The sequence below is a fragment of the Hydra vulgaris genome, chromosome 02 (assembly GCF_038396675.1).
Source record: "Hydra vulgaris chromosome 02, alternate assembly HydraT2T_AEP".
NCBI lineage: Eukaryota > Metazoa > Cnidaria > Hydrozoa > Anthoathecata > Hydridae > Hydra > Hydra vulgaris.
The window spans coordinates 16,282,943-16,427,121 of NC_088921.1; the positions used below are offsets into that span (position 1 = coordinate 16,282,943).

At 28.2% G+C, this 144,179-nt stretch overlaps 2 protein-coding genes across 5 annotated transcripts; one reads left to right on the top strand and one right to left on the bottom strand.

The window, feature by feature from the left end:
- Nucleotides 1-13,513: 13,513 nt before the first annotated feature.
- On the top strand, nucleotides 13,514-26,125 carry LOC136076769 (uncharacterized). Of its 2 annotated transcripts, XM_065790215.1 has the most exons (11): nucleotides 13,514-13,665; nucleotides 15,636-16,046; nucleotides 22,809-23,032; nucleotides 23,533-23,626; nucleotides 23,732-23,862; nucleotides 23,935-24,068; nucleotides 24,283-24,352; nucleotides 24,507-24,553; nucleotides 25,051-25,200; nucleotides 25,632-25,791; nucleotides 25,937-26,125. In XM_065790215.1, exons 3-11 carry the CDS (start codon nucleotides 22,834-22,836, stop codon nucleotides 26,011-26,013), a joined length of 1,062 nt encoding a protein of 353 aa, XP_065646287.1. In that variant the 5' UTR covers nucleotides 13,514-13,665; nucleotides 15,636-16,046; nucleotides 22,809-22,833; the 3' UTR covers nucleotides 26,014-26,125. The 2 variants fall into 2 exon arrangements, with proteins under 2 accessions (XP_065646287.1, XP_065646288.1); XM_065790216.1 differs by lacking the exon at nucleotides 25,937-26,125 and having other exon boundaries at nucleotides 25,646-25,788.
- Nucleotides 26,126-47,259: 21,134 nt separating this feature from the next.
- On the bottom strand, nucleotides 47,260-109,223 carry LOC136076771 (NACHT, LRR and PYD domains-containing protein 3-like). 3 transcript variants are annotated; one of them, XM_065790218.1, is made up of 6 exons: nucleotides 109,009-109,223; nucleotides 98,408-98,665; nucleotides 95,998-96,045; nucleotides 90,182-90,229; nucleotides 75,422-76,768; nucleotides 47,260-48,033 (listed from the first exon to the last, which is right to left on the bottom strand). In XM_065790218.1, exons 2-6 carry the CDS (start codon nucleotides 98,652-98,654, stop codon nucleotides 47,399-47,401), a joined length of 2,325 nt encoding a protein of 774 aa, XP_065646290.1. In that variant the 5' UTR covers nucleotides 98,655-98,665; nucleotides 109,009-109,223; the 3' UTR covers nucleotides 47,260-47,398. The 3 variants fall into 3 exon arrangements, with proteins under 3 accessions (XP_065646290.1, XP_065646291.1, XP_065646292.1); XM_065790219.1 differs by having other exon boundaries at nucleotides 109,038-109,147; XM_065790220.1 differs by lacking the exon at nucleotides 90,182-90,229 and having other exon boundaries at nucleotides 109,038-109,147.
- Nucleotides 109,224-144,179: the final 34,956 nt, after the last annotated feature.

The following is a 144,179-nucleotide window of genomic DNA, read 5'->3' on the forward strand; positions in this document are numbered from 1 at the left end:
GGACCCAACTTTGACACAGTGCAACCTTATAGCAGCTCAGATGATGAACATTATTGTGATATTGATGTAATTGACAATGGATCATTTCAATACGATCTACCTCAATGGGTTGTTAATGTCAAACTGACATGTTCATGGTGTAATGAATTATTAGCCTTGTTGAGAAAACATGGATGCCAGCTGCCTTTAGATTTAGTCGTTCTTTATTGCAAACTCCTTCGACTATACAAATTCAGGAAAGATGTGGTGGAAAATGCATATATTTTGGCCTTACAAAAGGTTTACAGAATGCAATAAATCTAAACACTTGCAGCAATGTACTCAATCTGCAAATAAATGTTGAGGGTATACCGTTGTATAGATCTTCAAAAAAACAATTTTGGCCAAGTCTCTCTACTGTTAATCAAGGTTCACCTACAATTGTTGCCTTATATTAAGGAGATAGTAAGCCAAACTCTGTTAACAAATTTTTAAAAGATTTCATTGAAGGATTTAAATTAATTAAGCATAATGGTTTCACCCATAACGGTAAACATTACACAGTTATTTTGCACTCAGTTGTTTGTGATGCTCCAGCAAGAGCTTTTCTGAAAAATATTGTAGGTTATAACGGTCTGCATGCATGTGAGCGTTGTCTTGCTGTGGGTATGTCTACTAACAAACGAACCATATTTGCTTCTACTGATTGCTTCAATGCTGAAAAGCGCACCGATGACAGTTTTAAAAACTTGAGTTCCTTGGAAGTCACCAACATGGAGCTTCACCTTTAAATGAAATAACAGGCCAATGTATCAGCATTTTTCCACTTGACTATATGCATTTGATCTCCTTAGGTGTTGTACGGCGTGTTCTGCAAGCTTTGAGAAAAAGGTAATAGGCGTGTTGATCTATGCCAATGATTTGATTAGACATTTTGTTGAGAATTCTCAGCAATTATATGGTAGTGATTTTGTTGTTTAAAATATTCATCATTTACTGCACATTGGTGATGATGTGTAGTTCTTTGATTCACCACTCGATGAAATCAGGGCATTTCCTTTTGAAAGTTATCTCCAAAAACTAAAGAGATATGTGAGAGGTCCTTCAAATCCTGCTGTTCAAGTAGCAAAAAGAATTCAAGAATACGAAAATGCTAATAAATTATCTGAAATTAAAAGTGCAATAAAACCGAACCTTAAATTATCAACAGCGTATAGAGATTCGTTTGTACAACTAAAAAATTGGCCAATTTGCAGAAGTTTTTGAAGTTCAACAAGATTTATGTCTGTGTTCTATATTCAATTTTGCTAATTTACATCTATTAGGTCAGATAAGCCCTGCTCATCTGACCTAATAGACACTTATTTTGTGTGCAGTCATCATAAGCATACTAAAACTAAAAAAAGTGAAGTTTACAGAAATTGAGAGAAAAGCTATGAAGCCTCCATGTAATGATGGGTTTGTGTTGATGCCTCGTCTTCATTCAAAGGATTGTTAAGTTAGTCAAATTTAAAAATTAATTAACAAACAGGAGGGATCGTATTTTAGTTTTGAGATAAATTAGGGAAAATAAATACATATTCATAAACAAGACTAATATTTTAAAATTATTACACTAATTTATTACTTATAATAGTGTTGAAAGTTTTTTTAATTTAATGAAGATATTTCTTAGTATATGAGGCTTAGCAATAAGACTAAATTTTCTTTAATTTGCACTAGCTATGTATAACATTCTAAGGCTTCATACTTAGAGAAAGAATTATTGCTTTTTATTTTTTTAATATTTGTATTTGGTATTTCATTTTGTAAATTTATAAGAGTTATACTATATTATAAGTGAATTATTTTTCTTAAAAAATGCTAATATCATTTTTGTGTCATTTTCCTGATAGCTTCACTTTGATAGCAAAACCGACATGAAATTAATAAAAGTAGTAAATATATGTTTATTTTTTGAAAAGTTTCCTAGCCTCTAATAATAACCTCCCTTAATATACTGTTTAGTTGAGGCATGGGTTGTAAAAAAAATGTATATATATAAACACACAAACCAATATATAGAAGAAGTTTTTAAAGGAGTTTACTTTTTAGCAAAATGTCATATCACCAAGCTGTTTGGTTAGAAGAAAATCGCGAAGAAGAAGGTATTTTGCCTTCCATATGGGTGCGTGGGAAACTAGTTATGTGGCCACATCTAAAATGAATGCATTAGAGTTAATTAGGGATAGAGTTGAACCTGGTGAGAATTGGCGGTGGTTCAAACTCATAAAAATAAAAAATGTGTTAGGTATGATTATTTTTTTTTAGCTTCTGTTGAGCTTTTAAAAGGTTTTGAGTTGTTTCTATTACAATTTATATTCACAATGTTTTAAGTTAAGCTAAGTTTTATATAACTTGTTAAAATAATTTATTTGGACATGTCCCATTACAATTTTAAATGCCTAAATGTATAATCAAATGTTTTCTTATTCTTTTTACAGATTCGAAGATTGCAATAGTTACGATGTAACAACAGCAGCTGAAGAAGAAGACATTGATATTCAGCAGATAATAAAAAAGCACAAATGTAAAGACTATACTACTTTTTAATTATTTCCATTATGATATGTTAATATCTTTGGCAGTTTTTTATTATCAGTTATTATAAGTCTTTAATTTTGTATTCCATTTTTTTGCATTCCATTTTTTTTTTAATTTAAAATAATATTACCAGTTTACCTGTTTCATTTTATTACAATTATAGTATAACAAATTTTATTTTTCAGGTGATGAAGAAGTTGATATTAATGTTAATGCAAATAGTAAGAAGAGCGACGATTTAGATTTTGGTGACAATTAGCAATTTGTAATAAGAAAAAACAAAGTAATAATTATAATTAGGGTTTGGAACCAGAGTTATAATCATTGTTTTGTTATAAAAGTTATAATCAGATTTTTAATCAGGGTTTGGAACCAGAGCTACCCGTAACTAATATTTTTATGAGGAACCAATATAAGGCAGTAAAATTTAAACCTCAGCTCTAAAGCCTTGGTAGTTGGCAATAACAAAAAATAACTATAATAGTAATGTATATTTATTTGTTTTTAAGTAAAACAATTATTTATAATAGTTTTTCATATCTAATGTAGTTGCAATTTATTTACAATATAGTAAAACTGTCTGCATTTCCACCAGCACCTGCAAAATGGAGCAAAACATTGTAACCAAGTAATTTATTGTGCAGAAAAAGTGTTGATGTGGTATCACAAGATTCTGAAGTTGATCAGTTGTGTCAGTCTTTATATCTTTGAATACTATTAATAATTATAACAAATATATAACATATATACAGTTTTTCGCAGATGTAGCTTGGTTTCTTAAAAGGTTTCGTAAAATATTTTTTTTTTAAATAACTAATGTAACTATATTTTTATTTACTTTACAGCCAATCCATCAACTCTCCTACAGTCACCTTTTGCGTCAAGAAGTTTCAATTCTAAGATTCCTATATTGAAATCGAAAGTGGCTACTTCACCAAAACATAATAAAATGGAACAATCAAATAGGATCTCGAAATTTCCTAATACTTTTAATTTACATAACTTTTACCTTTAGATAAAATTTTGTGACCAATGAACGTATTTTGTGTTATAATTCCTACGCAAAAAATCCCAATGATATAAGTTTTTTTAAATCAAATTTTTTACAATTTTTAGTAAAATTTTCGTTAAAAATGACTTTGCAACATGATGTAATTATATAACTATTTACATTGCAGGTAAAGCCTTAGTACTTTTACAATCGATTTGTCTGTTAACTAGAAAATTTAATTCCAGGATTCCATTATTGAGGCAGAGGCATATCAAAAGACAATATGGTTGATCAACCAAGTAACACTTATTTTTTTAGCTTGAGTTGGTGTTTTTATATTGTAGTCAAACCGTCTGTATTTCCACAGCCACCCCTAAAATTAAACAAAAACTTTCAAACAAACAGTTATATGGCAACTGCACCCCAAATCAATGAAATGGATCAAGTAAGTAAGTTATCAAACTTTAAAAGTTTTTCAATTTTATTGTCTTATGCTTGATGTGGCCAATGCAGTTGCTTAAGCTATAGTCTTTCTTTTACCATTATCTTTGGATGTTATAACTGTGAAATATGGACTTTGATTAAGTATTGAATAAAATTTTTTAAGCATACATTTTATAACATACATTTTAAAATAGATTTACAAAAAAAACTTAAGATTTAAAAAAAAAATTAAGTTAGTGTACCAAAATTTTAATAGTTTTTTAAAAATATGTTTCTTATATGAATAATGTAATGTATTTTACAGAGTTCTAGAGAAAAGTTCTCTATCAGCTAGCAAATTTGGCATATGAAATTAAAGATTTGAGAATAGCAGTTGAAATGATGTGTATACCAAGTTCAAAGCACATAGAAAGCGGTGAAGTTCATCTGAAAGTTATTGTTGGACCTATCTAGACCTTGAATGGTTATAGAAATTTAGAGGAGCAGTGTGGGATACTTGCAAATAAAACAACTTTAGTAAATAGCTCATTTTCTATTTCAAGTTCAATATTCTGTCATTTAAAATTTGACAATGATTCTAAAATTTTTATTCAAGACTGTTTTTTTTATGTCTAAATAGGTTTTGTTTTTACTTAACAAGCAGAATTTATATTTTGATTATAAACTGGAATTCCATATCTATTAAAATGTGCATTTTCTAATAATTTATTTGTAGTTTCAACTTCTTTCACGAATTGGAAGAACATCTACTAAAGATACTTGAAAACTAAAAAATCTCTTCAAAAGACTTTTTTTCTAATTTTGTTAAGTCGCATTTAAGTATGGATGAAAAAGGCACACTTAAAAAGCTTCCATTTAGAGACACTGCTTTATGTTAAGTTGTTGTTAGTAAAGTATTAAATTTTTTTTTTAACTAAAATCAAGTTCAAGTTATACTTCTATTCTTTAATGTACTTCAAATCTTAAACACCATTAAAACTATGAAAATAGTTTTTAAAGGGTATGATATAAACCTATGATACGATGAATAGACTTTTCAAAGAGCATGTCGCCATCTGACTAAATTATTTAAATATTTTTATAAAGATAAGTAGAATATAAAAGTAGTGAAGCAATTTAAACAATTTTATAAATCTATTGGTGCTCTATCCACAGCTCTTCTTGTACAACTGTTGATTTTTTGTATTTGATGTTTTGCATCCACTTCTATCTTCGGATTTCTATCACTAAAATCTTCGGACCCTTAATCCAACATTTAGTATAAACGTTAATACTGAATTAATTGTTTTTAGAATGTGTAATGAATGTGATTATTCGTCCACAGTATCGGAAATACATTCACTCCTTGGTTCCCATCTTAGAATGGCTCCCTTCCATATAGGTAGAACTGGAAAAAGCCATTTAAATGCTAATTTTTCAAATTCTCAAGATGGAGAAGCTGGATTGATCAATTTAAGCAAAAACGATGACGAGGATCACCATGAAGACGATCTTGATCTTGATGGCAATAATGATTATTAAATTGCCATGAGTTTGTATGTATTTTCTTTAAACTTAAAAATAAATAAACAAAAACTTTTTGATGTTTAATTCCTTTGTACGTATTTAGACAACGCTTAACTTTTTTTGACGTCGAAGTTAAGAAAAGTTAAACGTTCCCTAAGTTTAGACAACGATCCTTTTCGATTACTTTTAAGTACTTAGTACGATTGTTTTATTGCGTTGTTTTTATTACAATTTATATTTACAGTGTTTTATATAAGTGAAGATAGTTAAGTTTTACATAACTTGTTAAAATAATTTATTTGGACATGTCCTATAACAATTTTAAATGCATAAATGTATAATCAGATGTTTTCTTATTACTTTTTAAAATTTAGTATGAGCGTTAAACTCATACTAAATACTGAAAAGTAATATAAAACGATAGTTTCATTTAATACATTCGTACGGCGTTTAAAACAAACATTTAGATGGAGTTTAAATTGGGTTTAAAACTAAAGTTTAGATAGGGTTTTAACGGAACATTCTAATAACTTACGTTCTAAATCAAAATACAAAAACATATATTTGAACCAGTTTGAGAAAAAAAGCTTCTGAGAATACAAAGAACGTAAGTTGCTGAGTTCAAATATAAAATTGCAGCTGTTATTTAGAAAAAAATATCAATGAGATAAAAAATGAACAAATGTAACCTTGAACAAGTCATTGTTTCCAGTTCTGCTTTTTCTAAGCCTTGCTGGCACTTAACTCATTTAACACATGTATTGTTAATAACAATGCTATTAAAAAGATTTTGAGGTTGTCATTAGCATGTTCCTTCATGTAACCTATATCACAAGGTTTGCTACAAATTGGAGTAAAGTTAAAACCAACGCATGTTTTGCTATAGTCAAATAAAAAGTTTATTTTACATTGTCCAAGAAATTTTTCATTCTTAAAATTAGATAGTGCAATTCATTGACCAAACACCAACTTTAGTAGACTTGAATGCTCTCTTAATAGGGTTGTGGTATACAAAGTCATTGCTAATTATTTCAGGTTTAGTATAGTTATCCCAAAACAAAGTTGATGAAATAGTGTTGTCTGGATATGACATTGAACGAAGAATGTTAAACAATTCTTTCCTAACATTACTCACATTTACGGTAGATTATTGACATTTGAAGGAAGTAAACTGTAATGATCACATTTTTTTTCTATTAAAGTACGGATAGCCATAGCGCTAGCATAAATAGCGTGAATCATGTAATTTACAAGAACTTTTTCTGTGTACGGTCGTCGTGTTATAAACCATTCCACATTTTATGGAACATCAGAGCATCTAGTTTATACGACAATGTTTTTGCATGAAGTTATAATATTTGGGTATTTTATAACACGTATTACTTACATTGCCGTAATACTTAACAGCATTTTTTTCAAAATACCATGATTGCTTCCGATTTGGGATGAGATAACAAGACTCCATAAAATGTTTAAACTCTATATGTTTTGTATGTGTTAACTCAATTGAAATAGATTCTACATGTAAAATATGTACATGATCAGACATAGTAGGTGAAAAATAAAAAAAACAATTGCTCCATAAAACCAAATTATTTTAAATGGATTGGACTTTTTTTCAATAATTAGTGCTCTTAATTCCTTCAACAAAAACAGAGAATCTTCCGGATTTGTAAAAGCAATATTTCCTTTTATTCCATCTTCATAGGAGTTTCGAAGAAACTTTCTGTATTCGTTTTCAGGTGCTATTCCATCTACATCACCGTAACTTTTTTTAAGATATTTTCCATACACCATAGTATCAAAATCTTTTAGAAACATTTAAATTTCCCTAATGCATAGATTTAAATCGCTTGCCCAATTTTTGAAAACCTCTGTATCATTTTTTATATACATATCTTCTGAGGTTGCTAAATTAAAATAGTTCCACCCCAAAGAAGTCAATAGGTCTAATAATGCTTGCATTCTAAACTGATCTGATGGCACTGCTTTAAATATATTTGTTGATTCATGTTCTAAACTAACAGTTGTTGCTCCGTAGCTCACCATACTGTTTCCGTACTGTCTGCCATCTCCACAAAGAAACTGTATGAATTTTCGTTTAAACCGATGATTATGGAAACATCAATCAAATAAGTGACCAATGTGTCAAATGCAAGAATTGTTGTAATATCTTTACGATGCGCATCTGCAACATCATGACCTAAAACCTTATTCTGAGCCATTTTGTATCTGTACAAAAATCTGTTTTCGAGTCGACTTGAAAATTGCAAGACAGCTGCCTCCAAATAAACAAGATATGGTTGATAACAACTATTAATCGGATCATTAGTTGCATCCCAAATATCAGGAACAATAATGTTAACTAGAAAAGTACGACTATCATAAATTTAAATGAAAATAATACAGTACATGATCTATAACAGAGTTTAATCCAAAACACATTTTTAATCAACAACTAAACTTTAGTAACAACTTAGCTCCATAAAACTAATTTGACCACTCCATTACCTTGATTTTCTTATTTTATTAATTCGACCACTCCATTACATTACTCCTAATTACCATCCATTACAAACATGATAATCAACTTTTCTATTATAATATAGTTTTAAAAAAACGTTTTAAATCTAATTTATTAAACCATAACAATTAAACAAACATGGTTTCATATTATTTTTTCTTGTTTTGTTTTAATCTATTTAAGCATTAAAAAATATATTAAAAAGTTTCATGTTATGCAAATATTTAATGTAAAAAAACTAAAAAAATTAACAAAAAAAACCTTTTTTCCCAATCAAGATCAATTTAGATTACTCTAGATCAATGCAATTTAAAAAATTAGAAAAATGTGACTTAAAAAATGGATTTCTTTTGTATGCCTTTTTTGTATTTCTTTTGTATGCATTTTTAAATACAAATTTAATTTTAAAATTAAATTTGTATTTAAAAATGATACGCCTAATCTTTCATACTTTATGGTGGGGTTTTCATGGTTGCGTTTTGTTATGGTTGTGTTGTGACCAGTATCAGTAGTTACAATTCCTTAAATTGCAAATACTCTCTAGTTATGAATCTGTTATACTATGAAATGATTTGAAATAAAACATACTACAGGTGCATGTTAAGTTCCTTAGCTTATTTACAGAGCTAATAGACATTTTTTGGTACCAGAATCAATATCGTCCTAATAGTCTTGTTAACAGTTGATTTATTATTATTGAAAAAATAAAAAATTGCTAGCTAGATGGAGAAATAAAAGAAGAAAATAAATCAGTGATTCTCAAACTTATATGGCATCACATAAATAAATGCATTTATATAAATATCAAATTTTAATATAATAAAATGAAAATCATATTACATGACTAATATTGAATGTTGTTATATGAATTTAAAAATAAATGATAATTAGAAAATGAAATATTTAAGTAATAATCTCTTCTTTTTTCAAGGAGGTTTAATAAAAAATTGCAAGCTAGATTTATTTAATCTCCTTTTCTTTGATTATTAATTTGATCTTTAAAAATAGAGAGTATGTTGAATCACTTAAGTTAAATAGGTGCTGTTTGACTTTGATGTTTCACCTCTGACTTTTAATCGTCACCGACTGCAAACTAGGGGGTACATTTAATACATTTTGATTTAATTGTGCTTAAGGGCGCCCAGAGGGCGTTATCACCCAACAAGAAAACCACTGAAATAAATGAACAAATTTCGTAAGTTTTTTTAAAGCTATTTAAAAAAATGCTTTTAAGTAAAAATAGTTTTTTAAAGAAATTGAGAAATGAAACTTTATCGTTTAAATGAAATCATGTTTTTTTACTTAATGTGTTTAGGTAACGCTGGTAAAAAATAAATATTTAAAATTTTATTCAAACTAAAGCATATTTAAAAGTATATTTTTAGATAAGCTTTAATTTATGCATGAATATAATAATTTTTTTTTTAAACTAGACAACTTCGTGTCTAGTTTTGATAATTAAATCTTTTTCTGATTAGAAATTAGTTTTCATTTTTAGATTACAAATATTTAAACCCTCACTATTTTGATTATTATTTTTTTGTTTGGATTAGAAATGGTTTTTTTAGTTATTGTGTAATTATTACGAGATTGCACGGACAAACTTAGATGTGCTTTGGTACCGCTGGTGTGGTATGGGCGCATTTAACTTATAACTTTTTTAAAAATGAAACTATTAATAATTATATAGATGTTATAGATGGTACAGAAAAATTTCTGCTCATTTGAGCTGGTTCATTTTTTTATCACAAAAAATATAAAAGATTTTTTTTTTTGTAATTTATTTAGTCACTATATATTTTACATGCAATTAATCTTAACACATTTATATAAGTATATTTTTATGTCTACATTTATAAATACCGTAAGTTAAAATAATGACAGGAGCAAGTAGAAGACGTCTTATCATCAAGCTCCTTTCATTTGCAACTTTGCAATAAGTTTCACGTGAGATTAACGTGACATTAAAAATTCGTATGTAGAAATAAAGCAAAAACTATAAATTAAAAAAATAGATTAGTATAGAAAAGAAAAACTATTTGTATTGTGATATAATCATTGTTTGAAGTCATCCAAAAGGGATAAATTGTTTTTAATCAGTTATAACTTTGATCTTTAAAAATAGGAGAGTATGTTGACGTCACTTAAATTAAATAGGTGCTGTTTGACTGCTGCATTAAAGAGATTTAATGACTTCATGTTTTTTATTTCCTCTTTAAGAATCAAATTCCAGAGCCACGGTCCTCGAGATAAGATAGAGAAGTCGGTTTTTTTATGTTTACCTTTCGTAATTTTAAAGTTTTGAAGATAGTACTTCCTTGGGTATTTGTGATCAATGGTGGAAAATTGAGTTTTAAAGTATTTTGGTAGCAAGTTATTTTGCGATTAAACCATGATTAATAAATTTTGAAGGAGGCTCAGTTCATAAATATTTAGTGGTCCAATTTCCTTGATTAATGGTTTGGCGTGGGTATACCTGGGTATACCTGTTAGCATTGCATACTATTCGACAGGCTTGCTTTTATTTTATGCAAATTTTCTTTAGTACTAAAGAGTTTGCCCAAACGTTTTTGCAATAGTTAATATAACTGTGAATTAACCAACGAAATTTATTTTTCAAGCAAGTTATATTTAGGTGTTTTACTTTATACATGATGTCTATTTTCTTTTTTTTTTTTTTTCTTAACATCTTCGCTTCCAACAAGGTTGAAAGCAACCACTAATTAAAGTTGGAAGTTACTGGAAGAGAAAAGATGAAGATTGACAGACGACTTAAAGGATTGCAAATTATATGAATCCAGGAAAGTAAGATGAAGGAAGCGAATTTTAAAGAACTGATGTTCGAGGAAAAAAACTAGATGAACAAGAGTTTTTGAAGCACTTACGAACAGTCACAGGAAAAGGATAAGACTTAACTGAATGACGAGTAACATGAGAATAAATTTTAGTAGATGGCACAAGAGATGCTAGTTCTTTAGAGCAGTGTCCATTTTAGTGTATGTAGAAAAAAGAAAGAGAAGCAACATTACGACGATGTGATAATGGTTGGAGATTGGCTGCAAGAGCAGGTCCAACTCTGTTTACAATGCATTTTTGCACCTTGTCTAAAAGAGAAAGGGCATCATTAGAAGGTCTACCACATATATGGCAACAATATTCCATTCAAGGCTGTATTTGAAATTTATAGAGATAGAGAATAGAATCCGAAGTAAGAAAGTCGAGCTCAATAGAAATTCGAGCTCGAAGAAATTGTCAAGCTTGATAAAGAGATGCCACCTTAGCTAGTTTCGCAACAGATTTGATATATATGGTTTCCAAGGAAGATCGGAAGTAAGAATTAATTCTAGAAGATGAAGAGTAGATGACACATCGAGTAGATTACCGTTCACAAATATGGGAATATCTAAATTATTGCAATAACGAATAGCTGAAAAAAGTTTAATCTGTATTGAAGTTCACCAGCCACTGTGAGCCCCAACAAAAAACAAAAATATAAAAATATAATGTTTAGTATCAAAAATGTAAAGACATATCCTTGTAAAGACATATCTTTGTAAAAACATATGATCGTAAAAAAAACACCTTGTTATAACTTGATAGTTTAATTATATACGCAAACTTACCTCTTTAGAAGTTTTCCTTTACAGAATTCCCAGGATAAGAAATCAGACGTAGCTTTTCGACAGTCTTCGATATTTTCGGAATGTGCTATACAACGCAAATATATTTTTACATATTGGGCAATATTTTGCACTCCATTATCAGACTTGGAAATCCAATGGTGCCAAGATTGCTCACGATGAAAGTCACACAAATACACTTTGATGTTAGGGAAAACTGACTCTAGGGAAGAAATCTCTTCTTCACCGAAATCAACCATGGCATATTTAAGATCTATATTAGGATTCCATGATTTTATGAACATCAAAGCTTTTGTGATCATGGCTTGCGTCTCTTCCTGTAACACAAAAATTGCAACGACTTTTTGAAAATTGACATTAGTTCTTACAACCAAAAAAAACAAAGGCAAAGCATACTTTGTGGTTTTATACGTTGCATCTAAACATATGAAATGTTCTGCATATCTTCGATACAAGCGTTTCATTTTGTCCGATTGATAAACAAAAATCATTTTACCATCTGTATTATGAGTTGCTAAATTTTTTATTACTTTTTCGATTTCTTCATCACTTTGCAAATCTGTGACATTTTTTACTGTTTGATCTTCGATGCGCTTTTTCAAACCCTCAAACTTTATGTCACCCCATTTGCACCATTTATCTTTTATGAGCTGTTCAACATTTATTTGGTATACTTTAGCATATTGATTTTTCAGCTTTTCGGAATTAATAATATTTCTAATTTTCTTTCGAGAAGGTGTATATCGACGTCGTTGAAAGTCAGTGTCACAATACTTTGGCAAAATAACTAGATTTACATATCCTTCAGCTCTACTTTCTAAATCCCTTATACCCTTACAACCATTTCTTATTTGTTCTCGTAAAAAATCATCAACTCGTTTATCTAACGGTTCTATCAAACCAGCTGCTTCACCAATGTTATGATTTGTATGCGGCTCAGTAGGCCATTTTAGCAAATAAACAAGTTGTCCGATTTGAGGAGAATCTTTAGATCTTACTACTTCAAACTGCTTTTTCAACTGCCGTCCTGCGTTAGTTCGATTATATGTATTATTTTTTGCCAGTTTAATTTCATTAAAGATCATGATTTTTTTTAACAGAAAAAGATACAGGACAATCCATTTTTTTGTCGGTTGCGTGTACTAACGTGATTTTTTGTACACGTGATCCTTCATACGCAGAGCATTGTTTTCCATTCGGTATCGTTCCTTTTTCGTAGTATCGATATCTTTTCCTTGATGGCAATAATATATTCGCTTTCCAAGCAATATATAAGGGTGTCCACTGTACGGGATTGGTAGTCGATCGTTTGCACCACAAAATTCCCAGCATGGTTTTGGTAAATTCTTTGAGGAATTCAAAATGTCACTAAGTGAAACTAAACAGAATAAATCAAAACAATAAACAAGATTGTTGGATGCGATCTATGCTGATTCCCACTCCTATACTCACTGACATACCTACGCGTCAATATGTAGTAACTTTATTTCAATCTTATGCACATAACACTTACAAAAAAAAAGTTATTTATTAAAGCTTACCATCTTGAAAAATCTTTTGATTTCTCAGTGATGCGATACTTTATAATCGTGTCTTCTTCGTATGTTAGTATAGCATCTGACAATGAATTGTAGCTCATAAACTGGAAAACATCTAAATAAAATAAAAAATTAAATCTGACCTAAATTATTTTTGAATTATGGAATGAGTAACTAAAAAATCGCACAATCGTAAATAAGACCAAACAACGGGTTGTTTTTTTTTTGATATCAAAGACAATCAGTGGTGGCATTCCGCATTCCAATGATGTTCATTCTATAATTCAAATCATGTCATGTAAAAATAATGTAATGTTTGCGGGTTATTAGGCATATCGTAACCATCGTGATCATACGTAAACATTTGAATACATTTTAGTATTCCTTTTATTATTTTTTTAGTATCAGTAATTTTTCACTACGTTGGAAAAAACGCAATGTCAAAGACTTTGGAGCTAAGTATGTGTTCTAAATTTATTTCTAAAGTTATTCACAGAAATCAGCGCTGAATATTTTTAATAATTCAACTTGCTTAATTATTATAAATATCAAAATTTGATATTTATAATAATTAAGCAAGTTGAATTATTGCAGTCAAAAAAAGAAACAAATAAATTACTTTAATCAACTTGATGCATAAATCATAATTTTCATTTTATCATCAAATTTAATAAATATGGCATTTGCTTATATTCCTGGTCTTCAAACTAACTTTTTTTCTTGAATCTGACTTTTTACAATGTTTACCTACCTACTTGCTCGTTGTGAGACTAATTTAAATTCATCTTTGAATCTCAATGTTGATGTTGGCAATCATGTCACCTTAATAGTCACATCCTTGGGCTGCTCAATAGAGCTCAGGTGTTTCTAAATCTGCAAGTATTAAAGCTCAAAATTTTTGCAATTCGTGACTGGTATCATGTCTTTGATTCAGTGCTCAATCTCTACTCATTCAATCTTAGAAAGCTCTGAATGCAGTTTGATCTATGTAAAACTTTCTCATTTTTCTTCAATATCTCCATTCTTCCTATCACAGTACATCTTACAACAACCTTACATTTAAAAAATCACAGAAGAAGATGAAACTCCTTCATTGCAACAATAAATGTGCTCCTTTTGTAATTTTAATATACAAGCTGGCATGGGTTTTCTTATTCCTTCTCGCTAATTCTATGTTAATCTTCACTTTTCTCAGTGATTTTCTTCTCATTGAGCTGTTGCTATTCTAAATTGTAATCTAACTTCCATCTTCCATCTCAAACAACTCTCCTGAAAACAAATATCTCTTTAAAGGCAACAAAGAAACTAAAAGTGCTGCAAATAAATTGCAAGCACTCCTTTTAACACATAATCATTCTATCCCTGATAAGTTTTTTTTATAATAAATACTCAAACTAATGACCTTGTTCAGCTAATAAATTGTTTGTTTGTATTAGTTCAGTTAGTTAATATCGCTATCCAGCACCTTTACAAATTTGTTAACTATTAGAGAAAGCCTTATCTTGAATCTGTTAGTAAATATAATCTTTACGTTTCAAATCATTTTGCTACAAAAAGTCCATAAAATACCAATGCATAAAATGATCAAACAATCTTCCTTCTCAGTTAAAATCAATTGACTCAATTGCTAACTTTAAAAACTAACTTTTTAACTATTTGTTAAAAATATACTATTATATATATGCTATAATAACTGTTGTTATATATTATTCTGATTGTTATTATTATAATTACTATTGTTACAATTATTATTGTTATTACTATTGTTATCTTCATTGTAATGTGGTAGGTTTTTACAAGAGATTTTATTTACGTCTGCTAATTGTTAAAATATGTATAACTTGAATCTAAATTTTTAGTAATGGCAAGTTTCCTACATTTTCTTTTTCTTAAAATTTAATAAAATCTTATATCTAAAAATTCATTAATGATAATTTCAGTACAGCTATTCCCTACTCCAGTTTTTATGCTTTCTCAGAAAAATCACATAGTATTGTCATAAACACACACACACACACACACACACACACACACACACACACACACACACACACACACACATGTATATTTATACATATAATGCATACAATATAAAATACATAATATAAACTTATATTATTATATATATAATAATATATAAACATATATATTAAGCTTTCATATAAATAACTCTTATGTAAAAATTATGCATATATAATTATGAGCCTAATTTATATATAATTAAAGTTATATATATATATATATATATATATATATATACATATATATATATATATATATATATATATATATATATATATATATATATATATATATAAATATATATATTTATTTATATATATATGTATATAAATATATATATTTATTATATATAATTATGAGCTTAATTTATAGATAATAAAAATTATGAGCTTAAACTTACCTTTTAGAAATATTACATCCATGAATGACTAAAGTAAACCAATGTGAATGTAATAAACTAAATGAAATAAAGACAACGTAAATATGCACTTGAAATAACAAATCAAATTATGCACGTGTGTTGTTGCGGCAAAAAATTTAGATATTGTTCGACAAAATACTGCATATAAAAATAATCGTTGCGAGTGGGATATGATCAAGACACAACCAAATGGTCGAGGAATAACTAAGATTATCATCATGTAATTACATTATGCTATACAATATTTTTCGCTAACTGGTTCCCTGTTTCAGTATATTCCCATAACATATGAAATACTAAAATAGGCTTTCAAATAGCTATGTATTAAAATGCTACTAAAACAAACTTACATTTTGCAAAGACTACTTACAACTCTTATCAGGAAATAAAAATAAAGGTTTGTAATTTTATATGTATTAAGGATTTGAGAAAAAATTTATTATTAGCGCTAGCTATCAGTTCTTTGTCTTTTTTAAAACTCTTTTACCTGATCTTTTCTTACAGAATCTGTAATTTCTTTTTGTAAATTAATATAAAAAATATTAATGACAATTCGAGATCCATATTTAATTCCCCATTCTTGGTGATTCTCGCATGTAAAATCAACACTGCTATAATAAATCTTAAAAATTTGTTCTGCAAAACTTTTGATTGATAAAGAATAACTGCAGTGTTTGATTAGAATAGGAGAAATAATATCTAGAATACTAAAAAGATGACAAATAAAATCAGACAAAGATTGACTTGGACATATAATTCCACCTCTGGATAATATGAGAAGTTTGTTTGGTTAAAGTAAAATATTCACATGTTGACCAAATTTCAATCCAATTTGCAATTTCTCTATAAAATGTGGGTTTTTTATCTCCTTTTACAGCAGCATTGCCTAGCTGATTGGATGTATTAAACATCTGCTTTAAATTAAGTGTGACAAATAACTTATGAAACAATGATAAAAATTGTACTGCATCATTTCTTTCAGAAAAATAACTTAGTATCGCAGCTGTAGTTGTTTCATCAAGAATTGCTAATGCAAGATTAAGATCTTGTTTATTGTTTCCAGGATGAGATTAATTTTCCTTGCTTTATTCAAGTTTCCATTTAATAATTGGCCTTTTTCATAAACTTTATGAAATAAATCCCAAGTAATAAAACCAGCTGAAACTTCAACTTTGTCTCTGAAGAAATCAAACGAAAAAGAAGGAAAAACAAATTTTTTTCCATTCAACAAGTTATTTCTAACATTTTTTATTAAATGGATTATACAATACAATAGATATGTTTTTAAAAATCCATTATAAGCTGGATGATAAATAAATAGTTTTCCATCTCCAGTATAGGATTTATGTAACTCTAAAAATGCATTAACATTGGTAGAATGATTGTCTGTAACAATAGCTCTTACTTTAAAACCTGATTGGTGCAATGAGGTAATGTACTCATCAATTTCTTTTTTCAACCATGATCCTGTTGTGCAAACTTCAGGTGATGATCTCACAACATAAGGAATAGCTTTTTGAAGCCCTACAATCATAAAAACAACAACACCTTTATAAAGATTACTTTCTGAATCTTCACCAATATATTTCCCACTTTGATATTGGGCTGCTTTTTGCAGATAAATTTGATCCACAAGAAGCACACAATCACATGATACACAATGTTTTGTAATGAAACTGTTAAAGCTTTATACGCATTTATATCACCACTTTGGATTTTTTAAGTAAACTAAAAGATGGTAAAGGTAGTTGTTCTAACAATAACTTATAAGACTGTGCTGAAGTGTGACGTAAAATTAGTGCATAACGTATAATGGATGCAGAATATGGAGGTCTGCCTTGAGGAGAATAGTATCTAATTTCATTTAACTCTGTCAAAATTGAATTCATACCACTGGCTTTATTTCTAATATAGACAGGAAAATTTTCTAACATACTACAGTTTGTTAATTTGCAATTATGACCACTACGAAACCATTCAGGTAAAGAAATATGATAGCCTTTATATGAGAATGAAACATAAAGATCTTTATTTACAGTTATTGACTCAAAAATAGTTGATATGCCTGGTTTTTCATCAAAACATAGTTTATAATAAACAACACTATCATGAATTTTTTTAAACGTAAAGCCCGGCGGAGAATGTTGTTCTGTCAAAGAATTAAGATTAATTGTTTTATCAACACTTTGAAAATCTTCAAAATCATCTTTTCCTAAATATCTCAAAGTTGGTTCTTTTTAGGGCAACTTTGGAACCCTTAGAGCCGACGATCCACTTATTTCATTGGTTTGAATAGTTGGAACTGGAAGAAGATTCCGTTTCAAGGTGCATCTTTTACCTTAATTAATAAATTTGTCATCAAAATGATTCACACAAATAGCTTAATATTTTGATGGAACCCAATCTTTTCTATTAATAAAGTATATCCATCGTTCTCGCAAATTCATATTCTTCAGGAAAATGAAATGTTGACTTTTTTGGACCATAAAAGTAACCAGTTTTACAGTTTGTAACAACACATTTATTAACCATTTTATTACTAAAACGAATCAAAAAAATGTGAGTTATTTTTAAATATAAATTCACTTACATTTATTATTGGAATTATCTCCACTTAAATAAAATCGCATAAAAAAGCAGTTTTACTATATACAATAATAATAATAATACACTGTCTGTGTGTCTTTTTCATTATTCCACTCTCTAATGGAATATAATGAAACAGGCAATCAGTCAGAATACATTCTCATATTAATCAGCTCAGAATACATTACATATTAAATGACTATAAAAGCATAAACCAATGCATGCAAGCAAATATTTATATAGTAATTGTTACAATATTATAATTCAATATTTTACTCAACACCGTATGTATAATATTCACTGATAAATATATTGTTAATGTTGTTGTTGTTAGTAAAACCTTTCATACATAATTTAAAATTTAAAAATAAGCCGTAAAAAAACTGGCCTCTTAATTTTTTACGGAAAATGCAACAAATCAGGCCGTATAATAACAGTAGGCCATGGCCCAATATGATTTCTCCATTATAAATTAAAAAAAAAATGTTGTCGAAAGGTTGAAGTAATAGCCTTATCGTCTTTAAGTTTCTTACTGTTTATATTGTATATTTTATATTATTTAAAACGAGAAACATAGGCTTTTATTCTTTCAATATTTTTGTATAAAGAGCTTTGTTAAAATTTATTTTATTGTATTATCAGAAAAAAAAAACTTCTGAGGGTTGGAAAAAGTAAAAAAGTATTTAAAAATTAAATTATTTAATCCATAAAACTGTTTATAGATTTAAAGGAACAGGAAATAACTTCTAAAGATAATTTTCAGGCTTTTTCTCTTTCTTTCTGGAAAAGTCGCTGTAGTATTTATTATATGAGCTACGAGTTTTCGTCTTGATAGCTACAGAATGCAGGATCTTTCACAATATAAACAACTTTACTTCCTATCATGACTACTTATTTAGAACACAGAACAAGATCATAATGATTTACTATTTGTTCAGAGGCTCATTAAGCTTCTGAAGACTACTGTTAGCTTTAGTCTATTTATTCTATTTAATTTCATCACATTAATAAACGTACAGTTAGGTATGACATACATTAAAACATCTAAGCATATAGTATATGTATATACGTGTATGCATAGGCAGTGTTAGTAATGCTTAAGTATTTAGCGCAAAAATTGATCGATAGCTAATTTTTTCATTAGTTATTTTCATTCGACACATCGGAAAATTACTTGTTGCTATGAAGCCGGAATGCACATTGTCGCAGAAGGAAGCTTTGTTCAATAAGCTGTTTGAGCAACACAGGGAAGCTAGATTTTGTGAGATCTTTGAAACCGTTTTGAATAAAATGTTTGTTTAGGATGCCACGCTATTTATTTTTCACTGTCCTGAATACGCCGACATCAAGTGGCTGTAGCACGCGAGATGCATGAACCAATTGCTTAGAAATAATAATACTCTTTTGCTTAATGAGTTAGTGTCAGTTTGCATGGCCGTCTAGAAAAAGGACTTTATAATTTATTAAAATGATTATAATGTAAATAGGAAAATAATATTAAAAACTCTAATAAAGTTTTTTTACTATGTATCAACATACATATACCCTCTAAAAAATGAAGCGTTGATTTGATGTTGATCAACGTTGATTTTGTGTTGACATTCGCGATCAACGGTGGTCAACTATAAATGGATGTTGTAGCAACGGCAATGTTATCAACAGCAAATCAACGTTTATTGACAAACACTGAGCGCTCGTTGATTTTCTGTTGACAAAAAACAAATTTATTGAGCCGTTTACTAACAGTAATTTGCTGAACAAACACCATGTTCTGCTGGGGTTTTTTTTTGTTATTTTTGGTGGTAATAAAACGTTTGTTCAAATTTTAATTATATTACGGTATGAAATGAATATAAACTTTATTGAAAAATATATATTTTATTAAGTAATTATATTTTCAGTTCTTGAATAAAGATTATCCTAATGAAATTAGGGTAGTTTTTTAACTATTTAAGGATAATAAAACATCGTAATATAAAATTTTTTAAAATTTAACATGCAAAAGTCTCAATTTAGCAGCAATTTGGCTTATTAATGCATATTATAATAACATTACTATTATCATAGCAAATTAGTAATGTTTATGACTGCAAGTATTTACCTGATAAATTCTGACTGCAAACTTAAATCATATAGTACAAAATGCAATTTAAATTGGTTTTTTCTGTATAAGAATAATAATTCGTTTTTTTTTTCTTTTGTGATGTAATAAGATAAAGATAATAATGCCTAAACGTGACAGAAGCCTATACATGAGAGAATTTATGAAAGAAAACGAGATACTGAAAAAAGAATAAAATATCTTCTTGAAGAGTGCAATATTGTTGGTAGAGGAAATTGCATGCATCTAGATTCAGACATTCAAAAGATTTTTGAAATTTCTGAAGATATGCACAGTAATGTAGTTTCTGAAGATGTGCACAGCGATATATTGATGTTTTCAATCACTTCGCTTGAAAATAAATTTTGTTTAAGTAAAGTTGAATCTAATTATGTTGATGTTGACAACATTGCAGTTGAAAATAGTTTCTGCAGTAGTATTGATACTCTAACTTCAACAAAAGATTTTTTATATGAGTGGTCATTAAAATACTGTATAAAAGATGATGCTTTAAATGCACTTTTATTTTACTTAAATAAATTTCCATCTATACCAAAATGCAGGCAGACATTACAAAAATCTCTTTAAAAAGTTAATGTTTTATATGTCAGTGGAGGCAATTATATATATCTTCGAGTTGAAAGTGCAATTGATCATTATATATCAACAATTGGAAATAAGGAAAAGCTTGATATAATTGTAAGTATTGATGGTGCACCTATGTACAATAGTAAAAAGACTTCCATTTGGCCTACACTAATTACAATTAACAGAAAAGGACCATATGCTGTTGCAATTTGGTATGGTCAGGGAAAACCAAACAATTTGGATGAGTACTTTAAAGATTTTATTCTTGAAATGAAAAAATTGCAAATTAATGGATATAAACAGCTGCAGGTGACTATTAAAGCTTTTGTTTGTGATGCGCCTGCAAGAGCATTTGTTTAATGCATTATAGGGCATAGTGGCTACTATAGCTGTGAAAGATGTATGGCAGTTGGCACACAAGAACATGGTCACCATGTTCTTGTGTGCCAACTGCCATACATCTTTCACTATGCCCTATAATGCATTAAACAAATGCTCTTGCAGGCGCATCACAAACAAAAGCTTTAATAGTCACCTGCAGCTGTTTATATCCATTAATTTGCAATTTTACACCATTGGTGTAAGATTATTGGAAACAACTGCTTTACTTCGTACTGACATGGCTTTTAAAAATAATTTGTATAAAGAAGAAGGTCATCAACTTGAGAGTCTTTCTCTGCTTGTTCAGTTAAATTTCCCAATGGTAACTGGATTCCCATTGGACTATATGTACCTTATATGTCTCGGGGTAGTTAAAAAACTTCTAATAAACTGGTGTAAAGGTCCCTGATGTATTATAATAAGTCAATCTGTTAAAGACAGTATTTCAAATGAACTCATAAATTTACGAAGTTATACACCATCCAATTTTTAACGTAGACCACGCTCTTTAAATGAACTTGAGAAGTGGAAAGCAACAGAGTTTCGATTCTTTCTGCTTTATGCTGGACCTGTTGTTTTAAAAGGAAAAATAAATAAAACTAACTGTCTTATTTATTTCTCTTTCAATTGCTATGCACATACTGCTTTCAGATAAAATGGTGAAAAATGAATTGTTAGTGGCATATGCTAAACAGTTGCTTATATGGTTCGTTAGAGAAGTACAAATTTTGTATGGGGAGATCCTTGTAACATACAATACTTATAGCATGATTCATTTAGCTGATGATTGTGTTAACTTTGGTGATAGTCTTGATCATCTATCAGCTTTTCCTTTTGAAAACTTTTTGGGTCAAATTAAAAAAATGGTGCGAAAATCACATCAGACTGTTGCCTAAATACTGAATCAACTAGATGAGAGAAAAAAGGTTTATTTTAGGAGAAGAGGTTTGGTAGATCTTGTAAAATGCTAGGCACTAAATCCTCATTCAGCTTGAAAGTTTTTTCCTGATTGTTTTGAAACATCTTATTTAGACGTTTGTTATGAAAATTCATTAGCCAACCTAAAAACAATTTTTCTGAAGAAAAAAAAGAACTTTTGAAAAAAGGCTTGATGATACCTGTTCAAAAAGGTGATTATGCTTTTTTTCTACTTAAGCATTGTGGTATTGCTTATGATCACTGATTTCTTGAATTAAAAACACAAATTTTGATTATACTTGCAGACCATCAATTTTTAAAGAATGTCTTTGCATGTGTCATTTTGTAAAATTTGTTATAAATTTGTCAAATATATAGTTCATTGAATAATTTTAAAGTGAGTTTAATGCATTTTAATTTAAATTTTTTTTTTGTGAAACAAATACCTGGTATGTTTATAGAAATAATAAAATATTTACGCTGGTGTTTTACATTAATAAATTTAAAAAGCCTTTTACAAAGTTCATTGTTTTAATCTCTAATGTATTTTTAATTTTATTTTGTAACTTATATAAGATTGTTTAGAATTAAATTGCACCAGAATATTGAAATGTCATTTGTCATTGTTGAATTTTTAAATGGAAAAATTAAAGAAGTGGAAGTGATTGCTAAAAGTTGGATGAAAAATGATGGGAAATGCTTCTGGCCGCCATTTAAAAGTTCTGCTGTAATTCGTAAAGCTGTCACTACCTTGCAGGCTCCAACCTCTGATTGGAAGATATACCCAGCTAGGATTTTATACACTACAGGTTTGCATATTACTATAAAAAAATGTAAAATAATTGAATTAGATACTGAACTGTATGTTTTGACCAGGGCACTGGAGAGGATAAACATGTGCTGGTGCAAATTTATTTTGCGCCCCCTTTTACAATATGGCTATTCTCTCATTTAATATCACTTATTTTAAATCCAATATTCCAACAGGCATTTGTTTAAATTACACTTTCTGAAGGTCTTTAGAATGTTTAAAGAAGATTTCCAATGATTAAAAAAAGTTTTTTTAATTTTTATTTTGGACTCCTTAAAAAAAAAAGTTTTTTTTAACAATTTTTTTAATTTTTTTTAAAACTTTTTTTAAAAACTAAAAAATTCATTAATTTTCATGGGTTTTTCATTAAAATTCATTAATTTTTATGCAGTGCACCAACTGTACCCCGTTCTCATAGCTTGCTTTTGCCGCAAACATTTCAATTACATTTTCATTAGGTATTGATAAATGATTTTACGTACATAGATTTGTGTTTAGATTTTTATGAAGAAGCTCGGTCATGCTTAGAAAAAGCAGCAGATACTTCAAATATTGAAACTGACACTGAAGAGAAAAAAGGGACAAAGCGAAAGTAAATTTTACTAAAATTATTTTTTAATAAATAAAAAATTTTGCAATAAAGAATTACAGAAATCATGCACTTTTTTTTGTTTAAAAAGTAAAGTTTATATTAAAGGAGAATGACGGCGATGAAATTCTGTGAAAGTGATGAAGATAATGTGGTTGGTGATGAAGAACTATATGGAAGACATTATTTTGATAGTTCAAATAGCCAAAGAACATCTAACATGATTTCAAATATAGCAGGTTAACTATTTTTGTAAAAGTAAAATAACGGTTTGTTAAAATAAACATGCTTATTTTTTTACTGAATTATAGATGTTTTTAAATCAATATCAACTCCCCATTTACACAGTGAAATAGCCAGCTTTTCAGTTGCTGATAATAACATTGATTTCTCGAAAGAAACTAATCTATCTCAAGGAAAAATGATGTTGTCTTCAAATATGTTGGTAAAAAAAAAGTCCTAATGTTGCTTTTGTTCTAATTAAAATCTGTGTGCGTGTGCAGTAAAAAAATTAATAGAAATCAGAACTATATGTTATAGAATATAATTTTGTTGACAAATATTTTATAAATATATGTTTGTTGACAAGTTTAAATAAAAATCACTATATGTTTAAAAATTTTGTTTAATTTTTGTATGTATAATTTATCTATACCTAGGTAGAAAATGGCTTTAAAAATTGTGTTTTAAATAAAGAGGATAGCAGAGAAACACATTTGTCTTGCCAGGGTAAATTTAATTTTTAAGAATGTACATTTCAACATGTTAATCAAAGTTTTATTTATTTTTTCCATTTAGGTAATTTTTCATGGGTAATTTTTTACAAAATATTTTACATAAATAATAATAAATATTATTTATTTTACTACATTTTTTTTTTAAGATTTTCAAAAAGTTGCATTGAGTTGGATGGCAAAAATAGATAAAAAGGTACTACTGTTGCTTTTTATTTTAATATCAAGGATTACATAAGGCCCCCACAAATTTTCAAAATTTTGAATCAAATCAGAAAAGTGATTTGAGAAGCAATTTTAAAAATCCATATATTGAAATCAAGATAATTTCATTCTTATAGAATAAACATAATATGTATTCTGTAAAATATTATCATAAGAGATAATATTTTTTTATGGCAATGAATAATTACTATACTGCAATTTATAAAGTAAGGTCTTATAATAGAAGGGGGAAGGGGAGCAGTAAATACCTGCTCTAAGTCTCCAATCTCATACAGTGACATCTTATTTAAAAAAAGATTAGTTTAAAAATTGTTCTTTTTTAAGATTCAAGACTCAATTCAATTTGCAAATATACAGTATAATTGATTCGATATTCTATTCACTGTTTAAATTTTGGATTTAGAGGGGCTTTGCATTTGGTGTGTAATGTTAAAAATAATTAATTCAAGATTTTTTTACATTTTGTAGATAGATAAGTTATTTCTACAGCAGTCTACATCAACAGTGAGCGCTAGTTCTTTATCTACAGAGCCCATTTTTGAAAGATGCCTAACAAAATCTGATGTGGGTTTACTAGAAGAAAAAGTCAAGGCTAGCAATGTTTTTAAAAGTAGAGTGGTGAGTTGCTACTGATAACAACTCAATTGTTATGAAATGAAAGTTAACAATATGAGTTTTAATGTTATATTATTATTTGTTATTTTTAAAAATAAAACATAAGGGTTCATTCGCAAATAAAGTCACGCATTACAACTGTTTATACCCCCTCCTTCCCCCCTTTGTCAGAAAGTGTCACAAATGATCAAATTTATTCTCCTTGTCATGTCACGTAATTTTTGAGTGTTTTTATTAAATAATTATTTATTTTAAAATGTAGTAAAAATAGTTTTTAATTTTATTTTATGCAGTTTTTAAAATTAATTGTGACGTCACAAATTGTTTGGCCTCTTCCCACTCAAAGTGAAACAAAATCAATGACCGCTTTTCCCCCAAATGTTTGACGTATTTTGCGAACGACCCTTAAGTATTTTTTATTTTTTTAATAATAGATGAATTCTCTTAGTCGTTGTGGAGGTAATACTCCATATAAATCGGCTTTTGCTATTGGAAAGTTGTTGATGAGCGAGGACGCTGGGGCCTGTTTTAATGTCTCTGGTGGTTCATTGAAGATAAGTTTTAAAACATACACCCTGTATCATATGATAGTGGGTAAGAATGGTTTTATGCATTTTTTTAGGTTGTTTTTTTTTACAGGAAATATATTTTGTTTATCCCACTCAGTCATTTATGTAACTATTTGCTATAACTTCTGCAGTTTGATTTTTTTCAAATTTGATTTGAATTTTTGATTTAGATGCGATTACACGACAGCATCATGATGCAAAAATTTGCGAATGTCATTCAGGCATTTCAGAATTTTTAAGGCAATGAGGAACACAACTCAATCAAAAAGTTTTAAAAATAAACAATGCTGCAAACGCTAAATAAATTGTTTGAAAATATAAATTTTGTGTTAAATTCAATAAAAAACTTTCTTACTCAACGCAATGTCTACTTTCTTTCATTATTCTTTTGAGTTAGCTTTGAATTGCTCTATCAATAAATTTTTTGCTAAATCCATTATTTACAGCCTATTTTTTACAAAACAAATAAAGATTTGAGCAATATGTATAAATTGTATATATAAATATTTTATATATATACATATATACATACATACATATATATATATATATATATATATATATATATATATATATATATATATATATATATATATATATATATATATATATATATAAATTATAAATTAGTAGAAAATCACTTAACGAAAATTTTTTTCATTTAACACTGTATTTCATCAATAAAAAGACTCATCAGAAATATTGGGTTTTTTTTTTATCGATGAGAGCATTTCTGATGAAACACAGTGTTAAATGAAAAAAATTTGTTTGATGAAACACAGTGTTAAAATGTAAAAAAAATTTAGTTGATGAAACACAGTGTTAAATGTAAAAAAATTTTGTTAAGTGATTTCCTACTAATTTATAATTGCTCTGTTGCTCTGATCCTTTAAGAACATTGAGCACTCTATTTTGTAGAATAGATTTTAAAGTTGTTTAAATATGAATAAATGTTTGTTGATTAAACGTTGAAAAGCAACACTCGATCAACGTTTTTTGTAAACACCAAATCAACGTTGATAAGTGGCTAACATTTTGGACAAAAAATCAATATGGAATCAATGTTGACGAGAAACATTGAATCAACATCAAATCAACGCCTCATTTTTAAGCGGGTACTATGTTAAGTACTTCAACATTTAAAAAAAAAATGTAAAATAAAAACAAAACAAACTCCATAAACTAGAGCTAAACATTAACAGTTAAAAAATAACAAACATCGTTATATCACTATTAGTCGAAAACTTATGCAACTTTTAAATCACAAAATTTAAGATTTTTTTTTGTATGACTTTTAAGGTTTTTAGCGATTTAATGTTTTTAAGAATCGCATTAACGTTTCCGTTCTTTTACAAAAGTAACAATAAACAAGACCGTTATTATTCGAAACTAAGAATACCAATAAAAACTATAGCTAATGGAATTTTAATGATTAGAAAACAACCCACCTTTGACATAATAAATCTGTGACCGTTTTTTTTTTAATTTTATTTATTGGTAATACAAAAAGGGCTTTCCAGAACAATAAACCAATTTTAAAAATTAAATTTCAGTCTTGAAAATTGACGAGTTGAGTCATGAAAATTGACAAGTGCTAAAAAAATTTTTTAGCACTTGTCAATGTAACTTTTTGATGGGAGGCATATTTTTTATGTGATCAACGCTTATTATTTAAAAATATGCACACTATTAGGGTAATATAATGGTATAATTGGTTTTGTTATTAGTTCAAAATAACGTTACTTTCAAAACATTTAGGATATAAATTGACCTTAATTTTTGAATCAAATTATCTCTAAAAATAAAAATCTCAAAAAAAAATTTATGGTACTGTTGTTACTCAACGCGGTTAATGCATGTACTGGAAAATACACGAATTTTGCGTTTTTATAAAAAGGTTATGTTTCGCTGCATTTTTTTAACCCGAATAATTTTTAGAAAAAAAAGTTTTTTTTTCTCCTAGCGCTTTAGTTTGTTTAAAGTCAAACAAAGTTAAATTTTTTTTTAATTACTCAAGTTTAGTTATAAAATTTTGCTTTATAGTTGATGGACCATATTTTGGTATAAAATAGTGCTGCTCTCAATGAAGATAAAACATTAAACTGAGAAAACAACTTTTTCAAACAAGTTTTAAGTTATATGTTTAATTTCTAACCAGTCATATGTCTGCAAGCATATTAAAGGTCGAAAAAAATTAGTTATTTCAAGTTTAAAATCTTTTTTTTCCATTTTATATAAAAGTTTTTATTAGTATGACTGTGAAGAACACACAAATTGACATAAGACTAGTTAGACTTTTAAAGTTAAACCTCTTAAGGTTTATTTAAAAGTCTAAGCTCAAAATTTAAACATTACTGTGATGTGAGCCATCCCTATTTTATAATGCCATAAAACTATTTAACTAAAATTCCGGTCTTTAAATTATCATAGATTAATACGTATTTTTTATTTGAATATATATATTTTTTATTTTTTTGTAGAAAATATATATACATATTTTCATACTCCATCGCAAAAGATATGTTAAGTTTTAAACAATATATATATAGATATTATTTAAACTTAACATATCTTTTAAAACTTAACATATCGTATTGTTCAAAAACAAATGTTGCAGACCGGAAAAAAAATATGTTTGATATCACCGAGAACAAACAAGACAAAAAAGTTTGAGAACTTGCATTAACGGCGTTGAGTAAGCTGTGGTTCTAATTTTTGCAACAAACAAACAAAAAGTTATTGTATTTTAAGTCATCGATTGAACGATGGAAGAATAAACACCTTAAACTATTTTGTCGGCACAAAACCTCAGATCTTTTTTCTTTAGCTGTGTTTTATCGATAATCGATATTGCTCAGATATTGAAGTGCCAAACTATGTATTATTTTTTTTTAAATTTATTAAGGTGCCCCAAGAAGTCCTTACGGTCTTATTACAGAGCACCTGTGATGAGCATTTAATTAGAAGCTCACTCCTCCTTTCAAATCGAAGTCATGAAACTTGCCCGGAGGTAGGCTTTGAACCATGGATCCATTGTTTCCGAAGCAAGTGCGCTACGCCTGAGCCACCGCTGCTCTCAACATACAAAATCTTTAAACCATTTCTATAAAAATAGTTAACCCAACAGGCGCAACTCCGAAACTCTGGCTTCTGTTGCCTATTAATAATCTTTTAAAACAAAAAGAATGATACGTGCAAAGAATGGTTTTAAATCCTTGAAATTAACTATTACTATTTATCATAAACACCAATTAAAGTTACAAATTAAGTCTCAACGTTACAGAAACGTAGTATTATATTAAAATTTCCGTGATGAATGTGGAAAAAAACACGTGTTAAACTTAAGTAAAATTGCCCGTAACATACACGTGTTTTTGATCTAAACGGTTGTGTCAAGATCACTAATCTCTATAATAACAGGAAAGCGTATCTCCTAATAAAATTCCTAATTTTTTGAAGCCATGCGAAGTCATATTGGGAAGCCCCAGAATTTTAAAATTTTGTAAGCTTCAGTTTTACGACCAGAGTTGTTACGACATAATATGTCTGGCAGATCTGTCGACATATTTTTAGACATATTTTCTGCCGACATAAAATATGTCCCACATATTTTCTATCGACATATTTTGACATAACTTTATGTCTGAATTATTTTCTGCTGACATAAAATATGTCAGACATATTTTCTATGGACATATTTTGACATAATTTTATGTCTGAATTATTTTCTGCTGACATAAAATATGTTAGACATATTTTCTATCGACATATTTTGACATATTTTTATGTCTGAATTATTTTCTGCTGACATAAAATATGTCAGACATATTTTCTATTGACATATTTTGACATAATTTTATGTCTAACATATTATTTTATTTCAATCCAACAAATTTATAGCGCATTTCAGCTTAATTTAAAGAGTAAAGTGAAAATAGTCTAACAGATTTGTTGCTTTTTTGCAATCAGTTATGCTTTATAAAACTTTCATTTTAATCCCTATAAGCAAAAATCAGTTGTTTTATAAAGGTCTTTTTCTGCCCTTTGTGGCGATGCATCATTTGATGGTAGTGACTAATATTGACTAGTATTGATACATCATTTGATAGTATTGATTAGTATCGATTAGTATTGGCGATTTCCCGTTATAAGAATCTAAAAACCATCTCAAGCTGAGTTTCTATTACTGAAAGTGGTTTTTATTAGTATGACTAAATTTAAAATTATTCTTTTAATTAAAATAATATTAGAAAAAAACATTATCAGCTATTTTTAATTAATAGTTGATCTTGAAAAAGGTTTCATTATGAAAAATCGAATTCAAAAGATTCTGATAATTTATAACTAATTACGAATAATATACTTATAATTATAATAGTTATGATACATTTATCATTAAAAAAACTGACAATTGCATTATAATTGCATAGTTAACTGCCATAAACTTGCATAAAATGTTTTGAGTGAAATATATATTTTAATAATTATTTATTTTGTTTTCCTTACGATTTAAAGTCAAAAATGGAGAATAATTTATTAAATGAACAAGTGAAAACTCAATTTGAAATAAATAAAGAAGGAGGAAAATGTAAAATGTGCAAAAAATTTTACAAAGGCAAATTAAGTAACCTCAAAGATCACCTTCTTCGAAAACACAAAGAAAAAGCCGACGAAATTGAATTAGTTGAAGCTACCCCAGCTACAAGGCATCGAAATGACGATGAAATTCAATTACTTAAACGAATCAAGCTAGAAGTTGATGTAAATCAATTAATTGGAGAAATGATTCGATTAATGATGCGCCGTAACTTGTCTTTAGCATCAGCTGATGAAATCGGACAAATGTCTTTAGTAAAAAATGCACTCAAAAAATTCAATATTTTTATAAATCGTCACAGCATGAAACGCTACATTCAACATGCATGTGAAAATATTTTTTTGCTAATAAGAGAAGAAACTGAAAATGTTCTTATGTCGTTGATGTTCGATAGTGCCTCGCGATATGGAAGAAACGTGTTTGGAGATAGTTGCAGATATATCAAGGACGGGGAAATAGTTGACAGAACCTTAGGCATAATTACTCAAGAAGGTCGACAGTTTGGCGAAATTTTGGCTGCTCAATTGGAAAATGTGATTAGAAAAATTGGAAAATGTGCTAATGATATCTACACAACTTGCACAGATCAGGGAAAGAATATGATGAAGGCTTCAAATATTCTCCAAAATGCACAAGATCAAATGAAAGTTATCCTTGAAATTTATGGTGACGAATTTATAGATTTCGAAGACGAAGAAATTGATATTGGCGCTTTAGAGAATGAAGAAGGGAATTATAGTGAAGCCCACGCTGTTTGCGTTGAAAAATCGGTAGGATTGTTCTGTTCAGCCATGTTTTGTGGCGCACATGTGTGTCAGCTAGCTGCCAAGGACGTAACGTCAATGTTTGAAGATGCATTGAATAATATAAGAAAAGTTGCTATTGAATCCAAAAAAGTAGCATATATTCAAACATATAAAAATCTAAAAAAGCCTCGTATAGACATTGCACCTCGTTGGGATTCCACTTTTTTGATGATAAAAGATTTTTATACCAACGCAGAATCATATCAAAGGATAAGACACGACAAGTTAAAATTAAATGATGCATCATGGAGCTTAATAGATGAATATTTCAACGCATTTTTACCAATACATTCTGCCATGATGGATTTTCAATCACCAAAATTATCAATGAGTGAATTCTACGTTCGATGGATTCAAATGAAAATAGAAATCGAGGACGTTCCAGCAGGTGATTTGGGATTAAAATTGTTACTGACCAACGCAATTAATACACGAGAACAAGTTTTTTTTTAATGCGAAGCCTTTATCGCTGCTTTAGTTCTGGATCCTAGATTTTCCTTTACATCGGGTCATCGACTATTTAATACAGAACTGTTGAATAGAGGAATCACACAGTTGATCAAAATCCATCAAAAACTTTGCACTCGACAAGAACAGTCAAATTCTTCATCAACAGAAGAATCCATACAATTAAATGCGTCATATTCATCAAATACTTCTGAAGAGATACTTCCGATGAACTCAGAAGATGTTGAAGCTGAAAAATTACGCCGTTTCATTGAATATACTGGAGGAGGAACAAGGCAAGGTATTGTTAATGCATCTTCAGAATCAGATGAAGATATTCGTCAACCAGTTTTAAAATGGGCTCTTAATGAAGCGCGAGTGACATTAGACGTTGAATTCAACATTCTTGCTTACTGGAAGAAAAATCAAAAAACAAAATGGAATCGGCTCTATGAAATTTCGCAAGTAGTTTACGGTGCAGCGTTCTCCAGCGTAAAAGTTGAACGTGATTTCTCTGGATTCGCTTTGGTTTATAGCCATCTACGTACTCGCATTTCATATGATTTCTTAAACTCCATCATGGTGGTAAAAAACAATCTGGATTTAATTGATAAAATAAAATTCGTTTAAAAAACTTGTTTACTTATTTAAAAAACAATTTACATTTTTTTTTTAGTCAAACAATTATTTTTCTACAAGGTCTCTTAATTTGCAATAGAATCTTTTGAGATTTCATTTTTCATTATGAAAACTTTTGAGGAATTGTCAATTGAACCTGTCATTTTGAAAAGGACACAAGTCCAAAACTTTTAACAATTAGTTAAAAAATTTAAATTAAAAATTTCTGTATGATTTAAATTTTTTTATAAAAAATAAAAGTTACATAAGTTATAAATGTTCTTGATTTATCTACTTTTATGTTAAATTTCTTTCGTAGTGTAGAAATTATTTTATTAAAAACCATGTTTTGTTAATTTTTAATAGTTTTAATAAATGGACTTGTGCCCTTTTCAAAATGACAGGTTCAATTATTTTATTGTTAAATAAATCATAACTATTATAACTATAAAAATATTATTCGAAATTAGTTATAAGTTACTACCGGTTAGTCTTCTTAATATGAATTTAATGAGCTGAATATAATTTTTGCGAAATATTTCAAATTCTTCAGCTTAAAGGAATTTAATTTGGCACAAAATTTTTGAAATTATGTGATTTTTTCATAGAATCTTTTGAATTCAATTTTTCAAAATAAAATATTTTTCAGGATCAACTATTAATTAAAAATAACTGAAACAGTGTTTTTTTATTATTATTTTAATCAAAATAATAATTTTAAGTTTATTCATACTAACAAAAACCACTTTCAGTAATAAAAACTCACCTTGAGATGGTTTTTACATTCCAATAATGGAAATTGCCAATATTAATCAATACTAATCAATAGGGATGGCAGTTTTACTTACTTTTTTTTTGCTTACTCGAGTAAGTTAATATTTATTAAAAAGTAAATTACATAAGTAATTTGAAATGTTTTATGTAAATTTACATTTCCCTATAAGTAACTTATTTTTTTGAAACGACTTTTACTTTTTAAAGTAAGACTTTTTACTTTCAAAAAAAAGTTATGTAAAAGAAGATTACGTCAAAAAGTAATTTAGGGGAGAGTATGCACCCATGATCCTAAAAATTTAAAATTATAAAAACTAAGAACCCTCAATTGGGATCATGGGTGCATACCAGTATGCTCCCATGATCCTACCTATATGCACCCTTGATCCTATGTGTGTACACACGTTCTGAGATCAAACTTATACCATAAATGTGTAAGAATTATTTTTAAGTCGTCAAAAGTATGTCTAATAAATACCAATAAAGTTATTATTAATTTCACTACAAATTTATCTTTCTTTAAAGAAAAAATCAATGAAAAAAATGTTATTTTTTACTGAGACTCAACGTTTTTTTTTTCATTACTTTCAAGATCAAGTTTTCTTTTCCTTGTCATGAAGATCTTATTTTTTTCTAGCCTTGCTTGATGAGAGATATTAATAGAAACACTGGATAGTTGACTTACAGGGTCAGATATAGGCTGAATTGGCAATACACTACAAGCTGGCCCTGATGATAGACTTGACATCAATGATTGATTAAAAGCTGGGGCATGAACAATAGCAGAAACTGGATCAATAACAGCAGTAATAGGTTCTGGACGATCTGTTACATATGAAGCCAAAAACTCATTATCAGAAAATACGTTAGGATTAAAGGGTTCAATTCCTGCCACAGCAAATCCTGCAGAAATGTTAGACAAAGTAAAAGCTTGTGCATAAGCTTTCCTTACAACTGCAGCTATATCATATATGGTTATCGGTCTTGGATTAGATACAACCCAATCATCACAGGCTGTATTGTAATAACGTTTCAAAGGCCTATAAACTGACCGATCTCATGGCTGCAGCTTGTGACTACAATGTGGTGGAAAGGACAGCATAGTTATGCCTTTTTTTTTAGCTAAATCTAAACACACAATTGAAACATGGCTCTCATGGTTGTCAAGAAGTAAAAGCACTGGATTAGCTGGTGAACATTTCATATTTTGGATAAAATGTTTCATCCACTCGAAAAACATTGCACAATTCATCCAGCCAGATGGGTTTGCAACCCCAACACATCCAGGTGGACCACCATTTAACATACTTCCTTTGAAATGAACTCTTGGAAAAATAATTTTCGATTTTCGTAAAGATAACTCATTCCTACGTAACATAAATCCACGAAGCCACTGTTTCCCAGCAATTTGTAAACTTTTCCAGGATTTAGGAATGCGTTTAGAAAGAGTCATTGCAAATTCATAGGCAAGTTTTCGTGTTGTTTTGGTTGACAATCCATAGTGAAGTTTTGAAGCCCTTAAAAGATCTTCTTTGTTGGTAAAGATTTGCATGGTAATGAAGTTAGGTTTGCAGACTGTACTTGGATTTAATTGACATTTCCTTACATATCTCTTAAGTGTCATTAAATTGATTCCCCTCTCTTTAGATACACGATAAACTGTACCACCATTAAGAACTGCATTAACAGCTGCTCGCATTTCATTTTCATTAACTTTACCTCTAGGTGGTCTATCGGTTTTTCTCTTTTTATGATACACCATATTTAACTGTAAAAAAATGAAAAATATTTATATAGTTTTGCTATATTCCTAAATTTTAAAAGAACATTTATAAAGATTTTTAATTATTAGAATCTACTTTATTAACAAACAAACACACACACACACACACAAATATATATATATATATATATATATATATATATATATATATATATATATATATATATATGAATATATATATATATATATATATATATATATATATATATATATATATATATATATATATATATATATATATATATATATATATATATATATATGAATACAATTATATTATATAAAAGTATTAGGAGGCCAAAAAAATCACAAAATAGTATAAAATCTACTTTTAAGGCTACAATTTGGAAAAAAAAAATTTATTTAAAAACAATATGACATATTGTACATGTTACTTTATTGGTTAAACATTTTGTGTGTGTGTGTTTATGCACCTCTGATCATAGGATCAAAGGTGCATAAACGCATTAGGATCAAGGGTGCTAACCCGCTCAATTTTTACTAAAATTCTTTTTTTGTCATATTAGATGCTTCCATAGCTTACCAAAAGCAACCATACAAGAGGTGAATAGTTTAGTTACAAAATGACATAAGCAAAATTTTTCAACTCAAAATAATATTAAAGATGTGGGGTTCCTTGTAAAAGTAAAAAAATTACTTTTTATCGTCAAAATCAAACTCTTTAGAAATAAATTTAATAGTGGTCTACTCTCTAACCAAAACACAATTAATTTTGAAGATGCGATATTTATAACACGCTGGTTATCAGCCCTCTTTAATAAGTCATGTAAGTAAGGAGATAAGGCTATAGGATCAAAGGTGCTTACGGATCAAGGGTGCAAGTTCTCCCCTACTTTTACATGTAAAAGGAAGTCACGTGAAAAAGCTATTTTACTTTTACATTTAAAAGTTAATTACTTTTGAAAATTACATTACATAACATAAAAGTTCCTCAAACTGTAATTTACATTTACCTATAAAAGTAACTAATTAAAAAAAAATTATATTATAAAGTAACTTGCATATGAAAGTAAATTACATAAAAGTTATATGCTACTAAATGTAAATTAAATTTACAAATAAAATAATATTTTTTAAGTAGGAATTTTTTATTTTAAAAGTAATAACAAATCTTTATTAAAAATAAATTACATCAGAGCCGTAACCAGCTTTTTTTGGTCTTTGAGATAGCTAACTTCCAGACATGGAGCAAACTCCAAACATTTATATGTTTATACTTATGTCAAATAAGGATGCTATGCATAAAATTGCGATGATTGGAGGCTGGGAACAAAAAAGCCCCAAGTTTTGTGCCCCCCCCCTGCCTTAAATGTGAGAGCAACAAGTTGATGAAATATTTTTTGTACTGTTTTTTACTAGACTAATATTAATCGATAAATTTTAAATTTCATAGTAAAATATTTTGGCTTTCAAAAATTATGACCATATAAAGTTTAAACCCCCCTCAATTTGAGGGGGTTATACATTTTATATGGTCAATATTTTTGAACGCTGAAAGATAATACTATCAAACTTAAAATTTATCGATGAATATAAGTCTAGTTGAGAACAGTACAAAAAATATTTCATCAACTTGTTGCTCTCACGTTTGGGGCAGGAGGGGGCACAAAATTTAGGGCTTTTTATGTTCCCAGCCTCCAATCATCGCAAATTTTTGCAAAACATCCTTATTTGACATAAATATAAATATATAAATGTTTGGCGTTTGCTCCATGTCTGGAAGTTAACTTACTCATCTCAAAAGACCGAAAAAAGCTGGTTCTGGCTCTGTACATAAAAACAAATTTAAATTAGATAAGCTTACATTTTATATAAATTGTAAAGTAAATTAAAAGTAACTTATATAAAGTAAGCAAATAAATTTACTTATATTTTAAGATAACTTTGACATGATCTTGTATAAATGAAATGAAAAAAAGAAAAACTTTAAAGCACTAACATTTAGTTTGCCGCAACATTCGATTTGCGCGGTTTTAGGTATTTCTTCCCTGTAAAGTTTGAAAATATCAATAATAGGTTTCCACACATGATTAAAACCCTCTCTAGTTCCGGTCCATGATAGTTTTAACTATTATAACCCTTCTCTGAATCAAACTGTCTCAAAAATGTACACTATCTGGCCAACCATTCGAAAGGTCTGGAATTTAAACAAAGCTAAAATACCCATGGGTGACTCAGAAAGGGTAGTTTATTAGAAAAGAAAATAATTGGCGTAGTTGTTAGTCTTTTTTTACAATTTTTTTGCGTAAATGCATTTGTTATTTAAAAACTAAGGAAATTTTAAACTTGTCCTGAATTATGGGAGCTATAATACCATGGCCTTAAGATTAAAAAGCCCCGATCTTTATTAAGAGGACTCATTATTTTTGTAAAGATTTTTCGCCACTTTGATACAAAAAAAGTCCACCTGCTTAAGAATATCTTTTGGCTCTAAAAGTCTTATATCTTTATCTAAGTGTAGTATCAGTGGCCTAGCTACTGCAAGGCCAGTATAAGCAAAACTTACGGTCCCACAAGCAACTAAACCAAGAACCGCAAGGTTCAGAAGCACTAAGATATATTTGAAGAGTTTTTTTGTTTGTTTTTTTAAGAAAAGTTATCGCTCCAGAGAAACAGTAATTGGGCACCTTGGCCACGTATACACTTTGCTTGGCCGTTGTGATACCTATATCCCGAGCTGTAGCGTAAAAACGATTTATAAGTAGATAAAGAAATAAAAATTGTGGTGATTAGAGCCTGTATACAAAAATGCCCTTAAACATTTACCATCCCTACTACAAATGTGAGGGCAACAAATTAGTAATTTCTATTGTTTTTGTTTTCTTACACTAAGTTTACATCCTCGCCAAATGAAGTGGTTGTTTCAATCTTTTTCTAAACATTCTTATGTGATAAGGAAGAACACACTTAAGTTTGGTACTTTAGTATGTTTTTGTTTATACCACAACATTGCACAATTTTAAAGAAAATTTAATATGAAATCTTATAAAAACCATTTTGACCAAAGTTATTGCGTTTACATAATTATATTAATAATACATCTCATAATTTACGAGCGCAAATTTTGAGATGTAATATTGATGTAATTATTAAAGACATCATTGTGTTATTGGTTATTTGGTTATCCATAAAGTCTTTAAATGAGTTTAACGTGGTTTTTAACAACACGTTAAAAGGTTTTTAGAAAACCTCATTTGTACGTAACTATATAATAATATTATTAGTTAAAGAAGAGGCTATTGATTAATTAATTGTAATTGGTTTGTTGATAAAAGGTACCGTTGCATGTACAAATTGTAAAACTTTTTTACATTTTCCTAAACATTCTAATGTGATATAAACAAGAACATACTTGAGTTTGGCACTTAACTATGTTTTATTTACCAAAAGTATATTTATTAACCAAAATCATTGGTTTTTCAGAATCATAATATTACATCTCAGAGTTAACGCATGTAGACATCATTATATTATTGGTGACCATAAAGTCTTTAAATGAGTTTAATATGGTTTTTAACAACACATTTAAAGACTTCATTTGTACGTAGATATTAATAATATTATTAGTTAAAGATGCTGTTGATTAAGTAACTTTAATAGGTTTGGTAATAAAGAATACGCCGCATTTTCAAATTATGAAACTTTTTTACATCGCTTTTAATGTGGTATAATACCACGCAATACTTGTATTTAAATCATTTAAAGTTAAATCATGTATTTTGTTTAATTTATATTTTCATGGATAAAATTTTTTTAAACCATTTTATTTATATGTTAAAAAAAATAAAAAATTCAAAATTTCTGTTATTTATGCAATATTTCTTCTGTTTTAGTATGTTATTTTAGAAAAAGGTTCACCTTTTTCTAAAATAACATACTAAGACAGGAGAATTTGGTACTTCAGATACATATATTTTAATTTTTGAAATATATTTTCAAAAAATACAAAACTATAATTGTCAACTTAAATAAGGTTGTTAAACTCAAACTTCAGAAAAACAAATGATCATCAATTTTTAATGACAAGTTTTTAATGTCTTTATTATGTACGGATATTTAGAGGCTTGACAATAGGACTATTTTTGTCTACTTCTTTTCCCCGCCTTTCGTATATTTTACAGAAGAAAATTAATAATTTGTAACGGCAAATTAAGAAAAATAAAAAGTTATAAAAATTAAAAATCCATCACTGTATTAAAGAATGTCTTTATATAATAATAAAAAAAAAAACCAATGACGAAATTATATTTTTAAAAAAAATTAATTTGATAATTATCGAATCCCATTTAAATCCCCTAAATAGTTGGGGAGATAGCTCAAAATTTATATGTTTATCGTTTTGAACATTAAGAGATTATTGCATGACATTAGAGACTTGTTAATGAACTTAAATTTAGTTTAAAATGTTAAAAAAATGTATTTATAAATCTTATAAACTCATCATTCTCACACCAGTGGTATAAATGGGAAGTCAACATTCTTAAGGGTTTATTTTTAGCAGACTCCAATTATCGCAATACTTTTGAAAAGCTTTACATAAACATGAATATATAAATGTTTGGAGTTTACTTCATGTCGTTACATAAAGTTAAGTTTTCAAACAAAAACAAAAAGCTTGCTACGGGCCTGATTTTAAATTTGTGATTGGAATCTGGTTGTTTAAATATTGTGATTTGCACTTTTGTTATTTTTTTTACTTTAAATTTTTTGAAAATTTAAAATAAAAAAAGTAACAAAAATTTACTGAAAAAAAAAGAAATTGATGTTATTTCATCTGTATGATAAAACAACATCAAGACAATCTTCTCTTCACAATCGACCATATAATTTTAAACTTGAAAGTGTGCTTTTTGAACCATCCAACTAAATACGCTATATTAAATAAATTAAAATAAGCGGTTTTTGCGGTTATAAAAAGTTATAAATTTTTGTTTAAGTTAAATACTTTTACATTTATACTTTTTTAACTTTAATTTTTTTTTCAAATTAATCTTGATGTTATTTACATCAGTTGTTTGAAAGTTTTTTTTTGAAAGACTGTCTGGTTTAATGTTCTTGCTTTGGAAATGGCTCTACATTTTGCAATTTTATTCTAAGTTTTGTATTTTGGCTTCCTTTATTCAGCGTGGTTGTTAAAAACCAATCTAACCAAAAAAAGTTATCTCTGGAAATGACCAACTCGAATAATTGTTAGATAATAGAATAATAAAGGAATACTTGTTTTCTGGAATGGACTAATTGAATTCAGTTCATTCCAGACAACAGTTTTATGAATAGCTATTAATAAATAAACAAAAAAAACTAATTTTATTTTCTGAGTGGCTGTTTCGACCAGAGCTGACCATTGCCGTACCGAATGGAAGTGAGGGGGTATCCCCTACCCCAAAGCTATTATATATGCATTTAGTTAGCAAGTTTTGAAGTATTGTTGGCAAATATCAAATATCGAGGACCCTTTTTTTTGTGTGCGTGTGTGTCTCTAGTTGGCAAAAAACACATAGGACCCCCTCCTCAATCAGAGACCTCTTCGGGACGGCTCTGACAACAACCACGCTGAATAAGAGAAGCGAAAAGCAGCAGCATAACTACAAATACGCCCGGCTCATTTACGGTAAATTTTTATCAAGGCCACTAACTTATTTCCTCCCGAAAAAAAAATTAATACTGAAACAAATAAATCAAAAAAATGTTTTCAAAGCTTTTTTGCAAAAAATCTTTCTTTCTAAAAAGTTATAAACCCCAACTTTAAAGAAAAATAAAATATTAGAGAAAAAAAGTAAGGGTACGACCTCCTTGCCCAGGAAACAAATTTAACATGCACGTTCATTGGGACTACACAAATGCTTTCAAGATAAAGTAAAATCAAAGTAAAGCCGGAATGATAAAGTAAAACTAAAAAAAAAAAAGATTCAAAAAAGTGGAGTTCTCTCCCGTGCTCTGAAAACAATTTTAACTTGTACTTTTGTTAAGTTTACACAAATGCTGGAAGGTTTACACATGCATGAATTACCCATAGCTTAGAAATTATGCCCCCTTTCCCCATCTTCCCCCGACAAACTTTCATTATGGCCATTAACCTAATCTGCTAAACAAACAAAAAGAAATAAAAAATTAGTGATAATTTAGCAGCCCCTATTAGTACTCATGCAACAGGGAGCCCGTCTCTATACTACTAGTATGGGCTATATTTGCCCCTAATTATAATAGAAATACCCTTTACGATATACGTGAAAAAAAAACAATAGATTTGAATACGCTACCTATCTCAAAATTTATGTTAAATCAACATGAAATGACTGTTCTTTGAGAAAGTAAATAATATAACTTACTTTTTACTTACTTACCAAGTAAAGTATAAAATTTCAAAGAAAAAAATAGTTTTTTTCAAATTGCTTTTGTGTACGCTATTTTTCTAATTACTTACTTTTTACTTACGTAATTTTACACGTAATTTTACACGTAATTTTACGCGTAATCTTACACGTAATTTTACACGTAATTTTACAAGTAATTTTACACGTAAAAGTAATTTGTTGTTACGATGAAGTTTTGTTTTACTTTGTAAAGTAATAATGAAGCAAAAAAGCAACAAATTTGTTAGAATATTTTCACTTTACTCTTTAAATTAAGCTGAAATGCGCAATAAATTTGTTAGATAGATTTTTTCTTCAAGAATATCAAACAGCAAATATGTTAGACATAAATTTATGTCAAAATATGTCCGTAGAATATATGTCTGACATATTTTATGTCAGCAGAAAACAATTCAGACATAAAATTATGTCAAAATGTGTTCATAGAAAATATGTCTGACATATTTTATGTCAGCAGAAAATAATTCAAACATAAAATTATGTCAAAATATGTCGATAGAAAATATGTCTGACATATTTTATGTCAGCAGAAAATAATTCAGACATAAAATTATGTCAAAATATGTCGATAGAAAATATGTCTGACATATTTTATGTCAGCAGAAAATAATTCAGACATAAAATTATGTCAAAATATGTCGATAGAAAATATGTCTGACATATTTTATGTCAGCAGAAAATAATTCAGACATAAAATTATGTCAAAATAAGTCCATAGAAAATATGTCTGACATATTTTATGTCAGCAGAAAATAATTCAGGCATAAAATTATGTCAAAATATGTCGACAGAAAATGTCTGACATATTTTATGTCAGCAGAAAATAATTCAGACATAAAATTATGTCAAAATATGTCCATAGAAAATATGTCTGACATATTTTATGTCAGCAGAAAATAATTCAGGCATAAAATTATGTCAAAATATGTCGACAGAAAATGTCTGACATATTTTATGTCAGCAGAAAATAATTCAGACATAAAATTATGTCAAATTATGTCCATAGAAAATATGTCTGACATATTTTATGTCAGCAGAAAATAATTCAGGCATAAAATTATGTCAAAATATGTCGACAGAAAATGTCTGACATATTTTATGTCAGCAGAAAATAATTCAGACATAAAATTATGTCAAAATATGTCGATAGAAAATATGTGGGACATATTTTATGTCAGCAGAAAATAAATCTCAGACATATTTGACAGATAACAACCCTGTTTACGACTATGTTTGCGCTTTAAATTATCACGTTTCAGATTTCACATAACGGGTGATGTGGAAATTATCGGACAAATCCTAATTTCATTATTTGAGCATAATAATTAGTTTTTGTAGTTTTATGCGTAGGCATAAACGTTCTATAAAATATAAACTTTATTATTTGAAACACAATTATTTAAAATGTGGTTAAATGCAGCTGAACGAGAATTTTTTCGAAAGCGATTAAAAATGTTTTTTGTAAATAAACCTAATATAAAAAAAAAAAAAAATCGTAAATCATTTTGAAAAGGAAGGGTTTGCTCGAAGTACAATATATGATAACCTAAAAAGACTTGAAACTGTTCAATCGTTTTCTGATAGAAAGCACCCTGGTCGTCCGCCATCCTGGATTAGAGAAAAGAAAGCCGAATTAACGAGACTTGTCAACAATCGAAAAGAGGTCAGTCAGAGAAAAATAGGTATTAAATTCAGTGTAAATCAATCGACAATTGGTCGTCAGTTAAAAAAAATGAATATTAAATATAGAAAACGTGAAAACCCTGTAAACACACGACGTCTTAAAGACGTCTAAAAAACGTCTTTTAGACGTCTAGACGTCTAAAAGACGTTTTTTAGACGTCTTTAAGACGTCGTGTGTTTACTGGGAAGACTCCAAAATACACTTTTGAACAACAAATAAAGGCAAAGAAAAGAAGCAGGAAACTAGTTAACCAACTCTATAACACAAAATCGCTTCTAGTCATCGATGACGAAAAATACTTTTGTTTTGCAGGGGACAACATGCCTAGAAATTCTGGATACTACACAAACAACAAAAAGACATGCCCAGAAAGTGTTCGTTTTATAGGAAAAGAGAAATTTCCAAAAAAATTATTAATGTGGATAGCCATATCTGACCGTGGTATGTCCGAGCCATTGTTTCGCACTTACAAGGCTGTAGCGATCAATTCATCAATCTATATTAATGAATGCTTAGAAAAACGACTTCTTCCATTTATTCACAAGTATCATGGAGACTTTAACTATTTATTTTGGCCAGATTTAGCAAGTTCTCATTATTCTAAAGATTCTCTAAATTGGATGGACCAATATATCTATTACGTTGATAAGGAATCCAATCCCCCAAATGTGCCTCAAGCACTACCAATTGAAAATATTTTGGGGACATTTGGCACAGAAGGTTTACGAGGGAGATTGGCAAGCTTCAACAGAGCAAGTTTTGATTGATCGCATTAAACTAAAACTACATGAAATTGATTTAAACTTTTTACATTCGCATATGAAAGGCGTCAGAGCGAAATTGAGATCAATTGCAGATGGTGGTGTTTTTCATATAAAAAATAATATATTTTTATCAAAAGATAAATGCTTTATTTAAAAAATTATAATAGTAGTTTGTTTTTTTATTTATAAATAAGTTATTGACGATTTTATTTTGTCCGATAACTTCCGCATCACCCGTTATAAGTGCAATTCCACTGTTACTTTTGGGACATTTTGATTTTTCTAATTTCACATTTTTAGATCTATATTTTTTATTTTAACGTATTAGATTTTAATATAGTTATGAATCATCCCAAAATCATTTATTTGTTTTTCTATTTATTGAAATTTCGTTCAATTATTATAAGTTTAGTAATTATAGTTGATTATATGCTGTGTTTCTAACGGGATGCAAAAAAACATTGCATTAAACCTTTGCATTAAACCATTAATGTATTGAGTCGGATATTTCAAGCCAAATATTTAACCTACATAAATTGGGTTCTTAAATTAAATTAAGTAGTTATTATTCTGCATAAAATTATTCAAAAATTGTTTTAGCTATTTATTTATATATCTTAAATCAAATTAGTTATCGTTACTTACGGGGACAATTTTACGCTTTTATCAAAATGTGGTTTAGCTACCATATGCACAGAAAGTATGACGCATGACATTAATTTGGAATTTAAAACAAAAAAAAAACACAAATAACATTATTGATCAAAATTTTAAATTAGAAAGTATATGGCAACCAAATGATTACTTTGAATTTCTTTATTCATTTTATCGAAATAACTCGCTTGAACGTGGAATTGCCCATAAAGACAAAAATATGAGTGGAATAAAAAAATATCTTCGAGTTTCAGAATTTTCTATACATGTATATATATATATATATATATATATATATATATATATATATATATATATATATATATATATATATATATATATATATATATATATATATATATATATATATGTATATTGTCATAACTTAAAATGTTTATTTTTTAGATTTTGAACATTTTACACGTTGTATTTCAATGGCCTCACGAACCTTTCTTGTGTAATTGTTTGAAATAACAGAAAGCGTTTTAGGGTTCTCTCTGTTTATTTTACCATTACAATGTTGTGAATGTTCTACTATTCCATATGTTTCCCAGTTGGCTTTTGTAACATTATTTTCATGTTCTTGAATTCGTGTGGAAATCTTTTTTCTTTTTTCACCAATACAACATGCAACACATGTGCAATTAAGTTGGTACACTCCTAAATGACTATTCAGAGGCAGTTTAGACTTGTTTTGACAAAATATATTGATCAAGGGATTACCAAAACGGAAGACTGTTTTAACACCAACTTTACGAAACTCTCTTCTAAGTACAAGTGGGACCCTTGGTAAAATAACAAGGTTTTTGGTATCAATTTTTCGAGAACAAGACAGATTTATGGTGTATTTATAATTTTTAGCAATATCTGAATACTGTTTATAGTAATATCCATTTTCAGTAAAAATCTTAATAAGAAAATTAATTTTATCATTCATCTTCCCATAAAAAATAACACTTACTAATACAGAGATCATTTAGTTTATGAAAGTCTACTAAAGATAAATTAGTTCGCTGTATTAGATCATCTCTGTCATTGTTTAGCATATCAATAATTGACACAAGTTTTAATAGCTATTACAAAAAAGTTATTATTCCACATGCAATATCTTTACCTGAAACTAAAAAAGTCTTTATAGGTTGAATGTTAGGTATTATTGCCCCTTTATAAACGTTTTTATTTTTTTTTTGAGTTTCCAATTTGTTTATAAAGGTCATTCCTTTTGAAAAAAAAAGATTTTTTATCCCGCCCACCTCAAGCATTTGCTTAAGGTATAATTTTGAGCATTTGCGCATAATTACAAGTGGACTTTAATGGTATTGTGGTTTATCCTCCGCCAGCTAATCGCTTGTGGAGACCACATTACCAAGGCCCGCAAGGACAAGTTCTGCTCCCGAAAGAGTGTCATTACCTGCTCTACGGACCAAGTGTAAAGTGAGTTTTGGGAAGAACGAAGGTATATTAGAGAGAAAGATAGAAGAAGTTGTGATAGAAAGATAGCATAGAGAAAGCGGAAAGGAATTGAACACAATGTCAGAAGGTGCAATAGTACTGTTATTTGAACCAACAAAGACTTAAAGAATTCATATGAACTTTTCCTCAACTTCCTTTGTCCTACAAGCGGACTTTAATGGTATTGTGGTTTATCCTCCGCCAGCTAATTGCTCAAAGGAGCGTCATTATCTGCTCTAAGAACCAGGAGTAAAGTGAGTTTGGGAAGAACGAAGGTAAATTAGAATGAAATATCGAAGAAGTCGTGTTAGAAAGATAGCATAAAGAAAGCGGACAGGAATTGCACACGATGTTAGAAGGTGCAATAGTGCTTTTCATTTTTAAAATCAGCTAAGATTGCTGAAATATTCACTGAAAAACTAAAAAGTAGAAAATATAACAAAAACATTTGCTAAAAAATATAATCTTTTTTTTTACTAAAAAGTAGATAATAAACTTTTTAATTTAAATTTAATAGTTCAGTAAACGATAGATTGACAGGTATATTTCTATATAAACCTTGTGCAGACCTGTCAATCTTTAGTTTACTAAACTATTAAATTTAAATAAAAAACTTTATTTTCTACTTTTTAGTACAAAAAAGATTATATTAATTTAGCAAATGTTTTTGCTATATTTTGTTTTCTACTTTTTATTTGGTACCTCAAGTAAAAAAAACTTTCCTTTTATCCTTTGTATAAGAAAACTCATTTTAATTGTTTATTTAAATTAGAAAAAGATATAGTTACTAAATTGATAAATGCTTTTCATTGTAGACTATTATATATAGTTACTAAATTTATAAATGTGTTTTATTGCAATTTAATATTTAAGTATATATTTCGGTAAACAGTTATTTAATTGAGAATTCAACTTTCGAACAAAATAACTTCAAAGAAACATTCGAATATTTTTATTACGTTGACAACAAAAATCTTTCAAAGAAACAAATGGCGGAAACTTTAAAATCTAAAAATAGTTTTCATTAACATAAATTTAGATTGTGTAAATCAAAAACGAAAGTTTTAATTTTTCATTACAAATTTATATATCTACAAAATTGCATAAAAATAAATACATTAAAACGTTAAACAAAAAAATTTCAATATAACTTTACAATTTTTTGAAGTTTTAAAACCTCAGAAAAATATTTAAAATAAAATAATTTAATCAATAAAATCTAACAAAAGTTAATCTAGTTTTTATTTATATTAATTATAATTATATATTTCATGATCAATGTAATGAACATTATAATTAATGTTAATTAAACAATAAACTTAAGAAAAAACTCAAACATCCATTTTGAAAAAAAATAATATCAACGTTATTATTATTAATATTATTAAATAAAAACTATAAATATTTATAATATAAAATTATGACTAACACCGATAATAATAATAATAAAAATAGTAATAATAAATATATTATAATAATTATAATTGTTTATTATTAATATATTTTAAGACAAATTAATTATTTCATCCTTTAATAATAAAAATTTATTAAACGTTTAAATATTATTAAAATTAATTCGTATATTTCAAAACATATTTAATTAAAATAATATATTAAATATTTCATTAATTAATTTATAATTATTGTTTATATTTTATTTAAGATATTAAACATTTTTTTCCTGTTATAAAGTTTTTTAACTCATCGAGGTTATCAAAATCTTTTCCACGGTAGTTGATCCACAACTCCTTTACATTCGAACAACGAATCCATTCACAAATCTCTTCAATGAAATCGATGTCGTCGTGAAGGTCAAGATTTAATTCTTCACAAAGATTAATCCACGGAAGAAAATTTTCTTCAAAATCTTTTTTCGTTATTAAATAACGTGAGATGTCTATCCACAACTCTTCAATCTTATCTTTCGGTTTCCATCCTTCAAATTTAATTGGACACCAAAAGCAGACATGGCGAACATTTGTTGAACATTGAATTATAAGATTTTTTTCTTCATCACTTAAAATATTTTTATCAACATGTAACTTCGATAACTTTCTTCCAGATTTAATGTAATGATTTACGAAATAATTTTCACAAGAAGTTTTGTAAGAAGTTTTTCCATCGTGAATCGAAATCCACCACTCTAGTTCATCGACGATAAATTTTATTTCATCAGTAAATGATGATTGACTTTCATAAAAACATTCAATGAATAAATTAACGTAATAAGTTTCAGGATAAAGTGAATAATGGTTTTTATTTTCACTTTGACGAGATAATTTAAGTAAACGATCTAAAGAAAAAATAAATATTATATTAAAATGAAAAAATAAATAATAATATAAATAATGATCGAAATTATAAAACATAATATACATTAAAATAATCTAGATATTAATACATATATTTATATTAAATTATAATTAACTAAAAAATTATATACAATATATTATTATTAAATACATTACATAATAAAATTATATACATTAATATAAACATTTGGATCATAAATAAAAAAAAATTAAACTATACACATTATTATTATATTTTACATTAATATTAAATTAGGATCGTGTATAAAAAAAAAATAAAATGATGAAACTTTCAATATAATAATTCTTTATTAAAAATTATAAAAAAACTTTCATTAGTTTGAACATAATTTTATCACATTTTTATAACAAAATAATTTCATTTTATCATAAATCTAACATACTATAAATAATAAGACAAAATCATATTTATAATATTAATGAAAATAAATTTAAAAATTAATTTATGTTCAATCACATAATGTAATAAGACAACAAAGAACAACAACAAGAAAACAAATGTTATTTAAACACAGATTTGGAGTGAAATGAATGATTTTATAAATCGAATTTGTAATTTTAAATTTAGAACTTCAAAAATCTCCTTCGTCAATCATTTAAATTAAGTTGTGTGAATAAATTATACAAAACTCAAAGAGTGAGAGTTTAAATATTTGTTTATTCGAATTCGACGTTGATTGGAAACTTTAAAAAAAAAGCGCTTTAACAGTATATACTTTATATTTTTTTTTAACTATAACAGTATATACTTTATAATTATTGATAAATTTTATAACAAAAACACTTGATATAATATCCATACAATCGCATATAATATCCATAATAATCGCAATAAACAATAATTTTATCATTAAAGCATAGCTACAAAGCTATGGTTACCAGGTATCCGATTTTTACGTAGAAGAGCAAAGTGCCAAAGCAAAGTGCTGATTTTTACGTAAAAGTGCCAAACCTATTTTTATTTTGTTCCTAAAGGCGCTCCAAGAAGCCTATACGGTCTTACCACTATTAAAATCAAGATTTTCACGATGCTACCCTACGTACAAACATTTATATGTTCTATAGTTGCTATAAAACATAAATGATTTTAGAAATAAAAAAGCAACAAACTTAGATAAGATAAAAATCGATAAATTAATCAATCAAATTTAAAATTTCTTTTGTAAAAATATTTTTAAAACAAATATTACAAACATAAGTTTTATCAGTGAAAAAAATAAGCTATTTCACGACACTTACCATTTTATAAATATATTTATAAAATGGTATTTTTATGAACTTTAAATATTTAATATTAATTTGTATTCTTAAGCCAAAGTAATTAAGGCTCTCGGCGTATTTAAACATCTGTTGTAAGCAAAAAAAAATTTAATGAACTTTCTAGAATAATGAAAGAATTTAGATTGTACCAACTGTTAAATTAACAGTTGGTACATGTTCATTTAAATGGACAGTTCATACCAATAAAAAAATAATAGCATAAAAGAAAAAAGAAAGTCAATCAAAGATGAAAAGAAAGTCAGTGAAAAATACAGTCTGTTGAAAATACAATTAACACCCGAGTTATGTTGAAAATTATGTTTTATTTCGGTTTATATATATTATTTTTATAATCGATATATAATATAAACTTTATAATAATTAATTTTAATTTTTTTGAATTAATGAATTTCCAAAAAAAGTGAAAAACTTCAGCTTATTCTTTTTAATATATTAAGAAGAATAAGCTGAAGTTGTTTACTTTTTTTTGCACTTTTCTCTTGTTATTTTATAAAAAAAAAAAAATTTACTTTATATAAAATTTATTTTTGTTTAAATTTGGCTTCAAAACAAAACTTTTTAAAATAAAAACAAATAATTAAATATATAATGAAATATACTCACGAAGTTTAAGAAGTTTTGTAACCAATGTCAATTAATAAACAATGATAACAAAATGACATTTTAAAACTCGATCATCGAACTTTAAAAATCTTTTGACAAATTCGAACAAAACAAAGGAAATTTGTATTGCTAATAGATATCGTTGTATATTGTAACTACCGCAACCGGTAAAAAAACATTTGTGATATTTCAGGATCAAATTTTTTGATCACATTTTATAAAATGACTGTAAATCACCTTTGAAGTTTGAAAATATGTAGATTAATAATTTAGACATTTTCATTGGAGAACATAAACTAATAATTTTAAAGATTTTCTATGAAATAAAATAATATAAAAACGATAAGAATTAAAAAAAAAACTTTCTTTGACAACATTATCGTCATTTTAAAGTCACTAAGAGATAAGCGAAATAAACATTATTTTAAAAGAAAATAAATTCGCACGACTTTTTTACATTGATCAGATCCAAGATTAAAGTTTGTGTTTTTATATTGCCATTTTAACAAAATTAAATGCAATTCGCACATGACCTGTGTGAGATTTTACAAAAAAGGAATTGCCAATTACTAGGTTAAAAAAATAGGGAAAACACACGGAAAAAAGATTTTATAGAAAATACTTTGTATATGTGACTGCTTAAGACTGGTTTTTTAGGACACATTATAATTGGTTAAAGCAAATTTTAAATTTAAGGATAATTTAAATTTATTGTTTTATGTTTGCCTAAAGTAAATATTTAAAACAACTTTGGGCGATACTAATTCGTTGATTGAACTTTTTTCGGACGCAGTTTGTCGTTTATTATAATGAAATTCCCAAAATAAGAAAAATAAAAAATGTTAATACTAGCCGTTTATACTTTTAAAAATAATTATTAAACCTCAAATGTTTTAAAATTTTACAAAATTTTAAAACATTTCATTCTAATACATTTTACCTTTTTTTGTTCTCTCAGCTTAAATTAACATGTTTTTTTGTGATATTGGGTCAAATCATTATATATCAACCAATTTGATGAAAACTTTGTGAGTCACCATCTCTGATTTTTCTGATCCTTACATATTGTTATGTGCATTATGTAGATACTTTATATTTGAAACTTGAGACTTCCAAGTAAAACGGTTCAGAAATTAAAGATTTAGAAACATGACATGGTGGCACCCCTCGATTTAAAAATAGTCAAAACAAACTACTTTAGAGCTGTATAACTTTTTTCTCACTTTCAACAAGTGTCTCATTTTTTCTAGAACTATTTTCTGGATAGTTCTCTTTTTAAAAAAATGGTTTTTATTAACCTGTATTTAATTAGTAAAAAAATTATGACCTCCTCAACTTTAGAAAAATTCTTAAATATGTTAAAATATGCCAAAATAAAACTAACTGTAGCATTTTATTATTCATCCACAAGTCTTTATAGATAAGTTTTCTGATTAGGTACTACTGTCTGCAATAAGTGGGCAAAATATAGGTAGCTTGTAGCACTTTAGAATTCAAATATATCGAAAAGCAAAACATCCATTCGCCAAAAAAGTCAAATTTTCTAACACTTTGTTTTGATTGAAGATTAACAAAGAATAAGACCATTAGACCTAACTATCTGAAAATGCAAACATTATAAACTTGTCAAATTCACACTAAAAATGCATTTTTAAATAACTCTTTTTTTCATTTGTCAGTGGTTGAATGCGTTACTAGAAACCAGAGCCCCTCTAATCTGCCTGCTGGCCTATTTGAAGAGTGCAACTAATATTAGGCCATTTCTTAATAAAAAGAAAGATATGGTTGGCTGCCCTCTCATTGATCTGGTCTTTGTAGAAGATAGGGGCACAAATAAAGGGGGCAGTAACTTTTTAGAGACCTTCATTATGGTTCAAATGAAAGTCTCTAAATTAATTTAGATATTTAGATACTTAATATCTAAATATCTAAATTAATTTTAAATTGAAATTGTTATTTCTTTAAATTCTATTTTATTATAGGTAATCAGTGGTCTGTATGCGGTATGGACCACATTTTAAAACAACTTTTTAAAAAACTAATTTGCTGAAACAACTTTTTAAAAAACTAATTTGTTGAAAAAAACTTAAGCGTATATTTATTATGTTATAAGTAAAGTTAAAAGTAATTAACTTAATTAAGTTAATTAAATGTCATTAATGTTATAACATAACGATTGTGGTTTCTCCTTTAATAACTTTATAACTTTGTTTTGTTGAGAAGAAGACAAATCAACCAAATAATTTAAATTTTTTACAGATAAACATTGTTTTACTTGGTTTCTTTATTTTACTTTTTCTGAATCTAAATTTGAATTTGAAATAAATCTGAATTTAAACTTATTTTGTAATTGACGGTGATTGATTGTGCTTAAATAGGTATTTAAAAATTTTTTTTCAATAAATTTCTTCAGTTTTCATAATGGTTTGTCATTATTATAAAAAAAAACCCATCTGCCTCATATACTTTAAAAGATATTAATTCTAATTTTGCCCACTTATTGCAGACAATATTAGCTAATCAGAAAACTTATCTGTAAAGACTTGTGGGTGAATAGTAAAATGCTACAGTAAGGGGGGCCACTATGTCATGTTTCTAAGGCTATATTTTCTCAACCATTGTACTTGGAAGTCTGAAATTTCGAATTTAACCTAACTACATAATGCACATAACAATATGTAAAAATCAGGAAAATCAAAGATGGTGACTCGCAGGACATTGGTTAAAATATAATAATTTGACCCTATAATTTATCATCTATGACTCAAAATTATTCGATGAGTAAAAAAAAACATGTCTTTCTAACGCCACCAACTATTTATTTATTTATCAAACTATTTTTAAAAGTAATAATTATACATAACTCATAAATAAAACTAAAACAGTAGAGAATTAACAAAAAAATTTCACTGCTTTAAAAATATAAATTAAAATTTATAAAAAATATATAATGTTAAAAAAATAAATTTATATGTATACTGATAACATATTATATATTGTTATAGCAAGTATTAATCTATATATTTACTGTATAAATTTCTTAATTCAGTTTGTTTGCTTTTTATCAGATATTTTTGCAGATATTCGGTCAGAAAAGAACTTGTATGGCTACCAATTTGCAGGGGAGGATCCAGCATTTTTTGGTCTTTGAGATTGCGATGATTGGAGCTTGGGAAAAAATATCAAAATTTTTGCCCCACACCCCTGCCGCAAACGTGAGAGCTCACAGGCAAAATCATTGCAGTTTTTTTGCAAAGCATCCTAATTTGACATAAGTATAAACATATAAACGTTTGGAGTTTGCTCCATGTCTGGAAGTTAGCTATCTTAAAGACCAAAAAATGCTGGATCCACCCCTGCCAACTTGTTGGCAGAGGCAGATCAAGCATTTTTTGGAAGAAGAAGATTAGAGAAGAAGATGTTCGGAAACTTAAAAATATATTGTTTCAGTCATGCAATAGGATAAAACATGATAATATTATTCTTGTTTACACCAAAACAGGGAAAACTAAAAATACTTAAACAACAAATGAAAAAAGTAGAAAAATTGCTACACAATACTACATCAACCAAAACCATTCAAAAATTTGTGTTTGTAAGAAATTTTTCTGACAAATAATATTTCCTATTCAGGGAAAATGATTTAATGGTGTGTTACCTTGCCAATATTTATCAGGTGAATTACCTAAAAAAACTTGTGATGGAAACAGACGAGGAACAAAAAACAATGTTAAACAAAGCCATAAGAAGTTTCACTTCAAGTCTTTGAGTTGCAGAAAGTCATTATGCTCGCAAGAAATGTTCAAGAAAACTTTATCTTCAAACATGTTTAAAAAGTATTAACAAGTTGTACAATACCTTCTAAAAGTCACTTTTGATTGATCTTTTTATTTCTTATAAGAAACATTTTCTATTTTTTATAAGAAACATTTTTTATTTCTTATAAGAAACATTTTTTATTTCTTATGAGAAACATTTCGTATACAAAATATTTTACAGAATATTTGTTGGTGAATTTAATTTTTTTCATTTCATTTGAACCGCCTGCTTCTGATACTTGCACATTTGGCAATGAATAAAAATTGCAGTTGTATCGGAAAAGCTGATTATTTAATTGAGCTGAAAATTCACAAGAGTTAGGATACAAGAAGCACTTTACTTAAGGCAACTTAGCTTGTATAATTTTGGCCTGTATGATTTGAATAGCAAATTAAACTCTTACACCTGGTTAGAAATCCAATCAGGTAGAGGATCAAATGATGTTGCCAGTGCAGTGTTTCATTTTCTAACAATACTTATGCCAAAATCATTGCATTTCACTAATAATTTTGACACACTTCGTTTAGTTAGTAATGGAGGTAGAGGTCAAAATAAAAACAATATTGTGTTAACAATGACATGATTTTGGCTGTTTAATTCATCAAATCATATGAAGAAAGTTTTTCCAGTGATAAAATATAATTTTTTACCATGTGATAGATTATTTGACTGGATTGAAAAGATCTGAAAGCAAACAATGAAATACTAGAGCCCAGTGGTTTTGTGCAATTTTTTAAGTCATTGTAATACTATAAAACAGACTTAACTTAAAATAGTTTGTAAAAGACTGGAAAATGTCATCCATTTTGTCATAAACCTTTTGTTGGATTTTTACAATTTAAATGATTTATATTTAAGTAAAAAGTTAACAAACATAGAAAATAAAGGAAAGAAACATGCGTTCAATCCAATAAATATAATGGAAAATCGTTTTATTAGTTAAGCAAAGCTCAAAGATATACATCATTTACTAACTGGAATGGAATTCCATTTACTAAATGGAAAACATATATATAATATATAAACATGGCCCAGGAGTTTTTACATCTCTCTGTCTGATATGGGCTTTACCCTTCTTGCCAACTTAATACAAAATTGCCATCCTAAAAACTTAATACAAAAATGCCATCCTAAAAACTCTTTTTTCTAGCATTTTTGTCACATAATTTTTTTTTTTGCTGCCCCCAAACAACTCGCCACCTGCAAAACAGTTGCTGAACCTACCCTATTTAAATTAAACATTTTATTATTAAAATAGTCACTAGTCAAGATTACCTCAAAAAATTGTTTTTTAATTCAGTTAGAAAAATAAATTTCTAATCAAAACCAGATAAAAAAAATTGACAAACAAAACCAGATAAAACGTTTTTAATTTTTCAATTAAAATAAAATAAAAAATAGCATGATTTTTAAATTTTTGTCTGAAACATTCCTTCTACTATATCTTCTGATTTTTATCAGTTTAACCAATTGAAAAACTTTTTTATTAATATATCGGAATTAAAAAGAAGTGAATTATCAGGTTTTGCAAATACACTCCTCAAAGGTTCTTAGTTGTTTACTGCAACAACAAAAAAAGTTGTCAAATAAATAACTTTAGTTTTTATCGTAAATTAACATAAAAAATGTCAACTTATAGTGTACATTATAACAAATGTTCTTAGTTGTTTACCGAAACAACAAAAAAGTAGGTTGTCAACCATTGTCTTGTTAAGATTTTTATGCACTGATTTAGATGTTCTATGGTAACAAAGAGTACGATAGTTTATTATCATTTAGTTTGTTAATTAAAAATGGAATCTCATTATGTAAAATTATCATCCAAATGAAATTATTTATCATTAACATACAATTTTAAAAGAAGCATGAACTACACAAAATAATATACTTTTTTTAAAGAATGTATGATGTTTTATCGAAAACATCATTTAGCAACTGATTTAAACAAATCCTAACCAAACATTACCTTGCTGAAAAAAATAACACTAACATAATTGTGTCTCTTATGTTTATTATATATATTTATAAACAAATATCAATTTTTATCAAAACATTTTCATCATAATTTATAAGTAGATTTCATCAAAATAAATTTTGATACTCAAAAGATACAGCTATATAAATTTTAGAACAGATTTCATAAAAATTTTACATTTTTTTAAAAAAAAATGCGTCTTTAAATTTGTTTACAAAAGTTTCTTATATGCATACCTAAAATAAAAAAAATTAAAAAAAAAGAAACCTAAAATAAATAACTTTAGGGTCATTCCATATCAAATGGCTCCAGGATAGCACCTTAGATTTGCTTCAAACTTCAACTTCCCACATATTTTATAAAAAAAACAACAACAACAAACAAAACATAATCCATAAAATTTGAACTTGATCTGCCTAAAAGTTATGAATGGATGAATAATATTTTATAACCAAAACTTGAATATCTGAAATTTACAGTAGAATTTGTTGATTTTTGACAAACCATAACTTTATAAATAAAAGAGGTTATCGCTTGAAATTTTGTATAGTTATAGTATTTTACCCAAATAATCCATTTTGGGTGATAATCTTTTTTATTTACAAGATAAAGTCAAAAATCTATATTGAGTTCTAGAAACTTAAATTTCTTGGAAATATAAATTTCTTAGTTAATATTGATTCAAATATAACTTTTGACAGGTTGGTTAATCAAGCTAAAAATTGCAGGATTTATTTTATTACAAAATCTGCGATAGTTGAAATTTAAAACCATTCTGAGCAGATTTCATATGGAATGACTTTTTATCCAAAAACATCTAAAAGAGCTGGTGATTTTAAAATTATTATTTATTCTTATCTTATGTCATCATACAAAAAACAAAAATGGTTAAAAAAAAAACCCAAAGTAAAAATAACTTTATCTAAAAACACCTAAAGGAGTCAATGTGATGTGATTTTAAAATCAATCTAACCAGTAAAGAACATGGAAATTGAGTAATATTTTATGCAATAAAAAGTGATGCAATCATTATTATTATAACAGCAATTATTATATACTCATTATTAATCGAAAGGATAAATAAGTTATTTTGCTATGTACAAAGTCACAGAATAATTGTTATAAAAAACTTTTTCATGTTAGCTTTCAAACTTAGTTTTTTCCTATTTTCTATGTCTATTTTCTTTATTTCAAAATACTCACTCATAGCTTAGACAATTGCACTGGTGGGCTCCAAAAACTCTATTCAATATCATCAATTTTAAATTATCTATTTATTAAACTAAATTCAATCAATCAGACTTTACTTTTTTACTGGAAATTTTATTTAATAAGGTTTTAGTTATATTAATTATGGTTATTCATTCCATGTATCTAAATGCCCCAATAGCATACAAGAGCACACACACACTAAGGCGTAATGATAGAAATTAAAAAAATAAATTAGGGCCGTAATGACAAGTTTTTTTTTTTTGAAGTAGGGGGAGAGAGGGGTTCTCATATTGGGTAAGTTGATCCATTAGCCACGGCACTGGATTAACTTACCCAATATGAGAAAACAATTATGTGAGATGGATAGAGTTGTGTTACTAATGATCTGATTATTGCTTACAGTGCATATGATGGATTAAAGTCTAAACTTTATGCATGACTGATTGTGCATTAAATAAAAAAACAACTAAGTATTGTAACATACTTTTTGTAATGTCATTAAAGATCTTAAGGAAACCCACAATGAAATATTCACTGTGGTAACAAATAATGAAAAAAAGATAAAAAAAAAGAAGAGATTTTTACATAGAAATTTATACAAATCTTTTATTATATGGGTGTTTTGAACATTATTTAAATCTTTTAGAAAAGGAAGTAACCCACACAGATGCCATTAAACATGTGGTTGAAGTGCAGAAGTATTTTCACAATACATCTCAACCACAACCACAGTAAATAATATTTTGTATTTGTGAATTATTAACTGCAAGTATAATAAATATATAAAAGTTTAAGATTAACTATTAAAAAACAAGAAGCACGCATGCACATACAAAAGAAGCACGCATACTACATAGTTAATAGACATGTTTTAACTATTCAAATAAAAATCTGGAAACTTATATATTGTATTAAGTTGGTTTTACATAGTATATTAGCACTAAAACTTGAAGCATATGGCTTTACATCTGTCATTGAAGTGGATAATTTCTTTTTTAACTGATAAGAAGCAAAGAGTTGTACTTGGAGAAAGTGTATCATCATGTATGGACATAGTAAGCGGTGTACCACAAGGTTCTGTGCTTGGTCCAATTGCATTTTTAATATACATCAATGATCTTTCAAGTCAACTTACAAACCAACTGTTATGTATGCAGATGATTTTAAAGTAATAGCTGAAGTTAATAATGAAACGGATGCACAGGCGTATTAATTTTAAATGACTTAAAATAGGAACCACAAATTAAAATTGCATCATCTATTGCAAAATATAAATTTGGTATAATGTGTAAATCATTTTAGTATAAAGATAGTAAATTAATAAAATTGCTGTATTGTAGTCAAATACGCCCACATTTAGGATTTGTAATACAGGTATGGAGTCCTTTTATTGAAAAAGATATAAACATATTAGAAAAAAATCAAAAACATGTAATGAAATCTGTACCTGAGCTATATCATCTATTATACAATGAAAGACTAGAAAATATTGAAATTGACATCTTTAAAATAATGAAGAATACAAGGAGATCTCATACAAATGTACAACTGGTTTAATCTTATTAGCAAATTTAATAGTAGTAGTGTCCCTTTGAGCATGTTTGACACGAAACCCTTGGCAGCCATTGCAACCGAGGTAATGGCGAGAAAGAGTTGCAGCACTTAGTTTTATAAGAAAATGTGAACAAACATTTTAAACTTCAAGAGAATTTTGTATTTGAAAATATTGCATATTTTCAAATCAAAATACTCTTGAAGTTTTATAGAGATTTTATACAAAGATATATAACGATATTATAATCTTTAACAAACAAAAATTTTTTTAAAAAAGCTGAAAATTCTGAAAATATCATAAAATGGGGGGAAGTTTGTTGCATATGTGTCATGATTGAGATACTTATGTCATTTTAGTTTTACATTACACGTTTTCTACAACTAAGTTGAGTTTGTGCAAGGAAAATAAGTATATAACATATATAAAATCTATAGAACTATAAAGTTGTCTTGTTTTGCTTTTTAAGTAACAAAAATTAAAAAGTAAGCTGATGATTTTAACTTGCCATGCGGGGACCTTACTTTTTTGAAACAGTAATGAGGGTTTAAAAAATATGTTTTTTATCAAGAACATAATTGAAAATTTGAATTTTATATTTACAATACACCATTTTATTTAAATCAAAATTTTTAAAAATAATAAAAAATCAACTCGGATAATTTTAACTGATAATGCACGAGACACTGCAAATGAAATATCCTTCAATCTTCTATTATCATTGTCATAAATAATATAATTTTTGAATATACTTTTATTTATAAATAGTATGCGCTTTTTAATATTTTAATCTTTTTTTAAAGTTTCTAAAATTTAATTTTTTAATATTTTAATGAAGCATGTTTTGTAAGTAACGTATTAAAATTGTATCTTGACAGGCTGTTAATTATATAAAAGCTAAAGATGACCATGTTTTAAAAGCTAGCAAGTTGCTTTTTATTTTTTATTGGTTTTAAATAATTTTATGTTGGATATTCAATCATATTTTATATGAATCTAACTACTTACAATGTTATCTTCTGATGGTGATAGTTAGATTTTATAAAGTTAAATTTACCTATAAAGAATCTTTTGAATTTATTTCTTAAAAAATTTACATATGTTTTTTTTTAGTTTCTAATTCAACATTTTGTGCAAAATGTTTAAAATGGAATAACAATGTAGGGAAGTAGGGGTATCTAATAAGTACTTTTAATGAAAAATTTTTTTTACAGTGTATGCACTTTATGATGTGTCTTTATCTGTTTATGAAAATATTAATGTTTTTAATTAAAAGGATCCTATTTCTAATAAAAATAAACATTTTACTATATGCTTTTTTTAATTTATTTTTTTGTTTATACAATTTTACCTTCATTATTTTGTTGCTACGATTACCTCATCTTTATTATCTTTTTTATTTCTTAAGTTCTCCTAATAACTATCATTGCGCTAACATCATAATTCAAGTACTTTATAAATCATAATTGTAAATTTACTTTGTTCAAATGTTCAAATGTTAGTATGGTTTTAACTTAGTAAATATTAATTTTTTTTTAAATTTACTATGTTGATCATTCGCTAATATTTATATTAGCTATAAAAATTAATATATTATTTTATAGCTAATATATTATATTAATATATTATATTAATATAAATATTAATATATTAGGTATAAAAGTTAAAAAGAAATTAGTTTGTCGCAATCAAAGTAAAAATAATTTTATTTTTTGGTCAAATTACAAAATTTGTTTGCATTGATTGCTTATAAGTGTTTGTTCTTTTGTGTCTTTGCAATAAATGTCTTTTGTTTTAGATTTTGATTATTTTTAACAATGCTCTAGAAAAAAACATTAGCAAAAGGTAAATTAGTTTGTAGTGATGATATGTTATGTTTTTACTTTTTTTAATTTTTAATTTCATTTTTTTTCATTTTAGATAAATATTACCATGCTTTTTTAGCATATTGCTCAACCCTTTTTTTTTTTTAATAGGGAGTGTGGATCCTGTAGAATGTACAATATTAGGAGAGAGAGTTGTGAGAAAATTAGTATTTTTGTATTTGGTTAATCTAAACTGTCAATTTATGATGCAGCTGTAGTTGAATTTTTTTTGTAAAGTTTTTTATATTTTTTTTTGGTTTTGTTATTATGAATAAATAAATTGATTTCCAGTTAATGTGGTGTATTTTTTCCTTTTTTTAACTTGATTACTTTTTTTAGATTTATCAGATGACATATTTGTTCAATATTGACTTGAATAGAATTAAAAACTATTGAAAATTGCTGTGTTTTGTTTATAAATGTGTAAATAAAACTTTTTTTTATTTTACAAAGCTCTTCGGCATTTCTTTTGAAACCACAAAAAATATAAAACTTATTACAATATGGAGAGGTCTCAAATCTACAAAAACAACACTGATGACAACGTACTATATCAATGAGCTATTAATAATATGCGTTAAGAAAAAAAACAACCTACTTTTAAATTTCTTATAGGCTCTATGTATGTGGAAAAGGTAACAAAGAATAGATAAAGAAATGATCGGTGTGGAATAAAAAAGTATAAAAATGGTTGCTTTTATAAAGAACCATATTTTGTAGGTCCTGAAAGCTCGGAAAAAGGAAAAAGGTCAATGAGCAATAGACTTACAAAGACCCATATTTTTATGGGTCCAATCAGCTAGTGATTTAGAAAAAATAACTTGTAAAATACCCCCTCAACATCCATGCTCTTTTAAATTTTCAGGTCCATCTTTATACATTCAGGTAACAAACATCATTTATTTACAGATAAGGAATATTTAAATCGAAATCGTGAGAGTTTTTTTTACAAATCAAACAGTCAAATTCTGGAACAAATTACCAATTGAAACAGCGGATGTTAAGAATCTCATCTTATTTAAAGCTAATTTTCTTGTTTTATCTGTAAAAGATTGAACATGGTGTTAAATCTCAACAGTATTGTATATATATATATATATATATTAGGGGTATTCAAAAAAAGTGAATTTTCAAGTCTAAAAAACCATACCTCCTAAATTTGGGGCAAATATATAAAAAATGAGCCTCACAAAGTTTGAGCGCTGTCCGTTCACTTTTGACCCCCCCTTAAGCTAATAATTTAGGGGAAAATTGACCGAAAAGTGGTCGTTTTTGGGCATCTTGAGGGAGGGGCAATTTTTTTTTTTTTTCAAATTTTTTTTTTCTGCTATATATATATATATATATATAGGCCTATATTTTTGTTTAAAAATATATGTTTGGTGATATTGAAAATCATGAAAATTGGTATTTTTTAAAATATATTTTCTGTTATGCCTAATGTTATATACATATATTTTCGTGTAAATTCTGATAGTTTAAAACTTTGAATTTTTCTAATAAATACAGATTAGTACATACAATAAACATTAAAAATGAGTGAAGCACAACTTAGGTCAATGGAAAAGGAACTTTTTATTATAAAAGAGGCAAAACCAGCTATATCAGGTATAAACATTTTTATTAATATTGGAATTATAATGAGTCATTAGTTGCTAAAAAATTTATTTTATTTATAAAATATAAATTTTTCTATTTAGATATACAACTTCCAACAGGCTTGGATATACTTCAACATTTAATATATAACCAACAATGTCGATCTGTATCAATATCAAGTATTATTGCTTGTCCCCCTAAAAAAAATTTTTCTAGATGTTCGGAGAGTTGTTGTGAATGTGTTTTGTCTAAAATCAAGAGACCCTGGATTAAAGCTGGATTTGATGTGTTAACTGATTTAAGTTTAGTTAAAAAACTTTTTAAATTGCATAAGTCCTATTCCAACTTGAAAAAAAATGCAAAAAGGGGAAATAGTGGTGATTTGGCTAAACAAAACGAGTTAGAGATTGAAATAAAAAAACTTTTTTGGGCTGGTAATTCTAATCTCAAAGACACAATCAGTAAAGATAAAAAAAGATCACTAAAAGACAAGATTGAAGATCTAAAATTTCTTGAAGATCAGGAAAATGAAAGAAAGTTTGTTATTGGTTCAGAGGATATTAAATATAGAAAAAAGGTATTCAATACTTTTAATTAATTACTTTAGCTCTTTCTCAAGCTCTGTTAATTCTTTTTTCCACTAATTTTAAAATTAAAAACTAAAACTACATTTTTTCTGTTAATTAGGCAAAAGAAAGCATCAGGAAGAAAAATCGTTTACAGCCTAAGATTTTGAGAGATGATGTACCCAACGTTGAACTTATAGACACAATTTTAAGCGATGATTCTTCAATTGAATCTGATTTCGAGCCAGGTGATTGGTATCATATAGAAGTCTCTGAAAACCCAGACACAGTAATTGCAAAAATTCCAAAAGATGGTTTTGCTGGTAATGTTTCACTTACTGCTACAGCCTGTGATATATCACTAAATGTTTTACAGAAGGTAACAAATGCAATTCTATATCAATCAGGTGTTGATCTTAAAGAAGTTAAAAGCAGTCAGCCTACCGCATATAGAAAAATGAAAAAAGAAAATGTTCAGTTCTTAGGTGTAATGAACTTAATTAAGGAATATCAACTTACGTCAAAAACTAGAGGAATATGCTTTGATACAACATCATCCAACACTTGGACGAATAAAGGATCAGTTTCCAGAATATCTCAAGAACTGGATAAGTATCTCCTCCAAATAGCATGTAAGCATCATGTGACTGAATTAAGAATGTTTCACTTTTGGAAATTAGTGACCAATGAAGAAACTAGTGGACCTGATAATCCACTTTTCAAAAAGCTTAAAAATATTTTTGAAGAACATAATTTTAACTATAATTCAGTTCTACTGTTATGGTTTGATTGGAATAAGGTTAAAAGCAGTTTTTTAGAAAAGGCAGCTATGAAGTCATTAACATTTTGCAAAGCATACATTAGTAAACCAGGTATTATAGAGATGATAGAAGTGAGCTTGCAGAATTAGTTGTCACATACTTATCCCCTATAACATATAAAGTAAGAAAAACTGGTGCTATTCATCATGCAAGATTTTTAGGAAAAGCAATTTACTATCTAAAGCTTCGGCTTTTATCCAACCAACTTACGTTTGTTCAGGAAAATGATAAACTGAAAATTGAAATTAAGCTTATTACAGAATTTATTGTTTGCTCCTTTTCTTGACATTACAGCCATACATCAAATGCATCTGTACAAGAAGGTATGTACAAACCCAATAGCTGTCGATGCTGTATCAAAGTCTCAGTATAAACACTGTTGGTATTTGGATTCAACAATGATACCTTTAGCTTTGCTAGATGATGAGTTAGCATCAGAGGAGAAGGCAAAAATTGCATCAGCAATTCTGTCATTTGATATGACTAGCTCTGACTATTATAAGCCTGAGAATAAAGTAAAGCAAGATATCAAGGAAATTTATAAAATGAATAAAAAAATTGGGAAAAAACCACCATCCTTGTCTGCCTTGGTTGATGTCTTTTCATACCTGATTTTTGACATGATTGGGTTTGATAAGCAACGAGTTCAAGACTGGCTCTCACTTCCACCAAACTATTGGCATACTCAGTCATGCTTCAAAAGTTTTCAAAAATATGCTGAAACTTTGATTTTTGCCCCATCATACCTATTGACCATTCAGAACGGTCAATAGGTATGATGGGGCAGTATATTCATAGATATTCTGATGAAACTGAAAAGCACAACAGATTGCTAACTGTGGACAAAGTTCGATCTGTATTCAGATCACAAGAACAAAAATCCGGTATAATTTCAAAGATTAAGTTTAATGATGGACTTGGTGTGATGCGAAAAAGATAAAGAGTTAAACTTGATTATTATTAGATTTGTAAATTTTTTTTCTGTTATAAAACTTGAATATAAATTTATAATTTTATTTATTCTTGCTCATTTTGATTTTTCAATATAGATAAATAGTGTTTTTTTTAATATAGATAAACAACATTGCTGAGGTCACAACCAACAACTGATCATTCTTTCTGGCAAAATGAAGAAATACACACAAGGCTCATAAATAAATAAATATATATATATATATATATATATATATATATATATATATATATATATATATATATATATATATATATATATATATAAATCCAACTTTAACTACAAAAATTCTGATTTTTATGATTTTCAGTACCACCAAACATCGATTTTTGAGAAGTAGGAAAAAAACCATATATTTTTAAACAAAACTAGAGGCCTATCTACAGATAGCAGAAAAAAAAAAATGTGAAAAAAAAAAAAAATTACCCCTCCCTCAAGGCGCCCGAAAATTACCATTTTTCGGTCAATTTTCGCCTAAATTTTTAACTTGAGGGGGGGGGGGGGGGTAGAAAGTGATCAGACAGCGCTCAAACTGTTCGAGGCTCATTTTTTATACATTTGCCCCAAATTTAGGGGTTATGGTTTTTTAGATATGAAAATTCACTTTTTTTGAATACCCCTAATATATATATATATATATATATATATATATATATATATATATATATATATATATATATATATATATATATATATATATATATATATATATATGTGTATATATATATATATATATATATATATATATATATATATATTAGGTATATGATAAAGAAATTTTTTTCAAAATTTTAATTTTCCTGATGTTGCATTTGATGAACTTTTACCAATAGATCACTGTTTTGAGGTTTAAATTGATCACAAAAAAACCTCCCGCACCTAGCACCTCACCACTTTTAACTTTTTCAATTTTTCACTTGATTTTATTCCCAGTTCTTACTACCTTATGCTTGACTTTGATTTTTAAAACTGTAAATATATAATATTGTATATTGCATAGTTGTTCATATCATTCAAACAATTTTTGTTTATTTGCGGTATTAATTTGCAAGATCTGCTGTTTAGTGCTTCTTTTTGAAAATATGTTCTTTAAAAGTAAAAAGTCAAAATCAGCAGTGGAAGCAGCTGGTGAAATGTGGACACAAAATTTGAAATCAAGCACAAAGTGCCGTCCTAATATACCATAGGTAAAACAGGATATGAGCAACAAATTGTGTAAAGTGCCTTCCAACAGAGATATCGTTGGAAGATTCTTGGGACTCTTTGATGAATTGAAAGGACAACATGATCGACTAACAAAAATATCAGAGGAATTGATGAATCTTCGGCAGAAGTTTAATTTTCCTGTTCTTTCCAAACAACAAGTGCCTGCTAAAGTTGACAAACTTATCACATCATTCGAAAAACACAGAAAGCGACCAAATGCAGTATTTGACGAAAATCTTACTTATCTGTTCGATATAACAAAACCAGATGGAAATTGGCTTTGTAGTGAGGACAAACAACTGTACAAAGTACAAATTGAATAAGATGGCAGGGTGGGATATACAAATACGAAAGTGGCTCCTATGTCAACAATCCATCCAAAAAGGGCCAAAAGCACATCAGAACCCTCAACAAACTAAGCGGTTATCCCTGTACCACTTTCCTGCGATAGTGAGGATTCTGAGGAAAGAAGCAGGAGTGGTGACTCAGAGGCAGTTCCAGGAGAATCTCCCAGAAAGCATGCAGCACGCCAGTCAACTAAGTCTGCTGCCAAACTAGTGTCTAGTCACTCTTTGTCAACCAGAAAAACGTCACGGGTGCTTCAAAGTCTGGCTGAGGATGGAGTTGGTGTCCCAACTCCATCACAGTCTGGAGTCTGGCGTCGAACAATCAGAGATGCAGAACAAGTTAAGAACCGCCTCATGGAACTGATCTCTGAAGAGAAATTTTCTTTGCATTTTGATGGTAAGAAAATTGACAAGACTGAGTACCAAGTTGTGTGCTTGAAAAATGACAAAATAACATTAAAACTTGGCATTTTGGTTTGTGACAGTGGATCCTCTGCAAACATATATAAAGTACTACAGGACCTACTTGATGATTACAATGCATGGAACAGTATTCAGATGATCATCTCTGACACAACAGCTGTAAATACTGGTGGCAAGAATGGAGTTGTAGCCAAGCTTCAGAAAACATTTCGAGACAAGGGATTTGATGAACCTCAATACATTGGCTGCCAACACCACATTCTTGATCTTGTTCTACGACATGTGTTGGATTTCTTTTTTCCTATGCAGTCACAGTCGCCTAACATTAACTACAAATTTATTGATGAGATTATGGAGCATTATGATGATTTAAAAAATGCCTACAAGGGCACAGCAGTGGTAGCAGAACCTTGGCTAGAGATATGACTTTAAATTTCTTTTTCAGCTTTGTGAAGCATACAAGTTTTACAAAAATGAGGAAAAATGGCCTCGTATCAAATGGCACAAGCTGCCATCACTGCACAGTGCCAGGTGGAACTCAAGAGGCATTTTTGCGCTTATTGCATTTTTCATTCTTTCAAACTGGCGAGAACAGCTGAGGATGACTTGCAATTTCGTTGCAACTACATGGTCGCGGGCCTGGTTTTCAAACCAGCACTATGCAGAGGCGACTTATGAAGACCTGCTGTCAGCAATATCCCAACTTAGGTGTTCCAAAGCTGTGAAATGCTTCTTTACCCACTGGAAGAAGGAACCATCAGTGCTTGATGTGCCTCGATCCAACATAGTAGCCGAGAGAGCTGTAAAGTTGATGGAGGACATTCGTTCTTCTTGCGGAACAAACAAATATCTTAACTGTAAATTTATTAATACTAATACACAAATCTGAAAGATTTGGTATTAGTATTAATAAATTTGCATATAAACATACATAAAAAAAACTATCCAATTTATGTAGAAATAGTAGATAGTCATGATATAACTATCAAAATTAAAACAATTATTGGAAATCGAGCAATATTTAGATAAGCTAACAGTCTTCAAACCCAACTCAAAATATTTGGTGTTGTTTAAGACTAAGTACTTAATTTATTTTTATTAAAGATTTTAATAATATATAAGACTTTATAGGTGTAAAGAAAAAATAATAAAAAAATTATGATGATTAAATAAATAAAAAAACATTTTTTAGATGCAAAGTGACAGCTGTCAGCTATTCAAACGAATTGAGTTGTGGCTCTCACATCTGAACAACCCTGAACAAAGTCATTACCACAGAGTTATCAAGAAGAGATGTAGTGATGCTATGACAAGTATCCATTTTCTTGCATACATAACCAATACTTGCTTTTTGGGTAAAAATAAGTTTTGCATTAAAAATCAAAAGAAATTTATTTTAACAACAATATGCTTATCGGAATTTAATTTTATTTTCATAGTTTAAAACCTGCTGATTGAAATTAAAGATGAGGCTGAATAATGGCTTTACAACCGTTACCCTGATTTTAAATTTGAAGTTGATTTTGCTTAAACTTATAGATTATGATGAGTATTCGACAAGGATGTTATGCAATCAAGTTATATCAACAATATTGTCTAGTGATTAGTGGTCTATCATGAACCAGAGAAATGATTTCATTAGAAATGATTTCATTTCAGAAAAAATTGCCTGAAGGATTTTGAAAATTTATTTCTAAACTTCAAACATGCCCTGCTAGCTCAGGATCAATATAAAGAATATTTTCTTCATTTGGTTTCATCTGGTCAAAAGTTGGAAATATATTAGGAAGCGAAAAGGCGAAAATATATGTGCAAATATATTGACAGTATCAAAAATAAATAGTTGATTTTTGTATAAAATATATATTAAAAATGTTGTCATTCTAATCAAAGTGTATTTATTCTTAAAAAACTTAAAAAATTAAATGAATCAAATTTGTTTGGTTTCAAAAACATTGTGAACATTTTTTTTATTAAAAATAATATTGTGTTTGAATTGAAGCTTTCCCTTTATAGCTTGCAACTATAATATGCGTATATTTTCAAAAATCTCAAGAAAAAACCAGATTGCCCAGGTTTAATTGGGTTTTTCTTGAAGGGTTCTATTGGGTTTTATTGAGCAAGTTTTTTAATGCCCACCCAGATTCAAATTAAAATTTTGGCTAAAACCAATACTGAATTAGAATTTCCGCCTATCACTAGCCTTGATGTATGATGACTAAAGATAGAAGGTCATCAAAGACTAATAAATAGTATTATTCTATTGGATCTTCAAGGCTTTTTGTATCTATTTAACCATTCCATCGTCTCTCGGACAGAAGTGACACTAAAGCCCACTACCACAGAAAGAGCTGACTGCAACCAACCAAGTAACTGACAACAGACTGAGTTTCTGTGGGCAAGTGCAGAGGGAAGTGGGAGCTGCTGATAGAACCTCAGAAAGTGCTGCCACCATTGCACATCAAGGCTTCATAGGCTTCACCAAGATTTTTTTCGGAAGCTATCTGAAGCTTTGATTAGAGCTACTGTCTGAGTCAAACCACAGATCATGAAGATCAAAGAATATGATGCCCTGAACATAACCAAAATCACAAAGCTGAAAACTATGTGGAGTTGGTTAAAATTTTTATAAAGATTAAGGTAAAATGAGAAGCAAAATAACTTTTCAGCAGCTGAAATTTAAACATGAATGCATTAAATTTTAAACTCTTTAATATTCTTCAAAATAACTGCATCTTTCTGAGCTTTGACAGTCATAATTCAGGAGCAAACCCAATATTAATTTTACTGGGATTCAAATGGTTCTTTTAATTTTGCAGATCAATTTTGGTAAGTTTTGAGCAAGTCTCAATAGTTTCAGATTTAATGAACATCTTAAGAATACTCTTAATCAACTGCACATAGGGTTGGCTAATGTCCGATTTTTACAAAGGAGAACACAGTAAAAAAATTTATTTATACAGATTTGGGGCTGTATTCTTGACGATAAAAGCTGGACGTCTGGCAACATTAACTGCACAAGATTACCATTTATGTGAAGTAACATTGGAGCGTCTGTCTGATAGAGCATCAGAAACAGTTCAAAAATGTCTGAAAGAGCCTCAGAAATGATTTGCCCGGTAGCTATAGAACTGGAATCTTACAAGGGAAAAACAGCATTTACAACAAACTTATATGATTTGCAAGATGGCTGTTTACTTTTAAGCAGAGCTTCCCAATAAAAAGTAATTTTTATAATAGAAGGCCAAACACTAATTAATCTTTCTGCTACCTTTTTGTCTTCAACCCATCTGGTTGCACAAAAAGAAAGCGGGAACATAGAGCCTTTAATGATCCTGATAAAGTCACTTCTTCTTGCAGGAGAATCATGAAATAAGGTTAAGTAGCATTTGAAAGTTATTTCAATATTAAATCAGTTGATTCTTCTCCTGTTTTAAAAGCACCATGAATTATTTGTAGGGAACAGCAGCCTATGTCAATAAGTTTAGATTCTATGGATTGACACTTGGTGGTCAATCCATAGAAGCCTGAATAATCTTGCTGATATTAAAATCACTTACCTTTTCATTAAAATGATTCAGCAAATCAAGACTGGCACACTTAAACTTTTTCATCATTACAATATCGGATGAGTAAATCCATTTGACAAGTTTGAGTTTTCTTGTTGAGAGATTCATCGAAGCACATGACAAGCCAAGGAGACAGGCTCAGTTGTTTAAGTAAAGCTTTAAAATAAGGCTAAAGACCGTGAGCAATCCTATACCCAACTTTATTTGGTCCCATCTGGAAACATTTAGCAATCTCACATTCAGGAAACAAATCGGAACAAATTCGTTGCATCTTTGTTTGAAATTTGTATCCCTCCAGCTTCTGCATCAAAAGGGATTTCCTGCTTAGACTCTTCTACAGCTTGTGTACAGTCTTGCAGATGTGTTCTCCGGAGATGTTATCTATAATTTCAAAAATATTTAACAAGCGTTTATCTGAATCTTGTTTTTTGGCATGCTGGAAAGCAACATTTGCTTTCCCTATTTTTAAAAATTCTGGAGAGCACTCTGACTTGTCTAACAATTGTCCCATTAGTCTTCTTCCTATCATAAACAAGGTTTTTGAATCTTTAATTAACCAACACTTAATCTCTCATCTTGATTCTATAACTTACTTTCTGATCATCAATATGGATTTCAATCTTCTCGTTCTACAGCTGGTTTGCTAATATTAATAACCGATAGGTTTTATTGTGCATTAGATAGAGGTGGAGAGGCTATCGCTCTTTACATTTCTAAAGGCCATTGCTCTTGACATTTCTAAAGCTTTTGATAATGTTTGGCATGCTGGTCTGCTCCATAAGCTTTCTTCTTACGATTTATCAGTTAACATCTTTAAGATTATTGAATCTTTCCTTACCAATCGTAGTATAAAAGTTGTCCTCAATGGACAGCACTCTTCTTCATATCATGTAACTTCAAGAGTTCCTCAAGATTCAATCCTTGGCCCTGTACTCTTTTTAATATACATTACCAACCTTCCAGATAATTCTCTGATTGCTTGCAGGGGGTATTTGAGCTTGAAAATCTCAGTTCTGCTACAGCATGGGGCTAACAGTGGCTGGTGAACTTTAATTCAGATAAAACCCAATATTTTTCAGCCAATGGTTATTTTCAATAACTTAGATCTTCCTCTATCATCATCTACCCTTCATCTTCTAGGATTAACTCATACTTCCGATCTTTGCTTGGAAAATGTATATCAAATCCATTGCAAAATTAACATCTGCTAAGGTTGCATCTCTTTTCCGTGCTGGACACTTTCTTACTCCAGATTCTATTTATCTCTATAAACCTTAAATCCGCCCTTGTAAGGAATACTGTTACAATATCTGGGGGCTATCTTCTAATGATGCCCTTTCTCTTTTAGACAAGGTGCAAAACTGCATTGTAAACATAGTTACACCTGCTCTTGTAGCCAACCTCCAACCATTATCACATCGTCGTAATGTTGCTTCTCTTTCTCTTTTCTACAAATACTATAATAGGCACTGCTCTAAACAGCTAGCGTCTCTTGTGCCATCTTGTAAAATATATTCTCATGTTACTTGTCATTCAATTGTATCCTTTTCTGTGACTGTTCCTATGTGCTCCAAAAACTCTTATTTGTCTAGCTTTTTTCTTCGAACATCAGTTCTTTGGAATTCGCTTCCTTCTTCTTGGTTTCCTGATTCATATATTTTGCAATCTTTTAAGTTGTCTATCAATCGTTATCTTGCTCTACAATCATTATCTCTTCATCTTTTCTCTTCCAGTTTTCAACTTCCAGCTCCTATAGTGGTTACTTTCTACCTTGTTGGAAGCGAAAATGTAAAAAAAAAAAAAAAAAAAAGTTAGAAACTTTATTTAAGCAACAATTTAATGCCCTTATAAGTTCTTTGAATTTGATACAATGAGTTCCAAAGATTGTTGCTTTATAATGTGTACTGTTGAGAAACTATCAATTATTTTTAAACTAGAACACCTACTGAATTAGGTTAATTATTATTTCTATTAGCTGACGATTTAAAAAAAAAACAGAAGAACTTGCTTACAACTTAAATATGTTTTTTTCCTTACTTATGACTTTTTAGTGCTTGAATACCCATGTTCAAAAGTTTTAATTATTTCATGGCATAATTTGCATTTAAGCTGATATTATCTTTCCCTTTAATTAGCCAAGAGTCAAAATGAGGGTAAATGTCTTTGTTTAACCATTCTTTTTTTTAAAAAAAACCCTTTTTTTTCTTTTTAAATCAGTATTCTAATTCTAAAAAAAAACAGCAACAAAATATTATAAAATAAATAATATTTATGATGTCGGGCAGTGTGGCAAATTTTATTAATTTAGTTTTTAAAAGTCATGAGGATTTTTAGAGTCATTAAAAGTCTTTAGGTTTTGAAAAGTCATAAGGATTTCCTGAGTCATTAAAAATCATTAGGATTTTGAAAGTCATAAGGATTTTTAGAGTCATTAAAAATCATTAGGATTTTGAAAAGTCATAAGGATTTTCAGAGTCATTAAAAATCATTGGGATTTTGAAAAGTCATAAGGATTTTTAGAGACATTAAAAGTCATTAGGACTTTTAAAAGTCATAAGGATTTTTAGAGACATTAAAAATCATTAGGATTTTAAATAGTCATAAGGATTTTTAGAGACATTAAAAGTCATTAGGATTTTGAAAAGTCATAAAGATTTTTTAGAGTCATTAAAAATCATTAGGACTTTGAAAAGGATTCTAATGTAATAGTTATTGTAATGATTATAAAAATTTTTTTTTCCTACTTAACCCCCTCCCCAAAAAAAAGAGGGGCTGTAAATTTTGCATGGTCATAACTTTTGTAATTTACAATATTTTTCAACGAAATTTAAAATCTGTCAATAAATTTAAATTTAGTTGTAGATATTAAAGTTGAAAATTTTACTACATTAGTGCCCTCTCGTTTGGGCAAGGAGAGGGGGGGGGGGGACAAGTGAACATACCTAAGGTGGTAGTACCCTTAAAGAGGAACAAAATTCAAAACTTGATATCATATGGTAACATTTAAATTTTTCTGAAGTGTTAGATTAAATCATTTCAAAAAGTAACAAAATTAATTTTTTCTACCCCCCTGCTCAATAATTATGCGCATAAATTAGCTAATTTTAGGCAAAAAAATGGACCTTTTTTTAACAAGAATATCATGAGAACCATACATGTTCTACAAACCAAACTTTATAAGCAGTTTTATATATGTTCAAAAAATGTGCTGAATTAAAAATTATTCAATAAACAACATTTAATAACTTTAAAATCATTAAATTTTATCAATAAAAAGAAAAAAGTATAAGTACAGCTTGCTAAATTTTAAATTTTAATACTTTAATATAAAAAAAAAAGTTAATTTTCTTTGGTTCAGCACATCAAAATACACTCAAGAATAATTGCTAAAATTTGAAAAAATTCCAATAAGAGGTTAAAAAGTTATCTTTGTTAAAAAATTAAAAGATGCACAAAAAGTGAATCCTAGAAATAGGCAATTTAAAAAAATACTAAAGTTTTTTACACAATAAAACCTACTAAAAACCAGCACTGTTGTATGTAACACCTTCTGCTTTGCTATGTTGGTCAATAAAGCTTTTTTTAATAGCTCTTAGCTATTAAAAAAAGCAATTTCAACAACTGTTCTTTACACATGTATTCTTTTGGGTGCGCAAGTCCAAACCATCCCATTTAGCGATTCATTGACATTTTGAGTTTGGCCATGCAAACATTTCTTGAGCAATTCATCAAGATCTTTGTAAGAAAAAATTGGTTTAATGAGCTCAAATATAGTTTTTGGAATACACTTTGATTTGTAATTTTCCTGGTCGGAATGATACTTACACCATGAATTTGAACCTTTATGGAAAAACTGAGCTACCCTTATGATTGATCTTGCAGTTATGTGTGATCTACCGGTTTTCATGAGCAGGAGAACCTTTTCTTTTTGAACCCATTTATCAGACAACTAATCAAAAACTTCCATCAATCAAAGAAAATTTTGTAAAAGGGTAATTATCTATATCTTACAGAAACGAATATGAGGCTTCAATTTATAGATATTAGATCAAAAACCAACAACAGTTCTTAAGGAACAATTTAGTCATAAGCACACAAAAAAAGTATATAAATTGGACTTGTATTTTTCAAGAAGAAAATAATAATATAGAAGAAAATGTCTGATTTTTTTAAATCTCTAAGTTTTTTGGGGTACTACCACCTTAAGTTTGGAGTTTGCACAATGTGTGAAAGTGTCCTATCTAGAACATCAAATAATCATGCAGGCGCCCATGCACACATGCCACCCCTTATATACTGGCACTAAGTAAGGTGTATTTTGTATGAAATAAACTATACTTAATACTAAGGAGTATTAAGTATAGTTTACTTTTATTTAATTCATTATTTAAAAAAAAAAGGTATAACAGGACATTACCAGGAATTGATCTCTGCCGACTAAGTACTTAACATTAACCTCTCGGCGAGGTGAACATATTGATAAATTTATATATATTTGAAGACCTTTTTTAAATTGGGATCCTGTGCTGCAAACAAAGGGCTTTGAGGTCGTATAAAGTATCTAAGATAACTCCTTCACTTTTATTTTTCAATAACTTTTTAAATGAAAAAAAAAATTCAGGGGGGAAGGTTTTTGAAAAACGTACCTACTTTTTGAGAAGGGTGGGGACTTAAAAGTATGCATGGCAACAGGGTGAAGGTGGTGTCCTATTTCAAAATTTTTGGCCTACATACTTTATGGACAACCCCTAAGTTTACAGAAGGTGCACTCAGCATAACTACCCAAAATAAACATTCAGTGAGAGGCAAAATCAGCAGAAAAAAATTACAGAAGAATGTTTCTGAAAAACAAACAACTAGGACATTTGCCTAAAACATACATCCTTACTGTATTTTTTTGGCCTTTTAAATAATGACTTTTAAAGACATAATAGTTGTTAAAGGAATGCCTTAAACTTGTCTTTCGAGGCAATTGGTTACTTTATTAAAAATTAATTTATGTTATGATGAAAATCAATATTTTATTCATGAAATATAAAAGCATTTTATTCATGCTTCATTTTATACTCCAAACTTTATGAAAAATATTTAAAGAAACAGTATATGCAGATATAGACTTATAGACAAACAACTTAGGTATTTTTAGATATTTTATTTCCTAAAAAAAAAATCTTCTAAAAAACTATAAATTATGAAAAACTAATTATATTTGATTATACCAAAAAAAGAATAGTCTATTATTTTGAGAAATCCAAATATTGTTAAACATACTAAATATAAAAGAATAGAGTCAATCATTTAGAGAAATAATGATAAAACAAATTATGTCAAAAACTTATCTAAATAATGTTAGATGAACTTTTGATTTAAATAAATTCAACCTTTTAATGAAATTTTAAATTTATTAAACTAGGAAAATAAAATTTTATTAGCAGAAAACACATTTAATATAATTTCTATATTATTTATATACTTTAAACACCTGTATCTTTATTTAAAATGACTTATAACAATGCAATGAAGCACTAAGGACTTACCTAAAATAGAAAACAAAAATAAAGATTCTTGAGATTGCTTTGAAGGAATCAGATTAACAAGAAATTTTAATAAACTATTTTTGTTTTTATTGGTTAATCCACAAATCATTGATAAACATCTCTCCAACCTTTTATCAGCCATAATCTCTTCACTACTTAAACAATTATATGCATATACAGATGCACAAAACTCCATTATTGTTAGATGTGCAAATTGATAGTAATAACCTAGATTCGTTTCAATCCTTTCTATAAATCCAAAAAAATTGTCATTATTTTCATCAAAGTCAATGAAAAAAGTTTGAATATCTTCTTTAGAAAAAATTACTTTATTTTCAACAAACAATTGATATGCAATTCTACAAATATTTAAAACATATTTTTTATTGAAATTGTTTTCCATTATCTGATAAATCAATTCATTGTTTTTGAAGATGTGTTTTTGCAAAAAGTATAAAAAAATATTTGCATACAAATCTGTCATTGTTAAAAAAGAATTTAAATCTACATTTTTTGAGTCACTAATAATCTTACACATAGAAGATAAATAAAATGGAACAGATGACATGGACTTTGCGATTGGAGATTGCTTTAATGTTGCTTTCACAACATCTTTTCTTTCTTCTAAAACATTATGTTCTATGTAATTATTTATTCCATTTTCATTAAATCCCATTATTTGAACGGTTAACTTGTCACTATGCTCAGTAGATATACTTTGGTATTGATCAATTGCATAAACTCTACCAGCAATTACATATTTGTATTTTTGAAATTCTTTTAAAGCATTAACAACTGGATAATTACAACTCAAACTGTGATTTATTAATTCATTTAAATATTTAAACTCATCTAATCCATCAATCATAAACACTGCAGTATTATTACTAATATTAAAATCATTTATAATGTCTTTGTAGAAAACATTTAGTAATTCATTAATATTAGAAATATTTTGATATTGATTGAGCCTCCTGCATTCCAAATAAAACACAAGTTTAACATTTTTCCAAATTAGATCGTTTGACCAATCAAGCAAGCATTTTCTAAGCAACCATGTTTTCCCAATACCAGCTATTCCAGATATTAATGTTACAGATTTTTCTTTCATAAATATTTCATTATATGGAATGGGTGTATAACGCAATTGCTTCTCCAGAAATTTCTTTCGTTCAACAACATATATAGTATCTCTTTGAGTATTAACTGCATCAATGATACATAGATCAACAAATTTATTCATTAGATTAACATTTGCGGGTGATTTTAATGGTGGTTGAATTTCATTAATATTCCCATAATTTGTAAGATAATAACTTTTAAGCGCTGTGCATATTTCAGATATATCTAAAAATAATAATTTAAATCATCATCATCATAACTATATCATCATTATGATCATCATAATCACAGCCCTCCGAATTAGGAAAAATGAGGTTGGCAATAATTTGCCGACATTAATCTGTTAGAAGTCAGCATCAAGTCGGAAAAAGAAATTTGATAAAAAGTTTTACCATAAAACATAAAAGCAAGGTCAGCAACTATTTTGCTGACCTCAAACACTTCTAGGTTGACAGTTGGCATTGTAGAATGTTGACCCTAACTCCGAGAGCTGTCATCATCGTCATCATCATAATTAATAATTACATCATCATCATTAGAATAATATAATAACATCATCATCATTAATATAATATAAATAACAGTTAAAAAATAATGTACTTGAGTGGGACAAAAACAAAATGTATGGTACTAATCATTAGGAAATTATGCATTGCTATGCCACTGTGTTGAGAAAAGTTAGGCAAGGTACTTTCCAGTGGAAATCAAGTTTATTGTTTTTGTTGTTTCTTTAACTTGCTATTTTAATTTCCATGTTTACAAAGCTAAAGCACCACTATACCATTTAATTGCATATTTAATTACATGAGACAACAAAAACATTTAATTTAAGCCTTTTTTTACAGAGTTAAAGAAATCTTCAATTAAATGCTGTTAGTTAAAAGGTTCAATTAAAAATTAAAAAAAGAATTAAAAAGTTCTATTATTTATTTTTATAAAAAAAATCATATTTAACATAAATTTAACATACATCAAAGATGTAGCACTATATTTTAAAATGTTAAAGCATAATTTCTTTAATGAAATTTATAAAAACTCATTACATGGAAATACTGTAACACACATTCTTTTGCTAAATCACAGCGATATAAAAGCTTTTTTGTGACAAGAAAATATTAAATTACGAATAAAAAATTACCCATTGCTTTTTTAAATAAGCAATAAACCAGTTCAAATAACCAAAAACATTTTTTAAAATAACCGATAGTATAACTTTACATAAATACAAAATTGATGTTAGTAACTGGGAAGATGGGTAGGAGTGAGCCACAAGTAGGAGCAAATCATTTATGCCATAGGTAGATATTACATTGGTAGAGGCCCCACCCCCAGCTCCAGCTAAAAATTAGACTTTTCAAAAAACCCAACTCTGGCAAAATTATAAGATTTAGCAAGGGCTGATTGCCGGAGCTAGAAAAAAAATTATAATTTTTTAAATATTATAATTGTTTACTTACATTTACTATTTATTAAATATTGGCATATATTTATATATTTTTAAACTCTAATTTACTTCCAACAAGGTTGCAAGCAACTTCAAGCAAGGTTGCAATTAAGTTATGAGTTATTTTAAAATAGAGGATAGGTTAAAATGCTAGGAAACGATTAGCTGAAGACTTAAAAAGTTGTAGGTTAAATAAAAAAGCAACAAATGAAGATGGGTAAGAGTTATATAGGTTATATGATGTGCAAGGAAAAAAAAATTGATTAACAAAAGTTTGTAAAGCATGAAGAGACAGATACAGTAAAAGGATGCAACTTTTTGAATAAGAGCCAAGCAAAAATTAGTTTTGGTTTATCGTAATAGAGATGATAGTTTGTGTGAGCATTGACCATGATTAGAGAAACAGCATAAAAGAGGGAAGCTAAAGCCTGATGATGATGATGACGATGATCATGTTTATCATAATGATGTTTATATATGCATATACAATAAAAATATAACATGAATTTTAAATTAAAAAAACACTTTCGGATGTATAAGTGTTTATGCATATTCTATCACAAACCCAAGCCAGGCTATACTTTATCAAACCCGGCTGTGGCCCCGGTCAGTTATCAACCCTGGTTGCTTACAATAGGTAGAACGTGCTAAGAAAAAGATGCCAAACTTTCACCAAGTAATTACAAGCAAACTTGTGTTAAGATTATCCAAATTTTTACTGGTTCTTGGTGTTTATGATAGCGGTCTTATTCTCACTAGTGCAATATTTTAATCCAGTTGCACAGTTTAGGGAAGAACGAACCATTTCTTCATAGATAGAAGTGAAACTCAGCTCTCTCTTAAAACATGAAATTGAAAAAAATCAAAAAGAAAAATATTTTCAAGAAGATTTAAAATTTATTTTTTAAAAATTCTATTTTTATTTTAAATTTATTTTTTATAAAATCAATTTTTTACAAATTTCTTTAATTTTTTCTAAAGTTAAGAAATTAATGAGTATAAAAAGAATATACTTTTAGTTTTAAAATTTTTCTTAAAAATTCTTCTAAAATTGTACATTATTGGTGATGGTGCCAATTAATTTCTGCACAACTGTTATTGTCATTTTCTTGCTTGGTTAACTTTACCATCAATTCTTGTACTGAATTAATAGTTAATTAATAGCCTGTTTTAGGCAAATACCTTTTGCCAATACCCCAATATTTTTTGATGGGCTGAAATTGTAGGTAATTTAGTGGATTGAGCTGTTTTGATACAAAATTAACCTTTCTCAATTTGTACTACTCCAAATTTTTTTTTAGCGCAGTGGCACAAAGCAAAGTCAGGCCAAAACAAACAAGGTCTAGCATATGATAGAATGAGTGGTAAAAGTTGCTTTTGAAGGCACACTTGAATATAAATTATGAATGTCAAAGTTGATGACATCACAAAAGCTCTACTCTTTTTTTCCACAACTACAAATGCTTGTCATAAGCGCAATTTTTTTGCCATATTTGTCCATAAGCTTGTATTTATACTTGTTGCTTCCACATACACCAACAACTGAGGTATAATATTTGTCACCAGGAAGTTGACTAAAGTTACATTTTATGTAAGCCTTGTCATCCATCAAAATGAAGTCATTCAATTTTGCTAATCTAACAGCCAATCTAACTGCCGACCTAAAAATGTTCGAGTTGGCAAATAAATGTGGACATTAATTACAAGTTTTATGGTAACCTCTTTTATGGTAAACTCCAAATTTAAGTATGTTTATGATTATGTCAAATAATAATGTGTCAAATTTTTTTGCCGAACTGATGCAAACTTCTAACAGAGGTTTGTGTCAACATTTTTTGCCAACCTCATTTTTTTTAATTCTGTAGATTGATGAATGTGCAAGATATTTTTCCAATTTTCATATAGCTTCAATTACATTTTAATAAATTATAATTTAAACCTGCCAATGAATATAAATTTAGTATAAAATAGTAAAAAAAAAAAAATAAAAATTTGTTAACTCTTCTTTCACATTTGGAGTTAATGACCATTTTAGGGTACTTCTGTTTCAAGGCCCCAATCACAGTTATTTTTTTGCTAAACGATTTTGTTTGAAATTAACAAATTTAATTAAGTTTAGAGTTTGTACAACACCTGAAAGTCTATCATGATTGGTGTGCTACACAGTGGCGAAATATGGAATTTTTGGGGTTGTATGTATTATACTTTCAGGCATCGTGCAAACTTCAAATTTAAGTATGTTTATGCTCATGTCAAATAGTAATGTTTGCAAAAAGTAATTGGAGCCTGAAAAGAAAATATGCCCTTTAACCTTTAACAAATTAGCCCTTTAGCTTCAAAGGTTAATAAGTGCAAAGAGTTAATAAGATTTTGTTTTTTTTTATCAATTTATATGAAATTTAACTAAATTGGCAGGTTTTTATTTTAATGGAGTAATCTTTTAGAGTTAAAAACTTAAAGTCATTTAAGAGTAACAACCCCTTAATTTGAGGAATGTAGAAACTAAGGGGACCAAATATTGGGGTATTTTTGTTTGCAGGCTTTAATTACAGCAATTATTTGCAAAGCATTTTCATTTGACATAATATACTTATATTTATTGATAGCACAACACCTGAAAGTGTCTGCAACACCAAAAAATCCATTTGCACCCCTATATAGCGTGCCAATCGGAGTGGTCAAAACTCAATTTTGATGTCAGATATATATTCCCTGACCCCAAAAATATGAAAATATATGAATAATATGACTATATGTAGAACTTTTGGTAAAACTTGTTTCCATCCCATTGTATTAATTAACAAAATATTATTTATATCATTAAAAAAGAACCATTACTATTAAAAAAAATATTACAAATAGTTTTCAAGCAGATTTTCTCTGTGTTAAATTATTTAAGCTGTTTTTAAGTAAATTGAATAAATTTTTGTACTTGTTAAATGTTAAGCTTTTTTATTAGTTAAATAGGTCAAGAAAACAGCACATATATCAAATATTTTAAATTTTTAAATGGGTCAAGAAAATACAAAAATTATACATTTTTTCATTTGTTACATGAGTCAAAGATATAGCAAATTTATAAAACTATTTTACTTGTTTAATGATTTAAGAAATAGCCGACTAATTAAAATATTTAATTATTAAATAAATAGCCAAATAATTTAAATATTTAATAATTAAATAGTTGAGAAAATAGTAAATTTATTAAATTATATTACTTGTTAAATAGGTCAAGAAAATAACAAAATTAATAATTTTTTTTCACTTGTTAAATGAATCAAGGAAATTACAAACTAATTAAAATTTTTACTTTTAAATGGGTCAAAATAATAGCAAACGCAATATTTTTTAATCTTTTTTATTTTAGTTATAAATTTAGTCTTTTTTCTCGTTAAATAAGTCAAGAAAACAGCAAATTAAGAAAATAATATTATTTGTTAAATTGGTCAAGAAAATAGCAAATTTAATAAATTTATTTACTTGTCAAATTGTCAAATATAAAAAACATAATAACTTTTTATTTGTTAAATGGTTTTGAGAAAAAGAGCAAACTTATTAAATTTTTTATTTTGTTAAATAAACTAAAAAATCTTTTTTTCTTTAATAAACGAGTCAAGGAAATGAGAACTTATTAAATCTTTGCATTATTAAATGAGTCAACAAAATTGCAAATTTAATGAACTTTGTTTCTTGTTAAATGCAAACTTATTAAATTTCTTTTCTAGTTAAAAGGGTAAAAAAAATAGACAAGTTACATTGATTATTTTTTTGTTATATGGGTAATAATAATAGAAAACTTAATAAATTTCATTACTTGCTAAATTTGTCAACAAAGTAGCAAATTTATAAAATTTTTAATCCGATTAAATAAATCAACAAAATAGCAAATTTTTTTTTTAGATAAACAAATCAAAAAAAGGTAAGCCTAATATATTTTTGCATTGTTAAACAAGTCAAAAAAATAAGGAATTCAATAAATTTTAGCACTGTTAAACAAATGAAATAATTTTTGCATTGTTAAACAAATGAAAAAATAGCAAACTTAATAAATCTTTGAATTGTTAGTGTCAAAAAAAAGTAAACCTAATAAATCTTTGCATTGTTAAATGAGTCAAAAAGTCAGCAAACATAATAAATTTTTGAATTATAAAATGAATCAAAAAAAAATAGCAAACTTAATAAATTTTTATATTGTTAAATGAGTCAAAAAAATAGCAAACTTAATGAACTTCTTCGCTTAATGAACTTTAAAAAATTTAATGAACTTACAATGATATGAAAAAACCTAATTTTAAATTGTTAAATGAGTCAAAAAAATAATTAACTTAATAAATTTTTGCATTGTTAAACAAGTCAAAAAATAGTAAACTTAATAATTTTTTGCATTGTTAAATGAGTCGAAAAATAGCAAACTTTATAAATTTTTACATTGTTAAATGAATCAAAAAATAGTAAACTTAATAAATTTTTGCATTGTTAAACAAATGAAAAAACAGTAAACTTAATGAACTTTCGCATTGTTAAATGAGTCAATAAACTAGGGATCATAATAAATTTTTGGATTGTTAAATGGGTCAAAAAATAGTAAACTTAATAAATTTTTGCACTGTAAAATGAGTCGAAAAACAGCAAACTTGATAAATTTTTGCATTTTTAAAAAGTAATTAATTCTTTGCATCGTTAAACGAGTCAAAAAAATAATTAACTTAAATTGTTAAATGAGTGAAGAAATAGTAAACTTAATAAAGTTTTTCATTGTTAAATGAGTCAAAAAATTTTAAATTTTTTTTTTGTGTTAAATGAGAAAAAAAACAGCCAATCAAACAAATTGTTTTAACTGTTACAATAGGTCAAGAAAAAAGCGAATTAAAAATTTTTTTTATTTAACTCACTACCAGCCATTTAAACAAAAATCTTTTCGCTGTGAACGCGTTTTTTTAAAATAAAATTTAGATGGCCTAACATTGACAACAAGTTAAAATTCGAGTAGTTATTCTCTTTAAAAGCATAACAAACTATATATCAATAGAAAGCTAAACAAATGAATTTTTTAATATGGGTATCATTTCGCTTTTGTCATGCATATATTGAATAAATTAAAACTAAGGATTTTGGGATTGAAATGCGACTAAACAACTCAAAAATGTATAACAGCAGCAATGCAAGTTAGTTACAATTGAAACTCTTAATAACTTTTTAAATTCTTATTTAGTGTAATTTTTTAAGAGCTGATTAAAATAAAAGTTTCAATTTATTTAGTTTAAAGTTGAAACTTTAAAGTCTAATTACCTAAAGTTTTATCTTTATCAGTAGATAGTTTTCTTGTGCAATAAGTGAAATTTAATTAACGAATGAATTTAAAAATTTTAATACACTCAGGGTGGGTATATTTTCCAAAAGTTAACTAATTACCATTCCTTCGTATTAGGTACCTGAGAGCAAACGCCCAAAAAATAAAAAATTGACAAGTTCAGAAAAATATTAGCCAGCTCTCGTACTTCTTCACTTTGTTTGAACTCTCACATTCCTTAAGCTGAAGTATGAAAGTTGATAATTTGCTGGTCAAAGAAAGTCATAAAAGCAGATAATGGAAATTCATTAAAGTGATAAAATTATATTTTTCATGTTCATATAATATAATACAGAACTGAATGATACAAAAAATCAACAATAAAATCTTGGCTATTTCAAGTATTAAAATCAATAATGCTGCATTATGTATTAATATCAGAACTAATAAAGAGTTTACAAACTTCTTTGTTATGATGATTATACATTTTATTTGCATCTATGTAAATATTATTTTCATTATTTTCAACAAGAAAATTTACAAGATGTAAACGTTTTACTTATACACTTCTACAAGTTAAGTTTTACTTATACACTTCTACATGTTAAGTTTTACTTATACACTTCTACATGTTAAGTTTTACTTATACACTTATACAAACTAAGTTTTACTTATACACTTCTACATGTTAAGTTTTACTTATACACTTATACAAACTAAGTTTTACTTATACACTTCTACAAGTTAAGTTTTACTTATACACTTCTACAAGTTAAGTTTTACTTATACACTTCTACATGTTAAGTTTTACTAATACAAGTTAAGTTTTACGTGTTAACGCTGCATTATTTTAGAACTTATTTTAAAAAAAAAATTTTTTTTTAATCGAGGATTACTCAAGATTTTTAAACTTTGTTAAATGATATCTTTTTATAATTACACAATTTGTCTCTTATTTGTTCTTGATAATGTAGAGAAATACCTTAAGAACAAACAAATCACATAAGTCTAGAATGAAAACTTATGTACAAAACAAAATAAATTGTGAAGCATACTCAAAAGCCGCTACCAGTAGCTTATGGTCAAAATTTTAAAAAACTAAATGCTGTTTTAATCTGCTTGTGGTAGTGAAAGAGTTAATGAGTTTAGAAAAAAGTTTATCAAGTTTTTACTTGTTAAATGGATAAAAAAAATTACAAATTTAATTAAAAAATTTACTTGTTAAATGGAACAAGAAAGCTAAAAACTTATTAAACTTTTTTCTTGTTAAATGGATCAAAAAAGTAGCAAATTTGATAAATTTTTTTACTTGTTAAATAGGTTAAGAAAAAAGTACATTTAATAAATTTTTTTACTTGTTAAATGGGTAAAAAAAAATGCAAATTTATTAAATTTTTTTAATCATTAAATTTAAATTAAATATTTTACTTATTAATAGCAAAAGCAAATTTAATAGTTTTTTTATTTCTTATTAAAAGGGTAATAAAAACATTGACAAATTATTTTACAAGTAAAATGGGTAAAGAAAAAAGCAAATTTAATAAATTTTTCACTTGCTTGATAGGCAAAAAAATGAATAAATGATAAATAATGGATGAATGGAATCAATGTCTCCAAAAGGATAAATTAGTCTGTAGACAGTTATTTGAAGAGAATCCAATGGTTTGTTGATTAACTAAAAAACCATGTTTGACAATAGCCATGAAAAAAAAGCAACTGCCATGTGCTAGAAAATAACTATTGATAAATATAGGTTGAGATGTACCGGAATTGCGGCCAGCATTTGGGACTCTTAGGTCATTCCGGTTCTGGCTAGAATGCCAGAACTTACTTTTTAATTACAAAATCATTGTTCTAAAAATTATTGTTCTAAAGGGTAATGAAGAACTAGAGGTAAACCTAGGTAAAAAATGCAAAATTCTTGACAAACACAATATAATTTTATTTGCAGTAACCAATTATGTCAGGATTTCAAGAAGTTTAGAAATATTGTGTTGCAAAAAGAGCTGCTATCCAGTTTTGGGCAACAAACTAGCTCTTTTTTCATCAAAAATGTTACCTGCCAAACAGGTTGATCTATTGCTTGAAATTTGTATCACTCCAGCTTCTGCATCTAAAGTGAATTCCTGCTTAGACTCTTCTACAGCTTATGGTCCACACAACATACCAGGGGCGTGGTGGCTCTAAAAAGCCCATGCAGGATTTTTATCAAAAGGCCTATATATGCGGTATTTTACCATATATGCTTGATGTAAAGGCCCATACGAAAAAAATGATGTAAATATATATATATATATATATATATATATATATATATATATATATATATATATATATATATATAATAACTGACCTAATTCTAATAAATCATCAATACAAACTAGCAATTGTTTGTAATACATTTTTAATTATTGATATTGTAATTATTAATTATTGTATTTGTAATTTCTAATTATTAATATTGTTTGTAATACTTCAAAATAAAAAATGGTAACAATACGATGCAGCGACCACGTTTTTGTTCTAATTTTCTAACACAATTTATTGCAAGCAATTACGATTAGTATTTTATTGTTTGAAGAACATAGCCTAACAAAAAATCAAAAATCAGCTGACTGGGATTCTTTCTGTAATTTTCTTCGTGACGGCCCTTGGATATAAATCTTTCGTCTTCCTGTCGACAAATGTGCTTCTTACATAACTTCGTGGATTCAGGCTGGCATGGAATCTTTTATTCCCTCTCGACAATTCCAGGTCAAACCTCACTCTCCTCCATGGTTTTCTTCGCACTGTGCTGCTGCGATTGCCAATCGAAACAGTTACTTCCATATTTATCAGCAAAATAATTCTCCAGAAAACAGACGTCTGTTTATTACTGCTAGAAACAATTGAAAAAAGGTTTTTGTCTAATGCCAAAACCCGCTATTCTCAGGTCATGAAATCTCGTATCTCATCCCAAAAATTAGGCTCTCCTGACTTCTGGAGAATCTTTAATAATATCAATAATAAGGGCAAATCTTTATTTCCACCTCTCTTGTATGGTTCAGACATTGTCACCTCACCTAAAGACAAAGCCGAATTGTTTGCTAAAAACTTTTCATCAATATCATCTTTTGATTCCACTAGTTGTGTTCTACCTGATATTGCCAACAAACAGGTTGATCCATTGCTTGACATTCATATCACTCCAGCATCTGTATCTAAAGTGCTTTCCTGCCTAGACTCTTCTACAGCTTGTGGCCCGGACAACATACCTGTTATTATCTTGCAGAAGTGTTCTCCGGAGCTGTCGTCTATACTCTCAAAACTATTCAACAAATGCTTATCAGAGTCTTGCTTTCCAGCCTGCTGGAAAGCGGCATCTGTTATTCCTATCTTCAAAACTTCTGGAGAGCGATCTGATTCGTCTAACTACCGTCCCATAAGTCTTCTTCCTATCATAAGCAAGGATTTTGAATCTTTAATTAACAAACACTTAATTTCTCATCTTGAAACTAATAACTTACTTTCTGACCATCAATATGGATTTCGATCTTCTCGTTCTACAGCTGATTTGCTAACAGTAATAACTGACAGGTTTTATCGCGCATTAGATAAAGGTGGAGAGGTTAAGGCCATCACTCTTGACATTTCAAAAGCTTTTGATAAAGTTTGGCATGCTGGTCTTCTCCAAAAGCTTTCTTCTTATGGTGTATCCGGCAACATCTTTAAGATCATTGAATCCTTCCTTTCCAATCGTAGCATAAAAGTTGTCCTCGATGGACAACACTCTTCTTCTTATTCTGTAACTTCAGGGGTTCCTCAAGGTTCTATCCTTGGCCCTATACTCTTTTTAATTTACATTAACGATCTTCCAGATATTCTCACATCTAAGGTGGCATTGTTTGCTGATGATACTACCATTTATTCTTGTCGCGATAAGAAACCATCACCCTCTTATTGCTTGGAGGGGGCATTTGAGCTTGAAAAGGATCTCACTTCTGCTACAGCATGGGGCTCACAGTGGCTGGTGAACTTTAATTCAGATAAAACTCAATTTTTTTCAGCCAATCGTTATCGCAATAATTTAGATCTTCCTATATTTATGAACGGTAATGTACTCGATGAGTCACCTACTCTTCATCTTCTAGGACTAACTCTTACTTCCAATCTTTCTTGGAAACCATATATCAAATCAGTTGCAAAATTAGCATCTGCTAAGATTGCATCTCTTTATCGAGCTCGTCACTTTCTTACTTCGGATTCTATTCTCTATCTCTATAAATCTCAAATCCGGCCTTGTATGGAATACTGTTGCCATATCTGGGGCGGTTCTTCTAACAATGCCCTTTCTCTTTTAGACAAGGTGCAAAAACGCATTGTAAACATAGTTGGACCTGCTCTTGCAGCCAACCTCCAACCATTATCACATCGTCGTAATGTTGCTTCTCTTTCTCTTTTCTATAAATACTATAATGGGCACTGCTCTAAAGAGCTAGCATCTCTTGTGCCATCTACTAAAATTCATTCTCGTGTTACTCGTCATTCAATTAAGTGTCATCCTTTTTCTGTGACTGTTCCTAAGTGCTCCAAAAACGCTTATTCGTCTAGTTTTTTTCCTCGAACATCAGCTCTTCGGAATTCGCTTCCTTCGTCTTGCTTTCCTGATTCATATAATTTGCAATCTTTTAAGTCGTCCGTCAATCGTTATCTTGCTCTACAATCTTCATCTTTTCTCTTTCAGTAACTTCCAACTTTAATTAGTGGCTGCTTGCAGCCTTGTTGGAAGCGAAGATGTATAAAAAAAAAAAAAAAAAAAAAAAAAAAAATTTAAACATAAAAGTTTTTATAACGTAGTTTCATTTAGCAGTTACTTAATTGAAAGTATTTCATATTTAATCCAAAAATGCTATTTTATTGTTTTTTCATTTCAAAAATAAAACAAAATTAAAACAATGAAAATAAAAAAATTTAAAGCTATGGAATCTATATAGTTTATTTTACCTTACCTATAATTAATAGTAATAAAAATGTGTCGTAAATAAGTAAATTGTTAAGGTGTTGTATGAAATTGTATTTGAAAATATTTGCGGTATTCCAACACCTCAATTAAAATAAATTTGTTAGATAATATGGTTTTACGCTATTTTTAAAAGGTTTTATTTGCGTATTTATATAGTTCATAATTCCAAGTTTGCATAAAACAAATCTTCTTTAAATGTATTTTTTGCACAGCCATCATCCTTTTTTTAATCTGTCTGAGGACAGGATATTACGGAGTGGTTTGTTTATTTACATACAATAATATAAACTGTATAAAAATAAAAAACTTTATTTATTATAAAACAAGTTTCGAATATCTGTTTCGAAACGCTACAAAAATGCAAAACATGAGTTCGATACTTATTTGTATAAAACTTAATTTAAAATTTAACACCAAAACATTTTTCTTAAATAAATTAAAACGCAATACAATTACTATATAGTAATTGCATTGTGTATTAATTTATTTAAAAAAATATTTTGGGGTTAAATTTTAAATTAAATTAATTTAAGTCCAACAATAATAATAAGGGGGTCTGCAGACTTTTTTAAATTTATTTTACCAACATTGCGATCGTTAAAATCCGTTTATGGGTTCATAATTTTTCTCATGAAAAAAATATCATAATACGTCTTAAAATATCTACTTTGTTTTCAAAGCAATATTACTATTATGCAAAATACTAATATAATTGCGCTCAAGGTTGAAGACTTAAAATCTAGGGATTAATAAAAATTAATTTGTGCAAACATAAATATTGTAAATAATTGTGGAATTTCTTTAAAATGTAGAAAAATTAAAATTTGCCAAAAGGCCCATATTTAGATAAAAAAGTGAAAAGCCCATGCGGGAATCCCGCATAACTTCTGGGGCCACCACGCCTCTGCAACATACCTGTTGTAATCTTGCACAAGTGTTCCCCAGAGCTCTTGTCTATATTTTCAAAACTATTCAACAAGTGCTTATCGGAGTCTTGTTTTCCAGCCTGCTGGTAAGCGGCATTCAATTAGGTCTCATCCTTTTTCTGTGACTACTCCTAAGAGGTCCAAAAAAAATTTGTCTAGTTTTTCTCATTCCCACAAACATCAGTTTGTTAAAGTTTGCTTGCTTTCGTGATTCATACAATTTGCAACCTTTTAAGTTGTCTGTCAATCCTTATTTTGCTCTATAAACTTCATATTTTCTCTTCCAGTAACTTCCAGCTCTAATAATATTTGCTTGCAGCCTTGTTGGAAGCGAAAACTTCGAAAAAAAATTAAATGTTTTTACAAATTTTTGTACTAATTTTTAAAATTAAAATCATTTTTAAGTTGAAAAAGATTTTGTTTGGGTGAAAACAAAGAGAAGAAATTTTTATAACTAAAACTTTTATAAAACAAAATGTAATCTCTTATGGAACAAAATGTAATCTGTTTTGTTAACACAACCCTCTCTAAAAGCTATTGCTCCAAAATATAAACTCAAGAAACTCAAAAAATGGCCTCTGGATGGATAAACAAGATGAACAAGGATGCAGTGGGGTCTTTGTCCATGTTTTCAGTTTTAAACAAGATTCAAACAACTTCAAACTTTTGTTTCATATTACGCTTATAAAAAAAATCAAAATTATGAAACATTGATAAATATTTATAAGAAAAATTCAAACAAATTATCACTTATAAATGAATATTACAAATTTGTGATTGAAACACTATTAAAAAAGCAACCAAACAAAGCTAACAAGATGCTTAACTTGATGTATTGTATTCTTCTGCAATGCAATAAAAGTAATACTAACAACAACCACTGAAATAAAATCTGTCGCCATTTTTACTATACTTTTTAACCAAACAAAGCACACTTAATTTTGATTGTTAATGTTAAATAAACCATTATAATTACCTTTCTTAGCAGAACATTTTGTAGAACTTTCTGATGAATTTGATGTTTCTAAAATAAAATCTAAAGTTAAAATAAATACTTCTAACAAAAAAATCTTAGAGCCTGCTGCTGCAAGGGAGTACTGCTACATCAACTTGAAAAATTCTCTAAAGTTAAATTTTGCATGTTAAAATATTATGAATTTTGAAATCACTATAAAATTCTGGTTCTTTTGAAACCCAAATTGATACACTTTTGAAGATAAAAAGTTCACTGATATATGGGAGCCAGTGTGTAATCAAGGGTCATGGTGGGTGACCTTTTTCAAAAACTAAATAAAACCAATGACCTTCAGTTACTTTTAAACTAAAGTTCATCTGTTTTTTATATTGGAAACTGGAGATAATAAAAAGTCAACACCCTAATATACACTACAAAACCTATTTTTATATTTCAATGAAATACACACTCTAATTCACAAAAATCTGTCAACTGATCATCACCGACATTACTCTGAGTATCAATTATGAACTCTTCATCATTAGAGTTAATTTCTGCATCTATATCAAAAGTGATACTAACTGATGCTTCTAAACTGCTTTTGCTAGACAAAAAAAAAATCATAAAACTGTCTCTCAAATGCTTTGGCTAATATAAAGGTACTTTCCTTATCTAAAGAACCAACAACCATATTTCTTCAATTTCTTTAGTCCATTGAAAATTCATGCTTAAGTACTGGCACTTTCTGATTTGCTCGAGCATGTGCAATTACTTAAATTAAGACAATGAAATGTCAAACAAAACTTTTTATCTTAGCAACTGATACTGCTGAAGTCTTTGATTCACCTTTTATTTTGAGAATCATTCTTAAATTATTGTGAAAAGATTCTACCTTCTCCTGCACTCATTTGATTTTAACAGTTTGAATGCCACATTTCAACAAATTTCGGTAACATTTACCAACCCTCTAGAAATTATTGTGTATGATTTGGTAGTCTTGGAAAGTTTTAATTTAAAAAAAGAATAGTGGTGTATGACTTCCTTAACAGTCGAATGTTTGCAGGAAAAAAGTTCACATTCGCAACAGCTATAATTTGCCACAAAAATCACAAAAATTTCAATTTTCTATATATAAGCTTAGTTTTATTCAATTTGCAAAACAGAATTCTGAAAATAGATTTAAATTCAATAAATCATATATAGATAAGTTATTTGGTTTATATATATATATATATATATATATATATATATATATATATATATATATATATATATATATATATATATATATATATATATATATATATATATATATATATATATATATATATATATATATATATATATATATATATATATATATATAGATATAGATATATATAGAAATTGGTATATCTTTATAAAATTAATTATATTATTAACTTTATATACTAATAGTTAATTTTTATCAGTATTACTTAATACTGATAAAAAAAAACCTAAACACACACAATGTCCACTAGCAGAAAAAAAGGGCCAAAATAAAACTTGATTATTATTTTATTTTCCTTACATCATCCAATGGCAACAATTTATCACAATTCAAAACAAAATTTAATAATTCTACAACTAAAATTACAAAGTAATTTAATAAAGATAAAAAAAACCTAAAAATGCACAAATATTGTTAAATAAGGTCCTTTAGCCAACAAATAAACACAAAAAAAAGTTAAACTTTTTTTTTTAACTTATATCGCTGAGGAGCAACAATTTACACTATTCTAAGTTAAATTTTATAACCAAATTACTAAGTAATTAATAATGATAAAAATAATGAAAACAAAAAAAATGCACAATTTATCACCAAAAATACAAAAAAGTTTTTCCCATTATCCAAGAGAATTTTTATATTATCCAAGAGCAACAAATTATCACCATTTAAAATCAAATTTTTTTTAATGATCTACCATAGTACATATATCTTTCTTTAGCTTATATATGGCTTCATTTTTCAAACCATTTAGTCCCAACAAGACATATGTCCCAGTTGTTTCTAAAACTGTTACCAAGCAAACATGTACACAACTTGAAAAGAATCAAATTAATGACTCTCAACATTTAGAAAAGCCAACAACTATGACATGACATTAGAAATAAATGACATTGCCAACAACAAAATATCGACTAAAATAGTCTTTGATGTAAACTCCTGCACCCCTCTTTACCTAGAACATTGTATGCAGGGGAGACCATGAAAGGGTGCACGTGCCCCTGGCCCCCCAGTGACTTAATTTTCAAAACAAAAACCAGGCTTCTGAAATATTGAACAACTTGTATGAAAATGACTCAAAAAAATAATTTGGCAAAAAAAAAAAAATTTAGTCATATACCATACATATATAGTTTATAGTCACTTAACATTTATACAATGAGGATAGAAGGAAAGGAAGGAAAAAAATTTCTAAATATTTGCTTACGTACAGAACTTTATGAAAAAATAATTCAATAATTCTCACAACTCCTTGACCCCAGAAATGTTGGATGTGATACTAACAACATGAAAAAAAAAAAACTAAGGTATTCTTAAATTAAATAAAACATCATCAAATTTTTATGTTATAATTATAATTAAAAATGTTATAATCTTATACCAGCTTTCTATAAATAAAAGTGTGTATTCTACTTCTTATCTTGCTCAAAAATTTAAAAATTTTTTCATAGTTAATTATTGAAACAAAATTGTGGTAACACTACATATATGAAAGTTAAACTACTTAGTGAATTCACAACTTTTTTTTTTGTATTTACAAATCCAATCCCTAACCCAATCTCTAAACCCCTCCCCATCCAACTACCCCCACCACCTCAAGATCAAGGTGGCTACTCCAGTAAAGAACTTACTCCAAGAACACTACTTTTTAATGTTGATGGACAATTCCATATTAAAACATCCAACTTTTTTGAAAAAGCAAGTCTCAGATTTTACTGATTTTCACACCACTCAAAAATTTTAATATGTTATGAGAATCTTCCTAACAGTTTTAAAGATATAATTATTTATACTTTGCCTTGAACCAAGGAAAACCCACCATTTAAAAAAATGGTATTGGTCTTTTTTTCTGTTCTGTTTAATGGAATGCTAAAAAAATGCATACTTACATATTTTGAAGCAAGAAATCCAATAAAATGACTTAATATATTTTTTTTTTAAACATGCAACTGAAATTTGACTGAAAACTGAAAAACAATCAATCTTTATTGCAATTTTACTAAGGTGAATTTAGTTACAAAATAATGATCGTAAAAAAGATGTTGTATTAAATAGTTTATTTAGAGTTGTTACAAAAAAAAGGTGTTACTTTTAGAGGCCTTAATACACCGAAATTGATGTTTATTAAATTTTGGTAAAATTTTCCACAAACCTTGAGTTTATTAAGACCTCCACTCCCTGTTTATTAATTTTTACTTATGAACAAAAAAAAAACTCATTATTTTCTAATTATTGAGACCAGTTTGGGGCTTAAAAAATTAGAAAAACTTATAGAAATAGATAAAAAAAATTCCCACCTGTTTTTTAAGACCCCCTCTCCCTCCTTCCTTATCTCTCCCCATTTATTACATATGGACAAAAATATTAAACTTAACTTGTCTATTGATTAAAAAAGTTTAGCAGGTTTATTATGCCAAATTATGAGTGCAAATGATCAGTGTGTTTTATAATCATTTCTCCTCCTTTCGTTACAACTTCATCCACAACTCTTAATACACTTGAATAAGACTGTGCAACATTAGTAACATCACCTCCTGGAAATAGCAATAACACTTGGCACTATTGCAGTATGTTGTCTTAAAGGAAATCCCTTTGCAATTGTTGCGAGAACTGTTTCTTTAAAATATTTTAAGGTAAAAAAACAGAAGTAGATTGTTCATATCTGCTGCATAATCATAGCCAGAATCTAACATTCATTTTAATTGTGAATTATCTTTTAAGCTCAATCTTATAAACTATAAAATGCTAAACTAAATAAAATAATAAATTCTCTTATTATATAAAACTTGTTGTAGCATATATAATGTAGAAAGTAATAAAATAATAAAGTAATAAAATAATAAACAACTTTATTAAATGTTAAATTAAAACTATATTAAAAATTAATATATTTTTTTATTAAATATTAATATTTTTAACATTGTCTTAACCAATTGTCAATAAAAAACAACTTTTATTATTCATTAAAATTAATTTATTAAGTCAAAACTTGTTTAGTATAGCAATAAAAATTTAATAAAATATTTAATAAAAACTAGACAAAAATAAAAAACATAGATGTTTTTTTTTTTTTTAAACTTTATCTACCAATATTTTAAACTTTATCTACCAATGATGTACATTTGACAGTGCTTTTTATTTCTGTTTCAGGAAATTCCACAATCCAATTTATTGTGATAACTCTGTAATAACTAAATTATTTTAATGAATAATCAATAAAAATGTTTTTTTGGTTTTCATGGTTTTTAAAGTGGGGGCAGGGGACAAATTTATCAATTTTTTAAAAAAGGTCCTCGATATCTTAAAATTAAAAAAAAAAAATGCGAAGTCATTTTGAAGATTTCTTGAAAATAGTTGACAAATAATGAAGATCAAATCTTTGAAAAAGAAACTGAACTAATTTAAAAAAAGAGAGTTATACTTATTGAAACACAACAGCCTTGCATGACCAGGTCAAAATCAAAATTAATATTTAAATGTAATTCTCAAACTATTCAAAAAGTAATGTGATAACCAAATTATTCAAAACAAATGTTGAAATAAAAAATTAGGCCTATATATTTGGTTATATGTTTATTTTATGTAAGTAAACATATTTTCAGCATTCCATTAAACACAGAACAAAGTTTAAACAGTTATATGTTTGAAACCGTTTAAAATAAGATGATGATTTTTGGGAATTTCATAACTTATTATAATCTTTGAGTGGTGTAAAAATCAGCAAAATCTGAGACCTGGGTTACATTCTCTGGATGTTAGAATTGCCCTGAAACAACCTTCTCTCAAAGCTATAGCTCTAAAGTACAAACTCAAGAAACTCAAACAACGGCCACTGCATGGATAAACTAGCTGAGCAAGGTAGTACCAACAACAAATGTTTTGGTTTAAACCATTAGTTTTATATATATTATGTTTTAAATATATTTTATATACTATTTTTATAAGAAAAAACAAAATATCACTTGATTTTTGTTTTTTAAAGAATTCTTTTTTTATCATATATGATATATACCACATGATATCAAATATAATATATAAAAATAACAAACATAATATCACACGATATATGATTATAACAAATTTTATTCAAATTTTTTTAAAGAAACCAATAATATTATATTAAAAAATTTATAAAAATGATAAAACATCAAACCTAACTAGGCCAACATGTAAAAATGTATATATTATGAAAAAAGGAAATTATTTTTTTAATGAAACCAAATAAACATAAAAATAGAAACATAATGAAAAAAGTTGAACTTGAGGTTTTAGAGCGCATTTTTATTTAAAAGAACACGAAAAAAAATACCCTTAATCATTTATCTTAATCCTTTAAAAGATTAAGATATTCATGGTTTAAATTTATTTAAAAGAACATGAAAAAAATAATAAATTTAAAGTATAGTATTTTACATTGTAATAAAAGTTATAATAACAATGAATAGTCACTATAATAAATCGGAAACCATTTTTACTTTTTAAGCAAACAAAGCACACTAAAACTCAATTGTTAACAATTATTTTGGAAATTAGTAAGTTATTAGTAAGAAATGCTAAGTTTTTTATATAAAATAAACATTACAATTACCTTTGTTAACAGAAAATATGGAAGAACTTCCAGGTAAAATTGAAATTTCTAAATGATAAATTTAAGTAATTACCTAACAAATAAAAACTTTCACAAAGTAAAAAATATATAAAAAACAGAGACAGTTAGTGGTGCTTATAAAGACCTATCTAAAATGTTAAGGTCAATTTTTAGATAAAGAAGCCATTAAAAGAAAAGGAAGGTATCAAAAAAAAACTTCATTAGGACTTTATAAAGTCAGTAAATATAGTTCTCTCATAGATCCTTCAGAGTCCACAAAAAAACTATTCATGACACAAAACTTAGGCCACAGACTTTAAAAAAAAAAAAAAAATCCTTTTTGAAGTAAAGGAACACAAAACTTTTACAAAAGAGCAATGGTTATTGCTTATACAAAGAATCCTTAGTTTGAATTTACATTGTTTGAATGCAATAGAACCTTCAAAATTTTCTTATTAGTATTTTAGGCAGTACAAAATGGCTTACAAAGTTGTTCAACAAATAAATATTTTGTTGTTAAAACTTGTTTACTTTAAAACTCCCTATAAATGTTAAAAATAAACAGACAAAAACAATTTAATTCACACATTCAAAAGATGTCTTAATAACTTGTCTAGGCCATACTTTGCTTGTTAACTGATTTCAAACATGCATGAACATCTGCATGTCCTCTGGGTCAACTCAACCAATTCTTAGCATTTTCCCATTTTGCTTTAATAACTCAACTGCTGATTACTTTATGTGCAATTTGCATTTCTTTCATCAAGAACCTTTCAACCTTCTAACTCTGCACACACATAGTAGATATCATTTGAGACAAAATTTTTTAATTGTCAAACATTTGGTGGTAAATATAATAAGAATTATGTTTAAATATTGATTTTGATTTTGACCTAGTCATGTATGGCTGCTGTGTTTCAACAAATACTCTCGCGTAAGTAAAAAAAAAAGTAAGTAAATGAGCCATCCCTACTTAGTAGGATTACAAGGAATTAGAAATGGTACCATGGTTGAGGATGTTATGAAACTCTCTTTGTTTTAAATTAGTTAAGTGTCTTTTTCAAAGATTTGGTCTTATTTATTCATTATTCATATTCATTATTTCTCAATTCTTTTTCAAGAAATTTATCTTTAAATCCATTTCAAACCATTTTTTTAAAAGAAATTTTAAAATATTGAGGACCTTTTTTAAAAAATTAATAAATTTGCTCCCTGCCCCACTTTGGAAACTATGAAAACCAAAAAAATATTTTTATTGGTATGAAAATTTATTTGTAAAAAATAAAAGCAAAGCCGTCTCAAGCAGAGTAAAACAAATTTTTAAGTAATTAAAACTTATTTTGACAATATGCAACTTTTCTTTTAATTTAAACTTAAATTGTACAATGACTGTATATGTATCGCGTATGCATGTGTGGGTATATGTATGCATAAGTGTATATGAGTGTGTGCATGTGTATGAATGTATGTGTGTATTAGTATGTGTATATGTATATTTATAAGTATATACATGGGCATGTATGTATATGTATTTGTGTATATATATATATATGTGTGTGTGTATATATATATATATATATATATATATATATATATATATATATATATGTATGTATATCTGTTTATGTATCTGTATGGATATATGTGTATAAGTATACATGTATAAATGTATGTGTGTATATATATGTATGTCTGTGCAGCCCTCAGAATTAGGAAATATGTGGTTGGCAATATTTTGCTGACCTTAATCTGCTAGAGGTTGGCATCAGGTCAGCAAAAATAATATAAATATACGTGTGTATTTGTCATAAAAATATTTGAATGAGTAAATAGATATATATAAATATACCATCGTTATTATTGTCATTATTATTATTGTTATTACCGTCAAATTTAATATTATCATAATTTTTAATAACATCACTATTTTTAATAATATCATTCTTTTTACTAATACCATTATTTTTATTGTTATAAATACCATTTTTATTATTATAGTTATTATTAATGTTATCATTATTGTTAACGTTATGATTTTAGAGTTGTTATTATTTCTTATTAACATCATTATTATAAGGTGTTTACGCATCAATAGTAATTATGCAATTTGTTAACACCCTTGAATTGTAAGATCATGTAAATCAGAATATATTGATTGAATGATTATCAAATCAAACTAATTTTTATGTTTTTTAGTATCTTAAAAATTTTTAAATAGAAGTAGAAGTGATTGTGGTTGCTGGCCCTAAGTAGAAACCCATCCACCAAAAAAAAAAAAAAAAAACTTAAATTGTTTTTTTCTGAAAAATTTAATTAAGAATAACTGGTTAAACAAAAATATAAATATTCGGACCAGATGTAACATACAAATGTATGTAATGCATCAATATAATACTTTTATTATACTCACCAGAAAAATAGTTTATCAGATCATTCCTTCCAATTATTTTGAGTACCTCAACAAAATCACCATAGTTATCAATCCCTAGAAGCATACGTTGTTCTAAAGTTTGAATTAATTCAATAGAAGATTCAATCTTTTCTAGATGACCATAGCCAATTTGTTGTGAATAATAAAATTTAATTGCTTTAACATCTTTATCCAACAAATTATTTGCAATTTTAAGCAAAACTTCTTTATATTTTTTATAACCCATATCTTCAAAAACTAAATAAGAATTTTATATAAAATTTTATTTATTTAAACATTTTATAAACTTAAATAAATATTATAAATAATTGTTGAACAAAATATATATATATATATATATATATATATATATATATATATATATATATATATATATATATATATATATATATATATATATATATACTGTTAAAATAATATTATAATGTTATATCTAATATGAAGCATACTATAGTAATAAATATAATTAATTTAATTATATGAACAAATTTTAAGATTTTAAAATTTTTAATTTATTAAATTAAGAAAGGAGTACACTAAACATACACTTAACATGTGTACCTCTTTTCAATGGTTATAAGACTCTCTCTGTTATATCTTATTGAGAGTATAGCTAATATTTCTTAAGCTAGTAGGCAGTATAATTTTTCAAACTCTGTGTTGGAGACACTGATTCTAATAACAGCTTTAAATATCACAACAGGATATATAAAATACGAATATTGCAGTGTTTGTGCATTGATGGTGCTACTTACCTAAACTTATACAGAATAAAGTAATTGCATAACTAAAGGAGTACAAATAACATACACTCAATATCATAGTACAACAGGATCTGTAAAATATCAAGATTGCCGCGTTTGTGCATTGAATGTGATAATGTATTCTGTTAATGGGTTTATTAACAGGATAAAGCAACTACTTACTTATATTTATACAGGAGGAAGCAACTGCATAGCTTATACTTATATATTCAGCCTGCAAAATTTGTTCTTAGAAACAGTACTTAGCCGACAGCAAGTTGGCAAAAAATAGCTTTTGATTTTTTGCATTCTGTTAGAAAAGAATTAATGATTTAAAATTGTAAAAAACATTGCTTTATTAGAACATTGTTTTAGACAATAATTATTTTTAAAATGTAGCTATTTAACTTAATGTAAGTATATAGAAAACTTATGAATTTACTATAAAATGTGTTTAATGTGTTGATAATGTGCACCATTATCATTACAATACATCTAGCTGCCTTGCATAGGGTTTAAATAGATGTTGAAAGCATCAGGAGTTTTTTTTAACTTCATTCAATCTTAAGACAGCTGCCACATGCGAATAAGAATGTAAAATATAGTCTGAAAAAATACTTTAAGAATGGTGTTTCACTTATGAATGTTTATGTTGTTAATTTAGCGCAGTCTTTTTTTTTATTCTGACAATTTTTAAAAGCTCTGAGTAGTTTCTGCAAGTTTTACACAAGGTGAAAGTAACTTCTAAATTATATGTTTGAAAACTGCAGGATTTAAACCTCCATTTTTCAAAAACCGTTCTGTTCAGGCATATTACAACTTGTTTAGAGTTTTTTCTAAACAAGTAACAATTTTCTAAAATATAAAATAGTAAAACTAATTTTAGAAAACAAAATTGAATAATTTTTTAACAACTTAATTGTGACCTAATTTTTAACACTTCATAAATAAACCACATAATAGCAATTACTTATTTTTAATAGTAAAAAATTTCAAACAAGATTGTAAAAAAGATGATTTAATCAGAAATATCAATAATGATATTGTGACAAACATGCACACACAAGAGACAAAAGTCTTTTGTCTCATTTTATACAAACTAAGGATTATTAAAAGTTAGATAAAATAAATTAAAAAATTAACAAAAACTTTTATTAAAAAATTAAAGTTATTTGAGTTAAATCTTGAAACTGTGTCAAGTAAATATTAAATTTGGTTGATACAGCTAAAAAATAATAGTAATACATTCATTTCATTCACACCACATCATGAATACATCATATGAATAGAACGACTTGCTTAAAAAATAATGCCTTTTTCAAATTTCTCATAAAATAGTAAAATAATAAATTACTCATAAAATTGTAAAATAATAAGTTTCTTTATGATATTCATAGGTGATCCAAAGAGTTTTGTAACTTTTTTGGACCAACATGGTTACCCAGAGGATTGCTACCACGCTATAGAGGGAACAGACTACATATGCTTTTTCACACATGTGGTATTTTGATCCATCGTTAAGTCACATTGAAGATATTTCTGTGTTCTGGCTTGGCGTTACAAATAGTAATGACACTTGCAAGATTAACGAGGAGTAAAGACTATTATAAACAAAAATTTTTCATTGTTACTAATTAACTTTTCCACCTTAGGTATCTGTGAGTTTTGTGTTTTAACTTTAATTGGAAAGTTACTTTCTGGTCCTTGGATGACAAAACTTTATTTGCACCTGATACGGGACTTGACTACATATTTGAGATAGTAAAAGATGTTCGGAACACTCTTATTGAGAGCAGCAAGAATCCTTTATATCTACTTAAACGAAAAACTGGTTTCTTTCGTAATGATATTGAAGATGTAGTTTTCGATTTAATAATCAGCTTTTGCCCAGTAACTGATGAAATAAGTAAAGCATTAGCTGATTATCTTAATGCAGTTATTAGCGTCATTGACAGGCAGTACAAGCAGCAACTTGAAATGAGTTCTAATAATCACCTTAAAGACCAGACTAAGTCAGCTAGGCTTCACAACATTGATTCAGAAGAACTTATGGGTATGTTTAGCACTGCAAAGCACAAAGCTCCTAAAGCCACTCTTTGTTTTCTTTCTTCAAAACTTCATGCTTGCAAAAATAAAACAACTGCTCTGCTAAGCAAAAAGCTAACTGATATTCAAAACAAGTTGATATTATGGGCTATCTCTATTCCAAAAAAAAAAGTGGTTTACAAATATGCAATGTCATAATGATCTGAAGTTAGAATTGTTAAAATGAATGACAAATAAAATTCAGAAAAAAAAAGACAAAGAACGCAGAAAGGTAGAACAAATATTAAAAAATTGCATGCCTGATCAGTTAAAAAAAATGTTTCCTGACCTAGAAAATAAAGAGGCCTCAGATATTGAAGAAATTCTTATTGGAGCTTCTATTGGAAGAAGTATTTGCCACATTTGGTTTGATAATGCCACTAACAGCCAAGATGTATATTATGGCAGAATTGTTAGCATTAAAAAAAAGAAAAGTGATGTATATATAGTTTCTTATTGGAAACCGAAAGAGAATGAAGATGATGATGGTGTTAAGTATTATGTGAGCAAATATCAACTTTCTGCAGAAATAATAAGTGGTGATATGGTGATAACATAATATTACTCAAAAGCAAAAATTAGTCTAAATTTTTTGTTAAAGAAGTATGTTTTTGAAAAAATTATTTTTTATTTTTGTGGTTTGTTGGAATTTATATAAAGTTAAATAGATAAATGGACTATGGAAGGGAAAATGAAAGAGATTGACATGCCCCCCCCCCTCCATTGTTTAGATGGATATTTTTTTGTAGGTTTTTAGTTGAACTATATGGTGTTTTATGACTATTATCTTGTACTTCGGCCCCCACTAAAATGCCATGCCTTTTCCGATGCTATATATGCATATATGTCTTTTTTGAATATATATCTTTCATTGAAATTCATTAGTAACGATAAAAATAAGGCGAAAACGCAAAGGCTTTTAATGAATTTAAAGTTCACCTATACGCTATAGAAAATCTAGCCTTGGTGCATATTTAATAAAATAATTATATACACCCTTAACCATATATATATATATATATATATATATATATATATATATATATATATATATATATATATATATATATATATATATATATATATATATATATATATATATATATATATATATATATATATATATATATATATATATATATATATATATATATATATATATATATATATATATATATATATATATATATATATATATATATATATATATATATATATATAATTGTAAATATCTGTAAATAAATATATGTAATTAAATAAATATATATATGTAAATAAATATATGTAATTATTGTAAATATCACAAAATAATGCGATTTTTTTTTTATGTATGTTTTATAAAACTTAGTTATAAATTTCACTATTACGTTTTAACCATTAAAAATATTTAGTTATTTTAATTCGAAAGTTTTTTAATAACATTTTAAAATCATTTTGCACATTTCACTATGCAAAATTGTTCCCAAAGTAACAATGACTCTATTACAAAGCTGCTGTTATACATAAGTTGCATATTTTTTCAGCAATGCTTCATAAAAAACAATGCTACTTAAATGAGCATAACTTTTTTTATAATAATTCTTTTTGCACAAGGTTTTCACCATTTTATTACAAATTCAAAGCTCTTTCGAACCATATATAAAGCTTAAATAAATAAATAGTTTAAAATTTTTAAACATGTACCTATAAAACTCTGTATTTTTTTTCAAAGTTAAAGTATATACCTTCATGAAAAAGCCACCTACAGACACTCTAGGACATTTTACTAGAACTTGCAAAGGTTCTGTAAAATATGATGACTTTATATCTAACTGAGTCCTCATCTTTACATCTTCTTGGATTATTGTTCACTACTGACCTCTAATGGAAACCATATATACAATCAATTGCTAAGTTAACATCTGTTAAGGTTGCTTATCGTTATTGTGCTTGCCATTTTCTTACTTCTGATTCAATCTTCTACCTCTGCAAATCTCTTGTTTACCCCTGCATGGAATGCTGTTGTCATATTTGAGCAAGTTCTTCTAATGATGCTCTTTCTCTTCTAGAAAAGGTCCAAAATTGCATTGTAAACATAGTTGAACCTGCACTATCTGCAAAGCTTGAGCCTCTCTCCCATTGTCGTAAAGTTCCATCACTTTCATTTTTCTATGAATACTATCATGTTCACTGCTTAAAGGAGCTATCAGCTCTAGTTTCATCAACCAAAACTCATTCTCGTTTGACTAGTCATTCAGCAAAGTCTCATTATTTTACTGTATTTGTCACTGCATGCTTTAAAAACTCCAACTTTACAAGCCTTTAGCCAACCATTTCCTTGCTTTTTAAATCTATTCTTTTTCTAGCAACTCCCAACTCAATAGTGGTTGCAGGTAGGTTTCCAATCCAGATATCTGCATAACTGATTATCCGGATAATTTGCCAATTTTGACTATTTCCAAATCCAGATAATTTCTATAGAATATTTGACAATCCTGATACTTTTTAATGAAATAAAACATTGTTTTTCCTTCGGTCAAAAAGGGAAAAACAACTTAGCAAACTTTCTATAGCAGATTTTTAGTGGAACTATTTAGTTGTTTTACGCAGTTCACTATAGTTTTGCTCATCGGTTACTTAGTGGACTATTAGTAGCAGTTGCCGAAAATGCCACTATATCATTGTTGGAAAATTATTGGCTAGCAACTTATAGCGTATACTACTAATAATCTACTAAGTAATCGATTAACAAAACTCCAATGAACCACTCAAAATGCCTATAGGTCCAATGCCAATCCAATAATGTTAGCCAGGTATAAACATAAACGATAAAAGAGCCATTAAATGATTATCATAAGCTGGAAAGTTTAGTACAATAGTTATTTAAAAAAATTAACTTTCAAATAATTTCATTATATTTATCAAAAGTAAAAATTTATTTTTATATTGTTAAATGTTTATTATTTTCTACTCTTTGAAACAATCTTTTGATCTTATACTTTGTAAGCTTTTGGTTACAAAGTGTAACTATAATCTGTTGAAACATTAACAATGAGTTGAATACAAATAAGTTTTGAAGTTACAAACATTTTTTGCAAGCTAGAAAAAAACATTAAAGTCATAGATCTGATTTAAGATTTTCAGGATGTTATAAAAGCCCTAAGAAGAACTATAAAAATGATATCAGTCTCTTCAGTCAAAAACATCATCTTACAAGGACATGTTAATGAGGAAGCGAGCAAGACAGTTTTTTTTTTTTTTAAATTTATTTCAATTCACCTTTTCAATGCCATTACAGTCAAGGAGGCTACTTTAGTTGCGGTTACAAACTTTTCTCAACTCTATAACTTCAAAACACAAACCTTGACAAACAAGGCCCCTGCACGGAGAAACAAGTTGAGCGCGGTACTACCAGGGACGTGGTGGGGATCGAATTTGGAACTTCTCACTTATGAGGCAAGCGCTCTACCACTACACTTCTACCACATGTTAATGTATGCAGTTACACTACCGCATGTTGATGATGCAGTTGATGATAGTGTCAGAAATTGGTGGAATTCATTGAAAACCATGCTCAAACAATTTCTTCAAATAAAAGATCCTATAAATAAAACTTTAAATGAAATAGGACAAAAAAAAAATTTTAATGAAAAAATATCAACTTTAAAAGAACTATTAGATTCTTAAAAACGCTAGAAACTGCAATAAAGTCATGTAAAAGTTTCGCAATGCTTTTGATCACTTTCAGCGATCGAAAAGCGTTTATAAATCTTGAAAAATCGTTAAAAAAGTTTATAAATCTATATTAGAAAGCTTAGATCTGTTACAAACAAGTTTAAGTAAAAACTTATAATAATGTAAAAAAAGGTTTGAATGAAGGTTGGAAGAATGAAGGTTGTAATAAAATCTTTATGACATTAAAAATCATTATTATAATCATGCAAATTAAAATTATTATCATACAAATTAAAATTATTATCATACAAATTAAAATGAAATCAAAAACAACCAAAATATTCCATATTCTAAAATTAAAAATAAAGTTTTCACATTCTAAATATAACTAATATTTTGATTATACTTCAAAATCTCCCATCATTAAGCGGTAAAAATATTTTTAAAGGGTTCATACATCTAGAATAACAGTAACAGGACTAAATAAAACGAGATCAAGGAAGTTGTAAAAGAAATCGCAAGAGAAATGGTGTTTGAAAGTCAAAATGTTAATAATTTTCTGCAACAGTAACTGAACGCAGTGATTTTCTCAATTACCATGTTAAAGGTAAGAGCATCATAATTACTACATTGCTGAAAAAGATTTTATGTTTTTAAAAGAGACAAAAACGAAAAAAAAACAAAAAAAGAAAGCCATAAATAATTTAAATATATTTTTAAACGCACTTCTAACAGTAAAATCAATATTTACTGCAACAAAGTTTTTTAATTGCAGATCCAACTAGGACAAAAATTTTAGAACTGGCTTGAAACTTTAATCATTATACAAGCATTCTAACAAGTTTTCAAAATTAGCATTTTTAAAAATAAAATAAATTTAAATAGTTATAGTAATATAGCTATATATTTTATATATATATATATATATATATATATTTTATATATATATATATATATATATATATATATATATATATATATATATATATATATATATATATATATATATATATATATATATATATATAAGGAAACCAGATTGTCGACTTTTCAACTATTATTATTTCATAATAATAAGTGAAAAGTCGACAATCTTGTTTGGTATGGTATTGGTATGGTTTCATTTATTTATAGTATATTTCAACTATTATTATTTCAACAATATTTTCAGATTAGTATATTATTGTTGCATAAAGACATCAAGAGGTCTTAATAAGAGTTCATCATAAATACGATTTCAAAAGATTTTTTATTTTGGATCTTTATTATAAAAATATTTTTTATATATATTACAGTGTTTTTTATTTTTTATTGCAGCTTTTTTTTTACCTTGTCCTATTTGCACATGCTACATTTAGCAAACAATTAAAACTTGTAAATATAATTCAGCTGTTTTGCAGAATATCATATTTTTTGAGTCTATAATTTTAAAACCAACAACAAGTTTATGGTCTATTGATGGCCGGCTTATTGATGGTCAGCTTATTGATGGCCAGCTTATTGATGGTCAGCATATTAAGATAATTCCTAATAGTCTAATTGAAGTGAAATCTTCAATTGTCAATACAATATTTTGCCCTTTTAACTTTTTTTTCTATTTTTGTAAACTTTTTTATTATTCACCTCCCCACGTCCGAGAAGGCCACTACAGTGTAGGTGGCAACTTTTGTGGTTAGAACCCTCTCTCAACTCTATAACTCTGAAGCACGAACCTCGACGAACAGGCTGCTGTGCGGAGAAACAAGTTGACTATCAAAATTCTTAAAGAGTAGCCAGCAAGTTCAAAGTTTTACAATATAGATAATGAAAAATTAATGAGAATAATTAGCCATACCAAAAAAAGATAACTTAATGCATCAATTTGTTATATTTTGCACAAACAAAATTAATAGAATGCTGGTGTATCTGGACAGGTAAATTCATATATCTAAAGAAAATGTAGCTGTATGGTCTATTCAAATGACCGATAAAAAAATGATAAGTCGACTAATACATACTGATTTACAGGAAGAGCTTACAAGTTGGCAGTTAAGTAAATGCCAAAAAATGGATGAAAAATAAATATAAAAGTTAGAGTGAGAGTGAGTATTCTTTCAACAAAATTTAAAATTTCATATAAATTATCAACAAAGCAACTTGTGATTTAGATAACATAATATCAGATAAAACTTTTGGTTGAAAAACTCTGTCATTAATAGGATAATATCAAGTATTCCCACTCTGATATATGAAAAACTTTATAAAAGAAAACAAGAGAGATCTCTCATTTTCAAAAAAATTTAGATTCTCATTTCGTTGGCTTTTCATTCACAAATTAAAGTTTTTTGTATTTTAACTTTTTTTTTAATTTGAAATCTTTTTTGTTCATTTTTAGAATGAGGGAGGGGACAAGAAGGGGTTAAACATGCCCTCCCATAAGTTGATGTTACATTACTTATACATATAAATTCATGAAAAACATAATTTTGATTTTATCCATTTTAAATTGTAAACTAACATCACTTGATTTGATAAATATAAATTTATTTATAAGAATTAAACATTTTTAATACTCAAGTGTGTTAAGCCACTACACATCCTCCTCAATTTCTAAAACACTTCTCATATGTTTTTAATTTGGAATAAAACTTTGGTAATTTTTATTTTATTTCTACCAATTTAAACAAAATTTGTGGGGCACCATCTATGATTTTCCTAATTTTTACATATTATTATGCGCATTACAAATTTTTTACTTTCAAGTGCAACGGTTTAGAAATTATAACCTTAAAAACACATTAGGGTGGCCACCCTTAATTTACAAATGGTCAAAATAGACTACTCGTCGTCGCATTGGTTTGATGCGATGAAGTGTCACAACAATTTACAAGCAGCTTATTATAATATATCTAGTTCAACTTCTAATAGATAATTAGTTGAAAATAAAAAGCAACATATGATAATTTATTTAAGTTTTTTTAATAAGATAAAATAAAGCCTTCTCGTGTTTTTCATTTAAAGCTTATATAATGTGGCAATTATATCACTACTAAATATTAATAGATATCAGGTGTTATTCAATATTTGAAATTATCGCCAGCATTTTGTAAACAGTTGACACAAACAGAATCACATTTAAGAACTGTTATCTTTCTTGGAAAAATATAACAATATAATACACTAATACCCAACAAGCAATTTAGTAAATTTATGTCAATATTTATTGACTTTAGTGTAAGCAAGCACCTTTCATGTCAAAAATGTCAAATGTCAAAAGAATAGCCTTACATGTCAAAAATTTCAAATTTTCTGTTGGGTGTTACATAAGCTTTTAAACAGCATAATTGAGAAATAATGTTAGTCCCTTTATATAAGCAAGTTCCTTTAACAGCAGGAACATTCTTAAACCATTAAGTACTTCATGTGAATTTATTAGCAGCTGTTTTAGCCTCATATATATAGAGAAATCTAAGTATATATTTAAAAATGTATTTAACAAGATCTTGTTTTAATGATTTATTTTCTATATAACTTTCTTTAAAAAAAACTTTTACAGCGAAATTTCCTTAACTCTTATCCTTACCAGTAACACCTACTCTTTCAAATGCACTTTTCCATGCAATTTTTGTAACATAACTTAAGACTGCTTCAGTATTGTAGAGCAGATAATCAGATATAGTACAACAAAACTTACTTTCTAAGATTAAGTTTTCTTTCAAGGACCTCACACCTCACACACACAAACAAATATATATATATATATATATATATATATATATATATATATATATATATATATATATATATATATATATACATATATATATATATATATATATATATATATATATATATATATATATATATATATATATATATATAAATATATATATATATATATATATATATATATATATATATATATATATATATATATATATATATATATATATATATATATATATAAATATATATATATATATATATATATATATATATATATATATATATATATATATATATATATATATATATATATATATATATATATATATATATATATATATATATATGTATATATATTAAATGTATTGAAAACATAAAACATCCAAAATTTACAATCTTTAAATATTAAAAAAAAAACATACTCGATTGTAAGATAAAATCTTAAAGAGGGCTGAAAGTCTATAATACTTTATTTTCACTCACAACAGTTACTTGACTTTAAAACAATGCCACACACCCATTTATTTACAAATTTATTTAATATCTTTCTCAGATTACACTTTGCTGCGATTTGTCTGAAAATCTATCCGGTCCATCACCCTGGACTTAACTAGGTGATTTCCGAGTTGGTTAGAAAAAGATGACCGTGGTCATTGTTCTAATACCGGATCCCGAAGTAAAGTTGTTATTTTTCCGACATACTAGCGCATGTTTGCTAATAAAACTTTTAAGCGAAAATAATTTTAAAAAATTATTTTTGCTTTTTATAACTTTTTTTTTTTTATTACAAAATAATAAATATTTACAAACTTTATATAATATTTCTGCATAATAAATAAACATATACAGCATACAATAAGTTTTACATTTTTTCCTCTTTGTTTATATATTTCCGTTTTTATATATTCTTATAACATTCGTGTTAAATATTAAGGTTTTTCACATAAATTTAATATTGATTTATCCAAAAAAAATCTCGACTCTAAATATATATATATATATTTTTTTTAGTTTTTGCATTTTTAATTTTTTTGGGTTTTTTAATTTTTAATTTTTTTGTATTTTTAATTTTACATTTTTTTTTTTAATTTTTTGTTTTGTATTTTTGAGCCGTTGCACAGTGGGCTAATTTTCAAAAAAGCTGGCCAAAAGTCAAAAAAAAAAAAAATCACTATTGTGATTTTATTATTTTGAAACTACATAAACAAAGCCCTGTTGCATTTAATTGTATAAGAAAAAATTGTATAAATTTTAAAGTTACCTAAATCTACGCAGTTAAACATCTGTTATTAAAAACACTTAATAGGCATTTTAAAAACAAAAAAAAAAAGTGGTCAAATAAGTATCGTTTACAAAAAAGTTATTTATCGTTACTAAAAAACTAACTATGGACGATACTATTCAAGGTATTTATATAATATTTTAGTAAAAAGTTTTATATTATTTCTCTAAATTTTATGCGAAAAGTGCGAACAAAAAAGTACAGAATAAAGTTTATTTATTTTCTTTAACCTATTTTTCAAGCATTGAAAAAGTAGTGAACCCGCGAGACTCCGCTTAGTTATAATTTGGATGTTGTTCATAAAAGTGTATTCTAAAGATTGATTAAAAGAAAAGGCACCTATTTTTGCCTATTACTTCATTAACTTATATTGTGTAGTACTAGTCGTGTTTTTTAGTAAACAAAATGGCGGTGTTTTGTTTTCTTTACAAAATCAGTCAAATTGTATATAGATATAGTTATTATGTTTCTTGAGAAACTGATTTTGTTAAGTGCAATAAAACTACAAAAAAATTAGTAGCACACATGAATGAGATTTTGAAGTTAGAGTGTAGGGGGGGGGGGGAGACAAACCCCCTCGGTTACGACGTCTTTTTTACCTCAGCTACGACGATTTTTGTATAGTTTTATTGAATTTTACAAAATCAGTTTCTCAAAAAACATAATAACTATATCTATATACAATCATATGATTAACAGTATATTTTACCTTTCTCTTATATATCGAATTTTTATAATATAATATATTTTCGATTACTTTTTACTTTATTTTTAATTAGTTTAGTAAAGTTATAATTTTTTAATGATTTTTTCAATTATTATATTTTCAATTAATATATAAGGTTCACAAAAAGATCATTTGCAAATTCCTCGAATTGAAATTTTTGATATTTTAAAAAACGAGTTATCCTCAGATCTAGATGACCAGCTTAATATTTTGCAATCACAGTTGTGTCTAAGAAGAAAAATTTGTTTCCAATTTTCAACAGATGATAAAAAGAAACTAAAAAATGTATTGACAAAATTAAAAGTAAAATGGAAAAGTAGTAACCGAACAAAAATAATATTTTTGAAGACACATGACACTTGGTTAAAAGCCTCAACAAATATTTGTGTAAGTTATTTAATGCTTATCTCTATTAAAGTTTTAAACTTTTTTATATTTACTAAACATTTAAATAATTTCAGATTGTTCAAGCACGAAATAAAGAGAGAAAAAGCCATAGTGCAATGGGTCGACCACCTTTGAAAACAGAGGAAATGCGTTCGACATTTAGTTCATCCGAGTTAGCATTTGCTTTTCAGATGAGTCTTCGGGCTTCAGGAGCATGCAATGCCGGAGTTACAGTTAAAGATTTACCTTCCACAATTCAATACCGAGTCGCAAACTATATAGAGAGCCTTAAATTGTCCCAAACTTCACAAACATCTGAACTATGTGCTGAAACAGCTCTTTCTATACTAATGGAAGCAAAGCTTTCTAAACATCAATATTGCATTATAAGAAGTGTTGCAATTGCGAATAGCTCTTCTTTTTTACCATCTTACGAAAAACTTAAAGAAGCCAAGAAAATGTGTTACCCTGAAGATATAACGGTAACTGAAATAAGCGCCGAAGTAAAACTGCAATCTTTATTAAACCACACTTGTTTAAGAATTATAAAAACTCAACAAAATGTAATTGACTCCTTGAATGTAAATATTTTATCAAACTTTATTTTAATTCTTAAGTGGGGGTTTGATGGCAGTTCCGGTCATAGTCAATATAAACAGAGATTTGCCGATGGAAGAAACTCAGATGCAAATGTTTTTCTGACTTCTCTTGTACCATTACAACTTTTGTGTACAAATTCAGTTTTAGGTCAAGATATTATTCTAAGGAAAAATAGGACACCCTCATCTACTCGATTTTGCCGACCTATCAGACTTCAATTTTTCACGAAAATGTCCATACAAGCATTAATGAAAAAGACTATATTGAAGATAAAATTAAATCACTGGTTCCTCTCATCATTGTTCAACATGAAATAGAAATTAAAATACATTATAAATTGGTTATGACAATGATTGACGGAAAAGTTTGCAATGCAATAACATTGACGAAATCAACAATGCGGTGTTATTTGTGTTCTGCTACTTCGAGTCAATTCAATAATATCAACTTCGTTAAAGAAATAAAAGTTGACGAATCAAAATTGGAATACGGTTTATCAACGTTGCACGCATGGATTCGCTTTTTTGAATGTTTTTTGCATCTTGGGTATAAACTTGGAATAAAAAAATGGCAAGCACGTTTTGACATTGAAAAAAGTATAATATTACAACAAAAATTGTTAATCCAGAATGCTTTTAAGCTGCAGCTAGGGTTAATAGTTGATCGACCGAAACCAGGATGCGGTAATACAAATGACGGAAATACAGCTCGAAGATTTTTTAAAAACTCACAAGTGTCTGCTGATATTCTAGGAGTGGATTTAGAACTAATAAATCGGTTTCATGTAATTTTACAGGTATTATCTAGTGGCTTTCCTATAGACGCAGACAAACTCGATAACTATTTTACCGAAACTGCACTACTTTTTGTTGAAAAGTATCCTTGGTACAACATGCCTACAACAGTACACAAAGTACTTATTCATGGAGCCTTAATAACAAAAACAGCAATACTACCCATAGGACAACTATCTGAGGATGCACAGGAATCGAGAAACAAAGACTTAAAAAAATATCGCGAAGATTTCTCCAGGAAAAATTCCAGAAAAAATACAATGCATGACGTTTTTTGCAGACTTCTGGTTTCGTCAGATCCTGCAATATCTTCACTTTTAAAATCTCATGCAAAAGTTAGCAGATCTTTGTCTTCTCAAGCTTTACAAATGTTACCTTCGGAGATTAACGAAAACTCTGAAACTCATTCGTCTGTGATTGAGTTTATCAACAATATTTCAACAATAAATGATTCAGATGACAGTGGTGATTTATTTTAAAGTAATATAAATGAAACAATTATGATAAATGATGCAAATAACAGTTTTCCTTGTTTTCCTTGAACAAATAAATAAGTAGAATAAATAATGAATTTTTCAATTTATTTTTTTTAACATTGCGGTATAATAATACAGTCATAATACATTATATATCGGTATTATATATAATGCTTATATATGTAATGTAAATAATACATTAGTCTATTGAACTTAAATATCGAATTAGAACTAATTGGTTAAACAAGAAAGCCCAAAGGCATTTCTAATGATTAATGTTTTTAAAACACCGCCATTTTGGATCTACCATTATTGAATTTTGGTACACTTATGTCAAATTCAAAGTTGGGGATTCAAAAAAATGCTTTACAGAAATTTTCCATTAATTATAATCATTTTTTGACTTTTGGCCAGGTTTTTTGAAATTCCGCCCACTGTGCGTTGTGCGGAAAGAAATCGAGAATATGGAAAGAAATCGAGAATATTGTTTTAAAAGAAGATGGTTAAGATTAATTAATTATCAATAGTAAAGAAATATTTTATTAAGTAAAGTAAAAAAATGCAGGACTTTTACACAAACACCACGTTACGAAAGCTACAGAAAACATGCAAATAATAAATTATATATCAAAAACTAAGGGGTGGCAGTGATTGTTTAATCTTAAGTAACAATATTTTTATTGTAAAAATAAGAATAGATTTGCGGGGAACAGGAACACTTTGTTCTTGCTATAAGCCAGTGTAGTAGTTTAGCTCATATGTTTAGTTTCAGATTCCCATAGTCTATTTGACAAAAAACGTTTTATATACAAAAAGTTTGAAAGAAAATGTCCGCATTGTTTCTACGAACATGATAATTATATTTTAAAGTAATAATATTTGTGATGTTTCTGATAATTATCTTAATCTCTGCCACTGGGTCAATTTTTGAATTGTTAAACATATGGTGGAATCTGCTGTTTCATATCTCACTCATAATGGTTTGAGTGACTATCAATAACACCTGCGTCATAGGGTTTTTCTCTGATAAATTCGCAGTTTCAATCGAGAATATCAAATTTATTAAAGAAAAGTTGTTTTAGGATGTCAAGGAGTTATATACATGTTTACAGTATTCCCATATTATAACATTAGGAGGACAGTAGGCAAAAATGTGCAGATTGTCCTCAATTATTCTGCAAGTTTTACATTTGTTGTTTTTAAACGATTTGTCGTCTTGTGCTTTTGGCAAGCAATGCAGCAGAAGGTAAGCGGTTATGAAGAAATTGGAAGATGATGTTTTGTGTCCGTACATATGCGTAGGAGGTAAAAATGTAGTCTAGGTTGATGGCATTGTTGTTTTTGTTAAACTGTTCCAGAAAAGTTCAGCTGGCACGACTGTTTCTTTTTGTTTTTTGCCACTTCTAAATAAAAGTTTTTTGCTGGTTTTAGGGGGATGTTAAACTATTTGCCTAAGATTTCAATTGTAGTTTTGTAGTACTGAGACATTTTATTTTTCCAGTGTTTTGGAAAAGTGTTTTGTCTTAAAAAATTCCAGCTTTGATTTTGTTTAATAAATTTTACCAGTGAACTTGCAACCCAATATTTTGAAAAGTAGTAAGAATAGTGAGTTTTATCCTCTTCACATTCTTTTATTTGGCGGAGCGCAAGACTTTGCTGCTTTGGTGATAAAATTCCGAGACCCCCACTTTTGACGAGTAAGAAAAGTGTCTCTCGTTTGACCGGGTTGAATTTTGTCTTTTGCCACAGATTTCCGAGAATGGTTTTATGCAATCGCTCTATTACTCAATTGGGAGTGGGCAACATGCTTGATCAAAACCACACTTTTGACATTGCAAGCGTATTTATCAAAGTAGTGTTTCCTCTAAGTGACAAAGTACGCAGTCCCAGAAACTTGAGTTTTTTCTCTATTTTGTTTAGAGTTACTAGCCAGTTGAAATTGGTAGTATTGCTCAGTCTGATATAAGAGGTAACACCTAAAATTTTGAAACTGGTGTTATTGTTTCACTTTATGTTATCCAAATCTCTGTAAATTTTGGATAAAAACCCCCAATAGCAAGACCCTTGGTTATTAAGGCGTTGATCTTGAACCACTTGCGAATAATTTTACGTTTTCAAAGAAAAAGCGGACACATTTTACGTCCTTAGCAAAAAAGTTCGATTCGTCCAAGTACTGCTGTAGTTTAAGAGGTTTCGGTGTTTCTGGTAAAGGAAAACCCTCTATTCTGTTGGAGTTGAATATTTCACCAGGTTCACTCGTCAATGTGCCGTCGTTCTCGCAAATTTCGGTAATTGACTTGTTCCGCTGTTGAGTTTTTTCTAAAGTATACAAAAATTTTGAAGGTTTTTCTCATTCTTCATTTAGTTTTTGTTTCGTGCGAATAAACGCTCCTGGAAACTGGAGCAATAAAATTGCATCGCGTTTTTCTTTGATGCTATCTAAATTCGGGTTGGCGTTTTGTCGCTCCCGTTGGATTTTGTTTTCAATCCTTTTGATTTGTTTTTTGTTTTTCGCACTTTCCTGTATCAATATGTATTATAATTCAGCCCTGACAAAAAGTTTGCAGTTGTCAAACCTATTTAAAATTGACTTATGGGACTGTTTTTTTTTTTTTTTTTTTTGCCAATTTTGAAGTAAGAGTTCAATTTTTTGCCTATGCACATAAATTTCCAAAAAGGAGCAATTTAATTTCCAGTATCCTAGTCCTCTCCTAATTTATTAAAATTGACAGTTGTTGACACAAACTCGTGGTTGGAAAAAAAATTGGTGAGAATTTTAGTGTATCTTGTTTTTTTGGCAAATTTATCAGGACAGTAGACAATGTCGAGTCTCCATTTAACCGTCTGATTGCCACCCCGCAACAACTGTGACTCGAACCAGAATTCCAAATAGACTCGCTAGTCCATTCGTCACCCCACTGCTTAACAGAGGACGGTCCAGACTTTGTTTCCTGAAGGAGGAAAAGATCGAGGAGGACTTTTAAAGAAAACCAAAATAATTGTCACGTTTGGTTTGGTCGTTAAGACCGTTTATGTTGCATGTTAAAATATTATCAGCCTTGATGGAGAGGATCAGCTTTTTTAATTTGAAAACTCGTGTAGCTTAAACATACATATACTAATTTAACGACCTGACGGAAAAAAAACAACCTATAAGTCTTAATCTTAGTGCATGAGTTTTCGATTTAACTGATGTAATACAAACATATGGACGCACTGGATCAAACAATTTTACACAAAAGCGCGAACTGTGCCTATTACCACAGCTTAAGCGCTTGTTAAATAATGTAACACGCATAATTAATGAGAAAATAAAAATAAAATAGAAAAAGCTCGAAAAAAAAGATTTTTTTGCAGAAAGAAAAAAATAAAAGTTTAAAACGAAAAAGTTCGAAAAAAATAGTTCTGATTTGAGAGCAAAGCTAAAAAAAAGGAAGAATTGAAACGAAAAAAATATGGAGAAGAAATAATCTTACGATTTTTTTTCCGCACAAATTTGGCTGTTTAACAATTAATTTCATATTCTTCATTAATTGTTAAAGAATCTGTTTCATCATCATAACACATCCCATCTTTTTCTTTCGACAAAATAACTTCTTCCAAAAGCATGGCTTCTTTTAACTCGGTCATATTTATTACTTTTTTTGGGGTTTCACAATCCGATTGCCCCAATCGTTTTCTTTATGGCTGGGTGGATTTCAGTTTTTGTGTTTTTAGAAGATGTTCTTTCTCACCAAGACTTTCTTTTTCAGTATCAACCCCCACATTGATGTCAACACTGTCACTGTTAACATCAATGTCTACATTAGCTCTGTTGATCTGCAATACAGTAGGTTGTATTGAATTTGAGGGTAAAATGGTTGGGTTTGTTGATTTTGGAGGGTTAGATTCGGGTTGGCCTTGATGTTTTTAACTAAGAGTGAGTCCATCAACCTTTTGATATTGGGGTAAAGGGTTTTGATTGGGGTTCTTTCAGTTCTTAATAATTATGATGACGTTGCCAGTAAAAATATCTTCTCCCTTATTTTTGCATTTTTCCTAATAAAAAGTATCAAAATCCCTTCTTCCTGTAGCTAGGTGCGTACCAAGCAGGATGATAGCGCTTTGACAGCTATTCCTAAGTGTGCCGATTGGAATATTTTGTACTAAAATGTGTACCTTACAAACATATTTTTGAAAACTAAAAATATAACCTTTGATTTCTATATCGGTTTTAAGGAAAGATGTCGCTGAGGAGTTGTTAATTACCGCACACTCGAACAGCTTGTTCAAGAAGTGCCTCGTAAAACCCCAAACATTTAATTTTTTTTCTACTAAGGTTGAAAGAAAATTATTGATACTACAATTTAAATCACCGTATCGGCAAACAAGCACATTTGAATTATCATTCGCTGATTTCGAACAAATGTATTTCTAGAAGAGCCAGCATGACTTTTTGCCATATTAATATAAAGTGGTGCGTACCTTATTAACACAAATACTGTAAGAAGTTTCGATGTATTTTTTACCGTTTTAAAGATTTTTAGCGAGTGAGCGATTATAACAATCAATGATGGATTGTTCTCGATGATTTCCAGCTGCAGCTCGCCTTATCTGGACTTCATTTTATTCAAAAAGCTTTGTAGTAGCCCCCTTAAATTCACTTCCAGCATCAGCTTGGATAAGATTGGGCCAGGTGAAAGGGCTACTCCTATATATTTTAGCGAGAGCTTTTGAAACATTAGCACTCGTTTGATTATTAATAGGTTCAGCGTCTTTATAACGATTAGCTCGTCAACAACCATTAATGCATATTAATAGGTGTATCACATGGCCTACTTAAAGTTAACGGCCTAATATTCCGCATTTTGGCAAAAAAATAGAAGGCCATTAAAAAAATTAAAATGCTATAAAATCAAAACAAACAAACCATTAAGAAACATTTTTATTCTTGCCGCTACTTTTTGTTCAGCAAGAAATAAATTATTTTCTAACAAATATTACTTTTTTTTCAATAGAAACAAATTTTTAGTTAATTAAAGTTGAATTTGCCCAAAGAATGTATTATTGTTTATATCTTTGGTATTCCACATTAATCAAAACATCTTAGGATAACTTTATATTTATACTAACTCTAAAAAAAGAAAACACTATAAACTAACTATGTTATCCACACAATTTTTATCAGTAATTACTTTTTTTAGTGATAAAAAATATATTAGTTATATATAAAATATATTACTGTAATATATTAATGGCTTGTTAGAAATTTGTTCTCAGTATCAGATGCTCAGAAAAAAGTAAATTTTTATAAAGCAAAACAAATTTAAAACAAACTGAGCAGTTGTTCAGAATGACAAATCAATATTGGTAATAACATTAAAAGTAAAATATGGAACTGAAAATGATTCACTAACACAAATTGTCGATACATTGTTTATTTGTTAACATTTACTAAACCATTTTTAAACTTTTTGCTATATAACCTGCGATATGGATATGGAAGATGCCATCTCTACTAACTCTGACAGATGTATCTTCAAACAGGATGACTGGAGTAAAATATTTGTTGAAAAAATATTTTTAATTGTTAACTTATTTGATATTACCATTCTTTAAATAAAATTTTAATTTTAGTAACTCATTCGGAGCACAAAATTTTAAGTAACCAAAAGTTAATGCAGCTCGTCTACTGATGCTGCCCGAACTTACTGAAAACAATTATAATTGTAACTTAAAAGATCTTTAATTAAAAAGAACTATTTAACTACTGCAACTGAGCAGAAAGATTTGTATTCAATTTTTATCCACAATGCTATAGCTAATTAAAGTTTAGGCTTTTATCATTTTGTTTAAATTTTCTTGGATTTAACACTTTATTTATAAGTTTATATTATGTATAGAATGTTCATAAAAATTATATAATGAATGTTCTTAAAAATATTCTATCGTATACTATTTTTGAAAAGTTCAGACCTGCTTCACCAGAGTATTCTGTATATTTCTGTATATACATTTGTTCAAATATTAAGCAGATATTTCTTGCAACATTTGAGCCACTTTTGAGTAATAATTTTGCATATTGTATTGCGCCAATATTACCAAAATAAATTTTCAATAAAGAAAGCAATGGAAAATCTTTCAAATAAATTTTCGATGGTGATATAATGTGTGTTTTATTTCTTTATTTTTAATTCAAGTTCTTCCAAAACCAAAATAAACTAAAAAAAAAAGAAATATTCACATGACTTTGTATGTAAGTAGTAAAGTGTTTAAACATACATATGCAGGACATTTTTTATGACTATAAAAAAAACACTTAAGAAACAAACAGCTCGTGTAAAACTTGTGTTAAGATAACAGACAACTCTTGTAAAATTATTTCATATAAGCTCTCAGCAACTTGTATAATAATCTCAATAAGTTATGGTATGTTAGCAATAACTTGTGTTATTAAATAACTCAATATGTAGTTTTAAGAATCTCAATTCTTCTGGTATTAAGCAATAACTTGTAAAATACAACATTATAATTAAGTTTTTACATATGCTACATACCATACCAGCAATTATTTGGAATTGTGTGCTCACTATTTTTTTAGTATTTACAACTTTAAATATTCTTGGACAGAAATTACCAGATGAATAATTACAAGAATCTCATTAATACATAATTATTTGCAATACTTATTTGTCCACTTGGAATGCAATAGTTTTTTGTCCCCCCCCCCCTCTTTTTTTTTATTGCTGCTTATGATAGAGAATTTTTAGCTGATTAAAAATCGTATAAAAACATAGGTCTGAAAATCAACTGAAAGTGCTCTAATTCGCTGTTGAAGTTTAAAAAATTACACTTAAAAAACGCTCAATTTGGAACCATGAGCGAGATCTCGTCTCGTTCTCGTTTCTCGTGAGAAATGGGACTTCTCGTGAGAAACGAGAAATAGAAAATTCTCGCGAGAAGTAGAACGAGACTTAAATATTATATTATTTTCCATATTAAAAATTACTATAATTTACAAAATGCTTAATAATTTGTTTTTTTAATTAATTAATATTTTGACTCCGTGATTTTAATAAATTTAATTAAAAATTTAATTTGTTTTTGACAAAAACAAATTAAATTTTTAATTAGATTTTTTAATTAGATTTTTTTTAAAAATCTAATTAAAAAATTTTAATTAGATTTTAATTATTTTTGATTAGATCTTAAATACAAAAACTTTTTGTATAAAATGGAGCACTTTCGACTTAATTTCATTAGTTTACCAGTGGAATTCAACCTGACGCATATTGTTCATATTGAAAAGAAATATTCTTGCCTCATTTCAACGATTAAAAATGTCACCAAGAAAAAACAAAATCTGGAGATATTTTCAAAAAACAAATGACGGTGCTGAATGCAAGGCGTGCAAAAAGTCTTTGAAAACAAAAGATGAAAACATAAGCGGACTTCATCGTCACCTCGAAAAAAAAAACAGCCAATATTACGTTGAGTATTCTGAAAAAACTGACGACTCTCTTCTTCCTCCTCCTAAGAAGAAACAACGAACCATGGTCGAAATGCTTGAAACAAAGTCCAAATATGACAAAGACAATTCCATTGAAAAACAGTTTGACTCTGGAATGCTGGATTACTTTTACACTGATCTGGTATCTTTTTCAGCAGTCGAAGGAAGAGGTTTCAAGAAATTGTTTGACATTGCAAACCCTAAGCTGAGCCTTCATCACAGAACAACATATTCAAGAAAGCTTTCAATTCGGTTAAGAGAAGTTCGAGCTGGAAGAGCATAATAACGGAGATTTCGCTAAATCTAAAAAGTACTGCATTTACTTCTGACCTTTGGACTTCTAGAGCTCAGGACAGCTACATCTCTTGGACTTTTCATGCTATTGACGAAAATTGGAGACTACATCACTGGACACCCCATGTCCAACAGTTCCCAGGCAGACACACAGGTATCTTAATTGAAGGAAAGCTGGATTCTTTCTTAGAAGAACTAAATTTGCCTGCTGATTTGCCAATGTACTGCGTGAACGACCAGGTTAGAAACATGAAACTTGCAGTCAAATTGTCAAAGCGCCTTGACCAATACTTGTGCAACAATCATATTTTACAATGTGCAGTTCGAGACTCATTTGGAATGACTGCTGGAATGGATGATGCGTTGCAAACATGCAAAGATTTGGCTTCTTTAACTCACCAGTCAACAGTTGCAGCTGAGTTGCTTGAATCAGAATCAGACGCTCAAGGAATCAATGTTAGACAGTTACGCCAATCTGTTGACACAAGATGGAATAGTGAACTGGATTACATGGCTTCTGTCCTACATCTAAAGAGTGCAATTATCAGCTTATGTACAAATGAAGATATTTTTCTTTAAATACCATCAGTGCATCACAGTGGAAATCAATCGAGGGTGCAGTAGAAATTTTGGCACCACTTAAAGAAGCTACAGAAACGTGGTCGGCTGAGTCTATTCCAACAATTAACATTGTCGCCGATTCTCTTTATTTATTCCATGACAAAATTAATCAATTTATTGAGACGGATGGAAAAAAATGGCTACGGTGACTTGTATGCAAAAAACTCGAAACAAAAGAATGGTTAGCCTCACAGGTTAAGGGTAATGTTGAGTGCCAACCTGTTGCCAGAGTCTATTCAGCAAATTTGTCCCCTAATTCAAAACAGAAGCGCAAAATAAACGTCAGACTTGAAACACAAGAGCCAACATCTGAACTGAATCCTATTTTGAGCAAAATGTGCCAGTATGAACATCTCTATGATGCCAAAAAAGACTTTCCGATTCTTGATTGGTGGAAATTGCATTCAAATACATTGCCAAAACTCTCTTCATTAGCTAGACAAATTTTAGCTATTCCAGCAAGTTCAACTAAATCAGAGAGAGTTTTTAGCTCAGGTGGAAATGTCGTCCGATCATCCAGACACAACTTACACCCAGAAAAAGTAGAACAAATCATCGTAATCAGAGAAAACATCGTCTTGTTGGAAAAGTTTGGCAAAAAAATTCTGAATTAATATTTAAAAAAGTTGTTTACATTTGACAAATGTCATTTATGTCTATTTGTCAAAACCATGTTTACATTTTTTTTAACTTGGATTTTAATAAATTTGTTTTTAAAAATTGTTAAATTTCTCGTCTCGTCTCGTTCTCGGTCTCACGAGAAGTACTAACTTCTCGTCTCAGTCTCGTCTCGGTTTGAAAAAACCTAGTCTCGCTCATGGTTATCTATTTGTCAATCTCTATTTGTCAGTCGATGCATGTACATTAAATTGCGCAAATCCCTAATTGTCAGTCGATTTATGTGCATTTAAAAAGCAAAATCTTAAATTTATTTTTAAAAAGTTATTTAAAAATATATAAAATATAATCATAAAAACATTTTAATTATAATTTAATTTTGACGACAATAAAAACCGGGTCGCGCAATTTAAAGAAGATTTTCTAAACAATAGATTTCAAAATTAAACTCTGATGTAAAACGTTATTAAAAAATGGCGAATATTAGCGTTTTTTAAGTGTAATATTTTAAATTCAACAGCAAATTAGAGCACTTTTGGTTGATTTTCAGACTTATGTTTTTATACGATTCTCAATCAGCATAAAATTTTTTATCGTAATCAGCGATAAGAAAAATAGAGGAAAGGGTGGGAGGGGGGGAGAAAAACTGCAGAAGTGCCTGGATGGAGTGTGGGTATTGTTTATAATCTTTTGTTAAACAGGATCTTTTAGCATGCTATCCTCGTATTATTAGGCATGATCTTTTAGTCAATTCTCATTGTTATATTAAAAAGGATCTTTAAGGCTGCTCTCCTTGTTTTAAATTATTTTTTGCTTGAAAATGTTTTTCACATATAACAGATGAGTTAGTTGGCATACAGTTTAGCATATTTACAAATAACTTTATTATTTAAACTTTTTATGATTCGTAAATATTCATTGATATTGACAGCACTTTTTGTAACTCTTTATGGTTTGTAATTCTCATTGACATTAGGTAAAAATACTGTCAATACATCTTGTTTTAAATCGTTTAATAAATAGCCAATATGACAACCTTCCATATTCTTTATTCAACTAACAGAACTTTCAGTTTACGTCGTATAACACTTTCATTCAAAACTGTAAAAAAACTGGTCTTCCATTTTTTCGGCAAAAATGCAGAATATTAGGTCGTACTTAAAGTAGGCCAAGGTGTATCAACTAACTTAATATAACAATAATAACATATAATGACAGTAATAATAATAATAATATAATAACAATAAAAATAATAATATAATATAATATATATATATAAATATATATTTATATATATATATATATATATATATATATATATATATATATATGTATATATATATATATATATATATACATATATATATATATACACACACACACACACACATTAAATACTGTTAAATTAATATATATCTTTTAAACATAACAAGAAATAAGTTCTCGTTTTCATTAAGCAATATCACAGTGTACTTTATTGTATCATTTTTAGTTAATACTTAAATAATACTTCAAGTCACCGATATATATAAAAGTCGGTCTGCAATTGAAGATCATTGCAAATCTACCAAACACAAAACGGTATTGGGTGCTTCTATATCGTCAAACAAAATCACAAAGTTGATGAAGAGTCGGAGCTTTGGTCAAAATGAAAAAATATTAGCCATTCAAGAAGGAAAAATTGCATTCCACACAATCAAACATAACCATAACTTTAGAAGTGCTGATTGTACATCAAAGCTAATTAAGAAATTTTATAATCCAAGCTTGTGCGCGTACAAAATGTGAAGCAATAATTGTAAACGTGTTCAAGAAATATTGTGAAACTAACTCAGAAAGTGCTTTGTTAAAATCATCATATGTGTCAATTCTTTCTGATGCATCAAACTACAAGGACTTAAAAATGTATCCAATTTTGGGCTCGTTATTTTGATGTTAAAGAGGGAGTGCAAATTCAGCTGATTAACATGGATTGCGTAATTGGAGAAACATCAGATATTTTATCAGAAGTTATCTTTAAATGCATTAGTGCTAACAATATTTCTTCAAAAGTTTTGACTATTTCTGCAGACAACACCAATACCAATTTCGGAGGTTTAAAAACGAAACTGGATTGTTCGACGAAATTCGGAGAACTAATTTATTTTGCACAAAGAAAAAGTTTTCTTCTTGGAACTCACAGTCTGTTGAATGTGACAAGCGATGGGTTGAAATTTTTTCACAATTCGAAAATAATCACGTTCCTTAAAACTAATTTGTTAAAAAGGCCGCCACGGTTTGTAGATTTGGGGTCCTAATATCAATGAAATACCCTATGGAAACCCTTTTAAAGGGTGATAGTGCATGTCATATGGAACACAAAATGAGTGATTTGAAAATCCTGGATTAAAATCCAACAGACTTATTTAGCTTTGAATGTTTTACAACAAAATACCTATACATTTAGGCTATGAGTAGCCCAAAAAGTTTGTTGAAAACAATTTTTTTGGATTTTTTTTAAAAAACACAACATATTAGCCTGTAAAATTCAAACCAATATTCTTTAATTAATTTATTTTCTAAGTGAGTTTGTTTTCAAGTTCTGTTACAACCTTGGATTTACATTAATGGATTACAGAGAAAAGGCATGTTCTGAAGAAAGTTTTCTTTTCTAAAAAAAATTAAATTCTCTTGCTGTTGTAGTCATGACACATTTTAAAAGGTGACTGGCATAATCTGGGTGCAATGGATCTCTCTTAAATCTCTCCCAGTGAGATTTGAAGTTGGAATGTAGAGCTTCTGTTGCCTGCTCACTAAAGAGACCGAGTCCAATTTGTTTCATCTTGATGAACTGTGGCACGTGGTAAAACACTGCATGCAATTTGGGAGTCACAGAAATAGGAAGGTTGGTGTAGCTAAGTTTGAACTGTTCAATCTTGGATTCATAGTCAGGGTCCAGGCTTTTTCCAAAGCACGAAGTGACCACTGTCTTGAATAGTGTGAGTGTTTGAATGAAGCCAAGAGCTGGACTGAAACCTTCTTTTTCTGAAAGCTGTTGAAGCTTATCCAGACCTCTTAGAAGCTTCATGCAATCGTTCCCATTGAAATGCCCTCCATGGTAAGGCTGGATAAGGACATGAAGTGATGGAGGCCATTCCTTGGCCCTTGGCCACAGGTCGCAAAGATTTTTAAAGATGTGGTTCACAACTCCAAGTAATAAGTGGAGCTCCATTGGTGGAATAGCCTCAAAGACAATCTTGTCATCTTGAAATTCAATCAAAGGTACATGAATGACATTTTTGAATTCCTTCGACTGTCTTAAATCTCCTCCTGCCTGGATGTATTCAGAATGCTGTCTTCTGATCTGGCCAAAAGTCCGAAGTTGTCCACAATTTTCAAGACCTGGAGATGCAGCATCACACCAATAACAAGAGTGTTTGCTACTGTGAGACTGAATGCCATAAAGAATGTTGGCCAGCTTTAGGTCACAAGAGACAACCAAAGAACCTGTTTGGCATTTTTCTTTGACTTGAATGAGGTCGAAAATGGCCTTCACATTCTGGTAACTCTCAGAAGTGTTTTGTGACAGTGCTATCAGCATCTGCTGCTTAACACTCGTTTTTTTGGTTGATGCTGGTGCCATCAGCTTAATTATCTTCTGTACTGAGATGTGTGGAGGAGTCTCATCTTCTTCCAACACAATGTGAGTGAAGCTCACTTTCAGAAATGATCCACCACCATCAATCCCGAGTTTTAAAATGGAAGATTCTAATAGTTTTTGTGATGCTCTGAAAACATCACTGAGATTGCTGAGGCTCTGGCAGTGCACAACTTGACAAGTTTGACCATTCTCTGCCAATCTGATGTTGCTGACCATGAACTGATCATTAAGTTTCTGGCCGGCTAGAGCAAACTTCAGAGGAAAACTTGGCTCCACCAATCTAATTGGGCTGATTTGATTTAGTGCTGAACCTAGTTTTCGCATGCCATTGTTTGAAAGTACTGTATTTTGCTGAATTTGAACCATATTTTCTGTTGTGAGTGGTTCTTTGAATAGCTGCTGAGCCAATGACGGACCTTTAAAAACAATAAATAACATCCACTAGGAAAAAAAATATTTATTCTTGCAATGAGAATGATTTAAAGTAAAATTAGGTTGATTAAATAAAATTGAAGCAGGGTAATTAATTAAGAGATGAATTTTCAATAAAAGCAGTTACAATTAGCATTTTAATTAATATAAAAGCATTCTTGTTTCTTTTTCTCATAATTAATTATTACAGGTCATAAATTAAATGTTTGTGAATCAACATTTTGAGTGCCATTAATTTAGCATAATGATACTATAATAATTAACTAGACAATAGAAGTAATTACCTCTCCTCAATGGCGAAAGTTTTCCACAAGGCTGACTGAGTCTAATAGTGCCATTTGGAGATGCGCTTTTGGATGCTAAGACTGCTGCAGCCACTTGCTCTGCACCTAAGGGATCATCATTAGCCATTCTTCTCAGGTTTCCATGGCGAGTTCCAATGGTGCAGTTGTGAAGAAGTCCTCGGCCAATAATTGACAAGCACGGTGTGCAGCGATTTTCAAAACTCTGAGCAGTTTGCTTTAGAATTTTTTCCTCGGATTCTTTGACATTGTCAAACGGATGCTTCTCCTTTCCTTTGATCTTGGCAATTTGGCATAAAAGGCACTCGCAAACTGACGAAACTCTGGTTGTAGGTTTGATAGAAATTGACTTGAAGTCAAAAAGTTTAGGCACATGATTGATTTTTCCAGCACAAAGTTTTCCAATTTGAAATCTGCATGAAACGCAAGTAGCCAAAGGCACTCCTTCATCACTGAAATCTATGTCTGTTTGAATCAGTTGAAGAATTTTCAACTGATAGTTTTCAGTCAACTCTTGATCACCCTTTTTCATGCATATAACACAAACAGATTTGTGTTATCTGCAATCTTCATGAGTCTTTGCAAATGTAGGCATCTTTAAATTTGTTTAAAAAGCGCTCACTGTATTTACATTTTGCTTTCTTCTTTGAATAATTTCTGCCATTTCCCGAAAAAATTATTGGCCGGTAATTTTTTAACCGAGGGGCAAAGTTCGAACTTGAGAATTTATCTTGATACATCGGAACAGCAATAAGATGCATATTTGGATAAAAGCTTTTAAAATAAAAAAGTTTTGTTTTTATGCATTACATTTTATATTATATATATTGTTTAAACAAAGCATGTCTTGTAGCATTTTAAGCACTTAAATAGATCGCATTATGGTATGCAAAAGCTTATAAACTTCTTGACCAAAATGATGCTTTGGATGTTAGTGAGGGATTTCAAAACCCTTTATTTTGGGCTCCCATAGGCATGCACTATCACCCCTTAAAAGGATTTTCATAGGGTATTTCATTGATATTAGAACCCCAAGTCTACAAACCGTGTTTGGGATTTTTGAGTTAAGAGTTGAAATATATAGCTTATACAGTCTTCTATTATGTGGCAAATCGCCTATGTCTTAAACCAATCAGAAAGCAGTTTATTTTTAATTTTTTCGTTTTTGCCTCTGCATTTTGACTTAGGCGACTTGTTTTCTTCAACATGACTACTTATACCACGCCGCTTTTCTACAGTGATTTAGAAGTCAGAAGAATATTGGATGAAAGTAAGAATTTTTTAAAATATTGATTAATAAGAAATATATATATTTTATCATATATATGTTTATTAATGTTTAAAATGTAAATCGTTTAAGTTTAAGCACAGTTTGCCTAAGTCATGCACTAAAGGAAAAAATGTCTGCTGTGATTTCTCTTTGAGAAAAACTGATTTAGGCTATTGTTATAGTTTGCCTATTATAGTTATAGTATCTTGATTTTTCAAGTGTTATTAACTTTAATTAAAACAAATAATTTTATAGTTATAGTATCTTGATTTTTCGAGTGTTATTAACTTTAATTAAAACAAATAATATAATAATATTCTTTTGTTTTAATGTATAAAGTAAAATAAACCTTATACATGTAGTAGATAGGCCCAGATGAAAAATAGATTCAATAATCTAAGCATTTAAATCAAAAACTTATTTTAATGTTCAGGTTCCAATTCTTGTTCATTGACTAATATCCCTGTTGAGATATTAGTCAATGAACAAGACCAGAGGTCTTGTACATTGACTAATATCCCAACAGTTTGACAGTTCAACCTCTGATGACTAATATCCCAACAGAAGACAGTTCAACCTCTGATACTTGCATCGAATGCCTGATACAAGCATCAGAGGTTGAACAGGAATCTTACCAGAATGTTCTTGTAAACACAGTTGATACAGATTTAGTTCCACCTTTAAATTGAGTGTCTGAACATTTAGAAAAGGAAACCATAGATGATACACCTTTAAGAGAAAACGAATATCATCCATCTGAACTGGACTCTTCTAGTTTAAGTCCTTTAGTAGAACGAGTAAAGAGAAAGAAAAGCAATAGATCACAGCAAAATCATGGAATCAAAATGTAGCAAAGACAAAGAGGCTTAAAGGTGAAGAGTATATCAGCAGACGAGCAGTTGTTAATGAAGAAAGAAAGATGACTCTCGATTTTGCCAGAAATCAAAACTCAGAAACTGTTAGGATGTAGCAGAAGAAGAAAATGATTTGATTTATACATCATTTTAGGAAAAAAGATTTCTTGAGCCAGGCACAAAGGTAATTAATTTATATAACTTATATTCATCAGATGCAAACTCTGCTGAAAGAAGTGTTGCTGGATTGACATATTTTCAGAATACCTTTCACTTTCTCAAGATGTCAGTTTTTATGCCTCCCAAAGACCAATGTGACACTTGTATCGCAGCGAAAATGGGAAACATTACTGTAGAAGAACACCACACTCATTTAGCTTTGAAAGATGATGCTCGAAAGCAAAAAGATCAAAACAAAGAAAGGGGATTAATGGATGAAAGTGAGTCAGTTTGGACTATGGACACTCAGTTAATGCTACTTTGTCCTCAGAGCAAGCAAGCGCATTGTATTACAAGACAAAGCTACAGGTGCATAATTTCACAATGTATAACATGTGTAATCGAGATGGATGTTGTTGTGTATGGGACGAAACTAAAGGGGATGTTTCAAGTGAAGTATTTGCATATTTGTAATACTCACATTTTAAAATACATTAAATGTTTCAGTAATGTTATTACATACTTATCAAATAAAAGCTGTTTTTGTGTGTTACTGTTACTATAAGATTATTTTTTTGTTATTAACATAAAAAAAATTGTATTTTTTGAAAAAAAAGTTTCATCAATCATTTTATTCTCTTGTAAATGTATATTAAATGTAGTATTAAGTAGTACAATAAATACAAGCTGTATTCACATGTTACAAACTCTATTACAATTTTTTTTCTGTTATCTTAGAAACACAATCGCCTAAATCATAATAAGAACTTGTTTTATTGCCATTTGTCTTATTGTCTTGTTATATTGTCAAGTCATTCGCCTAAGTAATTTTCTTAGGATACCAATCGCCTATATCCTATTGTGTCTCAACGGTAATACACAAATCACTTTTAAAGTAATATATGAAAGCATCTAAGTTATAAGATGCCACAAAATAAACCTAAGTGACGTAGCATTATTTAAGTCTCTTTGAATTAATTTAGAAATTGAAGTTACTGCTTATAAGATTTTGGTGTCATCGTTGATGTTTGCTACAAGGAATGGCCCTAGAATGGATCCCTGTGGAACACCACTTAATACGTTTCTCCGTTTTGACACTGCGTCATCTTGAAGCACTCTTTTTATTCGATTATTCAAAAACGTACCAATCCAGCTTAAAAGTTTTCCTATTATTACATATGCGTTAAATTTTAACATAAGTTGCCTGTGCAAAATCTTGCATTATAACATTTACAGGTATATTTTTTGATAAATAGTGTTTAATAAAATCGAGAGTTTCTAAAAGATTTGTGGTACATGATTTCTGTTTTACAAAAACAAGTTGGCATTTTGTTATCAAATTACAGTTGTCAAAAATATTTTGCATTTTATTTCTTATAACTCCTTCAAATATTTTACATGCTGTCGACGTTTTTGACAAAGGTTTGTAGTTCAATGCATTTAAATTATATCCTGTTTTGAAAATTGATGACAAATTTGCTGTCACTAAAGAGTAAAAATTTTCAAAACCTTTGGTTCAGTTTTATAAACTTTTTTGATTTGTTTTCAAATTATGCATTATGAAAATGTGGCTGGAATTTGGTAACTAGCTCGAATTCAGTCACTTTAACTTAGCGATCTTTAGCATACACCAAAAGTAGGTAAAGAAAACCGTTTAAACTGCGGACCTGGAAAGTTTTTTATACTTACACGCAAACGGAAAAAACTTCTACCTACTTTTAATGCATGCTAAAGAACGCTGAACGCACCAAAATTAGGTAGGAATTGTTTTCATTTTGCGCGTAAATATAAATTTTTTTCCAAGTTTGCAGTTTAAAAAATTTCAACAACCAACTTTTAGTGTGTGCTAAAGATTGTTAACCTTTAAAAGAATGGTTTTCGATTTTCCGGTTGTTGTAGAGATACCTTTGCGTCATTTTTGATATCAATAAAGTTTTCCGTAGTCAGCATATTTCTATAACATCTTCTTTTTATGCGTGCTTAAGATTGCTTACCTGTTGGTATTTGCGCAATATTTTACTTCATTTACAATATTTTAACTAAGGTACTTACTCTACAACAAAAATCAGGTGTCTGCTACATAATCTTCTTCAATAAAATTTGGCATAGCATAGAAAGTACGTTTTTCAACACCGGCTCAGATTAGATTAAAAAAGAGTAGAATTAAAAAAAGCTACAAAACACCTTCAATTTTATATCTGATCAACAACGAGTTTCAGATGAGTAATTTCAATATAAGCAGTGATAACTACAAAAGAGAACAGCACAAAAATGAAGTTTAACTTTTTTTCTACTTTTTATAAAATATTCATGTTCAAATGAAATTTAAAAAAATAACACGACAAAATACACATGCAAGACAAAATTCACATCCATCACATACGCCAACCACGTTATAATAAAATATTTTGATTAAAAAGTCGTCAAAATACGGAAATCAACTGAATATACATACATACATACATATATATATATATATATATATATATATATATATATATATATATATATATATATATATATATATATATATATATATATATATATATATATATATATATATATATATAAATAAATATGTTATTATTATCATGGCCGTCCGAAGAGATCTTAAAGTGAGCTGTTTTGTTCCGACTAAGGCCAAGAAATTTTTTTTTACCGACTAAGATAAAAAAAAATAAGAAAAAGAAAAGGTACTTGTTGGCTGTCATTTGCCGACTGCCATCTATAAATCCGAGTTTACCAATTCCAGTGTTCAATTTGCCGATTAATAAATTTTGTTTGGGAGCTAGTCACCCCCCTTGGGACGTCTCTGATTATTATTAATACTATTGTAAAATGGTTACTATGGTAATACTATTGTAAAAATGGTTTGTAGAAAATTAAGCTTGCTCTTGTTGTTGTTGTTGTTTTAAATAAAATTCATTAACAAGAATTTAGTGCTGAGTTATCGCATTTACTCATTAATTATCTTCTACTATTATAAAATAGTCTCAGACCAACTTTTGAGCATAAAAGTTTTTTGTGTCAGTTTGCGTTCATTTTATCAAAATGCCTCAAAAGTGTGTTAACGGCGCTAATAACTTTTGTTATGTGCGTTGTAAAGTAAACTTTTCTTTATAGAATATACTCTTAAATGTTCTTTTTTAAATGTTCTCTGACTAGTGCTTATCACTGCTATTTTGGGCGCAAAATTGGAAACCAAGAAAAAAGATGGGCGCCACATATATGTTGCAATACTTGTACTTTTAACCTCCAGAACTGAATCAATTGATTTTCGTCTCCGTGTTTTAAGTAGTTGGGATTTGGATAAATATTTTAAACCTATTGGATGTCAAAAAGTTTGATTCTATCAGATCCCAACTCAATAAACTTGTTTTCATTCCTAAAAAGAATCTTTGACCAATGTTGACTATTCCAGTTTAGATGCTTTGATATTATTTGTTCTTGGATGTTTCAGTTTTTCAAGAAAATTGATGATTTTTAGGCTGGACATCTTCCAAACATATTTGAGTGTCGTATAGAACAATTTATAGTAGAAATACTACAATTCATTCCATGAAAACGTTTCACGTGTTCATTGAAAGCAGAAGCTGTAAAAAGGAGTTTTTCGTTGCTTAGTATGACGAGCGTTTTATCCTGAGAATATGTTGCTTTGTGTGGTTTTAGGCTAATGGTAACTGCCATATTTAACAATTTAATTGTTAAATATGGCAGTTACCATCAGCGAAATAAGAAATATGTATAGGGAAATGTTCGCTGAGTACAAGAAAGACATAGAGCTACTAATAAAACAACAAGAAGAAAACGTTCTTAAACTCCTTAGTGTAAATGCAAAGATAACAAGTGACAGACAACAAAAAGCAGAATTAAATATTATCGACAGTATGGAAAAAATTAAAAGACTCAAAAAGGATGTATTTGATATAAAAGAAAGCTTAAATTTTCACGAAGAACTCATTGAAAAAAAGATTAAAAATAATATTGAATCTATCGAGAAAGAAAGAGTTTCTAAAAATGTAGCATATAAAAATATAGAGTTTACCGACCTTAAAAAAAAACTAAGAAAAATTGAAGATCGGTCACGAAGAAATAATCTCTGATGATTGATGGACTGAAAATAAACGAAAATGAAACATGGACGGAAAGTTAAACAAAAGTGATCAAACTGTTTGAACAGACTTTAGGGGTAAAAAATGTTAAAATTGAACGTGCGCATCGCTGCGGACGCAAAGATACAAAAAAGCCACGTACAATCATGATAAAACTTTTAGATTACAAAGATAAAGTAGAAGTTTTAAAAATTTCTTTTAAATTAAAGGGTGAAATTATTTTCATTAATGAAGATTTTTGCTACGAAACTAACGTAATAAGAAAAGAATTGAGAGAAAGAATGAAAACTGAAAGGCATGCTGGGAAAATTTGCATATCGTATGATAAGCTAATTGTGCGCGATTGGGTATTGAAAAAACCGCGCCAAGAAAGTAAGAGTTAAGTTTTATTGTTTTATTTGCAATTTTTTGTTTATACAAATCCTTTTTAATGTATGTTGCGATTGGGTATTGAAAAAACCGTACCAATCCTTTTTATTTTCTATTATTATTATTTTATCTTATTTTTTTAAAAACAAAAACAAATAAACAAAAAAATGGAGGAAAACCTAATAATTAAATTTTTTGATGAAAATATCACTGTCAGGGACAAAAATGACTAAAATGATAATTTTAATCAACAAATATTTGAAAGTCAATACTATACAGTTTTTGAATCTTTCCAATATCTACAAAAGAAGGAAACTTTTTTTTAATTTTAAACATTAATGTTCGAAGTTTAAAAAAAAATTTTGAAAACTTTAAGTTTTTGTTGGCTGAATTAAAACATGACTTGTAATTATTTGTCTTACGGAAACTTGGTGTAAGCGTGGTGAAACAAATGCGGAATTTGAACTAATTAATTACAAACCAGTTCACCAACCTCGTAACTTTGGTATTGGTGGGGGCGTAAGTATTTTTATCCACAACTCAATTAATTATAGTTTACGTAATGATCTCTGTGTGAATGAAATAGATTGTGAGTCATTATGTATTGAATTAAAAAATAAAAACACAAAAAACATAATTGTAAATGCGACATATAGACCACCATCAGGTAATTTAAAAAAATATAAAACTCATCTGAAATCATTTATAACAGCTATCAATAAAACGCGAGATCATGTCTTTTTGGCTGGTGATCTAAACATTGACCTAAAAAAACATGCTTCAAATAATAATGTATAATATTTTATAAACACTCTTCTTCAAAATAACTTTATTCCAACAATAAACAAGCCAACTAGAGTGAATAACAACTCTTCAACACTTCTTGATAATATAATAACTAATAACTTTCATAACAACCGTCTTAACACAGGTATAATCAAAACTGACTTATCAGATCATTTCCCAACATTCTTAGTTACTAATAATGTAATAAATAACAACATTCCTTCGAAAATTACCGTATTTAGGCGACAGATCAACTCAGTAAAACAGTTTTAAAACCTTTTAAGAAACAACGTCGATTGGAATCTGGTATTGCAATCAAACAATGCTAACAACTCATATGATCTATTTCTAAGTCAATTCTGCAAGCAATATGAAACAGCATTTCCTGAAAAACATATTATTTAAAACACAAAAGCAGTTATGACTCCATGGATGTCTAATGGATCACTAAAATTCTCAAAAAGAAAACAAAAATTATATGATAAATACTTTAAAAAAAAACTTATAAAAACGAAATGACATATAAAAACTACAAAAATGTGTTCGAAAAAACAAAAAGAAACGCTAAAAAGCTTTATTATACAAAGCTATTAGACAAAACAAGCGGAAACACCAAAAAAACTTGGAATGTAACTAAAGAAGTAATTGGCAAAAATAATAATGCGAGAAACACTCTGCCAAAAAAAATAACAGATGATGAAAAAAATATTTATGATAAATCAATTAATGCTGTAAAAAATAAACATTTTTTTTATTAATGCTGGTCCAAATTTGGCATCAATAATTCCTCTGAACTTCATTTGAGTCTTATTTAAAAAATTACGATAAAGTTATGGATGAACTTAGTCTTAAATTAATTTTATTACGAACCGTCTTTTATAATCTTAAAATTAATAAAAGTGCTGGATTTGATAAAATTAACGTTAATGTTGTAAAATCTGTTTATCATATAATCGAACCTCTTTTGTTTCACATCTTTAATCTTTCTTTTAAAACAGGTATTGTCCCAGAAAAAATAAAAACTGCACGAATCACACCGGTTTTTAAGACTTTCGATGACTCTATTATTTCTAATTATAGATCTATACCTATATTCCCGTGTTTCTCAAAATTGCTTGAAAAAAATAATGTACAACAGGCTATCTAATTATTTAACAGAAAACAATATGTTGTACTCAAAACAGTTTGGTTTTAAAAAAAAATGTTCCACTGAACATGCAGTGCTTGAAATAGTCAATCAAATAACAAACGCATTATGTACTAACTGCTTTACATTAGGAGTTTTTATCGATCTGTCAAAAGCTTTTGATACTGTAAACCATAACATACTAATAAAAAAACTTGAATATTATGGAGTAAAAAATAATAACTTACTTTGGTTCAAAAGCTAATTGACCAATAGAATGCAATTTATCCAATATGCGCAAAAACAAACAATTCCATATGCTGTAACTTGTGGTGTCCCCCAGGGCTCAATTCTAGGACCCTTATTATTCCTAGTATATATAAATGATTTAAATTTAGCAACACACTTCTTAAATTGTATTCTTTTTGCAGATAACTCCAATCTTTTTTATTCCCACAGAGATATTAAAACACTTTTTGAAACACCTAACGAAGAGTTGGGTAAGGTTAATGAATGGTTTATAAGTAATAAACTGTCTCTAAATGTGGATAAAACCAAATTTATTTTATTTTATAAAGTAAATAAATTAGAAATTATTTCCATTAAACTGCCAAATCTAATAATCAATAACGCTAACATTTAAAGAGAAACTTCAGTTAAATTTTTGGGCGTAATATTAGATGAACATTTACGTTGGAGTGCTCATATAAAAAGCATTGAGAAAAAATTATCAAAAAATATTGCCATGATATATAGGGCTAAACCATTTCTAAATAATAAACCTTTAAAAAGTATATATTTTTCTTTTATTCATTCTTATTCGGTTTATTGTAAAATTGCATAGGCAAGTACAAATCATATAAAATTAAAATTTTTTTACACTAAACAAAAACATGCCTGCAGAATATTATTTGGAGCTGATAAAATTGTACCATGCGAGCCTCTTCTGCGTATACTGGGTGTATTAAATGTTTATAAAATAAACTTACATCTAGTTTTAATGTTCTAAACTAAAGTTTTCAAATAATAACTACATTGTCCCTAAATATAATTAAAAAAAAAATACATATTCAATTCAATATCGTGGACCCTATTTGTGGAAAAAGTTTCCTAATATTGCGAATACGAAAAAAGTTAGTACATATCAGTTTAAAAATGAATCGAAACAGGTGTTATTACATATGGATTTCAACATATCCGATTTTAAATGCCTCTTTTAAACTAAAATTCAATCCTATAAAATATGTCTCAGAATTTATCAACTTTAATTTTTTTGTTTTTTTTGTTTGTTTTTTTTTGTTTGTTTTTTCATTATTTCAGTTATGGTGTTTCCTCTAATCTTAAAAGTTATTGCTGAAATCTTAGTTCTTGAAAATTTTACTATTTAACTATTAATAAATTGTTATTTATTTTACTTTTAATTAAATTGGTTTTATAATATACATATATAAAGCGGTTTTTTTAAATTAAGTACTCTTTTATTTTGATTTTTTTGTTCTCAATTTAAAAATTACTTTATTAATATTGTTTTAAACTTTATTTTCATATTTTTCAATAAATACTTTGTATAATATACGTATATAGTGTGGCTCTTGTAAATACGTGCTCTTTAATTAATTAATTTATTTTTTTGTTTTTCTTTTTTACTTTTCTTTCAGTTTTTCTTGTTTACTTAATTATTACTCTTAACATGAATATTGTTCTTGAAGTATTTCTTAAACTAATTGTTATTTATTGTTACATTTAATAACTTTTAATAAATAGTTTGTAAAGTATAAATATATTATTCGGCTATTGTAAATATGTACGATTGGGGTTCGGTGATAAGACAAAACAATGTCTTCTACTTGCCCCGCCAGTGTTTTTATTTATAAACTTTTAAAATGTAAAAGTTATTAAACGGCGAAAAAAAAAAAGTTCATATCTCTTCATAGTTTACCTATCAACATATTTATCGGCTTAATAAAATTGTTTTGTCTTAAAAAACAAATTTCCATTTGAACTGATCTTGCTATCAACTTTTTCACCGGAGATATTATAGATAGGCCGGAGATATTATAGATAGACCGGAGATATTTTGATAGACCGGAGATATTATAGATAGACCGGAGATATTAGGCCGGGTGAATAAAAAAAACTTTTACTCAGCGGAGCTACTTGCGGAGTTTTTACGGTTTTTTTTATCGTTTTGAGGCATAGCGTGTTAGCGGAGTGAAGTAAACTTCTCGAACTAGCAAGTGTGCAATTATATAATTATCCTCGTAATTTGGGTGTTGTTGTGCGCGTTAAATTTTATTTTTAAAAATTTGTTTATCAAAACTAGCTTTTTTATTAACGTCAAAATTAATATTTGTACTTTAAAAAAAAGTTTAATTTTTGTATTTAAACTAACGCCGTATAAGTTTTTTAGTAATTCTCAAATTTGATGAATTCGTCTGACGTAAGTGGTGAAACAAAAAATAGATATTTTTTAATGGCCGGAAAATTTATAAACAGAAAGTAATTAGAAAAGGTTAATAGAAGCTTATTTTTATAGTCTTTTCTTTCACTTGATGGCATTGTATTTTGTATAGCGTTCACTTAATATGAATTGGTATTTGCGGTTAATCCTCCTCCGGCTAATTGCCATATAGAAGCCACATTACCAAGGCCCTTAAAGACTGGTTCAGCTCCAAAAGGAGCATCATAACCCGCTCTACAGACCGAGAGTAAGTTGAGTTTGGGAAGAACGATGATATCTTAGAGTAAAAGACAGAAGAAGCGTGTTAGAAAGATAGCATAGAGAAAGCAGCTTCTAACACACGATGTTAGAAGCTGCAATACGTACTGTTAAATATGTCACCTAATTAATGTACGACAAAGACTTGATTGGATTCCACTTGATATAAACTCTTCCTCAGGTAACTTTCTCGTCTTTGATATGAACTGGTAACTGGTATGGTTATCAAGTCAACAATCTAAATGTGTTGAAAAATGTTTTGATAAATCTATTAAAATAGATTTTTTAAACTTTGATTTATTTATTTTTTATTTTTTATTTTTTTATATTTTTAAATTTTTTCATAATAATCTACTACTTTTTTTTTTTGTAAAAAAAAAAAGTAAAAAATTATAACAAAATCTGATTTTTCAATGTACAGTATGGAAAGTTCCTTGATGGAAATTTGTTTCAAAGCGGTCTTTAATAGAACTTTTTTCGTTATTATCCATCTTTACCTAATACATGCGTTTCTTGAATTCAACAAACGCAAAAAAATACTATTCTATTCATGAATAGAATAGTATTTTTTTTAAAGGAAACTCTACTAAAAAATAATCATTTATACTAATGGTTGATTTAATAACTAAATAATAGTGACCTCTTGAAATCAAAAGGTTTCATCCAGATGTACAAGACTAAGATTTAATGAGTTGGTTCCCTATTCCTGCCTAAGTAGCGGCGTAGCAAGGATTTTTGCGCCAAGGGCAGTAATGAAAAAAATGCGCCTTTTTAACAGTAGTTTTTTTTTGCTCCTTGATTTTTTTTGGCTCCTTTAAGCCTTCACGCCCGGAGCTATTTCCCCTTTGGCCCCTCTCCCTCTACACTACTGATATTGAGCTATTTTAAAAAAAATTGAAATAATTCAAAAGAATCAAACTACATATGCCATTTTGTTTGTTCTTGGGTTAAAAAAGTTCTTTAGCATAAGAACAGTTGAAGTTGACTTTTTAAGGCCGGAATTTAGACCAAATTTAAGAAGAATTAAGATCATAAATGTACCCCGACGTTAACTAAAAAGTCAACTTTGCCTTTCAGTAATTTTAGTAATCTAAGTTTTGAAAACACTTTGACAGTCCTTTCTTTGGTATGTTATATATAACTAAACACCTTGCAAATACAGTAGAATCCAGTTAACTCGGACCCTGGATAAGTTGGACTTTTACTAATTTGGACAGGTTTTCTATTCCCCTTGAACTTTCTATAAATACCAAGAGCTTTGCTTAACTCAACAAAAAAAAATTTGTACTGAGAATGCAAAAAGTTGACTTGTCTTACAATATATTAATAACAAAAGCTATACAAAGGGAGTTTTTTATGATTTAATAAAACTTTGACTCTGGCAATCATGAAACCTTTCTCTTCGAATTCTAAGATATGAAATTTCAATACCAATTAAAATACTTTTTTTCAAATTTTTAAGCAAAGTGTATTAATTATCCTAGCTTGCTCGCGGTTAGAATTTAGTTGTTGCGGTTTTACCTAGGTATCAACAATTTCTTCTATCCAAATACTGGTGTTCAAATTAATATAAAATAAAATCTATAAAACTTTTGGGATTATTTTCCCATGCTCAGATTTTGAGCTTTTTCTAATATTTTCAACAAAATATATTTACTTTAATAATTGTAAATGTTCCACAAGACATATTATTTCAATTTTTAAAACTTTACATTACCTGAAAAATTAGGCTATTTAATTAAGTAGTATGATTTGGAACAAATATTTAACGGAAGTTCTAGGAAGACATAATGGTCTTGTGTCTGAGCACTATAATTAAAATAGCATTTGGGTGCTTTCCCGTGTCAAAATTTACCGATGTCACGCGTGCCATAAGCCAAATCTAAATTGTGATTCTTGAACTACGCTTTGACAAGTGCGCTTATGTTTCTAATACGGTTGGCTTGAAATAATACAACGGAAAAAAAAGCTTTATTTTAACTTCTCAAATCTAGATAAAGTGAAGCACTCGGTAGTCTAAAATTTAAATGAAATGGAACTTGCTATTTTTTTTTTTTTTTTTTTTTTTTTTTTTTTTTTTTATTAATTTTAATAATAAGTTATTTACAAAATATTTTGAGTTAAGATATGACCGGAGCAGGCAGAAGACAAAAGTCTTATCATCTAGCCCCGTTGTATCGTTTACACTATCATAAATCTATCATAAATTTTTACAATATCAATAAAATAATATAAATACTTTAAAATAAACATTTTATATTTTTTTATACATAAAAAAAAGAAATATTTATACATTCATAAAAATATATATGTATAAAAAAAAAAATAAATACAAATTTAAATAAACAAGCAAAAAAAATATATGTTTTACTTTTAAGCAAACGAAAGAAAAGTTAAGAATTGAAAAAGAAGATATTAAAAATAAAATAGAATTTGAGATATGTCATAATCAAGTAACTGTTTTTTTAAAATAACTTTGAAAGTTTGAAGTGAAATTAAAGTTTTACTTTCAATTGGAAGGAATGAGTTCCACAAATGTGGCCCTCGGTATGCTATTGAGAAATTAGACTGTTTTAATAAGGTTTTTGGTACCTGATAGTTATGCAATGAATGCTTTGTTTGATATTTATGATTTATAATAACAAAAAGGTCGTCAAAAATATTTGGCAGCATACGATATTTAAATCTAAACATGAATAAAAGAATACTGTAGATATTTAATTGATAAACATTAAGCACTCCAAGCTTTTTAAGCAGTGGATTGGCACTGGTGTATTTATTAGAATTTAATATAAGGCGGCTAGCTTGTTTTTGTTTATTTAAGATACGCTTTAATTTTGATGGATAATTGCTGGCCCACGCAATATTACAATAACTGATATAGCTATGGATAAACGAAAAGTAGATAAGTTTTAAGCAGTTTTTATCCAACATATGTCTTGTCTTGTACATAATTCCAATACTCTTTGAAATTTTATTTTCTATTAAATTAATGTGGTCTTTCCAACTTATTTGTTCGTCAAGTAAAACGCCTAAAAATTTAATGCAGAATGTCCGTTGTAAATTAGTTTTTTCTATTGAAATATTTGGGAGTTTTAGGGGCAAATTTTCAGATTTGGAGGGTTTAGAAAAAAGAATATATTTGCTTTTAGTTTTATTTAGAGAGAGTTTGTTGGCTTTTAACCATTCATTGAGGTTGTCAAGCTCACGATTAATAGTGATAAAGATTGACTCTATGTTTGAGTGGGTATAAAAAACCTGAGTGTCGTCAGCAAAAAGATTGAAATTTAATACACTAGAAGATAAGTAAATATCGTTTATATAGATAATAAATAATAAAGGCCCTAGAATAGATCCCTGTGGAACTCCGCAAGAAATGTTTTCTAGTTTCGTACAGGTTTTGTCATAAGATACACATTGTTTGCGATTATTAAGATAGGAAAAAAACCATTTATAATTATTATTTTTGACACCATAATTTCTGAGTTTGTAAAGAAGAATAGTATGATCCACAGTATCGAAGGCCTTTGAGAGGTCAATAAAAACCCCAAGAGTATATTGGTTGTTATCAAATCCGTTTAAAATTTCTTTAACAAATTTAATTACTGAATGTTCTGTCGAGTGCCCTTTTCTAAATCCGTACTGATTATTATTAAGCAATTTATGTTTTATAAAATAATTGTATAGCCTATTATGCATTATTCTCTCTAAAATTTTAGAAAAACATGGAAGTATTGAGATAGGTCTATAATTAGATAATTTAGAAATATCACCGTCTTTAAAAATTGGAACTACTCTTGCTAGTTTTAAGAGGTCAGGAAAAATACCATTATTAAATGAAAGATTAAAAATAATTAGCATGGGTTTTTCAATAATATCAAAAACTTCTTTAACAACCCTTGGGCTTATGTCATCAAGACCTGAGCTTTTGTTTGGTTTTAACATATTAAAAGCAAACCGAAGTTCATCAGGAGATACTTCAAGCTCATCCATCACACAGTCCACTTCTTTAATATATGATTTAAAATTTTTATTTCCGGGAGTTATTTTATTTGCTAGGTTTTGACCGACGTTTATAAAATAATTATTAAAACTCTCTGCAATAACTTTTCGCTCATTAATTACTGTCCTTTCATCTTCAGTGTATATATATTTTGGTAAAGTATTACCATGACCTTGTTTATTTTTTCCTATCACTTCCTTTATTATATCCCAAGTTTTTTTGTTATTACCAATATTATTTTGTAGTGATTTTGAGAAATAATTTTTTTTAGCTTTCTTTTTCAGGTTTTCAAACAGGTTTTTGTAAATTTTATATTTTTTTTCGTTTTGATAAGTTTTATTTTTTAAGAATTTTTCATATAGTCTTTGTTTTTTCTTTGAAGATTTAATAAGCCCTTTTGTAATCCAGGGACTTTGCAGGTTTTTAAGTTTAGTTTTTATTTCCTTCATCGGAAACGCTTTGTTGTAAGCATTAATGAACTCATTGTAAAAAAAATCATAAGCTATATTAACATCTTTGCAATTATTGAGTTGTTTCCAGTTTACTTTGAGTAAATAATTTCTAAACACCACTCAATATTAGTTTCATTAACCTGCCTTTTTACTTCCCTTTGTAATTTGCATTTTTTTCCTTTTTTAAAAAAATCCGAAATGAAAAAGATTGGAAAGTGGTCGCTTATATCGCTTTTTATGATTCCGCTTTGAATGTTGCATGTTGTAAAGTTGTTAGTAAAAATATTATCAATGAGAGATTCGGTTTGAAGAGTTACGCGAGTAGGTTTGTTAATTAAGGGAATAATGTTGTACTGAAAAAGAGTGTTTGAGAAACGTTTTACATCGCTATCAGTTTTAACATTAAGAAGATTTAGGTTATAGTCTCCCGTGATGTAAATTTGTTTGTGCTTTATTTTTTTTAAGTAGCATTTTAAGTGTTTTAAAAAAGATTTCTTATTTCCGCAAGGCGGTCTATACAAAGCAGTTATTAAAATGTTTTTTTGATTATTGTGGTTTAATAATTCGATAGTTAGAAATTCAAAGTCCGCGTTTTGAGTACTTAAAAATTCTATTTTCTGAAAATGGATTGAGTCATGAACAAAAATGCAAACACCACCACCAATGCCACCACCTCGAGTTTGGTGGATTGCCTTATAACCTGGAATTTGAAAATTATTTTTTTCATTTCTGCACCATGTTTCTATTAAGCATATTACCGTAAACTCAGAGTTTATATTTTTAAGCATTGATTTAAAACTTTCAAAGTTTTTGTTCATACTACGAATGTTTAAAGTTAGAGTTGAAAATAATATTTGTGACGCATTCATGAGGTTAGATACTTCCTCAATATCAAAATAGTTAGAGTTGATTATGACGTCCTCAAAAAAGTTTACATCTGGATCATTATCATTATTCAAAAGAAGTGTGTTTTGTTTATTAAAAATTTCTAAAAGATTTGTTACGTTTGATTTGTTAACCATTTTAATTATTATAATATTTAAAATTAAGATTAAAAATGATTAGATTTCTAGCTATATCATTTTGAATTATTATAAACATTTTTTAAAATAATAAGTTTGTCATACCTGACGATTACATTTTCTCCATTTAATTTTCTCACTTTCGCTTCAGAAAATAACTTCCTTCGTATTCTTGCCGTCTCTTGAGAGAAATCTTCATTTACGTAAATATTCAGACCTTTGAGTTTTCTTGTTTCTTTTAGAATGTTTGATTTATCTTTAAACCTCAACAACTTCAATATGATGGTTCGGGATCGGGCTTCTTTTCTAAATCCAACTCGATGCGCTCTTTCAATTTCGACTCCTTTTACTCCTAAATTTACACATAATAAATTCTGAACCTTTTGTTCAGTTTCATCCCAAGTTTCGTTGATATTTTCAGGAATTCCGTCTATCCTTAAGTTATTACGCCGCGATCTATCTTCGGAGATTCTGCATTTTTCGTTTAAAATTGTAATATTATAAGAGCTTTCAAGTTCTTTAGAATCATTAGCAGCTTTCACCTTTTGGTCGATTAAATGTTCGTGAAAATTTAAGCTTTCTTTTAAGTCTTTTATATCATTTTCTAGCAAGTGTATTCTTTTAGTGCAATCCAATGTTTTTGTTTCAATATCATCTAGGCGTGTATTGATTATTTTTAAATTATCGCTAAGTAAGTCCACAAATACTTTTTCTTGTTCTTTAAATAATGTTTGTATTTCTTTTTTGTGCTGAATGAACATATCTTTTATTTCGGATAAAGTAATCGCCATTTTTAATTTTTTTTTTCTTTCTTTTTTGAGCTGTTAGAATTACGTCTGTTCACCACGGCGGTCGAGTTAATAAGCTATAAACCTCTATAATGACTCAAAAGAAATTTTTTATAGTTAAGTTATGTTCTGGATAACGAGAAAGCAAAATGTTTATATTAAGATAGTCCTAGTATGTGACTCTTGTAGGAGGATGATTATTTCAAGCCACCCCTTAATGTTAGTAAAAAGATATTGTAATC

Coding starts and splice junctions, on each gene's coding strand:
- LOC136076769 (XM_065790215.1), top strand. CDS start 22,834: ATGTCATTTGTCATTGTTGAATTTTTAAATGGAAAAATTAAAGAAGTG. Junction 24,069..24,282: donor TGTTGTCTTCAAATATGTTG/GTAAAAAAAAAG, acceptor ATCTATACCTAG/GTAGAAAATGGCTTTAAAAA. Junction 25,792..25,936: donor CCTGTATCATATGATAGTGG/GTAAGAATGGTT, acceptor TTTTTGATTTAG/ATGCGATTACACGACAGCAT.
- LOC136076771 (XM_065790218.1), bottom strand. CDS start 98,654: ATGGGTTATAAAAAATATAAAGAAGTTTTGCTTAAAATTGCAAATAAT. Junction 90,230..95,997: donor CATATTTTCTGTTAACAAAG/GTAATTGTAATG, acceptor ATTTTATTTTAG/AAACATCAAATTCATCAGAA. Junction 76,769..90,181: donor AAAATGTTCTGCTAAGAAAG/GTAATTATAATG, acceptor TATTATTTTTAG/ATATATCTGAAATATGCACA.